At 41.5% G+C, this 121,131-nt stretch overlaps 3 protein-coding genes across 3 annotated transcripts; all 3 read left to right on the top strand.

Moving 5' to 3' along the window:
- The first annotated feature begins 10,374 nt into the window (after positions 1–10,374).
- FNDC7 (fibronectin type III domain containing 7) lies at positions 10,375–41,125 on the top strand. The gene is made up of 12 exons (XM_004620042.3): positions 10,375–10,437; positions 11,011–11,029; positions 19,579–19,833; positions 20,963–21,223; positions 22,586–22,843; positions 25,586–25,840; positions 27,574–27,831; positions 28,516–28,770; positions 32,336–32,590; positions 36,099–36,359; positions 37,416–37,445; positions 41,094–41,125. The coding sequence occupies exons 1-12, from the start codon at positions 10,375–10,377 to the stop codon at positions 41,123–41,125; spliced, it is 2,202 nt and encodes a 733-aa protein (XP_004620099.2).
- Positions 41,126–45,756: 4,631 nt separating this feature from the next.
- Positions 45,757–120,197, top strand: STXBP3 (syntaxin binding protein 3). The gene is made up of 19 exons (XM_055138958.1): positions 45,757–45,883; positions 62,091–62,140; positions 62,822–62,903; positions 67,691–67,767; positions 73,406–73,484; positions 78,222–78,322; positions 82,835–82,989; positions 88,807–88,897; positions 91,574–91,698; positions 94,488–94,583; positions 94,683–94,740; positions 98,736–98,801; positions 100,274–100,354; positions 101,169–101,307; positions 102,135–102,241; positions 104,412–104,504; positions 105,903–105,988; positions 115,508–115,656; positions 116,965–120,197. Exons 1-19 carry the CDS (start codon positions 45,835–45,837, stop codon positions 117,057–117,059), a joined length of 1,779 nt encoding a protein of 592 aa, XP_054994933.1. The 5' UTR covers positions 45,757–45,834; the 3' UTR covers positions 117,060–120,197.
- On the top strand, positions 74,586–76,612 carry LOC129404891 (MAP/microtubule affinity-regulating kinase 4-like). The gene has a single exon (XM_055138959.1). The coding sequence runs from the start codon at positions 75,773–75,775 to the stop codon at positions 76,196–76,198; it is 426 nt and encodes a 141-aa protein (XP_054994934.1). The 5' UTR covers positions 74,586–75,772; the 3' UTR covers positions 76,199–76,612.
- Positions 120,198–121,131: the final 934 nt, after the last annotated feature.

Genomic DNA, 121,131 nt, shown 5'->3' with positions numbered 1-121,131 from the left:
TATATTTACATATGTAAACTTTTAAGTTGGTTCTGGTATTTTGATGTTTTTGTCTTATTTATGGCGGGCTAGAGCACAGTGGGTAGAGCATTTACCTTGCACGCAGCCGACCTAGGTTCAATTACTCTGCCCCTGTCAGAGAGCTGGCAAGCTACCCGTGACACATTTGATATGCCAAAAACAGTAACAAGTCTCACAATGGAGACATTACTGGTGCCCGCTCAAGCAAATCAATGAAAAACAGGATGACAGTGCTACAGTGCCTGGTGCTGGGATGTGGCCCTTCCCAGGGTTTCTTGACCAACTGGGCCTGGAGGTCAGTGTGAGGGTCCAAGGATGTACTGCAAAAGGCATGTGTTTCCAGAGACCACTTGGGCCACATTTTGTTTTGTTTAGCGGCCAGAGTTGGAGTTTAGAGGACTGTATGGATGGCTGGGGTTTGAACCCAGGTGAGCTGTGTGCAAGGCAAGTACCCTACCCACTGATCACCAGTCCTATTTTGAAAATTGGTTGAGAATTGCCTAAGAATCCAACTGGGTTGTCCTAGAATTTTGACTGGCAGCTATGAGTTATTTCTCAGTTCAGTAAGTGAGCATCCTCAGTTTCTCTGTTCTTAAGATGGCCACTTTCTCTTCTTTGGAACCCAAGAACCTAATCTTTTTCCCCCGTGACCAGCAGATTCCTAGGCAGTGAAGGTCTTACTGACATTTTCCTGGCATTTAATTGTTGCCTATGCACAGCAAAGGGAAGAAAATGACATCCACTAGATTAAATTTGACTTGCACACATCTGACTCAGGTTCAATCCCAGCATCCCATATGGTCCCCCGATCATTGTCGGGAGTAATTCCTGAGTGCAGGGCTAGGAGTAACTCCTGTGCATGGTTGGTGTGACCCAAAAAACCAAAAGGGGTGTGTGGGGGGGCTTATAGATAAAATAGTTTTTCTTTGGTAGAAGAGGATGGGTATAATGAAAGAATTAGGCAGGGGATGATTGGACCCATGAACTTAATAGTGTCCCAATGTCTTACTGCGTATACCTCGTTATTCCTAAACTCTGTTTATGTCCCAACCACTTAGCCCCACTATTTCAGTTCTATGCTCCTGTAATGCTTCAGTCATAAGCTTCTGTCCTTCTGTCCCACAACAATAAATCAGTGGTATCTAGCCAGTTTTCCTCTGTTGAAATACTTTGGTTACATGCTACAGATTCTGTTGGCAGCTAATACTTTTCTTAGTGCACTGAATCACATTCATTTGTGTGACACAGACTTCCAACTGTCCCCCAATATCCAAATATCCAATCTTCCTTTCTCCTATAGTGTTAGAAATTTTCAACTACCAATGCAGTCATCCCCACTCCCCCCAATTTAGACATAATAGTGGGAGCTTAGAGTGTTGGAGTTAGGTGATTTTTTTTTCTAAAAAAATCCAGCTTTGCTGAAATTTAAACTTTGAGACAAAATAAGAAATACATTTTGACAGGCACAGACAAAATCATCACCCCCAATTCAATAAATAAATATAAGCTTCATCTCCCAAAGTTTTCCTACTGTAATTCTTCCTTTCTTCCCCTATACTCAGGCCAAAAAAAAAAAGGATTTTCTTTAGTTTTAGGGGATTTTTATTTTCTAGAATTTTTACATATTTAGATCAAACAGTTTGTATTCACTTTTGGTCTTTTTAGTTTGTTTTCTTTTGAGCTACACTCCAGCATTCTTTGGGGTTACTCTGGGAGTCTATCTGGCGATGCTCCAGGGATCATCTGGAGTCTGAAGTCAAACCCAGGGCTCCCATAGGCAAAGCATGAATCTTTGAGCATCATCCTGGCCCTGGTCTGACTTTTTTCTTTCCTTTTTTAAAATGTAAAGCACAATCATTTCAAGATTCAGGTTGTGTGTATATCAATAATTTGCTCCCTTTCTTTGTTTGTTTTTTTGGTGGACGTTGGAGCCACACCTGGTGGTGCTCAGGGCTACTTCTGGCTCTGTGCTCAGGGATCACTCTTGGTGGGGCTCTGGGGATCATATGGGATGTCAGTGATTGAACCTGGATTGGCCCTGCTCACTGGACTATCTCTCTGGCCCCAGTTTGTTCCCTTTTTATGGCGGGGAGGGGGGGTCATACCCAGCGATGCTCAGGGGTTATTCCTGGCTCTACACTCAGGACTTACTCCTGGCAGTGTGTGGGAGACCATATGGGATGCTGGGGATTGAACCTGAGTCAACTGCATGCAAGACAAACACCCTACCCACTGTACTATCACTCCAGCTCCCAGTTTGTTCCCTTTTTTAACTGGATAAATTCCACTGATTATCTTTCATTTTGGCTGATGGACATTTGGTTTGTTTGTAGTTTAGGGGCTGGAAGGAATGGTGCTATGACCTGCCTTGCAAGCCTCTAGTCATGAATTCAAATACCTGGAGTCCCACGTGTGCCAATCAGAATTCTGTCAGATCTCCTGTTTGAGCCTGGTGGTTCCTCTGTCTTAGATTCCTGGCATCATAAGTAATTCCCAGCCACATAAGGTCCAGGTGTGTGTAAGCCTCTCACAAACAGGGCAAGCAAAGTATGAAGGACTAGAGATGAAACAGTGAGTAGGGTGCTTGCTTGCAAATGGTCAACCTAGGTTCTATCTCCAGCACCAGATAGGATCTGAACCCCACCAGGAGTGATTCCCTGAGTGCAGAGCCAGGAATAAGCCCTGAGCACGTCTGGGGTATGGCCCTCACAACAACAACAATAAAAAGTGTGAGCACTGTAGAAGTGTGACCTTGGGCAAGGATGTGTGAATACTGAAAAGAACCTTGGGGAGCACCACAAAAATGACTGGTGCACCTCAACTCAAGTGCAACCTCCAGTTTGCACTTGAACATGCATGAGCACCACAACTGAAGGAGTGTAGACCTTGGGGAATATTGCAGCCAGGTGTGCAAGCACCTGGCGTCTCTCACACACACACACACACACACACACACATACACACACACACACACACCCTGAGAGCACCACCAGCTAAAAAATGAAAATTTTTCAGCAACACAACAAGGAACTTTCACACACACACACACACACACACACACACATACACACCCTGAGAGCACCACTAGCTAAAAAAATGAAAATTTTTCAGCAACACAACATGGAACTTTCACACACACACACACACACACACACATACACACACACACACTGAGAGCACCACCAGCTAAAAAATGAAAATTTTTCAGCAACACAACTTTCACAACCTCTGATCATTGTAATGATGCAGGGAGGAGGGAGCAGGGTGGAGCCATAAATAATACTTCTGGGCTGGGGAGACATATCTATCATAGGACCCTGAGTTAGATCCTGTGTGCCACATGATCCAAGCAGCCACATGATCCAAGCAGCACCAAGGGCAGCTGGGTGGCCCCCAGAGCACCACTGATCAGGGAATCCTTGACTGTGACAGTCAAATGCTGTTAGGAGTGACTATAAAATGCTAAAAAATGAATAAATTAATGAAATAATGTTTTGGAAATTGGGTGTGTGGCTCAGGGGTAGAGCACATTCCTTATATATATGAGACTCTGGGTTTGATTCCCAACACCAGGAGAAAAGAAAAGAAGAAAGGTTTTTATGAAAACGTGTATATTGTTTAATGGAAATAGGGTTAATGGAAATTAATAATGATTGGGTCAGACACTAAATTGGACATTCAACTTTTAAAGAACCCATCACATTTGTTGGTAGTTGTATCATTTTGTACTCCTAGCTGTTTAAGATTTCCAGTTGCTCTACATATTTGAAAACATTTGGTATAATGTTTTCCTTCTTTTCTATCTAGTAAGTATATCATCTTATTGTTGTTTTAATTAGCATATTCAATGATGAATAAGGTTGGAATTTTTTTTTTTTTTGCTTTTTTGGGTCACACCCAGCAATGCACAGGGGTTACTCCTGGCTCTGCATTCAGGAATTACTCCTGATAGTGCTCGGGGTACCGTATGGGATATTGGAAATTGGACCTGGGTAACCGAGTGCAAGGCAAATGCACTAGCTGCTATACTATTGCTCCAGCCCCAATATTGGAGACTTTTGAATGGGCTTATTCTACATGAGCATGTGGGTTTTGTTTGTTTGCTTATTTGGTTTTTCTTTTGGGGGGCCACACCCATCAGAGCCTGGGGGCTATTCCTGATAGATGCTCAGGGGAGGACCCTGGAAGTGCTCCAGGGAGAAAAGTGTTAGGGACTGAACCCAGGGCTCCCACATGCACAGCATGCCCTCCAGCATTGTGAGTTATCAAATCACCCTGTCTATTTCTTTTTTTGTAAAATGTTTGCTCAATTTTTTGTTTTTGTCTTTCTTTATTTTTGGGGGGAGATGAGGGGATTTGGGCTAATCCCTATGATATTCAGGGGCTACTCCTGGCTCTGTACCAGGAGTAACTCCTGGAGATGCTCAAGGGACCATATGTGGTGGCAGAGATAAACCATGATCTCCACATACAAGGCCTTAGCCCCTGTACTATCTCTCCGACTCTCTCAGACGTTTCTTTCTTGAGTCTTATTATTAGGTTTTGAGAATATGTACATCTAAGGATACATACATGTGTCTTCAAAAAGTTTTAAATTAAATTTTGTTTTATACAAATTTTATGTCAGATATATGATTTTCAAATATTTCCCCTAGATTTGGGTTTGTCCCTTCATTCCCTTAATCATGCAGAAGTTCTTTAATATTTTTTTTATTTGTTGTTTGGATTACATCAAGCTGTGTTCAGGGATCACCCCTCCACCGTCTCCCAGCCCCTCTACTTTTTTAGAAGTTTTATAATTCTAGGCATTACATTTAGGACTAAAATTTTGAGTTAATTTTTTATGTGGTGTAAGATATAGATCAAAATAGATGTTTTTTGCTGTGGTTATACAATAGTTTCAGATCATTTGTTGAAAAGTTTTTCTTCTCCCCATTGGATTTTAAATAAAGCTATGTTGAAAATCAACTGTCCCTGTAAGTGTGGTTCTATTTTTGATCTCCCAATGCTATTCCATTGCTCTACTCATCTATCTTAATACCAATCATTGTAACTAATATTGTTTTTATTATTGTCACTTGTCATCCCGTTGTTCATCGATTTGCTCTAGCGGGCACCAGTAATGTCTCCATTCATTCAACAGGGGTCGTGTGCTAGTGTAGCCCAATGGCGTCTGCTTACTCCAGGAATACGAAGGGCCTCAAGCCGTTAATTTAGGGTCTTGAGGAAGAAGTTTGACCATCTCGTAGGTGGGTGGCTACGAGGTCTTTTGATGTCCCGTGGAATCCAGTTGGTAACCGCTCTAGTTCAGCGGTCGTCTCTAAATCGCATTACATGTCCAGCCCTTTTAATTTTCTACGCCTCGGCAAACGAGACAGCATCCCTGATTCTTCTTTTTCTTTTTCCTAAAATTTTAATCTTTATTTAATTTAATCTCAACATCATACATATTCACTTTAAATGTGAGTTCTGGTAATTTTTATTTTTTTAATTTTTATTTTTTATTAGTGAGTCACCATGAGGGTACAGTTACAGATTTACACATTTTGTGCTTGTGTTTCCCTCATGCAGTGTTCGTGAGCCCATCTCTCCACCGGTGTCCATTCGCCACCATGAATGAACCCAGTATCCCTCCCACCCCCCAGTCCCATTCCCCTCACTCCTCCCCACCTCTGTGGCAGGGCATTCCATGTTGTTCTCTCTCCCCTTATAGCATCCCTGATTCTTGATAGTTAACAGAGGTCGGAACTCTGGAATCCTTCTCTCACTTGAGTGAAACGTGATGTTCCAAGCATAGCTCTTTTGATTCCTCTTTGGGATACCCAAATAGTGTTCTCATCCTGTTTGCATAGGGCCCAGGTCTCTGAGGAGTATGTTAGTGCAGGAAGAACGGTGTAGTCAAAAAGATGTACCCGGAGCTGGAGATTCTTCATCCTCTTAACCACTTCTTCGACTCTTTTGAAAGCATTCCACGCCACTCCCTTCCTCCTGAGCAGCTAAGGTGCCAGGTCATTTGTCATGTTGCATTCTCAACCTAGGTACACATAACTGCTGCATTCAGAGATGCTCGTTCCTTTGAGGGCAAATGAAACATCAGGAACTAGTCCGTTTCTCATGAACATTGTCTTTGTGAGATTCAACTGTAGTCCGACCTTTCCATATTCACGGTCGAAGTCGCCAGCATTCGTGCCACTTGGCTGATATTTGATGTTATGAGAAGGATGTCATCAGCGAAGTGGAGGTGGTGTAGTTGCCGACCGTCTATCTTCACTCCCATTCCTTCCCATTCCAGTTGTTGCATGATGTTCTCGAGGATAGCATTGAGGAGTTTTGGTGAAGTGGTGTCGCCCTGCCAAACCCCTCTCTTTACATCAATGATCACTTCTTTGTAGAATGGTGAAATCCTGTTAGTGAATCCGTAATACAGTTCGCAGAGGATCCTGATGTACTGAGTTTGAACGCCCTGTTTGGCTAGGGTTCAATGACTGCTTCAGTATCAACAGAGTCAAAGACCTTCTTTAAATCAATGAATATTAGACAGAGTGGCATCTTGAACTCTCGCAAAACCTCAATGAGCTTGGTCACTGTGTGGATATGGTTGATCATGCTGAATCCTTTTTGGAACCTGACTTGCTCGCATGGTTGTCCTTCGTCTAGTGTTCTGCCAATCCTATTCAGGATGACTCGAGTGAAAAACTTGTAGACGACAGAAAACAGGCAGACTGGGCGATAGTTGCCAATATTGTGGATGTCTCCCTTCTTGTACAACAGAACGGTCCTGCTAGTTTTCCACTGGGATGAAACCTTGCATATGGACAGGTAGAGTGTGAAGAGCTGAGCCAGTATATTGATGAGTACTAGCGGCAGATTCTTCAGGTGTTTGGGTCTGACCTCGTCTGGACAGGGTGCTGTACGCATCTTTACCAATGAAATGGTGTGTCGGATTTCAGAAGGGAGGATGTTGGGAACAACATATCCATGCTGTGGAATTTGGTATGTGGGCAGGTGGATGTGGCTGTCGAAGAGATCCGAGTAGAAGTTGTGGATAATTCTCTTCATTGCCCTTATGGAAGATGTGATAGATCCATCAGGATGTCGGAGGGCAGTCAGTTGGCGAAGGACAGGCGAGCGTTGCGAATACTTTTCCCGGCTTCTGCCACAACGACCAACACTGCTACTTTTCTCTCTTAGAGGTCTTCCTTTATTGCTTCTCTGCACAGCTTTGTGAGCTCAGATGTTATCTTGTGGTTGCCTGTGGCTCGTGCCAAACTACCTTGGCAAATGAGCTCAAGAGTTTCCGAAGACGGGTATTTGTTTGTGGCTTTCCCACTCTTAGCATTATTCGTGCAGTCATGGAGGTGCTGAACCAGTCAATTGTATTTCTCATTGATGTTGTCAATGACAGCATCTTCCCATGTTGCCACAATAGTGCCAAAGAGCTCCCAGTTGGTGATCATTCTGGGAGTTTTCTTCTTAAACTTAGACTTTGTATACCTTTCTCCCCACTCTGTGAGGTAGAATTTTGCACAAAGGAGATGGTGGTCTGATCCTGTTTGGAATTTTGGGACAACAGTGACATCGGTCAGGCAAAACCTTTGATTGAATATGATGTGGTCAATTTCATTGTGGAACTATCCACCAGGAGACTCCCATGTCCAACATTTAGATTTGGCCTTCTGGAACTGCAAGTTACCATGGATGGTCTTGGTCAACATGATGAATTCAGACAATCTTTCACCTGTTCGTTCTATTCTAGGCCATGGGTCCTGATGTGGAGTTCTTTGGGTGACCTTCTAGGTCCTACCTTGGCATTAAAATCACTGACAATGACCTTGTAGAAGGTGTGGTCTTCTTTATAGAACTTCTCCAGCTCCATGTAGAACTTCTCAATTTCTTCTTCATTGTAGTTGGATGTTGGTGTGTAGACGATGAAGATAGAAACTGCCAGCAACAAGTCACATCTATTCTGATCGGGTTGTTAGGCATTCAAATGAATTAATGCTCATGGCCAAGTTCGTGTTGACAAGGACACCGACACCAGTGACACCTCTACTGTCATATATTCCAAGGAACAGTTCTTCCCCAGTGTCAAAAACTGTGTGATGTGTTCGATGCCTTCTCGTCTCAGTCAATCCAATGACGTCGTACTTGATCTTCTGTGCTTGCAACATCAGGTCCTTGATGGATGCTTCTGATGCCAGCATGCATTAAAAGTGCAGTCATTTTAGTTCTTCTTCGTTTTGGCAGCCTAGTTCAGCCCTGAGATTTTATCAGCCTCTCCTAGTTCATCCTTCTTAATGCTGCCATATTGGGGGCTCTTCCAGGGTCAGAGGAATGAGGCCCATTGTTGTTACTGTTTTTGGCATATCGAATACGCCACGGGTAGCTTGCCAGGCTCTGCCACACAGGTGGGATATTCTTGGTAGCTTACCCGGCTCTCTGAGAGGGATGGAGGTTTTTAGGGCGGCCTCTAATCGCCATTACAGGTGTTCCTATGGTTCACACCATATTTGAACACCATATTTGAGGAGGTTCAAATATGGTGTGGTAATGATGGAAAATGGGTAGGAAGTGTTTGTGATGCATCGATCTAGAAAGCGGCCTGGAGCGTGGCGGTGGTTGGGTAGTGGAGGTCGGCCGATTGTGGATTTTTAGTTTTAGTACTGTAGATTTATAAATCTTGAAGTTAAGGAGAGTATATCCATTTTCTTTAACTTTAATCTTGGATGGATATAGAAGTCAAACAAATGAGTTTTTATTCCACTACCACCATTTAATACTTGTGTGACTTTTTATGGCAGTTAATAATGTATATTACTTATTTCCATACTTGCTATTATTAAATATAATAATGTCTGGATTAATGCTAAATATTAGAGTCTGAACAAGGAAGACGGTTCTGGAAACAAAAAGTACTAGAACTGCAAGGTGGTCCTGGGGTGGATGAGTTTATTTTTATTATTTATTTTTTGGTTTTGGGGGAGCACACTTAATGGTGCTTCCAGTTCAGTGTTCAGGGTCACTACCAAGATTGAACAGGTTTCTTTAAAATATGTTTTCCAGTCTTTGATTATCTTCCTGTCCCACTGGGATGGATGAATTGAATGTACTTAGCAAGGACCCCACACACTCTTTCTAACTACCGGAACATGCCCTTGCCATCTCCCCACCCTGGCAGATCTCAGGACTTACTCCTGGCTCTATACTCAGGGATCACTCCAGGCACTCTCTGGGGGACAATATGGGGTGTGGGGAAACAACCCAGTTTTCCACAGGCAAGGCAAGTGTCTTTACCTCTGTTCTAACCCCTATACTATCTCTCTGGTCTCTTTTCCCCATTTTAAAGATCTAGTACTCAGTCGGAGAGATAGAACCATGGTTAGTAAGGGTGCATGCCCAGCATTATCCTCCAGGGTGACCCAGCATCCCTGGAACTGTAGTCCCCAGCAGCACTCCATCCTTGGGCCCTTGCATCAAACCACTGACCTGTCCAGCAAAGAATTGCCAGTGGGGCCCCCAAACCTCCCCAGCACAGCTTGAAAGCTTCCCCACCAAAAAAAGATAAAATTGACGGATTGCACGTTGTAAACTTGAGGCATATGTGTTAGTTTAATGCATTTATTTACTGCACTATGATTATTATAGAAGTGCTTCTAACACCTTTATGATCTGATATTATCATTTCTTTTTTTGTTGAGCAAGTAAACATAAACTCTCTTATCTCAAAGTTGCATCTAACATTGCTGAATATAACCATACGAAATTATATGAGATCTGGGGGATTCATTTCTCTTTCCATTATGTGTACTATTAAATTACATCTTCCCCAATACCCTCAGTACCCTAGCTCCTGGACCTTAGATGCTGGAAATTTTGCCCCAAAGTGCTCCCACCAGCAAGAATCACTGCACTGGACTGAAACAACAGCAAGAAGAACAAAAACAAAGAAAGCTGAAAGGAAAAATACAACTTTTCAGGATCCTTAAGTTGAAAAAAGGTCATGTTGCAATTGATTTTCAACTACATCAATAATTTGCTATTCAACTTTATAAAAACTGTATTTAAAACTTTTTAAGTAAAGGAAAGAATTCACCTATTTTGGCAACACCCTGGTTACAGGAGCTTTTTAGTCTGCTTGGCATAGTTTCTCAATCACTCATCTTTGTTTCTTTGGTCTTTGGAATCAGCCCATCTCCAAGGGCCCTAGTGACAGATCAGCTCCACACTCGAGGGGCAGGACTGCTTCCCAGGACTGTTCCCAGTGGCCAGTCCCTGCGCCTCAACCTACAGCACAGCCCACCTGGACACCATGACAACTTCGCTGTGTGCCATGTGAGCGCCATGTCCAACAGGATGGCTGGTGGGCCAGGGACAGGTTTGTCTCTGATTGTATTAAGCCTTATCTATCTGAAAATGGTGAGTAATAAAGACATTTGTTTTCCTCCCTCCCTCCCTCCCTCCCTCCCTCCCTTCCTTCCTTCCTTCCTCCCTCCCTTCCTTCCTTCCTTCCTTCCTTCCTTCCTTCCTTCCTTCCTTCCTTCCTTCCTTCCTTCCTTCCTTCCTTCCTTCCTTCCTTCCTTCCTTCTTTCCTATGGGTGGGAAGATAGAAATTAAACTACTTGGGGGGAGAAACTATATTAAGATTGTATACGTTGGTGTGTTTGAAATTTAATGCAATTTACCAGAGAAAGAAAACAAGTTTGTCATTGTATTTCAAGAACAAAGATTTCTGAAAAATCTGTCAGTAGCTGACTGAGTTCAATGGGCAGTTCACAGAGGAAAATGGAATAGCAATGTGATCTGCCTGCACTCCAGATTCTATTTAGAAGGCTTTGTGGCAGGTTTGAGCTGGGAAACTAGGCATGCAATAAGTGTACTCTGGATTAAATGATGACTCACAATATATAAAAATGTGATATATTCATGACTCATATGATTTATGTTTGTGTTTTTCTCTGTAGTTCTGATTTTCTTAACTTTCCCTTTCAGGTTGCTTCAGCAAAAACAGGTAAAATTCTTTTGAAATGCAATTTTCCCCTCTTCATATTAGATTTGAATTTCCATTGTTAAGTTTTGCCTGGCCTGAAATATAGTGACTCTATCAGAAAAAAACTTAGACTGTCTTCCAAACACTTAGACTGTAACTATAACTGGTAAGACAAACCCATGAATCAAACTTTAGGAAAATTCCTTTGTAAAATATTCTGTGTGCTGAAATGTTTAGAGTCAAGTAGTTATGAATTTTATCCATACCCATGGATAAAAATATAATGATCATCATTTCAATCAGGGAAATAAAGTATTAGTCATAAGCAATGAATCACATTGCTTATTTGTCTCCTGAGAAATTAGAGGGGGAGAACAGAAATATTTTATTTTATTTATTTATTTGGTTTGTTTGTTTGGGTCATACCAGGTGATGCACAGGGGTTACTCCTGGCTCTGCATTCAGAATTACTCCTGGCATGCTCAGGGGATCATACGGGGTGTTTGAAATTGAGCCTGGGTCAACCTCATGCAAAGCAAATGCCCTACCCGCTGTGCTATCACTCCAGCCTCCCCGAAATATTTTAAATTATGATTTCAAGACACCTATTTTATAATTCTGATTTTGCATCCCTAGAATATAGACAATGATGACTGAGAGTCCAAAAATGCTTTCTTTAAAATATATTTGCCAAGGATAATTAAAGAGGCATCTCCTTACCCATTTTAGAAGTACATTTTAGAAGTAAAAGTTACCAGCATGAAAATTTATATCTGATAGACCTTAAATGATCTGGAAAAACCATAACATTCAATATGTCACCAATAAACTTAGACTGATTCAACATAAATAAGAAAAAAATTTATTTATTAATTTGTCTCTACTGGGTTGGAGTGACAGCACAGCGGTAGGGCGTTCACCTTTCATGCAGCCGACCCATGTTCAATTCCTCCGTCCCTCTTGGAGAGCCCAGCAAGCTACCGAGAGTATCACACCCACACAGCAGAGCCTGGCAAACTACCCGTGGCGTATTCGATATGCCAAAAACAGTAACAATAAGTCTCACAATAAGAGACGTTACTGGTGCCTGCTCAAACAAATTGATGAGCAACGGGATGACAGTCTCTACTAGAGAAAAGCAAGTGTAAAAATAAAATCTTCAGATTTGATATACAGTACTCACTAGAGCTATAGCATAGCAGGTAGGGCGGTTTCCTTGCCCGAGGCCCACCCGGGTTCAATTTCTCCGTCCCTCTCGGAGAGCCCGGCAAGCTACTAAGAGTATCCTGCCCACACGGCAGAGCCGGGCAAGCTACCCCAGGCATATTCGATATGCCAAAAACAGTAACAACAAGCCTCACAATGGAGATGTTACTGGTGCCCGTTAGAGTAAATCAATGAACAATGGAACGACAGTGCTACAGTGCTGTCTTGTTTTTTGCAGCTTAAATTACCCATGGGTCAAATGTAGCCTGAAAATACTACATTCAGTAAGACATTTTTGAGAGAGACCACATTCATATAACTCTTATTATAATATCACTGTCACTGTCATCGATTTGCTTGAGCGGACACCAGTAACGTTTCCATTGTGAGACTTGTTGTTGCTGTTTTTGGCATATCAAATATGCCATGGGTAGCTTGCAGGCTCTGTCGTGAAGGCAAGATATTCTCAGTAGCTTGCCGAGCTCTCCAAGAGAGATGGAGGAATCAAACCCAGGTCAGCCGCGTGCAAGGCAACCCCCCTGTGCTATCATATGTTCACATACCTATATATATTTGAAAATACATAGTCCACTAGGGTTTTTCGTGTGGATATTATGTCATAAAATCTATTCGTGACTAAAAATTTATTATTGGAGGAGCTGGAAAGATAGTATAGAGGGTAGGTTGTTTGTCTTGCATGCAGCCAACCTAGGTTCAACTCCTGGCATCTCATATAATGGTCCTCTAAGCACTGCCAGAAGTAATTCCTGAGCACAGAGTCAGGCATAACCCCAGAGTATTGCCAGGTGTGACCCCAAAACAACCACACAAAATATTTTTTAAATTAAAAAAATATATAATAGATAATATACACATAATAGTATTATTATACATATCATAGTATATTTATATTTTATACTTTTAGAGAATATATTTATCTATTTATATTTTTATATATAAATATATTCTAGTATACACACATATATACATATATGTATATCTATCTATCTCTGTATACATACACATACACACACACACACACACACACACACACACACACACACACACACACTTAGAGCAATAGTATAGCCAGTAGGGTGCTTGCCTTGCAAGTGTCTGACTTGGATTCAATCCCCAGCACTCCATATGATTTCCAGAGCCTACCACAAGTGATCCCTGAGTGCAGAACCATAAATATGCCCTGAGCACTGCCAGGTTAGGTCCAAAAAACAAAATAAAAAAATGATTATTGAGAAGTGCTTTGGGCCACGCCCAGCTGTGCTTGAGGAATACTCCTAGCTTTGTGCTCAGGAGATCATTTGCAATGGCAGGGATTAAACTGGAGTCTGTTGCCAGCAGAGGAAATGCCTTAGCCCTGTACTCTTCCTCTGACCCTTAAAAACAGTCATTTCCATTTCTATTTTATTTCAGTTTTGATTCCTAAAATCCAGGAGGGGGAGGAAGTGGTGTGTTAACATCTTTTTATTGTTGCTGTTGCTGTTTTTGTTTCATGATGCTAGGGTTCCAACTCAGAGCCTCATGCATTTGAGGTCTGTGCTTCTCACAGATTCATTCAATTTTTTTTAATTACTGTGAGATATCACAGGTATCTTCTTATTCACATATCCTATTGAGAAACTTTTCAAATGAACTGTCCTTAGTTTATGTCCTATGAACTGTCCTATGAAGACTGGCCATACACAGAGACATATATATTTTTAATTCCCTCCCTCCCTCCTTCCTCATGCCCCCTCCCCCTCATAATTCCTGTATGATGTTGTTGCAGTGACTGAGGATCTCACACAATCTAGGCTGTGGTACTCAAATACTGTTAGCTGCAGCCTCCATTGGGACTTGCACCTCCAGTTTTGAGTCTGCACACACAGGTTCGGTGGTCACTGAGTTTTGTACTCTTGACTGCAGTGCTCATTGTGGATGTCACACTCTTACGGGTTTCAGTAGCTCACCACGTGGCACTGCAGGGCTCATACACGTGCTTGCCAGGGGGTGCACATCTGACCTGTGGCACTTTCACATCTTTTTAGTTACAGTCCTCCCTGGGGATCACACTCCTTTTGGGGGACTTGCTTACGAACACCTGGCTACGGGATGGCAGGAAATTGCTCGGGGCCTTGTGGATCATGGAAAGCAGAGCTGCTAGACTCAATACTGCTATCAGGATTGTGCTGGACACATGTGGGACACTAGAGATTTGAACTCATGACCAAATCATTGCAAGGCAGATCAAAAGGCATTGAGCTATTTCCTTGGGCTCTCTGGGTGGACACAGTCCAGTTCTGCTGTCCCTTAGGAGGAGCCAGGACACATTAAGACGTCAGAAGGGGCCTTTTTATTTTTTATATCTCCCACAGTCCTCCACACTATTCAAGAGGTAAAAAGACTGAGATACCGCTAGTGTTAACTGCCTCATCCTGGCTTTTGAATAGCTGAGGTACATTTGATCGATGCTATGTTGGAGGTCTTTTTGGTGTGTGTGTGTGTGTGTGTGTGTGTGTGTGTGTGTGTGTGTGTGTGTCTGGTGTTTGGTTTCCTTTGTACTCTGACTTGGGCTGTTTATCTGTGTTGTTTGAGCCTCAGGGGCAGGCTTGGGAACGTCTGACCTGCATGGGCTGTATAAGGCCCATGGAATCTTGTGGTATGGCCCAGTTTCATGGTGGGCCAGACAAGTGTTTCTTGTCGGGGGCCCACATACCGTATGCTGGTTTTATATGTTTCTTGAGCAGTGTTATAGATATCCAAATAACCCTTAGCAGAGGCTCCCCGCCCTGCTTTAGGATCCCCTGGGCTGATTTTGATCACTGTGAGCTAGTGGAATGCTCAGATGCTGAGAATCAAAGGGTTCTGATTTTGACTGAAGTGGCTGGCTGCACATCTAGGGAATAAAGTTTACTATTTCATCAGTGTAGTAAGTGAGTCAAATATAGAACTAAGAAAGAGTAAATGACTGATGCTGGGCTGAAGAAATGGCTCAAGGGCTTGGAGTTTAGGTTTTGCATGAAAGGAGGCCAAGTTTGATCCTCGACACAAAATGGTCCTCTGAGTCCAGGAGCAACTCCCGAGCACCTAGCTGGAAGTAACTCCTGAGCATCACAGGGTGTTGTCTAAAAACCAAAAATTAAATAAAAAACTGCTGCTAATGCATGACGGCTTATACATCCCAGTCACTCTTCTCATCTCTTTAAAGGGAACATTAGAATAGAGGTGTTGATCTTTCTTGCCTTAGAACCAAGTATAAAATAAGAACTCTGAGGACTGGAGCAATAGTACAGTATGTAGAGTGCTTATCTTGCACATAACTGACTCAAATTTGTTTCCCGGCACCCGTATGGCCTCCTGAGTCCCACCAGGAATAAAACACCCTAAGCACTGCCAGATGTGGCCCCAAAACCAAACCAAAACTAAAAGAAAAAAAACAAGCAATTTATCTTTGAAATTGTGTTCACTACAGTTGCCCTAGAATGTCAGCTTCTCTGACTATTCTCATGGCATCATGAGGCAGTCTGGCTTTTTCCAAACTCAAATTTGTTTGTCCTGATAAACATTCTCTGTCTCTGTCTCTCTTTTTGTCTCCCCCCTCTCTCTTCTCTCTCTCTCTCTCTCTCTCTCTCTGTCTCTCTCTCTCTGTCTCTCTCTGTCTGTCTCACAGCTTTCAAAATGCTCTCTCAGAGCCACGGTAGTAGTTCAGTGGGTAGGGCACTTGCCTTGCACATGGCCAACCAGGGTTTGATCCCCTGCATTCCATATGGTCTCCTGAGCACTGCCAGGAGTAGTTCCAACACTCCTGAGCATTGCCAAGTGTGGCCCAAAAACAAAATGCGCAATCTTAAGGTATTGATACTTTACATTCCAAAGTAAATCTTTAAATCTAAGCTTATTCGTATTTCACTTTCTCAAAAAAGAAAACAGAGACAGGAAGAGGTGAAATAAATGGCTGGACATTCATACACAAAAGACCATGACAAAGCCAGGACTAGAACTCAGAATTTGAGATCCAAGTCCTTTGCAGTGTTCCATCTTGCAGTCATGTGCTTCATCCCATGAAGTTAGTGTAAACCTGTAGGATGAAAGTGCCTCTCCCAGCTCCCCCAATTCAATGAGGCAGATTTGCAGAAACACCAGCCCCTGTGCCAATAGTCTGTCTGCTAGCCTCTTAGGTGCCTTGCCTGCCCCTCTGCAAAGGCACTCTCAGACCTCCCCTGTCAATATGTTGTTTTTCCCCCATCCTCACCCCTCTCCGTCCATAAATTATTGTATTTCAATCAATAGGCTTGGCTAGTTTAGGAGATAAGATCAACTTGGGAGTGGGGAGGCAGAGAGAAGAATCTGAAGAAGTGAAAGAAAAAAAAAAGTGCTGAGAAATCCCCTTTGTTGTGGGTGGGTTGAAGTGAGAGAAACTTTCTAGAGCTTTCTATTGTGCTGTAGGAACAGGGAACACAAGACTTCCTGAAGATCATTCATTGCAGCACTGTTCACAATAGCCAGAATCTGGAAACAACCCGAGTGCCTGAGAACAGACGACTGGTTAAAGAAACTTTGGTACATCTACACAATGGAATACTATACAGCTGTTAGGAGAGATGAAGTCATGAAATTTGCTTTTAAGTGGATGGTCATGGAGAGTATCATGCTAAGTGAAATGAGTCAGAAAGAGAAGGACAGACATAGAATTACTGCACTCATTTGTGGAATATAAACTATAATATGAGACTAACACCCAAGGACAGTTTAGAGTAGGACCAGGAAGATTGCTCCACATTTGGAAGCCCGCCTTATGAGCTGGGGGAGAAGGCAGCTCTGATATAGAAGGGATCACTAAGTCAATGGTGATTAGAGGGATTGCTCAGGATGGGAAATATGTGCTGAAAATAGACGAAGGACCAAACATGATGGTCCTGTATTGCCAAGAATGGCCCAAAACCAAAATTAGTATCTGTATTGCGAACCATAATGCCCAAAAGTAGAGAGAGAGAGAGTAAGAGGGAAATTGTCTTCCATAGAGGCAGGGGGAGGGGTGAGATGGGGACGAGGGATACTGGGGACACTGGTGGCAGGATGGGTGTTTAATCATTGTATAACTGAAACTCAAACATGAACATTTTGTAACTGTAGCTCACGATCATTCAATTTAAAAAAAATAAAAAAGACTTCCTGCAGAACCAGTTTCTGTAGAATCATAACCAAGATGAGTGGACCTGCAGCTCCCCCACCCCACCCCCAGCCTATATAACCATCATCATTTTCTGTCAGTGGCGAAGGAGGCCACCTTGAGTGATGTTCAAGGAATGTCTGGTCAGTGCACAGTGGAGACTTTGTTCCTTCTTGCAGGATGGTTATTTTGGAGATTCTGTCAGGGGCAACTCTCTGGGTTCTCAGACAGAAAGAGAAAACTGCAGTGTCATACACGCAGGGTCGTGTGTGTGTGTGTGTGTGTGTGTGTGTGTGTGTGTGGCTGGAGGGAGGTGGAGATAGAGGAAAGTGGGGCTCTGTTGCACAGAGAGAGGCAAGTCTGGCAAATCACACATTCGCTCTCACATTTTGCTCATCTTTCCTCTCTGCTCAATAGCTTTGTTTGACCCTTAGTTTCTACATGGTCTAGAATGATTTTACCCAGCAAACGCAGGCTATTAAACAATGAAGGCCAGCGGCCAGTTTTTAGCTGACTGAAACTCAGCTATTTTTGTTTGATCTCTTCTCTCACTTGGATCCCCTGCAATCAGAATAGTTTTGAGTCTGTGGATGTTTGCAAAGTGGCCAATCTCCTTATTGGACTGTATCTACTACCCTGTACCGACAGTGTAAAAATGTCTTATGCAAACACACAACCTGAGCATTTTCAGTTCCCTCGCCCACCACCACCTGATGTGAGGATCTTTCTCAGGCAGATATTTTGCTAAAGAGAGGAAGGAAACTTTGTTTTAATTTTCTATTGAAGAAATCTGAAAATGGTCATAATATTTGAGAAAGTGTGAAAGGGTGATTATAAAACAAATGACTCACTTTTCCTTCTTCCTACATTAAAAGCCACTGGAAAAAAACGCAAAGTGCAGGAAATGCCAACTAAGGTGAGGATAGGCATGGCAGGGGGCCCAGGCGGCAAATAGAGGAAGGTGGTCGTGGGCTTAGTGGGGAGATCAGCAATAAAGCAGGCTTGGAAAATCACAGAATTTCAAGCTAGACTAGAATCTTCTAGATATATCTCTCCAGTTGTATTTTGCCTCCCCCAAGACCTTTCCACAATCACCAGTCCCCTCTATATTAACCTTTTCTCCCTACCTCCCCCCCCTTATTTTTGGGGTGGGGTTGGCATACCCAGTGGTGCTTAAGAGCTTTTCTCAGTTCTGTGCTCAGAGGTAATTCCTGGTGGTTTCAAGGATCAGACTCAGGCCTTGTGCATACAAAGTTTGGCCTATAGAGCTCTTTCTCTGGCTCTCTACTTCAAGTGCTCTTCAACCACTGCCCCATAGACTATTTGGGTTCTCATGTGGCAAAAGTTTGAAGATCTTAGATCTCATTTAACTCTTCTTAAAATACAATAAGGAGGGGGGGCTGGAGTGGTAGTACAGCGGGTAAGGCGTTTGCCTTGCACACGACTGACCCGGGTTCGATTCCCCGCATCCCATATGGTCCCCTGAGTACCGCCAGGAGTAATTCCTGAGTGCAGAGCCAGAAGTAACCCCTGTGCATTGCCTGGTGTGACCCAAAAAGCAAATAAATAATTAAATAAAATTTAAATATTAAATTAAAAAAATAAAATAAGATTTGGAGCTGGAACGATAATATAGTGAGTAGGAGGTTTGCCTTGCATGCAAACCTAGGTTCAATCCCTGGCATTCCGTATGGTCCTCCCCAGAGCCAGCCAGGATCCCAGAGCCAGGAGTAAGTCCTGAGCACACCATTGGAAGCGGCTCAAACACCTCCCCTCCCGCATCCACCCTGGCCACACACAAAAATACAATAAGGGCAAATTTTTCCCAAAGCAGCTAGGAAAACTCTTTCTGAAATCTTGTTCAAACAAGAGGTTTGAGCTTTCCACTTCCCTTCTGAAAAGTAGCTTTGCCTTTTGTTGTCTCAGTTTTGGTTATTGTTTTGTTTGGGGGCCACACCTGGCTATGTGCTCAGGGTCATACCTGGCAGGGTGTTAGGAATCCTAAGTGGTGATAGAAATTGAACCAAGTTCAGCTAACTTGAACCATGTAAGTCAAGTACTGACTCTGAATTAGCTAGTACTCTTGCCAAACTATCCTCTGGTCCCAAGATAATGATTGAGTTTGAAAAGTAAAATGATGGAAGAAATCATCCTTGTAGATATTCTAGCTAATAAACAACCTCAAAATCTCTTTCAGCTCCTGAAATACCCACTATTGATCAGGCATATTCAAAAATCAGCAACAGCATCACAGTGGAATGGGCTACAGTGCCTGGGGCTACCAGCTACCTCCTCACAGCTGAGGATGGGGACACTGTTATTGAAACCATCGTGGCCAGTTCCCCAGGGACTGTGATGGGCCTGAAAGCTGCAACCTTGTACCAAATCACCGTCAGATCCATCAGTGCCATGGGGAGAAGTGAAGCATCACCCCCAAGGCAGGCGAAGACAGGTAGCAGAACTCTTATTGTTTGTTGAGTGATCTGGACCAAATATACTGAAACCACAAATGTTTAGTATAGATGGTTTCACACAAGTATTTGTGAAATGAAAGCCACCAAGTGATAAGTTGGGGGGAATCTAGACATCTGTAGAATTTAAATCCCAGATGCCTTGCTTTGGAAAATGAAACCTATTTCTGGGCATCTTTTAAAAATACGTCTGCTTTCAAATATCTCTAAAAAAGAGATTTCTGGGGCTGGAGTGATAGCACAGCGGGTAGGGCGTTTGCCTTGCACGCGGCCGACCCGGGTTCAAATCCCAGCATCCCATATGATCCCCTGAGCACCGCCGGGGTGATTTCTGAGTGCATGAGCCAGGAGTGACCCCTGTGCATCGCCGGGTGTGACCCAAAAAGCCAAAAATAAATAAATAAGTAAATAAAATAAAAAAGAGATTTCTGTTTCTATCCTTATTTATAAAGACCATGCTGAACAAAAAACACATGGAAGGGATTTTGTTATCCTTTAGCTTATTTGAAATAAAAAAAAAATGGAGGGGCCAGAGAGATAGTGTATCTGACAGGGTGTGTGCCTAGCAAGGGCCAACCTGGGTTTGATTCCCAGCATCCAGATGGTCCTTCCAGGCCTTCCAGGAGTTATCCCTGAGTGCAGTCAGGAGTAAGCCCTACCACTGTTGGGTGTGGCCCCAAAATAAAAATTAGAATGGAATGGATGTCAGCATTATTTAAGCTAATTTAATCAAGTTGTACCCAGTCATATTTTTGAAGAGTTATGTGCACTTTAGTTCAAATAGTTAAAAACCATAATTTCCCCACTGATTTCTATCTTTTTTCCCCACTGATTTCTATTATGATGGCAGAAATGCTTTACCTAATTTCTTATCAACCTCCATTTGAAAGTAAAACCAATATTAGAGTCTCTGTCCCCTTTCCTTCCACCGAGTCATTTATGATTAGACATTTCCATAGCAACTATTGAGAGGAGCTCTGCCACAAATCCCTTTGCAAAACAAATACTTATCTCCTATTATGATAATCAGTCTCAAAGTACTCATTCCTAAATTTGATTTCTCCTGGACCAGATTTTTGTAATACAGTGCCCACACATTTGTTTCTGCAGTGTTGGCAGCACCAGTTCTCGAAGTGAGTTCTCCCAGCCCAGACTCCATTCTTGTGCAATGGAAAGCTGTCTACATGGCCACTGGGTTTTCTGTGTCCATTATGCGTGCCAATGGTCTTGGGAGAATCTGGAAAGAGAATACCACGGGCACCTCCTTGACATTCACCAGTTTAGACCCCGGAACTCTCTACACCATCAAGGCATATGCATGGAATGCCAACGGAACCCCTGGAGATGACTCCACTTGTAATCAGAGAACAAGTAAGGATTTCTCATTGCCACCCTAAGCAGTATTCTTTTTGGGTGGTGAGGTGGCTCTCTGCAGAGATGGGAACTGAATTCCTATTTCCTAAGCAGTTCTCTAAGGCCTGCCGGGAGGGCCTTATAATACTACAGAATCCAGAAGACTGAACCTAACTTCTCAGCCCCTTAGACCACCTTCTCTAGTTTTTTCAAGAATATAACTCTAAGGAAAGGAAAGCATATGTTTAAGAATGTAGAAGTAAGTAGGCCTGGAGAAATAGTACAGCTGCTGGTGTGCTGGCCTTGTATGTGGCCAAGCTGGGGGTTGATCCTCAGCAGCACCTATGATCCCTGGAACTGCTCCAGGAGTGATCACTGAGCAAAGAGCCAGGAGTGAGGCCTAAATATCGATGGGTGTGTCTCTCCCTCAAAATAATGTAGAGAAAAGAATTTGGGAGGCACTTTTAAAAAACTGCCTTAATATTTGGTCATCACATTTAATACTTCCCTTTCTTTGCATTGATTTAGAATACAAAGAAAGTTTGCCCTGCTAGGAAAAATTGACTTAATAGTCATAAAAAATTCTTATCAGGTGTTGAAAGGGAAAAGGGGTACTGTTGAAGCTAATCAACAATGTAAAGAAACGGGGCTGGAGAGATAGCACAGCGGGTAGGGCGTTTGCCTTGCACGCGGCCGACCCGGGTTCAAATCCCAGCATCCCATATGGTCCCCTGAGCACGGCCAGGGGTAATTCCTGAGTGCAAAGCCAGGAGTAACCCCTGTGCATCGCCAGGTGTGACCCAAAAAGCAAAAAAAAAAAAAAAAAAAAAAAAAAAAAAAAAAAAACAATGTAAAGAATATTTAACCTATCACTTATTATACTGGTGTGTTACATTATTACTATAGATGTTAACCTATTGTAAACACCTTACCTAAAATACAACCAAAACATTTTTAAAGGATAAAAGTTAAACTTGCATGTTATGTATCTACATGGCCCTTTAGCTCTTCACATTTATACTTTCATTTAACTATTACAATCACTTGTCCAAGTGTGTATACACTCATTATTTCAGAATTTGTTCATTGAGTATCCATAGGTACTGAGTTTATTAGATCCATTTACAGGTGAGAAAAAATTCAGTTAGAAAAGATTAAATTACATGGTCAGAGCAATTTTATACAGCTAACAATGAGTTTGTATAATTATTGGCAGATATGTTGCCATTTGTTAGGTACCCTATACACCAATTTTATGTTATGAATACTTAGAATTATCCTCCTTCTGGATGCTTCAGACTCCAAGCTTTGCAACATTGTCAGGCCAAATCTTGGTAGGGTTGTTGAGACTATAGCTAAGCCTTGTTTCTCAAAATATAGGTCCCTGTGCTCCTGACAACATTCAAGCATCCTTTGATAGCGGGGCACTGAGAGCATCTGTCTCCTGGACCCTGACAGAAGGTGCTTTCAACTATACTGCAATGGCTCTGAGTGACTCTTCAGAGCTGAGCTGCAACACAACTCTCAGTTCCTGCACCATCTCCTCTCTGCAGTGTGGAACTGAGTACTTAATTTCAGTTCTAGCAAGCAATGATGCTGGATCCAGCAGATCAACTTCAGCCCTGCCCCTGAAAACAGGTAAGCAAGCAAAAGTGACGTCATGGTGGGCATCAGTCTTTTTTTTTTTTTTGCCTTTTTTGATCACACCGGGCGATGCACAGGGCTCATTCCTGGTTCTGCTCTCAGGAATCACTTCTGGCAGTGCCCAGGGGACCATGTGGGATGCTGAGACTCGAACCTGGGTCGGCCATGTGCAAGGCAAATGCCTTACCCGCTGTGCTATCACTACAGCCCCTTATTTTGTCTTTTACTGTAAAGTTGTAAAAGTTCTAAAGTTGTAAAAGTGGGCATCAGTGAGCCAAAGGGCTGCTCTCAGGGAACAAATAGCCAACAGTGTTCCAAACACTCTAGAAGTTTTCAGCCTGATCCAAACGAAAGCATCAAGTTGGACATCCTGATGAGTTTGAATAATGCTGATAGTGAAATCACATATTGTTTGCACGTTGGGAAACCCACTTCTTTGAAAATCAGGTCTTAGGGGCTGGGGCGATAGTACAGCGGGTAGGGTGCTTGCCTTGCATGCAGCTGACTTGGGTTTAATCCCTGACATTCCATATGCTCCCACTAGCACTGCCAGGAGTAATTCCTGAGTGCAGAGCCGAGAGCGACCCCTGAGATCACCAGGCGTAGTCTCCAAACCAAAACCAAAAACCAAAAACCAAAAACCAGCAACAACAAAAAAGAAAATCAGGTCTTATTCCAGATCTTTAAATTTTTTATTTGTTGGGGGATGGGCCACACCCATCAGTGCCTGGAGCTTATTCTTGGCTCTGTGTTCAGGAATCACTTTTTTTTTTCTTTTTGCATCATACCCGGAGATGCACAGGGGTTACTCCTGGCTCTTCACTTAGGAATTACTCCTGGCGGGGCTCGGGGAACCATATGGGATGCTGGGAATCGAACCTGGGTTGGCCGCATGCAAGGTAAACGCCCTACCCACTATGCTATCACTCCAGCCCCTTCAGGGATCACTTTTGATGGTGCCCAGGAGGGATCATCTGCGGTGCCTGGCATCAACCCAAGGTCAGCTGAGTGCAAGGGAAGCTACTGAATTCTGGTACTGTCTCTTAGGATTTCAAATCTTTTAAAAATTAGTTTATTTTGTCTTTTTTTTTTTCTTTTTGGGTCACACCCAGTGATGCACAGGGCTCATTCCTGGCTCTGCACTCAGGGATTACTCCTGGCAGTGCTCAGGGGACCATATGGGATGCTGGGACTCGAACCTGGGTCGGTCGTGTTCATGGCAAATGCCCTACCCACTGTGCTATCACTCCAGCCCCTTATTTTGTCTTTTACTGTAAAGTTGTAAAAGTTCTAAGATCCACTTTGAGTTATATACAGTTCTAATGGTATAGTACAGATAGTAACGTCTTTTTTTACATTCTGTTTTATTGACCTAGACTTGGTGTAAGCTATTTTTGAAGGTAAAAATGATGTGTCTACAGTTTTGAGTAGGTGCTTAGTTGTTTTCCCATTTTTCACACTTGTCATAGAAATAAAGACAAATTTCTGTAAGGGTTTACTCCTCCATTTAGAAATATGTGTGTTAGGCTGAGCATCACCAGGTGTGGCCCAAAACAAAAACAAAAACAAAAAAAGGGGGAGAGAGAGAGAGAGAGAGAGAGAGAGAGAGAGAGAGAGAGAGAGAGAGAGAGAGGAAGACAGTCTCTATATTTCACAATAACTATAAGATTCTGATGAACCATTATTTTATCTATGGGGATCATGGCAGTACTGGGGGCTATTCCAATTCTGTGCTTGGGGATATCTCCTGTGGTGCTCAGGGAACAATTTAGTACTGGGTCAGCTGCAAGGTGAGGACCTTAACACCTGTAGTATGTCTTTATCTGTTATTTTAAGGTTTCATATAATAAGAGGGGCTGGAGTGATAGCACAGCGGGTAGAGTTTTTGCCTTGCACGCAGCCAACCTGGGTTCGATTCCTCCATCCCTCTTGGAGAGCCCGGCAAGCTACCGAGAGTATCTCGCCCGCACGCCAGAGCTTGGCAAGCTAACAGTGGTGTATTTGATATGCCAAAAACAGTAAAAACAAGTCTCACAATGGAGGTGTTACTGGTGCCCACTCGAGCAAATCTATGAGCAACGGGATGACAGTGACAGTGACAGTGATAATAAGAGAATTTGGACAGGTCATAGGAGTTTGTTGTGGTCTGTGTCCTAAATAATTTTCTTTAATTATATAAAGACAATATTCAAATGACTTTAGTAAATAGTTTTTCATGTCCCATACCAAATTCAACTGTTACAAAAGTCAGATGTTCTGGGTCAAAGAGATACTACATTAGTGAAGATTTTTTTCTCCTGTGCATCTGATGCCAGTTCAGTCCACAATATTGCATGTGATCTCAGAGCACTGAAGAGTGATACCTGAGCACAGAGCCAAGAGTAATCTCTGAAAACTTAAAATATGGTCCCAAATTAAAAAACAACAACAAAATACAAAGAACTTCAAAGTTACTATTGAGGTTGTCTTAAAATACCAGACAATTGGGACTGAAACAATTGTACATAGGGTTAGGCACTTGGCTTGACCCACTTGCCTGGGTTCAATTCCTGGCCCCTCATTTGGTTCCCAAGTCCCACTACAAGTGATTCGTGAGTGCAGAGCCAGGACTAAACCCTGAGCACCCCTGGCAGAGTCCCCCAAACAAAACAAAACAAAAAGACTGGATAATTGCAAAGATGCAAGGAAAATATATTGAAGAACTCTCATAGCTGTTTGTTATTTATCATTTCCTAGTTGCCTGTGCCCCTGGAAGAGTGAACATCCAAGAAGATCCTCTTGGCCATCTTTCAGTGACTTGGTCCAATGTGGATCTGGCTGATTACTATGTGGCCTTTGTGAAGAGTGATGATGGCTTGGAAGTACATTGTAACACATCCCTTACCCAGTGTAATTTCTTATCTGAGTGTGGCTTCACTTACTTTATTAGTGTCTTTGCCTATAACAAGGCAGGACAGAGCCCTTTGGGAGATGTGTTCAACTATACTACAGGTAAGTCACACTTGACTGCTATAAATGGTGTTTTGTGTTCCCTAAGCTCAGTAGCAGAATGGATGGATCACCTATGTACTTAACAACTTTATATAGATCATTGGGGGGTCATTCTAGGTCAGCAATAAAAGTAGCATCTTTTCTCTCCCATTCTTCCGAGACTAGGAAACTTATTTTCATGTGCCTAAGCTTAAGAAGCAATACGCAATGTTCAGGATATAAAAAAAGGGGGAGAAATAAGTGTATTTTTTCAGTCCAGCTATGAAAAACTGAATCCTCCACCAACAACATAACAGCATTCCCTCCTGTTCTAGATATCAAAGGGGTTTGTAGGAACTGGAGTGATAGTGTAGCAAGGAGAGTATTTACCTTGCACACAGACAATCCAGGTTCAATCCCTGGAACCCCCTTTAGTTCCCTGAGCCCACCGTGAGTGATCCCTGAGCACAGAACAGGGAGCAAGCCCTGAGTACCACTGGGTTTGACCCAAACCCCCCTCCCCCAAAAAGGGAGAGGGTCCTTGTAATCCATAAGCCTCCATGGTTCACTTTTTCCCTGAGACAAGAAAAGAGATGCAACAGCAAAGATGTTCTGTGGTACAAGGCACTCTTTTGGAGTAATATCCTAAGAAGCAATAGCTCACTTGTCCAATGGGCAGAATGGTGTTCACCTCGCCAGTTCTTTAGTCTCCTCCACTGCAAAGTAGGGCAAATAATAAGCAAAGACGAATCCTATGCAAAGGAATTTGTGATAAATCACAATTCAATAAATATTCTTATAGGGCTTGGATCTTCCATGAAGCAGAGAATTATGTTGTTTGTACATATTCCCTTATCTCAGTCTTTATCATAGTGTGATCAGCATATGGAAAAGGCTAGGTTTTTGAAGCATGAGTGGAATAACAAAAATAATTATATTTATAGGCAAAAATACTATACTTATACAAATAACAATCTACCTGGGTTATCATAAGTTATACCATGATGAAGTCATCAAAAATAAGTGCTTTTGGAATTTAGAGTAAAAGGCTATTGATAAAGTCTCAAGAGGGCAAAAAAAGCCTTCAGGCAGAGTGGCTTGGAACTAGTCTTAAAGGGTGAAAGGAATGTAGATGGGGTATGAGCATTTCAAAAAACTTCAAGCTGAGTTCAACATTTGTCAGACTGTGTCTTGGATGTAACCTAGGGTCTCATCTAAGAGCTGCTGATATAAAAATGCTTCCCCTCTCCCCTAACTCCCAGTTCTATCTGGGTTAATGTTTGAAAGACTGATAGGATCTAGATCCTAGGCTAAAAACTGTGATCCAGTCAGGAGTCAGAAATGTAGCTGAGAGGTAGGGAAGAGCATTCGCCTTGCATGTGTGAGGCTGTGGGTTTTATCACTGGCATCATCAAACAACAACAACAAAAACTGTTGTCTGACTATCCTGCAGGAGAGGAACTGACATGCCAATAGAGGCATAGGAAAATGAGAGCATAGGTGGGCCGAGGAAGTGAGGCTGCTGGAGGCAGGTATGGAAGGACATGCAGCTCTTGAGTTGATGGGATGCAGCTTCTCACATCCATAGAGAGCACTTCTTCTGGAGCAGTGCTTATGCCTACATCAGAGCTGACTGAGTAAACCTGCAGAAGGTACTTGCAGGTGGTAAAGTTTCTGGACACAGGGAGATCAGGACTTGCCTCTCTGACTGCAGTGTTCCCATGCTGACCCCTCGTGTCTTGCTCTGCTTCCAGCTCCCTGTTGTCCTAGTGACATTAACCCAGTGGTGGTATCTAGTGATCGGGTAGAGGTTGTCTGGTCTCCTGTTCGTGGTGCCGAACTTTACGAAACCAGGGCAATGGACGGGTTCAGTGTGGTGGTGTGCAATGACACGGCTCCTGCATGCACACTTTCAGCCCTAGAGTGTGACACCAAGTACAATATCACCGTGTATTCCTTCAGCGAGGCCCGGGGCAGCAACACATCCTGCACTTCCCGAGGTGTCACCACAGGTATGAGCCAGCTGGGACTTCCCTCACTGAAGTCTGTGATTTGTCTCCTAGGGGCCTTCAGCAAGATTCTTAAACAGGCTCCTATGGCTCAGTGTGAAAGCAGTTAAACTCGCCCTCTTAGTAATGAAAAGGTTGAAGAGAGAAAAGGGGAGCTGGAACAATAGTACAGCATTTAGGTGTTTGCTTTGCACACGGTTGACCTGAGTTTGATTCCCAGGACCCCATATGGTCCCCTGAGCTCAGCAGGAGTGATCCCTGGGCACAGAGCCAATAGTAAGGCCTGAGCACTTATGGGTGTGGCCCCAAAATAAAATAAAAATAAAAAGAGGGAAAGGGGATAAAAAGGAAAAAGACAAGACTCTGAGAGGAGGGAAAATCTCCCCGGTGATAAACAGTAGCTATTTGTTTTCTCTGACCTTTGGGGGTGGGGACCTGCCTATATTGGTTCACCCCACCCCACCCCACACCCTTTGCTTTTGCTCACAGTGTCCTTGACTTTTTCCAGTTGGTCTGATGCTCTGGAAACTGGAGCCACACCACAGGGTGAAAAGGCTTTCATGCAGAGGCTCTGTGAACTTTGCCCCAGAGGTGTGGGATGGTTGACCAGGAGGAAGGTCTTTAGACCAAATGGCACTTGTGAGAGTCTTGACTCTCGCTGTCAAGTAATCATTGAAAATTTCATAGCTCCTTGCAGTCCAGAAATAAAAAATGTTTCAAAGGACGAGTTCTCCATGGTGAACGTGTTCTGGCGAACCACGAATGCAGATGCGACGTACACGGTGACCGCTCAGGGGGAGAAAGGCCTGTACCAGTGCAGCAGCGCAGGCGAGTCATGTGCCCTTCACGGCCTGCCCTGCGGCTCCATGTTCTCTGTCACTGCTGTGGCTGAGACCCAGGCCGGACTGAGCCTCCCCAGCTACAGTGTGCCCTTAGAAACGGGTAAGTGCACCCCCAGCCTGGATGTGGGCCCATAGGAGTTGTTGGATCCAGGGGAATTGTGATTTGGGAGCTTGAGGGGTTGGGCCCCACCTGCAGTTCTCAGGGCTTCTGTGGGGCTGTGTTCTCAGGGGCCATTCCTGGGAGTGATTGGAGGCCCATATGCAGGGGATGGAACCAGAGTAGGAAGCCTTAACCAGGTGCAGGCCTTAACCCCTGTTCTCTCTCTCTCTCTCTCTCTCTCTCTCTCTCTCTCTCTCTCTCTCTCTCTCTCTCTCTCTCTCTCTCTCTCTCTCTCTCTCTCTCTCTCTCTCTCTCTCTCTCTCTCTCTCTCCAGGCTTTAGGATTGTTTACTTATTTTTGGGTTTGGGGCCATACCTGGTGGTGCTCAGGATTTACTCCTGGCTCTGTACTCAGGGATCATTTCTACTGGATCTCGGGGGACCAGACAGAGTGCTGGAGATAGAACCCAGGTTACTGTGTGCCCTGCAAACTCTCTCAGGGCTATGCTATCTCTATAGTCCCTAACAAGTAATCTAAGAAAGATCGCATTTAGGTTTGGTCACCTAAATGTGAAAGAAATGCATTAAACTCGGGAGCCTTTCAAAGAACCTCAGTCTCTGCTAAACAGAGCTTTGAACATTTGGATACAGGTTCTATAAAAATATTCATCCGAAGACTTTAGTCTTCTACTCATAAACTGGCATCCCTGGAGGAATCAGTTGAATCTGCAATACATTTTATTTGAATTCACATTCCCCTGTGTCTCAGTCCACCAAAACAACTAACTATTTACCAAATAGGCCGGTTTTTAAATTTTGACTCTGATCCTTTCAAATCTTCCTCTTTAAAATGCTTCTTGGAAAAAAAATGCTTCTTGGGGCTGGAGTGATAGCACAGAGGATAGGGTGTTTGTCTTGCATGCTGCCAACCTGGGTTTGAATCCCAGCATCCCATATGGTCCCCTGAGCACTGCCAGGGGTAATTCCTGAGTGCAGGAGCCAGGAGTGACCCCTGCGCATCACTGGGTGTGACCAAAAAAAAAGCAAATAAATAAATAAATAAAATGCTTCTTGAGTTTCAGTTTTCTAATTGGTCAAAGGGGGAATAATGGTCTCATGGATGATTGTGATTATTAAGTACATTAGTGCTACAGAGCACCTAATGTACTGCCAGATGCATAGCAAAGGCAGATAAAAAGAAAAAAAAGGAAAGAACTGCAACTGATTTATAGTTTTGTATGTGAATAAATTTGGTAAATTACTTAGTCTTTGGGACTGAAGAGATAGCACAGCGGGTAGAGCGTTTGCCTTGCACATGGGTTCCATTCCTCCGCCCTCTCGGACAGTCCAGCAAACTACTGAGAGACTCTTGTGCAGCAAGAGCCTGACAAGCTACCCGTGGCATATTCAAATGCCAAAAACAGTAACAACAAGTCTCACAATGGAGACATTAGTGGTGCCCGCTCAAGCAAATCAATGAACAACAGGACCACAGTGCTACTTAGTCTTTGAGTAAATGGCATTTTGGGTTTGTTATTCAAGTTGAAACATAAAAGGAAGCAAAATTTAAAATACAGAGGAAGATTCTAAATATCCTAAATCGTGTATAACGGGCCCCAGACAACTGGGATTAGCTGTGGTATTCTAGGATGATTATGAATACTTTAAGCTTTTATATCAGTTATGCACTATAAGTTGCACAAGAAAGGCAAAATACATTCTATTGCAAGTAATTGTAAGTGCAATCTAATGTTAGGTTAGGGGAAGCAGTTAATGTGACCATTGCTTTGAAATTTGCAACTGAACTTTTTAAAAAGTTTTATTTAAAAAATTATAATTATTATTTTAATTGGGAGGGGGACTTGGGGCTATTAGCAGTAATCAGGGACCATTCCTGGGTCTGTGCTGAGGATTTCTTCTGGAAGGGCTCAGGGGACAATATGCAATATTGGGAATTGGGCCAGAGTGATAGTATTACAGCAGGTAGGGCTCTTACCTTGTACATGGCTGACCTGGGTTCAATCCTTAACTGGTATGCGACTGAGGTTCAGTCCTCAGCACCACATAGGGTCCTTGAGTCTTGCCAAGAGTGATCCCTGAGTGCAGAGTCAGGAGTAAGTCCTGAGCACTGCCAAAAGAAACAAACAACGCACAAACAAGCAAATAGAAAAATAGAAAACAAAAATGATGCTGGGGTTTGAACTGGAGTCAGCAACACACAAGATGAATATCGTAAACCCTGAACTAGCTTGTTGGTCCACTGAAATTCTACTTACATTTCTATTTCTTCCCTCCCCTTCCCTGTATTGGGTTGATGTAATTGCAATGACGTGGGGGCACATTGCACCCAGGTCGCACAGTGTGACCTGGGATGCTCATGAGAGGCCGCACACTCAGCATTGTTGCTCACTGAGGTTAGTGCTCCTTTGGTTGCTGTGTTGCTATGTTTGCACACGTTCCCTCCTGAGGCCCCAGTCTGTGCTGTGGCACGTAATGATGGCCTAGGTGGTTATCCAAGTGCTTGCCAGAGGCCACCCCTCCCACCTAGTGCCACAGTCTTGGCCATGGTGCTAGCCCTTCTCTTTAACTGTGGTGCTCTCTGGGAGTCACATCCAAACACCACTTTATTTTTAATAAGAAATTTTGTCTTTTCTATTTTCTTATGTTGTTGTTGTTGCTTCTTTGGGTCATACTCAGTGGCTCTCAGAGGCTTCTCCCCAATGGTGCTCAGGCATCCTTTCTGGGGCCCCATTCCCAGTGGACTGTACAGTGCCAATGATGACTTTGAGGTTCCCATGTGCAATACGTGCACTCTAGCCTTTGGAGTTCTTTCTTTGAATTCACACCTCTTTCGGTGGTACTCACATACACACACACACACACACACACACACACACACACACACACACACACACACCCCACTAGGGTGTAGCTGGAAACTGTTAGTTTTGCCTGGGACCATCAAAAACAGAGCCAGGGTCACTCTTGGCATCTGTTGGACATGAACTGGCCGCCATATTCTTGCAAGGCAGGTTGCTCTAATAACTTCCCCTAGACCCCAAATGTAATTTAAAGTTGGAGGAAAACAAAGGATTTTTTTCAAAAAATAGCAAATTATTAATTTATTTTAATTTTATTTTTGTTTGGGGGTCATTTAGGGGAGCTACTCCCAGCTCTATGCTGGGGCCAGAGGTCACTCCCAGTCGAGTGACTGTCAGGGGCACAATATGGTGCTAGGGATTGAACTCGGCTTGTTGAGTTCTCTCCAGCCCAAAGAATGTTTTTTAATAGGTTGAAAGATAATGAGGGGAAATGCCTGTTGTCAGCAGCAAGAGCTTCACATTCCAGGGGAAAGTGACTCTATACACATTTGATGTTCATTAAAGTTGCTGAGAGAATGAGATTTTGCTTAACAAAAGGACAATTTGTTTAACAAGGAAGGGTTTGGGAAATTTGGGACATTGAATAGCACCAGCAAAATACCATTCTTGGCCATTTTTTGATAAATAATCCTCGGTGAAAAATAACCCCCCAATTCTCTTTTCTATTTTTTCTTCCTGTTAAAGGGCCATGCTGTCCTGCAGGGCTGGCAGTAACTCAAGTCACCCAGTCTGTCATCAACGTGAGCTGGACTGTTGGCACTGGCGCCCAAACCTATGTGGCAGTCCTGGCATCAAACACCGGCCCATCTAAGTGCCACACTCACCAAAACCACTGCCATCTGGGCTGCATCACATGTGGTGTTAACTATACCGTGACCCTGAAAGCGGTCAGTGCCACCGGATTAACTGTAGACTGCGTGTCCCAAAACTATTCCTCAAGTAAGTGGATTCACAGTGAGGTTAGCTGCAGAGAGCCCGAGAGCTCTGCTAGAAACTAGGGCCTAGGTTCTACCTTCTCATTGAAAAAGATGCTACAGCTCCACCTAGCTGGCTTTATAGATTCAAATCTGTAGCACTGTCATCCCGTAGTTCATCGATTTGCTCAAGCGGGCACCAGTAACATCTCCATTATGAGACTTGTTACTGTTTTGGCATATTGAATATGCCACGGGTTGTTTGATAGGCTCTGCCTGGCGGGATACTCTCGGTAGCTTGCCGGGCTCTCCCGAGAGGAATGGAGAAATCGAACCCAGGTTAGCCACATGCAAGGCAAACACCCTACTCATGCTCCAAAAATGCTCCCAGTTTGCCCTCACACAGAAGGCAAGGGCTCAGCCACAGAGCCACTGCTCTACTCCATTCGTTTCCTTTAGAACCTCAGCTGTTACACAACAAGGTAGCACCAAAGATCCAAAGGCAGCCTCATGGGAGAATTGATCCACACAGCTTACTTGGTATGGGGGTGCGGGGCGGGGAAATGATTAAGAGAGAGGGATGTTGGGCTTCTCAGGAGGAAGAGGTAGATACACTGGTGATGGGTGTGCTGTTGAAATTATGTGGAGAACTTATTATTAATAGTATCATGGAGTTGGAGAGGTAATACAGCGGGTAGTGCATTTGCCTTCCATGCAGTTGACCCAGGTTCAATCCCCAGCATCCCATAGGGTCCCCCAAGGACTACCAGGAGTAGTCCTTGATCGCAGCGCCAGAAATAACCCGTGAGCACTACCGGGTGTGCCTCCCAGCCCCTCCCTGACAAATGTATTGTGAACCACAGAATCTCAATCAATTTTTGAAAATTTTAAAAACCACAAAACTGGGGCTGGAGCAATAGCATAGTGGGTAGGGCGTTTGCCTTGCACGCATCCGACCCGGGTTCAATTCCCAGCATCCCATATGGTCCTCTGAGCACCACCAGGGGTAATTCCTGAGTGCAGAGCCAGGAGTGACCCCTGTGCATCGCCGGGTGTGACCCAAAAAGAAAAAAACCCACAAAACTCAGATGCTCAGAGACTGCTATTGGTAACTGGTGAATTAACTCCACTAGTGCAAGATTTGGACACTAGTGCAACATTTTTTGAAGAGAAGATGGTTTTAAAAACATCTGCAAAGTAAACTAACAGTCTGGAAGAGTTTTCAAAAAGTATTTCTATCACACCTTCTACTTGGCTTGGATTTTTTCCTTCTGCTTGGCTTGAGTTTTCCTTCCTGCAGTTATCCTTGTAGGCTGCCCCTCCTAGACACTCCAGCTCCTTCTGTGGTTTCTTCTTTCAACAGGCTAAAAAAACCACTAGCTCCTGCTACCTTGTAGTGTCCAAGTTCTAGCACTTGGGAATTACCACCATTATTCTAATCCTCTGAGGGGGACAGCTTGAAGCACTGTTTTAATTTATTTTGGGGGACAGGCTGCAGAGCGCAGGGGCAGGGTGGGAAAAATTTATTTTGGGGGAGGTAGGATGCCTCCCAAGATGCCTCTTAAGATTAACCCAGAATAGTTCAGCTGCTTATATTTGCTGTAAGGAATAAGACAGGAAAATTGATATGCAATTTTGCCATCCCAGGGATGGCATGGCAGATTCTTCAACGAGATGTCCCGAGGCATGCCTTCTTAGAACAGAGAGAAATTCATGTTTTGCATGCAGGAGACCTGAATTCAATCCCTAGCACCGCATGGTCTCATGAACAGCACTAGGAATGAGCCCTAAGCCCTGATCAGGGAGTATGCCCTGAGCATTGCTGAGTGTATTTTCAAAATAAAAATATTCACAAAAAAGTGGCTTCTTAAGCTGCAGCATTCTGTTTCAATGTTGATAAGAAAATAGGCATAGGGGCTAAAGAGATAATATTAAGGGTAGGGCATTTGCCTTGCATGTGGCTGACCTGGGCTCATTCTTGAGCACCCCATAAGATCCCTTAAGCCCATCAGGAGTGATCCCTGAACACAGAACTAAGAGTGAAGCCTGAGTACCACTGAGTGTGGGCCAAAAATTAAAATAGGAAAAGTGAGAGAAAATAGGCATAATCACAGTGAGAGTGTATACGACACACTACACACATGTAAACTGGTTTCTACTTGTCTTTTGATCCATTATCATTCCTGCCTAAATTTGCTGTCTAAATTGTCAGTTCTGGCCTTTTGCTTATTTTCACACCTAAAACAAAACAAAATCTTCTCTTGGAAAAAGAAAAAAGAATAACGCAAATGAATTCTATTATGTATAATTGAAACTTTTCAAATAAAAAAATAATAAAACACCTTTATTTTAGACAGAGTGATCCACATTTGACCATCCGTTTGAGACCCAAGTGAGGACAGCTTATTTAGAAAAAAGAGGGTTTTTTTCTTTCTTTTGCTTTTTGGATCACACCCGGCAATGCACAGGGGTTACTACTGGCTCTGCACTCAGGAATTACTCCTGGTGGTGCTCAGGGGACCATATGGGATGCTGGGATTCGAACCTGGGTCATCCCCATGCAAGGCAAATGCCTTACCGCTGAAAAGAGTAATTTTTTAACCAGTACTGAAAATAGTCTCTGAGGGGACCGAGTGATAGTACAGTGGGTAGTTCACTTGCCTTGCATGTGGCTAAACTTGGTTTGATCTCCGGCATCCCATATGGTCCCCCAAACACTGCCAGGAGTAATTCCTGAGTGCAGAGCCAGGAGTAAGCCCTGAGAACCACCAGGTGTGGCCTCCAACAAAAAACAATAAAATAAGGTAATTAAAATGATAAAATTAATAAATAAAAATAGTCTCTGAGCACCTAGCAGGGTTGGTGTGGGGATCCACCTACCGGTAGGTGAGTGGCCACTCCCCACAGGTCATTTAGTTTGGCCTTGCAAAACTGGCCTTTTCAACTAATACCCAATATGATAAACTTTATTTACATTTTAGCCCATGAAAATTGTTTGAGCCTAGGATGTCATGAAGAATCTTGGCAAGGATTGTGTGCACTTGACTCATATGGTTCAAGTCATATACGAGTCTGAAATATGTGGCATTTTTGACTCACCTCATGCCACCCTCACCCTCTCATGTGGAGTTCTGCTCGTACGGTCAACCACAGAAAGAATTTGAGTAGCCCTTAGTATCTTTTCCTTTGTTGGGGCATGGGGAGGGGTTTGGGCCACACCAAGCAGTGCGCAGGGAATTCCTGACTGTGCTCAGGAATCATCCTGGCAGTGCTAGGGGACCATGTCAGATTCTGGGGAATCAAACCAGGACCTCTTGCAAGGCGAACTACCCTACCCACTGTACTATCTCCATGGCCCCAAGGCAAGTACCTAAATAATCCCTGTATTGTTTCCCCAACTACCATCCCTTAAATTTTATCATAATCATATATTATTTAGAATAGATGACAGATTATATCCCCCTAGTAATAAGGATCATGTTTGTAATGATAGTGGGATAAGTGGCTTATGTTTCTTTGTTTTTATCCTTCAGATGCCTGCTGCCCCTTGGGGGTGAAGTTATATAGACTGGGCCCTAATGGCATCAGGATCTACTGGCAGGCCTCCCGGGGTTCTGCCAATTACAGCACCGACCTCTCTGGTTCCAAGGGCATTTTCACATGTATTCCAAGCGCAGGTCACAGTTTCTGTGATGTCACCGAGATCCCCTGTGGAGACGTGTATACCGTGATGGTCTCACCCGTTGCTGAGTCAGGACTGAAACTTAGCTTCTGTCCCAAAAAGATATATTCAGGTATCAGAAGTTCTGCCCCTTTCCTTAGAATGAACCCAAGCAGCCAATGAAGGGAGAGCTCCAGTCATGCTGACTTGCTCTGTGGGAGACTCAAAATGAGGATGACATTGGCTCACTCTGCAGGCAGGTGCTGTGTACCAGGGGACCGCAGGCTGCTTTGGAGTAGAGATGTTTTATAATTATTTGATTTGGGGAAGTCCTCACCTTCCTTCTCCTCTCCCTCTGAGGAGCAGATGCTTGCTGCTTAAGTAGGAAAGCAGACTAAAAAGGGGCTTCTGCTTTGGGATTTGGGACTTTTGACATTGTCTTAGAGTAAATTGACAGACACCCTGAAATGTTAGACTTGAGACCCTTGAGTTCTTCTCTGCACAGATTTAGACTTAGGGCTGAGGAAGAGTTGCAGGAGCAAGACAATAGAAATTTACAAATCAGAAGCTAGCCTTGGAAAGATGACCTGTGATTGCAAAATGTGACGGTCAGCCATGGCCATCTCACCGGAATGGACAGGAAAGGCATTAGAATTCCTCCCTTTATGTCAGTGCCTGTTGCTACCTTGCCCAGAGCAGAGTCATATATATTTAATATATCTCTAAAAAAGGTTTTTGATAAAGGAAGATGATGGAGGCCTAAGCAGTAGTACAGCAGATAAGGTGTTTGCATTGTATGTGGCTGACCCAGATTTGATCCCCAGCACCACATACTCCTGACAGGCTCAGGGAACCATATGGGATACCAAGGATGAGCCCTCATATTATTTCTTTGGTCCACTTTCTGGTAATTCCATTTTTGGTTTTAGCTCCATCGTCTTAAATACATCAATAGTTTTTTCTTGTTTGTTTTGTTTTGTTTTTTGCTTCTTGGGTCATACCCGGCAATGCACAGGGGTTACTCCTGGTTTTGCACTCAGGAATTACTCCTAGTGGTACTTAGGGGACCATATGGGATGCTGGGAATCGAACCCAGGTCGGCCGCATGCAAGGCAAATGCCCTACTTGATGGTCTATTGCTCCAGCCTCTCAATAGTATTTTAAATACTTATGTTTTTATTTATTTCAGTAACCTGTTCAGGAAGTACACTTGGAATGGGTAAGTTCCTTCTCTCACGGATAAAGTAAGAAGAAATAAAGTAGAAGGCACTTAATGAAGTTGGGATCAAGCTTTGTTTCTCTTTTATTCTGTGCTTATATTTTTCACTTGTATCACTTGTCATCCGTTGCTCATTGATTTGCTCGAGCGGGCACTAGTAACACCTCCATTGTGAGACTTGTTACTATTTTTGGTATATCAAATACGCCACAGTAGCTTGCCAGGCTCTCGGAGAGGGGATGAGTTATCGAACCTGGGTCAGCCACGTGCAAGGCAAACACCCTACTCACTGTGCTATTGCTCCAGCCCACATATATATATATGCATATATATCACATATATGTATATACATATATATTGCTTTTTGGGTCACACCGGCGATGCACAGGGGTTATTCCTGGCTCTTCACTCAGGAATTACTCCTGGCGGTGCTCAGGGGACCATATGGGATGCTGGGAATACAACCCGGGTCGGCTGGTGCAAGGCAAACATTTTACCTACTGTGCTATCACTCCAACCCCCTCTCATATTTTTTAAAAATATTAATTTATTTTTTATTTTGGTACTGCAATTTACATCGTTTTTTAAATGAAAGAACGTTGGTTTACAAAGTTATTGATAGATGAGTTTTAGGCATAGAATATTTCAATCAAGTTGGCTTTTCAATTAGCGGGAATGGCAAGTACCCTGTGAGGAAGCCGCTGGAGCCAGCTTTCCTTTCTCTGGCCATCTGTATCTAAGTTTTCTATCTCCTGCGCACTTTACGATGGTTTCTAAGTCCATCTTCTTTCTTCATCTCTATTGTTCTTTCCATATTCCTGTATCTTCTTTTTTTCCCCCTAGCTGCCTTCCTGTCCTCCCACCAGCCTCCCTTCTATTGACAGAACTATTGTTCCAGGACACTGATCTCATGTATTACTTTTATGCATCAAGCTCTCACAAGTTTTCCTTTGCCCCAGAAATTTGAATTCCAAACACTTTTTTTCTGTGGTACAAAGGTTTTGCGTTCCCCTTGCCTAACTCTTTCTCCCCTCATGACATGTCTTCCCTTGGGTCCCACCCCTTGAGATCCTTTCCTTTTGCCTCTGCAGACTTTCTCATCTTCCAAGGTCCCACAGGAAAGCATACTCATTCTCAGAGATGCAACTGCTTCATTTCTCACATTAGAGCCATTTTTCTCAGCTGAGGGTCATATGGACACCCTACTGATCTCCAGGATATTTTCAGCAAGCCCGGTGAAAAATGCAAAAACGAGGAGCCACAGCATAAGACTTGGGAGGTTGACCAGTAGCAGAAGGGACCACAGGAAGGAAATAAGTCCTGGGAAGGACATTTTGAGGAAAGGTTGAGAAATGCTGTTCTAAAGTTATTCCCTCTCTTGCTGTGCATTGTGTCCCCTCGAGAGTTTGGAAGTGGGGCTAAGGATGATCTCATTTATCTATGGAACAGAGAGAGACAAAACAAGGGAATGGCCACTATCAAACGGTGACAAACCCTTAACTTTCGATTACCACTAGGCATGATCCTTATTTAAAAGATGAATAAATATATCACTGTATCACTGTCATCCCGTTGCTCATCAATTTGCATAAATAAATATATATGCATATATATGTATACACACATATATATATTTTCTAGGATGTCACTGTCACTGTCATCTCGTTGCGTGTTGATTTGCTTGAGCAGGCACCAGTAACGTCTCCATTGTGAGACTTGTTACTGTTTTTGGCATATTGAATATGCCACAGGTAGCTTGCCAGGCTCTGCCATGTGGGTGAGATACTCTCGGTAGCTTGCCAGGCTCTCCGAGAGGGGCAGAGGAATCGAACCCGGGTCGGCCACATGCAAGGCAAACGCCCTACCTGCTGTGCTATTGCTCCAGCCCTGACATATATGTATATGCCACTGATGCTCATTTCCCAAAAGTCTGATCATTAAAAACAGACTTTAATTAAATTGAGATCTATGGTAAAGTCTGGATTTTTAAAAAAAATTATTCTATTTTGGGGGGTTTTAGGACATGCCTGACTGTTCTCAGGTATCACTCCTTGGGGATTTAGGAGACCATATGTGACACCAGAGATTGAACTGGGATTGGCCTTATGCAAGGCAAGTGCCTTAACCCTTGTACTATGTCTCTAGACCTAGTCTGGATTTTAAAAATATTCTTAGATGATTCTAGAGAGTGAGACTAGGGTTAGAGAGATAGCTCAGAGTCAGAGCTTATGCTTTGTGCTTGACAACGTCCCAGGTTTGCTCTCTGGCTTTTCATGATCTCCCAAGCACCACATAAAGGAACTTTTGGACACTATCCAGAATAGCTCCTGAGAAACTCCAGGATTCCAGAGTTAAGGATAAAAAACCAGACAAGACCTAGAGCTGCGGTTCTAAAGTGGTCTGATCCAACTTTATTGTGCATATAAATCAGCTGGTCTGGAGCGACAGCACAGTGAGTAGGGCGTTTGCCTTGCACACGGCTGGCCCAGGTTCAATTCCAGATTCAATCCCTCTCAGAGAGCCCGGCAAGCTACCAAGAGTATCTCGCCCACACGGCAGAGCCTGGCAAGCTACCCGTGGCATATTCGATATGCCAAAAACAGTAACAATGGAGACGTTACTGGTGTCCGCTCGAGCAAATAGATGAGCAACGGAATAACAGTGATACAGTGATATAGTGATAAATCAGCTGGAGCCTTATTGAAACAGATTTGGTCAGTGAGACATCACAGTTCTAAAAAGGCCTGGGTGGTGCTTTTGAGGCTAATGCTGCTGGTTTTGGTAACTAGGCATTAGAGCATGGATTCCCAGTTTTATTTGGCCTACCACCCTCTTTCTAAAAAATAAAGCTGCTCAGGGACCAGAAATATAGTATAGTGGGTAGAAAGTGCTGGGTTTGATCCTCAGCATCCCATAAGGTCCTCCGAGCCCAGACAGGAGTGATTCCTGAGTGAGGGACCTGAGGAGGAACCACTGAGCATTGCCAGGTGTGTGGCCCCCCAACAAAACATAGATAAAGCTGTTTCGGAGCCCTGAATGGAAATCAACCTTCTCTAAAGAACAAAAAGAAAGTGCCCGCAATTGTACCCAAGGCTTCTGCCCAGAAGGTTCCTCTTTAGCCAACATTGCCCAAGGAGGAACCTGAAGGGGGCTAGAATCCAGCTTCGGTTTGCATGGCTGAGGAAGTGCAGGAGAAGGAAGAGTGATATTTCACAGGGAGTGGCAGTGCTGTCACTCCAGGCGGGGACCTTTTGTCTTCAACATACCACCTGTCTCAGTGTCACTGGCACATTCCAGGAAACTCTGAGGCTGTTTCCTTGATGAGCAGGTCAGGTCTCCCCACACAGCATCCTCAACCCATACAATTTTGAAGTTCCCTGTAAACATGGCCAATGGGGATGGGTACAGAGAAGAAAGGTCTCTGTCCTGAGTTAGCAGTCTGAGCCCTAAGACTTTTGGGAAGTGCTCATTTCTGGAGCCAGGAGAGCGATCACCTGGGTTAGAGAGAACCCACAGAACACAGAAGATTGTCTTATTAAGTTGCGGCTGCGTGGCTGTGGATTGTTGTAAACAGCATTTCAAATGGAAAAGAAAATGTCTGTGTCTTTAATATTTCCTGTGGCCTCTCCCCTTCTTTGTTCTTTTCAGTGATTTACAGAGGGAAGACAAAGGCAGAATAACATAGCCCACGATGATGGAAACAGAGACTTGAATTAGTGAGTAATTTCAGTTGAAATGGTATGATTCAGAGACAGAGGATTTTGCCTTCATTTTAAAAAGTCTTTATATCTTTTGCAGGGTTGTCACCATTGTTAGTGTGATTAGAGCCAGAAAGGATCTATTAGAAAGGCTTCTAGGATAGGACAAGCTAACGGTCTCTAGAATAAGTTTGCCTCCACTTCCAGGCTAGGCCAGGTGTTTCCCCACCTGCACAGGAGCCCGAGATTGGCAGCAGACAGAACTTAGCAGAGAAATGGACCCAGAGAACCTTCCAGAAGGCTACCAGAGTAAATGAACACAATAGGAGAGTCTTGAAAAGCTGAAAGTCCTACTAGGCAGAACTTCTTGGCAATTTCACATCCAGGCACAACACAGTCTTCAACAATCCACTTCATAAGTGTTTCATCAACAGCAGCATTTGCCAGACGGCCCTTGGGTCATTCCAGGACTGAAAATTTGTGGCCAGAGAAGCTGAAATCAAGTCACCCACTTAGGGACACAAAATGGCCCACGGTGGCTTCTGCTTGGTGTGTGGCCCTAGCTTATATGGTCCCAGCTGCAACACAACTGTAGTGACAGTCTCATCTCAAGAGCAAAGGAAGCTGGCAAAGGAAGCTGTGCTGCTTGAAAAGTTCTCAGCTCCAAAGCATCATGAAATGCCACCTTTCACTGAGCATCTGGAGGAACAGCCACTGGCCTATTGTTAAAAGGACTGTGGTCCTGGGGTGCAGAAGCTCATGTGGTGGCAGACTAATAGATGTGTGTCGTCTTTTGGGGGGCACTGGAGGCAACAGGAGGACCATCAGTCTTGTCTGTGTTCACCACTGTCTCTGTAGCTGCATTTTGTACTTTGGAGAGAAAAGACAATGATATATAATACAAAGCAATTGCAGAAAAATATTTGTCCTTTTAATGCTCTACTTAATATTTTGGTGGGGGGCACAGCAAGCTTTTCTCAGTGCTGACTCCTGTGTCTGCACTCAGGGCTGACTTCTGGCCAGGCTCAGGGAACCATATGGGGTGTCAGGGATTGAACCGAGGTTGGCCACATGCAAAGCAAGTACCCTACCCACCTAGCTATCTCTCTACCTCCCATCCCACCAGTTGCCTTATTTATTCATTTATTTTATAGTGTAAGGGCCCCGTGATGTGACTCACTGGGAAAGCACCAGACTTACAAGTAGGAGGGTTCAAGTTTGATCCATGGCACTATATCACATGCTAAGTACAGCCTGGTGGCATTGCAATCAGGGAATGCCACAACAAAGTATGAGATCTTCAGTGCTGAACCCCAGTCATCATATCAACAACATAACAAAGGGAAGGCAAGAGGGGAAGACTGTGAGTAGGATTTATGTAGCACACATACATACTTTACATATATTCAACTACACTGTTTACTACCCGGAAACATAGCTGTGAGTCCAAGAACATCTGTAGCTTGGAACAGCCATGAAATCTTCCCAAGGGACAATTGGAGACTTGGGTCAGATGGAGAACTCGTGTTGGGCTACATGGGTTCAACTCCTGCACCTGAGTTGGGACTGAATTGGGACTGGCTGAATTGGGACTGGCTTCTGAGCACTGCTGACATGACACCCAAACAAACAAAAAAAGAAACTGGCTCCTGGAATAAGGGTTGAAATAAACTGGCAGAGATAAGCAACTTCTCTTTCTCTGCCTTCTTTTCCTTTCTGTGTAAGGCTGACCAGAGATATACAATGTGAGGGCCAGAGTGATAGTATAATGGGCAAGGTGTTTGCCTTGCATGTGGCCCACCCAAATTTATTTGCGGGCATCCCATATGATCCTCTGAGCACTGCCAGGAGTGATTACTGAGTACAGAAGTACAGAACCAGGAGTAATCCCTGAGCACTGTCAGTTGTGTCTACAAAAGAGAGAGAGAGAGAGAGAGAGAGAGGAGAGGGAGAGAAAGAGAAAGAGAGAGAGAGTCCCTGCCTGGAAGGAGATACTTCCCAGAGCATCAGCCCTTGTAGAGGAGACAAACAAGAGACACACAGAGATCTCTGGAAATGGAATTCTGGGCTTCAAAGCACACACTGACAGGGGAAGCCTGATCTAACTCACTTTTGTTTTTCAACAGCAGTGAGTGGAGACAGGAGTTGGGCCAGCTGCATCCAAATCTAAATTGTTTCCTGGGTAAAGTCCCTATAAAGTCTAATTTTGTAGGTTGGGACCAGGCCTGAGAATCTATGTTTTAAACACATTTTATCACATGATTCTGATATGTGGCCCATTTTGAAACTTATGAGGAGTTCTCTGATGATTGCTTCCTTGAAGCAAATCTCTGTGTTGGGAACAAAGAAGGGTTAACAGGTACACAGACATCATTAAAAAAATATATGTTGAGTCTATGTGAGCAGAAATCCAATTGAATACAGCTTTGGAGAGCCACAGTAGTCAGCAGTGTGCCACTGTAGGAAGGAGATGGGAAAAGGTTTTTCTCGAGAAAACCCAGGAGGGCTGGAGCAATAGTACCAGGCCAACCCGGATTCAATCTCTGGCACCTGGCACAATGGTTCCTCTCTCACATCTCCCCAGCCCAACTAGAAGTGATTATTGAGCACATCCCCTCAGAAACAAAAACAAAAACAAAAAACCAACCCAGAACTGAATCAAACACTAAATTTCAGGAGGTCAATAAACATGTAGTACTGATTAGAACTCTAGTCTGTGATATTTTTATGAAAGATATAGCACTATAATCTCATATTTAAGTCATAGGTAATGAGTAAAGAATCCCTGGGGATGAGATGTGGAGTTAGTGATCACCTTAATACAAGAGTTTTTACCTTTCAAGCCTTAAGTTATCTTTGCTGTTTATCTGCTTGATGATGGTCACTTCTCTGCATTTTGGCTAAGATCAAGAGTAATATTTGCAGATTTTTCATCTTTTACCAAGTGTTAGTGGATTTTACTTTGCATTCTGTTATGTCATATTCAGGTAATTTGAATCTATTGTTCAATTTGTTTTGGCAAACAAACTCGAGGAGACTAGAGAGACAAATCAAAGAAGTTACACACAACTAGGATAGCAAGGGAGAATAAGCGGTATGAGAGGATGGAAATGGAATGGGCTAGAAGCAATCTATTTTTTTTCTTTTTGGATCACATACAGCGATGCTCAAGGGTTACTCCTGGCTCTGTGCTCAGGAATTACTCCTGGCAGTGCCTGGGGACCATATGGGATGCCGGGGATTGTACCCGGGTCAGCGGCATGCAAGGCAAATGCCCTACCCATTGTGCTATTGCTCCAGCCCTTCGAAGCAACCTTGAAGTCTCACATGATTTAATCTCCCAGAATGTTTCCACAACTGTATAATGACAGAAGAAATTGTTATTCTGTTGGATTGTTGTGAGGTTTGCAATACTCAACCCAATGTTCAAATTTCAGCACAAATCACCTACTATGTTAATTAACTCTCAATAATTCCCTTCTTTCAGATCCTAAAGTGTAGATGAACCCCTACTATACACTTTCCACTTAAATCTGTTGGTAACTATTTCCTTATTATTTCGTTATGTATATACATACTTATGTAATTAAGGCATTCATTGTGGTGTATGTACCAGGGGGTGGATGGGTGTTGGGGATCAAATCTAGATGTCATCATGCAACAAATGGAACAAACCAGAACCAAGATATTCACTTATAGGTGCTAGAAGTGGCGGGTGGGCAAAGGCTAAGGAACAGTGCTAGGAAATATCCCTGCAAGTCAGGAGTATAGGGGGTTTCCAAGGCTGCCCTCAATAACAATGGTGGACAGTGTGGTGATTTGTAAAGGTGTGTGGAATCTGATAAGGGTCTGTAAGCAAAGCTTATGCCTTAAGCCTGTGCTTGCTTTCTAGCCCCCCAAGGCATTTATTGTTTTGAGGGGGGTTGTTTTGGGGGACTCGCCTATCATTACAGAGTCTCTACACCTGGCTTGGTGCTCTGGGGTCACTCCTGGCTCTGTTGGAGAGGGACACACTTGGATCAGGTATCACACTTAGTGCTCCCACCTATGGGGCTCCGATAGCTCCACCCTTTGTGCTAACTCCCTACCCGGGCAATCACGGGTTGACACGAACTTTGGCCTCTATTTAGCACGTCAGGATGTGTGCCCTAATTCGATTTTTCAGAAGTGAGTTTCTCATTTTCTGGAGTTTCCTGAAACCCCCTCTTGGCTCCAGGTACACTGGAGGAAACTTCAGAGCTCTCTACAATTCTCATTTCCTTGGAAAATGAATAAAATCAACTTGGGAAACGTAAATGTTCCATTCGGTTGTTATTCTGGTTGTTACCTGCTTCCTAAAGTGAAGAATTCTTGTTCTAAGGCGGAAGAGTCCTGCCTGGGTCAAGCCCGTTACGGGGAGTGGGTACGGGGAGGGGGTGGCTTTCGAACTCGCTCAGCTGGTGTGAGCTCCGCAGCGTCGGCGGCGGGTCCTTCTCTGACGTCACCAGGCTGCGAGTCGTGGGCAACACCATTCCCCAGTAGGGGGCGCGCGGTTCCGCTCGCAGCACGCAGGCGCCATCCCGGCGGGGGCGGGGCCCGCCCGCAGGCGCGTGACGTCACCGGCCCGGGCCCGGTCCGAGGGGCGGGGCCGCCGAGGCGTCCCTGGGGCGGCCCGAGGAGGCGGCTGCGACAGCGAGAGCCGGGCCGGGAAGATGGCGCCGCCGGTGATGGAACGGGGGCTGAAGAGCGTCGTGTGGCAGAGTGAGTGCAGCGGGGCCGCAGGCCCGACCGGAAGGGCGGCCCGGGCTCCGGCCGGCCCCGCGCGGCGCCGGGCTTACTGTTTCGCGGCTCCGCGAGGCTGGGCGGGGTGCGGGCGGGCGCGGCCTTCCCGGGCTCCCTCCCGCCTGCCCCGGCCCCAGCCCCGGCCCCGCCGTGGGGACCCGGGACCCACCGCACCCCACGCCCCGCCGCTTTCCCCACGCGGCTGCTGTGTCCCATGCAGAAGCAGAGCTGAACCCCGCGCACCCTCCCGCTGCACGTCTACCCCGGCCCCGCGCGTCCGCCCGGGGGGGGGGGGGGTCCCGAGTGCATTGACGGACAGCGCGGTGACAGCCCCGCGCTGCGCCTCTCCCTGCCCTCGTTCGCGGGGCCGCTCCTTGCCCTGTTTATGAGTTATTCGCTGACTGTCTGACAGAATCAGCCGCGACTCGACCTGGGCGGGTGGAAGAGGGACGAGAAGACCCCCACGGGGCGGGGGACGCCGGCGCGCTGTGGCTAGGAGGCCGGTCTGAGGAGCGTTTCCGACTGGGGGGCACCGAGCGCGCGGGGTTCCGGGAGATGCAGGAGCGTCCTGGGTCGGACCCAAACTCCAGATCCTGCCGAGCAGGCCCGGGCAGGGTGCGACAGGTGGCCGCAGGGATGTCGGGAGGGAAACTGTCGAAAACATCTTTTAAATGATTGGATGACACAGAATATTGGCACGTTTGCATGAGAGTGGGTCATGGATTGTGTGCCGGGAAGAATTTCCATGATAAAAATGTTCTTAAGAATCAGCCTTTTTAGTTTGGAAAAGGGGAAGGGGCTAATGATAGTGATTGGGAGGAAACCTAGAAAAGGGAGGGTTTAGAAATAACAAAATGTGGGGCTGGAGTGATAGCACAGCAAGTAGGGCGTTTGCCTTGGACGCGGCCGACCCAGCATCACATATGGTCCCCTGAGCACCGCCAGGAGTAACTCCTGAGTGCAAAGCCAGGAGTAATTCCTGCGCATCGCCAGGTGTGACCCAAAAATAAAAAAAAATTCCATTCTGTCGTTCTGTGCTATTAACTTGAGGCTGCCCCGTAGGTAAGATAAAGAAGAATGAAAGACTGAATGGAAGGAAAAGAGATAGAAGGGTTAAAAAAATAGTCAGTTGAATCTTTGTGTAAATAGAAACGTAAGGGAAAGACCAGATGGTAATCAAGATTTAATGAAAGGAGCTTTTGCGTTTTGTAGATGTTGTAGATGACAGCATCTGAAACAGCTGATGGACTCTCCTAAGGAGAATCATGCATTTGACTTTTAATTCTGTATGAAAGTTTTAATTTTTTTTTTTGTGGGTCACACCCGGCAATGCACAGGGGTTATTCCTGGCTCTGCACTCAGGAACTACCCCTGGCGGTGCTCAGGGGACCATATGGGATGCTGGGAATACAACCTGGGTCAGCCGCGTGCAAGGCAAACGCCCTACCGCTGTGCTATCACTCCAGCCCCTGTATGAAAAGTTTTAATAGATGCGAAGAGTAGTGCCTGGCACGGCATGGACTCTTTCAGTCTGTTTTTCCCTTTCCTTGCATGTAGCTGTTATTCTGAGGACAGTGGTAACAAACATGCTTCACCATCTATTAACCTGGAGTTACCCTCCTCTAATTGTGGTTCTCACATGTTTTGGTTGTAGCTCTTTAGAATGCTCACTCATCTGGCTGCGGTAGTCTGGATATCACCCACTTTGTTGCGGATCCAGGGATCCCAAACAGCACAATTGCTATGACCACACTCTGCATGTTCTGAGCACTGAAATTGAACCAGGGCCTCACACTTGCAAGAAAGGTGTTTTTGCCACTGAATCATCCCCTGGGCTTTCTCTCCATGCCATTCTCTTGCCCAGAAATCTGTAGAAATTGCTTGTTGCTTACAAATGATTTCAAATTCTTAGTTTGCTTTTGAAGATACACAATCTGGCCCCAAACTTACAGGACTGCCTGCTTTCTCCTTGTATAATCTCAGCGTTCAACTATCTCATGCTTTTTGCTCTTCACTGTTGTTTTATTTTTTGGTGGGAGTGCAAATATTAAATCCGTTTTGATAATTTCCTCCCTTTTTTCTACTAAGGGCCCAGTTGATGCAGTGAATATTATCGAATTACTGTGGGAACACAGCATGAGAGACAAATTCCAGTCCTCTTTAAGCTTATATTCAGGTGGGGATAAAATAGAAAATAATTATATGAACGAAGAATAAACATGCTTATTTCAGTTTGTGATACACAGAGAGGGCTCCTGTAGGTTAGTGAAGCGTGAAAGGGTTCTCAACCATAGGTGGCACTTGAACAGAAACCTAAAACTTGAAAAGGAATCAGCCTATAAGGACTATCTTCAGTCTTTCAGAAGACTATAATATAGATAGTACAGGAGGTAAGGCACTTGTCATGCATGCATTTGAGCCCTGTAAGGACTGTAAGGATAGAATAGCACCTTACCTCTTTGGCCCCATTCCCTCACTTTTAGAACTTGCTTCTGATTTTCACATAGATTCAGATTTTTTTAACTTGTCATTCTGTAACTTCCTTTTTTGTTTTGTTTTGTTTTAAACACATCAGCATTGTTTCAGGGCTACTCCTAGCCTTGTGCTTGGGGAGATTGGCTGGGGGTATCACATCCAGCTGTGCTTAGGGATCTTGGTATCAGGGATCAAACCCAGGCTTCCTACAGGAAGAGTATGCGCTCAGTCAGTTGAGGTAGCTATGCAGCCCTGTGACTCCCTTTTTTGGGCCACCCAGAGGTGCTCAGGACTTACTCCTGACTGTGCTCAGGTAGCACTTCTGGTGGGATCCTTTTTGGTGCTGGGGACTGACCCAAAACAGCTACATGGAAGGCAAGTACCCTCCTTGCTTTTTCTATCTGACCTCTGTAACTTCCTTTTTTTTTTTTTTTTTTGGTAACACCCAACACTGATTGGAAATAATTAAAAATAGTGTGTCAAGGAAAAAATTTGCTAGTAGAAAAGATTAAAAATAAAATGTCCGTGGGACGAGAGAGAGAGAGAGAGAGAGAGAGAGAGAGAGAGAGAGGAGGATACAGTGGGTAAGACACTTGCCTTGCTGACCCAGGGCTGACCCAGGTTCAGTCCCTACCCCCATGAAGGGTTTGAGCCCAGCCAGAAGTTATCCCTTGAGCACAGGTGGCTGTGGTCCAAAAACAAAACAATGCATATTCCTAACATAGCCTGTAGTCTCCTCTTGAAGGATATTCAGAGTTTTAAAAACAAATTATTTTAGGGGCTGGAGCAATAGCACAGCGGGTAGGGCGTTTGCCTTGCACGTGGCTGACATGGGTTCGATTCCCAGCATCCCATATGGTCCCCTGAGCACCGCCAGGAGTAATTCCTGAGTGCAGAGCCAGGAGTAACCCCTGTGCATTGCTGGGTGTGACCAAAAAAAAAAGAAAAGGAAAGTTAGAACTTTTTATGCAAAAATATAAGCATGCATAAAATGTACTTTTGTTTTTATCAGTTTTCTTTGTTTCCTGTCTTTTTAACTTTGGTCATTTAAGGCTTATTTTGTTGAGCCAAATATTCTGTTAATTTGCAGGTATTTGAGCAGTTACTTAAATCTTTAAATATCCTGTGCTACCAGTAGTATTCTGAGTGCATATACCTTGATTCTCCTGTAATTCACACTCAGTGAGAGAAGAAAGATACAGATACCCAGGTACTACATGCTGTTTTAGCAGTTTGAAAGTGTCCCAGGGGAGAAGAGACAAAAATAATTATTTCATTCCTTTGAGAAGATAAGGGAAGACATTGAGGAGAAGGTGACATTGAAAAGTAGTAGAATTTTTCCCAGCCCCAAAGGCTGTTGAGTCACTGCCCAAAGGTAACCAAGTATGTGATAGTTCATGGCAGAAAAAAACTGTTTCATTTGTCACAAGAAACAGGGTGATAAGGACTGATAGGTTGGAGCTAAACAGATATTTCTGGACAGCGTGAGTATTTTTCCCCTCCTTAAATAACTGTCACTAGCATTTGGGGTGCTATTAAACAATACTGAAAGGAAGTCATTTTCTTGTTCCTATTTTGAAGGGAAATGACTAAGATTTCATTTCATATCAGGGTGTAACTTGTAATGCTAAGTGTACAGAAGACTTTTAAAAAATATATAATTTTTATTGAGTCAGACTTTTAAAAATGTTTTAAATTTATTTTTATTGAATTACCATAAGATAGAGCATTACAAAGCTATTTATGATTGGGTTTCAGTCATACTGTGTTCCAACACCCATCCCTCCACCAGTATAATTTCCCAACACCAATATCTCCAGTTTTCCTCCTGCTTCCCCAGCTCCCCTGCACCCTAGCCTGCCTCTATGGTTGGTACATCTCTCCTCCCCCTCTCTCTCTTTTTTTCTCTCTCATTTTAGGCATTACGCTTTGCAGTATGGACGCTGAAAGGTTATAATGTATATTTCTTTCAACACTCAGTTCTTGTAAGGATGGACTCTTTCTGGTTATGTAACATCCAAAACAAGACACAGACCCTAACAGTGCACCCAATAACTCCTGATCTGTAACTACTTAATATCACCACTAAATAATTTTTAATTTTTTTTTTTAATTGGGGGGCACACCTGCTCAGGGCTTATTCCTAGCTCTGTACTCAGGGATACTTAGGGATCACCCCTGGCAGGCTCAGGGACCATCTGGGGTGTCAAGAATTATACCTGAGTTCGCTAAGTGCCCTATTCACTTTATTTTTATTTTTTATTTTTTATATTTTTTTGCTTTTTGGGTCACACCTGGCGATGCACAGGGGTTACTCCTGGCTCTGCACTCAGGAATTACTCCTGGCGGTGCTCAGGGCACCATATGGGATGCTGGGAATTGAACCTGGGTCGGCAGCATGCAAGGCAAATGCCCTACCCACTGTGCTATCCTCCAGCCCCCCTATTCACTTTAATTTCTCATTAGTCCTCTGGCTTTTTACATTTATGTTCTATGCATGAAAAAACTTACAGACCTTTTTACTTTAAAGTTTTTAATTTACAGATTAGTATTAGGATAAGCTAAATTTCTATGTAGAAATAATTACTTTATTACTTTGTAGTCCTTTTGTTTTGGGGCTACACCCAGAAGTGCTCAGGGATCACTTCTGGTAGTGCTCAGGGGACCATATGATGCCAGGGATTGGTTTGATGTGTGTAAGACAAACCCCTAAGCCCCTGTTCTATCTTCCTCCCCCTATTTAGTTATCTAGAACAGTCTTCAGTTTTCATATCCTCTTTCTTGGCTCTTTAAAACACTGTACTTTGAGACACCTGTGTGGTCTTTCCCATAAAAGTTTCGATCAGTTTTCATTAAAAATGCTAATTCTCAGTGTTGCTTTTTCTTTTGCCCTAAGACCAAGATTTCCTTAAAATTTGTACCTTTTCACTAAATAATATGGAACAGAAGTAAGCACAATCTGTGGAATCATGGTTTAATAATGTGTTTCAGTTTTCTGGGAATATAAATTTCTCTTTGGCCTGAGGTTTGCCTTTTTGTTCTTTGTTTTTCAAACACTTTCTCATTATGCATTAGTGATAAAAGCTTGTTTATTTTCCTCATTGAAATAATACTTGGAAAACTTGGTTTCCAGTTCAAATTATACTTGTTTCCTAAAATGAATAATGAATTAGGACTACAGTTTTTTTTTAAATTGAATCACCATGAGAACAGTTACAAAGGTTTAAGTCTTCAGTCATACAATGATCAAACACCCATCAAACACCAGTGTACATGTTCTACCACCAAGAATCCCAGTATACCTCCCCACACACCTCCATCCTTGCCGCCACCTATTGCACCCTCCCGGGCCTGCTCGGCAGGATTTGGAGTTTGGGTCTGACCCAGGATGCTTCTGCATCTCCCGGAACCCCACGCGCTCGATGCCCCCTGGTCGGAAATGCTCCTCAGCGTATCTGGAAAACAGATTAGAGGAACTCACAAACTGCATCCTGGAACTGAACAAGAAATGTCAGGACTCAGCACAGAATTTGCTGCAGGTGTGTCTGGAGGAAACAGAGATGTCTTACTCTGCTAGTCAGAGCAGAATGGTGAACAATATAGAAGACTATATGGCCTACTTCCTCAGTTTAGACTCCTCCCTTTAACTCACCTTGTTCAGCATGACACCCTGGAGTTCTAGCTGAGCGCCATGAACTGTTGTATTTCACCTTTTCTTATTGTACGTGTACAACAGTCCTTTATCCACTATGTGTTCTTGGGTATTTGGGGTGATTCTAGGTCTTCGCCATTGTGATTGACACCATAATAAACACATAAATGCAAATATATTTTAAAATTAATGTAGTTGGGGCTGGAGCAATAGCACAGTGGGTAGGTCATTTGCCTTGCACGTGGCCGACCCGGGTTCGAATCCCAGCATCCCATATGATCCCCCGAACCCCACCAGGAGTAATTCCTGAGTGCATGAGCCAGGAGTAACCCCTGTGCATCGCTGGGTGTGACCCAAAAAACAAAAACAAACAAAAAAAATTAATGTAGTTATGCTCTTTAGAATGATACCCAGAGCTGGAAAGTCTAAATTTTATGGAAGCTTAGTTCTTCATTTTTTTTTTGGGGGGGGGCTCCTTTACAATTGTGTGTCTGTATCCTATTCTAACTTCAATGCAAGCAAGCACTGTGTATATTAGAAAAGACTCCATTGTTTCTCATAGCTTTCCCCCATTTTATGTTTTTATTGTCTACTGCTTTCAAGTAGGGTTTTTGCCTTTTAAAGGAGTGCTGTTAGTGTTTCTAATAAGTTTGGTTTAATAGGAACTTCTTTAGCTTTGCTTTCTTTACAGTTTTGTTTCATTCTTCAAGTTTGACTGATAACTTAGTTGCATTGAGTATTCATATGGGGTGTTTGTTTCATCCAACTTGTTTGCTGTGTCAAACCATTCTTTATTAGCCTAGATAATTTCATTTCTATGGTGGTTTCTTTATATATATATATATGTATTTATTGTGGTGCTCTCAAGATTCTGTATTTATCTCTTTGGCTTTTGTCATTCTGCATTGTGTCTTAGAGTTCTTTTATCAGAGCATATGATGTTGCATGGGCATGACAATGGTCGCACAATTTTGGAATTCTGGTATTTTAGTAATTAAGTCCAGGGGGATTTCTGCCAGCAGCTGCTGTGTTCTGAGATTGGTTTGTGTGCCTCTGGGATTATGGCCGTTCAGGAGTGGAGGAGCCATTCATGGGTGGCCGCTTGGGGTCTTGTTTGTGTGGGGAGCAGGGCCGGTTCCGTGGCCCCCTCCTCCACCGCGAGATTTCCCATGTGCCCCATCACTGCAAATTCCTATTTCTCTGTTCAATTGGCTCTGAAAGGTGGCGGTCGCCATGCTGCCGCAAAGGGGAAAAGGCTGAGGGACAAAAACCCTTCCCTCCTGGGGTGGCATGGGGCCGTAGCTTATTTTTGCCAGGAGCATTTCTGCCAGCAGCGGCTGCATTTCCAAAATTGGTTTGTGTGCCTCTGGGATCACAGCCGTCTAGGGGCAGAGGAGCTGTTCCTGAGCATTTTTTATTTTTGTATATCAGGAAGGGTTGCACGGCCACTGGAGAAATAGTCCTGGTCCCCACATACTGGAGCTATGTTTGTAGAAGCTCATGGTCTCTGGGATTCCATCTGGAGAAGGCGGGGAGACTGTACCTGCTCCATCTGGGGAACCCTAGTGTTATCCGCTCGGTTTGGGGTCCGGAGCATCCTCCAGTGTTGCGGTGCCCGCTGGCCAGGATTCTTCACTGCTGAGCACAGTTTTTCTTAAAGTTGACTTCTCCATGTTTTATTGTCCAATTCTTCATTTATTATATTTTCTTAATTTCTGCTTGCATTCCTAATACTTTTCTCCTATTCCATAGTTTTTAATGTTCTTTTGTTTAGGTCATAAATATACACGATTTGCTCTTCATTGCTTAATAATATCTGACAAGTTATTTTTTCTTAAAGGCTTTTTGCTTTAATATCTACTGATCGTGATCCTTTGTTTTTTATTGCTTAAAAATGCTCTTAGGGGCTGGAGAGCTAATACAGTGGGTACGGTGCTTTCCTTGCACACGGCCGACCCAGGTTCAATCCCCAGCATCTGATACTGTCTTTGAGCAAACCCAGGAGTAACTCCTGAGTGCACACAGCCAGTAGTAAGCCCTGAGCATAGCCAGGTGTGCTGGTGTGCCTCCCGTCCCCACGCCCCCCACCATCTTAGTCTATCTCTCTTTAGTAAATTAAAAATCAGTTCCTAATATATTAGAAATTGATGATTGATGCAAGCTTCTCATTTGTGGGAATTTCTGCTTCAGAATTGTAAGTAGTGGCAAATAAAGATATATGTACAAGGATCTTTTTGGCAGTATTATGGGAGCAAAATTTGAACAGAGTGACAACCTTTTAGGGAACTAATTTCATCAGTTAGCTTTGCCTCTAATAAGAAATACTATGTGGCTGTTAAAAAGAATGAACTTTATTGAAGCTATGTCCTTGATATATGTTTAGTAGTATATATATGTATTAATATATAATATTATATATTAAATATAGTAGTATTTAATATATGTTTGGACAGGCCTCATGCATGAAGGGACCGGCAGAGGAACCCAGGTATGTGGGACCTGGGGCTCAGATCTCCAAGCCTGCTCAGATTGGAATGGGCCTTCTCCACCCAGACCCCCCATTTTCCAGTAGCTTGGCAGCCACACCCATAAACTGCCCCCTGCGCCATGTAATCCCACCAATGGCCAACATCCAGAGACTGTAAGACCAAGCTCCTGGAAGCTTTGCGGTTGCACGACATCTAACAGCCTTGTTCTCCTTCTTGGAGAACCTGACAAGCTACCAAGAATCTATTGCCCACACGGGAGAGCCTTGCAAGCCCCCATGGCGTATTCATATCCCCAATACAGTAAAAGATATATACATACCTCTTGGAGAGCCCAGCAAGCTGCCGAGAGTATCCCGCCCGCATGGCAGAGCCTGGCAAGTTACCAGTGGCGTATTCGATATGTCAAAAATAGTAACAATAGATCTCATTCCCCTGACCCTGAAAGAGCCTCCAATCGTTGGGAAAGATGAGTAAAGCAGTCTACTAAAATCCCAGGCCTGAGTGTAATAGAGACATTACAGGTGCCCGCTCGAGTAAATTGACAAACAACGGGATGACAGTGATACAGTGATGTTTAGTAGAAAAAACCTAGTAACAGTAATGTGAATATATTAATCCCATTTTTATAGTATGATTATTTTAAGCATTGGTTTTAGAAAAGAGAGTTTATGCTCAGAGGAGAAATTGGTGTGGGAGGCAATGAGACCTGTTATGCTACCATCTTCATCCCAGCAAGAAGACTGAACTGTGGCAAAGACTACAGAGGAGATGAATGGCATTATGAGAGTTTTTGGAGATGAAGCCAATTTAAGACTTAAAATGGGGGAGAGTCATCTTAGATTTCAATTCAGATTAAGATTTTAGGTAGTAGAGGGGTTGCTAGTTGCAGAATAGGGGGAAAAGAAAACCAAGTTTAGAGGTAGAAACAGCCACCACCCTCAGATTAGAACATGCTGTATTATTAAAGTTGTGTTTTATTGAGGCAATATGGTTTACAACAATTTCTATTTTATACTTGCTCTGCTACTTTACCATGCCTACCATCAGATTGTCAGTAACCATGCCCTTGAGGGCATGAGGTCCCTTTCCTCATCCCTTTTCAGTATCAGTGCAACATTCTTCAACATTGGTATCTCAAGATTGCCATTTGAAACTTTTACCTTGTTTTTTTTCTTGCATTTCATGTATGAATTAGATCATCTTATAACTTTTTTTCCCCCTTTTGACTCACTGCACTAAGCATGATACCATCAGACCAGAGCAGTAATACCACAGGTAGGACGTGCAGTCAGCCTTGCACGTGGCTGACCTGGGTTTGATTCAGAACATCTTCTCTGGTCTCCTAAGCACCACTGGAAGTAGTTCCTGAGCACAGAGCCAATAGTAACCCCAGAACATTGCCAGGTGTGGTCCAAAGATTTCATCTTTTTCATAGCTGGTAATATTCCATTGTAGAAATATACTATAACTTATCCACTCATTTGTTGTTAGGCATGTGGGTTTTTTCCAGACCTTGGCTATTGTGAATAATGCTGCGATGAGTGCAGGTGTGCATGTATCTTTGCAGGTTAACATTTTAGAAGAACATGGTGACTCTTAAGTGCAGCTCGAAGTATCTGCTAAGAAGTTGGAGATGAAAATATAGGTATAAATCTCAGAAAAGGGAGCTGAGTTACCTAGATTTAAGGTAGAGAGTATAAGTCATCATGGAAGGCAGAGATTTAAATGAGACATAGCAGACAGAAGAGATCACCTCATTTCATCATAGAGATTATTTTTCAGTGTTGGTGTTTTTTTCCTTATAATATGATTTTCACATTGTCAGGATGTTGTTTCCTTAACAACTTTGTTACTCATAACTTATTTTCTATTTTACAGATATTTTCTGTTTTCTCCTTGTTTTCAGGTCTATTAATAGTTTCTCTGATTTAGCATAATTGTGCAAATACATTTTCTCAGTATTGCTTGTGTTGCACACTATTTTGTCCTATTTTTAATTTTTCCATTCCAAATTTCTACTTCCTCTTTAGCATTACAGTGTTAAGTACTTTTTCTTTTGTATTTAGAACAAAATGAGCAAAGATTGACTAGTTGTTAGAGATCATTTTTCAGATAGCATTTGGACCAGTGAAGGATTAATTTAGAGATTGTAGAGAGACCTTTTGATAGAGTATCCTTGTATCATATTTTGCTTTTAATTTTATTCCATAGTCAAGACTTAGCATTATGGAGCCAGAGAGCTAGATCAGTGAGCTGAGTGCATGCTTTGCATGCAGGGGCCCAGGTTGAATCCTTTGCACTATGTGGTGCACCAAGCACTTCCAGGAATGACCCCCGGCATTGCTGGGTGTGACCCCAAAAGAAGCAAACAAAAACATTTGTGGGAATTTTTAAATGGATATTGATATAAATGGTTGTTCTTCCATAAGATGATTTTGACAGCTGTGTGGAAATGGTTGGAAAAGACAAAGGAGTTTGAGATAGAAAGCAGGAAATCCAGTTGAGAAATTATTAAGGTAATTTAGTGAGCGAGGATAAGAATCAAGGCATTGTTAGTGAGAGGAAAAGTAAAAGTAATACTACCTGCCAATTGAGTATGGGGGAAAGAGTAAATACAAATAGCCTCAGACTATGATTAAGAAATTGACAGAACTAATAGACATGGAGAAGCATAGAGCAATTTTTAGGGAACTGTAATCTCCTTTTATTTGGTGTTTAAACATGAATTATGTTACTGAGTGATGTCCAAGAACAGATGAGGTGTAAGATACATATATATAAACTATTTTTTCAATTTGTTGTTGGTGCTGTGGGGGATTGAGCCCAGGGCCTTCCACTTGCATGGCTTGTGCTCTACCAACCACACTCTCAGCCTGAGATGTAAGCTTTATAAAAAAATGTAAGGATTGGTGGATCTGGAGGAAAATGAGATATTAGGCCAAAATGCTCCACCTTCCAGTTAGAAGATGAATTAAGTTTAGGGAGTCTGATGCACAATATTGCAATTATAGATTGTGGTACTATAAGGTATACATGTAAGTTTCTAAGAGAGTAGATCTTAAATTCTCACAAATATATATATATATATATATATATATATGCACTTTAACTAAAACTTTTTTTTTTATAAATTTTTATTTTTTTAAAATTTTATCACCATATGGAAAGTTACAGCGTTCTCAGGTTTATGTCTCAGTTATACAGTATTCAAACACCATCCCTTCACCAGTGCCCATATTCCACCACCAAAATCCCTGGTATACCCCCCGCCCTCCATCCCAACTGTATAACTGATGAACCTCACTTTATTTTCTCTTCACCTTGATTACGTTCCATATTTCAACACAAAACTCACTATTGTTGTGGGAGTTATATCCCCAAACAAGATAACCCTAATAAGGAGGCATTTGATAATTAGTTTTCCATTCAAAGATTGTATGTTTTCAGGTTTTAGAAAAGGTCGCGTGGCCGCATTAGCGGCCCCGCGGCTCGGATCTGTCCCAGTCCCGAATCCTGGAGCCGTGTTAGTTGCTGCTCAGTGTCGCCAGGGTTCCATCTGGAGAAGGTGTGCTGGCGGCACCTCCTCCTTCCGGCTCCCCGGTGTTGCTGGCCCCGATTCGGGTCCGGAGCATTGTCCGGGCCACGTTGCTTACCAGAATGCCTGCCGCTTCTCTGTGGATTGTGGCATCAAGATGGCGCCGAGGGTGGGTCGAGGGCGTGACTTCCGGCGGCCGGGACCACTCAGAGTTTGGGCTGGCGCCGCCCCACTCCAGTGGCCCCCGCGGCTCGGATCTGTCCCAGTCCCGAATCCTGGAGCCGTGTTAGTTGCTGCTCAGTGTCGCCGGGGTTCCATCTGGAGAAGGTGTGCTGGCGGCACCTCCTCCTTCCGGCTCCCCGGTGTTGCTGGCCCCGATTCGGGTCCGGAGCATTGTCCGGGCCGCGTTGCTCACCAGAATGCCTGCCGCTTCTCTGTGGATTGTGGCATCAAGATGGCGCCGAGGGTGGGTCCCTAAAACTTTTTTTTGTTTTTGGTCCACACCCTGCAATGCTCAGGGTTGGGTTCTGGCTCTGCATTAGGAATCATCTGCATTAGGAATCACTCCAGGTGGTGCTTGGGAGACTATATGGGATGCTGGGGATCTATCCTGGGTCTGCCGCATATAAGGCAAATGTCCTACTTGCTGTAGTCTTGCTCTGGTTGCCTGGAACTTTTTATCATTTCAGATCTTCCCAATAATAGTAAAACTTACAGATCACCTTTAAATGCGAGAGAAGATGGCGTTGGTGGGGTGGCAGGCTCCAGAGTGGGCGGAGTGATGGCAGCTCTCAGGGCTCTGAACAGCGGGGTTGATGGGGTCATATAGTTTCTTCTGCATGAATGAGTCTAAGTGCCCTTTATATTCTATCTCGAAAGGAGTGCCTTTAAGCGAGGCAAACCTGGCGCCTGTTGTGAAGCAGTGGTGGGAGTGGGACCTGTGAAGATGGTGGCAGTGGTGGGACCGCACCCCCTGAAGCTGGCAGAGCTACTGCAGCTCTCAGAACAATGGGCAGAAGAGATCTGCCCGGTGGCAGAATTTTGACGTGAATAAATAGTGCTCTTTGGGTCCAGTCTGGTACCACTGCAGAGCGCAGGCCGTGGAGGTGAGGGGATGCCCTATGTTCTCACAAGGGGGCCGGCTCAGGCAGACCAGGAAACCTGCCATCAGCAGGGCGTCCTGGTGGCCACTGCTCCCCCGGATCAGCCCTCACTGCTGCCGGTGCTGCCTGCAGCAGATTGAGGAAAATCTCCCTGAGTATCAACTGGCTGGAGGCTCGAGCTGCACACAGTAGCCCCCTGGCCCAATCCTGGTCCCTGCCAGGGCACTGCTGCCATTACCACTGAGACCCAGAGCGTGCAGCAGCACCACATGGTCAATCTGGACCCACTGGGCGAGAGCAGCAGCAGCCGGATGGTGCCCTTGGACTTTCAGACACCCCAAAAATTACCACTTTGCCTCCAGCCAAACTCAAACAACTCAGGACCAAGTTTTCTGAGAAATTAAATTGCCAAAATTTAAGTATATTGGAGCCATGCTCACAAACTACCTCCTGCTTTGCCAGCCAAGGCCTGCTCCAGAGTCTCCTAAATAAATTTTGGAATAGATCAAAAAGACGTGGTAAATCTTTTCAGCCCTGCGCAGGGCACATCAGAGAGGGGCATATTAGACCAGTGCCCTCTCAGACAGGGCCCTTGGCAGCTGCTTGCTCTCACAATCCAGAATCACCACCATGTCTCCTGCTGGACCCCACCGTCTCAAGACGGACCTCACTAAGAAATTAACCTGCTGAAAATTCAAGTATGTGGAGTTTGTGACTAAAATCTCTGGATATTCTTGGAGTTGGGATGGGCTACCTCCCCCAACTTCTCTATACTCCCAGAAACCTCCCACAATCCGACTCTGATGCTGCCATGTAAGCTCTTCTACCCGATTTGCTCTCAAGACCCAAAAATAAATCTCAAAAGAGATTTTTTTTTTTTAAAAAAAAGCTGCAGTAAATCTCAGACCCAAACATGGCTGAAAAATCTGGGGCACATCTGAGGGGGGCAGATTAGCCCATTGCCCACCCAAACAGAGCCCCCGGCAGGACTCCACTTTCTTGGGACAGACCTCACTGAGATATTAATCTGAAAATTTGGGTATGTTGGTTTTGTGACTGAAATCTCCAGAATTTTTTGGAGTCCTGATGGGCTACCTGTTCCCACCTCCCTGTACTTCTGGAAGCCCCAGTAGTCACATCCACATCCCAAAGCTGCCACCCAGTTAAAAAGGCTACTGCAACTGTCCTTTCCAATAAAAATACTCAACACCCTCAACAAACATGATTACTTCCTAGTACTTCCTAGTACTGCAAACCATAATGCACAAAGAGGGAGAGGAAGAGGGAGAAAGAAGAAAGGTGCCATAGAGGCAGGTGGGCATAGGATGGGGGAGGAGGTGGATGGTGGAAGAAAAACTGGGGACATTGGTGATGAAAAATGTGCACTGGTGGAGGGATGGGTGTTGGAACATTGTATGATTGAAACCCAATCAATCACGAACAACTTTGTAATGATCTCACAGTGATTCATTAAAAAAAAAGTAAAACTGCTAAATGAATTATATAAGCATCATGTTATTGGAATTATAAGATATGAATATCATCTTAATTTGCATTTTAATTATATCTTATGGAGTTACACACTAGCTATTACCATAGTTTTCAAAATTAAAAAATAAAGCAATATGGAAAATTGTTTTCTTATAAAGAAGAACAGATATTTGTGTGAATTGCCTATCTATACACTTTTTAACTAAATGCATAGGGGAGGGGCTGGAGAAATAGTACAGTGTTTATACGCTTGCTTTGTATGCAGCCAACCTGGGTATGATCCCCAAATATGACTTGGAGTAATCCCTGAGTTGGGCATGACTCAGAAACCAAAACCCAAAAATTAAATGTATAGGGGAAAATTATGCAATTCAGTGAACTAATTATAAAACTAGATTAATCTTGAGCATTATGAGGAATATATATTGATTATAAATTAAAGTTATATGTTTGATTTTCAAATTTGTATCTGAAAATAAATCAGATAACATTTGAGAAAATTTTCCAGATAATTTGTCATATGAATAATTGATAACATTAGCCTTATTGTAATCACTGTATCACTGTCATCCTGTTGCTCATCGATTTGCTTGAGTAGGCACCAGTAACGTCTCCATTGTGAGACTTGTTACTGTTTTTGGCATATCGAACATGCCACGGGGTAGCTTGCCAGGCTCTGCTGTGCGGGTGAGATACTCTCGGTAACTTGCTGGGCTTTCCAAGAGGGATGGAGGAATCAAACCTGGATCGGCTGCGTGCAAGGCAAACTTCCTACCTGCTGTGCTATTGCTCCAGCCCAGCCTTATTGTAATAGTCTTAAAAGATTTTTAAGTGTGTTAGCTTAATGTATGTGTTAGGTTTTTAAAGTTATGTTTTTAAAGACATTTGAATTTTTAGTTCAGTAAGTTACAAAATATGTATGGTTTTTACATAACTCAGTACATTTTTAAATTATGTATTTACCCAATCATCTTGAACCTTTCACGTGTATATTATTTTTTAAAGATTAGATAGCTTTTATAAAACATTTTTTAAAGTGTATTTAATTTGGAGGTTCAAAAGATGTTGTATAGTGGCTAAGGCACTTACCTTGCACACAGCTGACCCGGGTTTGATCCCTGGCACCACATGCAGTCTTTCGAGCACTGTTGGGTGTGACCAAAAATTATTTTTTATTTTTCTCCCTTTGTATCATTTTTGTTGTGGATTTCTGGGATCACACACTTTGTTGGCACCAGGAATCATTACAGCAGGGTATCCGTCTGGAGTTCACTTGGTGATGCAGGATGGTGCCAGGGTTGGAACCACACCTACGTGCAGTTCTTACGCTCGTAGAACTATATTGAGTTCTTACGCTCAATATAGGTGCCATACCACCACGTCACCTGCAGGCCCTTTATCATTTTATTTCGGCTTATATATTACTTATTTTATTTTACAGAGATAAAATCAGCAGTATTTGATGACTGCAGGAAAGAAGGCGAATGGAAGGTAGGATCGCATGTTTCTCCCTTATAATGAGGACCTAAGTATATTGTTTTATGATACCTATAGAGCCTGGAACTAACTGGTATTCTGTCTTAGCTTCACCAATTACTAGCTAGGGCTTCTTGGGCAAATTACTCTTCATGCTTTCTGTTTCATTGTAAGCTAGCCTATGAAAAGTGCTCACAATAGTATTTGCAGTAATTATTTTACAAGAGACAAGTTTTGCAATTTTAAGAAAATGTGGTGATCAATGTAGAATGCATTTATTTATTTTTGGGTTTGAGGCACACTCAGCAATGCTCAGGGGTTACTCCTGGCTCTGCACTCAGGAATTCCTCCTCGCAGTGCTCAAGGAACCATATAGGATGTTGGGGATCCAACCCAGGTTGGCAGCATGCAAGGCAAGCACTTACCTACTCTACTATCTTCTTTCCAGCCTCAATGTAGAACGTACTTAAAATTAAAAAGTTCTCTGCTTCAAAATAGAAATACTTATGTTTGCTTTATTATGTATAGACATACATATTGAGAGAGTCAATTTCCATGTTATACAAGTTAAAAGATAAGTTGAGATAATTTTGCCAGGGTATAGAGATAAGTAGGTTTTATGAATAAATTTCTGTATTTTTTAAAATTCCTGGCAATCAGATGCTTATACATTTCTTACTGTTCATTCATTTTAAGATAATGATTTTAGATGAATTTACCACTAAGCTTTTGTCATCATGCTGCAAAATGACAGATCTTCTAACTGAAGGCATAACTGGTAAGTGTTACCAATGCTCATCCTGAAAGCTCATTGTTACTGGGAAGATTTAGCTATTAAGGAATTTTAATAATTTTATTTCTGATGATTTTTAAAAAATAAACATAGCCATAATAATTAGAATGGATATTCCCCTTTTCTCTGGTTTTTTTTCTCTCTACTAAAATATTGTTTTTGATCAAGATTACTAAGTAAATTACTTTGTTGGGTTCTTTACATTTTTTACTTTTGCATACTTGTTGTGGTTTTGTAAATTGATATTCTAGAATTGCTTCAGTTCTCCAATTACCTTTTTAAGATAAAGCTTCATTTATCTAAGAGAATTTCCTTCACCAAATGTTTATCTATGTAAATGATCAGTCACACCTATGTCCTTACCTCAACCCCCCTTCAGATATTCTGTAAGTATGCTAGCAGCTCTGCAATAAACAGACCATTTGCACCATCAGGCTGTGGTCCCCATCTCCCTATCTCTGTGTCTCTCTGTTGGGGAGGCCTGGGGAGGTGGGGAGGCAGCTCTGGGCCACTGAATGCACACATGTTACAGCAACAGCAGCAGCAGCAGCAGCCCCCAAATTTTACTTTGTGAACTCACACTTCTGTTACCTTTTAAAGGTAAAATTACATTTATAGGGAATGAAGATAAAAGTTAATATACTGTTAGAAATTTTACTTGACTTTAATAGTACCTATGATAAACCTGTATTTCACTCATTTAAATCTAAGAATGAGAAAATGATCACTATATTTAAAAACAAAATCTTTTTTGTCTGAGGACTCATTTTTTCCCCATGGTTGGAAGCTTGCTACAAGTGATAGAAGTGGGAGGTTAGGCTAGAGAAGTACATATGACAGTGATAGCTGAAAGTAATCATTCTGGACAAGAACTGAGTGCATAAAGTAGGCAAAAGGGATAAACATCATAACCTGTCAGTACCTGTATTGCAGACCATAATGCTCAAAAGAAAAGAAAGGGAGAAAGAGAGCGAGAGAGAGTGTGAGACAGCGAATCTGCCAGGGGAGCGAGCAGGTGGGGAGAGCATAGGGGGGAGGGGGCATGGAGCATGGTGGGAGGGAAATTGGGGACATTGGTGGTGGGAAATGTACATTGGTGAAGGGATTGGTGTTAGAACATTGTATGACTGAAACCCAACTATGAAGAACTTTGTAACTGTAGCTCCTGGTGATTCAATTTTTTAAAAGAAAAAGAAAACAATGGAGGAACTGTGTACATAAGTGCAAAAGTTGTTTTTTGTGTTTTTTTTTTTTTTTTTTTTTTGCTTTTTGGGTCACGGCCGGCGATGCACAGGAATTACTCCTCGATCATGCACCCAGAAATTACTCCTGGGGGTGCTGGGGGACCATATGGGATGCTGGGAATTGAACCTGGGTCGGTTGCGTGCAAGGCAAACACCCTACTTGCTGTACTATCGCTCCAGCCCCCCCATTTTTTTTTTTAATAAATGAAAATAAAAAGGAAAGTGTAGCGTCTGGAACTGTAGTACGGCAGGTTGGACACTTGCCTTGCATATAGCTGACCCAGATTTAATCCCTAGCACCACATTGGAAACCACATATGGTCCCCTGAGCCTCACCAGAAGTGATACATGACCACAGGAGTAAACCCTGAGCACTGCTAGGTGTGTCCCAAACCAAAAAAAACCTTACCCATTATAAAGTTGTTACAAGTATTAACAATAAGTTTTTTAAAAAATAATTATAAACAAAGTCTAACAGTTGTTTCCCTTGATATTAGAATAATTTTAATTCTTCCTGGGCTCTCTGCCAACTTGAAACATTTCTTTTGATTTACAAAATAATATTTTTAACACATTATTTTTAATATATGGTTTTGGTGGTTTATTTATTTATTTATTTTTATTGAATCACCATGTGGAAAGTTACAAAGTTCTCAGGCTTATGTCTCAGTTATACAATATTCAAACACCCATCGCTTCACCAGTGCCCATATTCCACCGCCAAAAACCCCAGTATACCTCCCGCCCCCTCTCCCCCACCCCCAACTTCATAACTGATGAATTTCACTTCATTTTTTCTTTACCTTGATTACATTCCATATATCAACACAAAACTCACTATTGTTGTTGGAGTTTCCCCCCAAGAAAGATAGCCTTACTACCTAGGAAGCATTTGATAATTAGTTTTGCATTGCTTAGAATGAGTAGATATGTATCCCCACTGCTCCAAGTACATAACTCTTTTTTTTTTTCTTTTTCCTTTTCCTCTTTTTTTTTTCTCATCCCCCTTCCCGCCTCATAGTATGGTGGACGCCACGCCGCATTTCTTCCCGAAAATGGGAAACAACCGGGAAAGAGGGATATTTCCTCTTCTTGGCCGGTGTGGGGCTATTGCTTAGTTCACAGTCTAGAGAAATGGCTGCTACTTTGATTACCTTCAAAATTTCAACAAAAAAGTCATTGTTATTGTTTGGAGTTTCCCCCCCAAAGTCAGACCTGCTAAAAAGGAACCGTTTCACATTGTTGACAATTAAGAGATGTTAAGTCGCATGGCCGTTGCCGCAGCTGCTCGGTTTTAGATTTCTATATAAAATCCAGGGAAAATTCTGCCAGAAATTGCATAGCCCAGCTCACAGTCCCAGTGCACTGCTGTAAGAAGCTGCTCTGGATGCCAGAATGGGTTAGAAGACCTCTGGAATCAAAGTCTTTAGGAGCAGAGGGTCCGTTTTGCGCTCAGCAACTCTGGATTTATCTGGGCCGAGGGCGTGCCGGTAACACCCACTTCCCATGATTGCCTATGAGCCCCAAACTGTAAAAACCGTGTATTTGGTGGTTAATTTAAAATAGCTAATTTTGTAAATTTAATTTCGATTATTAAACAAATTGAGTATAGTGATATTTCATGATTGAAAAAGTACTTTTTTGATTGGAGAAAAAGTATTATAGTTCTTAAACACTTAGGATTGTGGAATTTGACAGATCAAGGTTGTAATCCTGCCTATTCTACTTTCTAAATTGTGTAATTTAGACAAATTACTTAATACTTTCTCTTTTTTAGAGGGCCACACCCTGGCAGTTCTTAGGGACTATTCCAGGCTTAATATTGGAGATCACTCCAAGTGGTGGGGGTCTTGGGGCAGTGCTTAGGGGACCAAGTAGTGCAGGGGACTGGGCCTGGGACTCCTGCGTACAAAGTATACCTTCAGGTGTTAAGTTGTCTGTCTTCCAGGCTCTTTCTAAGCTTAATTTTCACTTGTAAAACATTGGACGTTATAGAGTTACTGTGAGATTTAACAGCTAATTCATATTAAGTACATAGCTGATGTCTGGTGTCACTTATATTCTGATAAGTGATTTTTTAGAAGAAAAAAATGCATATTTTATACCATAGATACAACTAGCTTCACATAGAGAGGCACTAAATTTATTTATTTATTTATTTATTTTTTAATTAGAGAATCACCGTGAGGGTACAGTTACAGATTTATACACTTTTGTGCTTATACTTCCCTCATACAAAGTTCGGGAACCCATCCCTTCACCAGTGCCCATTCTCCACCACCCGTAAACCCAGTGTCCCTCCCACCCTCCCCAATCCCATCTCCCCCCCACCCCACCCTGCCACTGTGGCAAGGCATTCCCTTCTGTTCTCTCTCTCTAATTAGCTGTTGTGGTTTGCAATAAAGGTGTTGAGTGGCCCCTGTGCTCAGTCTCTAGCCCTCATTCAGCCCGCAACTCCCTTCCCCCACATGGCCTTCGACTACAATGTAGTTGGTGATCGCTTCTCTGAGTTGACCTTTCCCCGGAACGTGAGGCCAGCCTCGAAGCCATGGAGTCAACCTCCTGGTACTTATTTCTACAGTTCTTGGGTGTTAGTCTCCCACTCTGTTATTCTATATACCATAGATGAGTGCAATCTTTCTATGTCTGTCTCTCTCTTTCTGACTCATTTCACTCAGCATGAAACTTTTCATGCCCATCCACTTGACTACAAAATTCTTGACCTCCTTTTTTCTAACAGCTGCATAGTATTCCATTGTATAGATGTACCAAAGTTTCCTCAACCAGTCATCCGTTCTGGGGCATTCGGGTTTTTTCCAGATTCTGGCTATTGTAAACAGTGCTGCGATGAACATACATGTGCAGATGTTGTTTCGATTGTACTTTTTTGCCTCTCTGGGATATATTCCCAGCAGTGGTATTGCTGGGTCAAATGGGAATTCAATATCTAATTTTTTGAGAGTCGTCCAAATTGTTTTCCAGAAGGGCTGAACCAGTCGGCATTCCCACCAGCAGTGAAGAAGGGTCCCTTTCTCCCCACATCCTCTCCAACAGCGGTTGCTTTTGTTCTTTTGGATGTGTGCTAGTCTCTGTGGTGTGAGGTGGTATCTCATGGTTGTTTTGATCTGCATCTCTCTGATGATTAGTGATGCAGAGCACTTTTTCATGAGAGAGGCACTAAATTTAATCCCTTGTACACACACACAAATACATATTTTAATGTCTAATATTTTCTTCATTTATTTATGGCATATAGATTACTTATGCTGGCAGACCTTACTATAAAGTAACTGCTTCATTTCTTTTGTTCTCATGGAGAAAAGATCTCAGTCCAGAATTCAACCTTAGGGAAGATGTGTTTTGAGAACTGTTGTTTATCAAATGAGGACAGAGGACATGTAAATATACTTAAACCTAGGATATGTAAATATGTTTACTAGTAGTATAAATACGAAGTATAACAAAGTTTATTTAAAATTAGTTTTAGATGTATAAATGTTTGGTTATATAAAATGACTTTTCTTTTAGTTGTGGAGAATATTTATAAGAATCGAGAACCTGTCAGACAAATGAAAGCTCTATATTTTATCTCTCCAACATCAAAGGTAAGTATTTTGAGTCTTTTTAAAAGTACATTCCTAAATATTTTTACTAGTACATAATTTTTCATAAATAATACTCTTTATTAGAGAAATAGTGCCAGAAACCACTTTGCTTAGGAAAACATTTCTGTTTTAGAAGATTGTTTCATTTGTAGTCTTCTCAATGAGACTAGATAGGTTAAAGATTTACTTTCTCTTTGTACTTAAATGTAGAGTTTAGAAAGCAATTAAATTTGAAAAATTATGACATCTTTGAATAATTTGGTGCTTTTGCAATACCCGTTCAATCGTAATTGGTAGGAGATGGAAGTCCTTGATTTAATCCTTTATTTTAGTCTCTTTCCCTGTAACATCTGTGTGTGTGAGAGTATACACACATACATATATGTGTGGGTGTGTGTATGTGCATATCAAATCAAGTATATTTGTTTATATTATGTCAAAGGGATTCATCTAGTTTATAATTTAACTGTAATCTAGTTCACATGAAGCCAGACTTTTAGAGCATGCATTTCTTGCATTTCTTAACACCTCCTTTCACTAATTTCCTTTTTTTTTTTTTTTTTTGCTTTTTGGGTCACACCTGGCGATGCACAGGGGTTACTCCTGGCTATGCACTCAGGAATCATCCCTGGCGGTGCTCAGGGGACCATATGGGATGCTGGGAATCAAACCCGGGTTGGCCACGTGCAAGGCAAACGCCCTACCCACTGTGCTATTGCTCCAGTCCCTCACTAATTTCTGTTTTGAACAGTGTTTCCCAAAGTGGGGAGTATCCACCTTCATCCCCCACAAGGAGACCCTGGACCCTTCTAGGAAGGAAGGTAATAGCAAGTATAAATACTTCCTTCACCTTCAGGTAGATTTCAGGGGGTACAGTGTAATTTCTTTTAAAAAAGAACTGGAGACACTACAATTGGCAGGGTGCTTTTCTCCAGGCAGCTGACCTGGGTTTTGTTTTGTTCTGATTTTTTGCATTTTTTTAAAAAATTGAATCACCATGAACTACAAAGTTAGAAAGATGTTTATGATTGAATTTCAGGCATTTTAACACTAATCCCTTCACCAATATCTGGTAACCTCCATCAGTGCCCCCAGTTTCCCTCCCACACCCCGACCTCTGAGGCAGGCACTTTTCTCCTCCCTTTTTGTCCTAGTGATCCCTTCCCTAATTTATCTCCCCAAGCCCTGCCCCTGGTTTGATCTCCAGTATCCATGTGGTTCCCTGGGCATTGCCATTGTTATCCCTGAGAGGAGAGCCAGAGTAAGCCTTGAGCACTGCTGAGTATGGCCTCTAAAAACAAAACCAAGGGCTGGAGTGATGGTCCAGCTGGTAGGGCACTTGTATTGCATACAACTAAACCAGGTTTGATCTCTGGCATCCCATCTGGTCCTTTGAGCCCCACCAGGAGTGATTCCCAAATTCAGAGTTAGGAGTAAGCCCTGAGCAACACTGGATGTGGCCCAAAAGCAAAATATATATATATATATATATATATATATATACACACACACACACACACACACACACACACACACACACACACACACACACACACACACATATATATATATATATATATATATATAAAGGGGCAGTATGCCAAATACATTTGGGAACCTCTGACCTACAATGTTAATTTGTCCCTTTTTAATTTTTATTTCTTGCAGTTCCAGGGATTGAACCGGGACTTCCCACATGAAAGGGCTGTGCTTCTCCACTGAGCCACAGTCCTAGCTCTCTTGTTGTAGTGACAATACCACTTTCTTTTCTCTTCTAACTCTAGCAAACAGGGAAAAAATGACATTTGCTCTTTGATTTCTGCGTATTGGCTGTTGGTGGATTTTTGTTTTCTTTTGTTATGGTAGGGGGTTCAAGGTGCATTTCATGGCACTCCAGAGTTGTTCCTGGCTCATTGCTTTGGGTTATTCCCAGCAGTGTTTGGGAAATCGTGTGGCCCCAGGATCAAACCAGGGTTCGCCACATGCAAGACAAGTGCCATAATCCATATACCCTCTCTCTGACCCCTGCTGGGGGTTTTAATGATACCTTAGTTTTATCCAAGGTATAATTCCGTTAGATACAATTTAAGACTGGGAAAAAATGCAAGTTAAATGCGATATCTTTCATCAAGTAAATTGGCACAGGGATTAAAATTTTTAATTTGTATTTTGATTTTTTTTGTTTGGGGGCCATATCCAACTGTGCTCTGAGATTACTCCTGGCTCTGCAGTCAAGTATCACACCTAAGGGCTGGAGCGATAGCACAGTGGGTAGGGCATTTGCCTTGTATGTGGCCGGCCGACCTGGGTTCGATTCCCAACATTCCGTATGATCCCCTGAGCTAGGAGTAACCCCTGTGCATTGCCAGGTGTGACCCAAAAAGTTAAAAAAAATAAAAGTATCACACCTAGGAGGGCTCAAGGAACTGTATGGGGTGCTGGTGATCCAATCTGGATCAACCATGTACAAAGCAAATGCCCTACCAGCTGTGCTATCACTCTGGCCAGGGATTTTTTTTTTTTAATTGTAGTATCAGTATCATGACTACAATAGTTCCCCCCCCTCCCCAGTTTGGTTGCTACCTACCCTTGACTAGATAAGTTACTATGAGCTTGGTAACTCAAAGTCAAAGGAGTTGTTATTAAATGGTTGTCCATTTATTTGCTTTGCTTGTTTTAAATAACACGTATGAATGAGCTCTTCTGGAATTTCTCCTCTCTCTAATTTTGTGTAACGTGACCCCTTCTGGTTTCATCCAGGTTGTGTCAAAGGCAAGATTTTACTTGCAGCTAAGTAGTATACCATAGTAGAATAATTTTATCCTCTCATCTGTTGTTGGACACTTAGGTTGTTTCCATGTCTTGGCTTTTTTTTTTCCTTTTTGTGTCACACCCGTCGATGATATGGGGTTATTCCTGGCTCTGCACTCAGGAATTACTCAGGGCAGTGCTCGGGGGACCATATAGGATGCTGGGAATGGAACCCGGGTCGGCCACATGCAAAGCAAACGCCCCACCTGCTGTGCTATCACTCCAGCCCTTGGCTTTTGTAAATAGTGTTGCAATTTAGGTGTGTGTTTATCTTTTTAAATTATATTTTGTTTGTTTTGGGGATTGGATTGCTAGGTGGCAAAGGAAATTTTTAAGAAAAGTATGTATATATTCATACCCTAGCAATTAATGTGTAATTGAATAGAAACTACCTACACAGCTGGTGGAAATACAGATTAATATAGCATTTTTGGAAAATAATGTTATTTTTTATCAGGAGCTTTAGAATGAATTCTGTCTTAGAGTTTTAGTTATTTTTCAGTACCTAGGATCACTTTCCCGACCCATCTTGGAGTTTACTATAAAGAAATAATCAATTGGTCAAATTGAGTTCCCAACAGTAAATAAACCTAATTAAATTCTTAGCATTAATTTATAATGGTATAAAGGACCATGTGGTCTTTGAAAATGAGACATCTAGAAAATTTCAGTGAGCCAGGCAGTTGTGTGTGTGTGTGTGTGTGTGTGTTAAGTTAAAGCAGGATAGCATGATTGGAAAATTGTATTTTTGATAATGAGTAGAAGTTCAGAAAAGATGGTACTTGAACATGATTCCTATGTTTATGGCAACGAATTCTAATTTCTCTTTCTTTGTTTTTTGCTTGTTTTGGGGTCACACTCAGTGATGCTCAGGGGTTATTCCTAGCTGCACTTGGCAGTTATAGCCCCACACACTGTATTATTGCTCCAATTGTTCTCTTTCTATCCTGAATCAGTTAGGCCCCAAGATCTGTAGGTTTCTGTTGTAAACAGAGAGAGGTTTTGGACTTCAGAGAGGAGCACTAATGAAGAGATGCTTGAGACTTTCTCCCCCAGGATCTGAGGGAGTGCTTTAGACCAGCAACAGAGAGTTGCTAGTCAGGCATCATAAAGTGACAGATCTCAGGAAGAACTTGACTCTTTTTTTTTTTTTTTTTTTTTTTTGCTTTTTGGGTCACACCTGGCGATGCACAGGGGTTACTCCTGGCTCTGCACTCAGGAATCACTCCTGGCGGTGCTCAGGGGACCATATGGGATGCTGGGAATCAAACCCGGGTCAGCAGCGTGCAAGGCAAACGCCCTATCCTCTGTGCTATCCCTCCAGCCCCCAAGAATTTGACTCATAAGAGATCTGTGAACCTCTGGAGAGAGGTCAGTTGTATATTTCAGAAACTCTGATGTTTTGTTTGCCTTTATACCTACACACCCCTCAGGAGGAGCTTCTTTGCCTTTCTCCTATTGTGGAACTATCTATTTGGAATCCTCCTAACAACTAAACCTTAAGTGAGCTGACAAAGAAAAGCAGTCACATGAGCGCCCAGAGAGAAGTTTAATTCAAATGAAGCAAACATAGGTCTAGTCAAGTGTAGCTCCTTGAAGAGAATGACAACCTAAGCAGAAAAATGGTACAGATAAGTGACCAGCATAGAACAAAAAAAGATGCTTTCTGCAGCTCATTAGTGTGAGTTCTCAGTCAACAAGTTAACTGATGAAGAGAATCATTCTTGAAATAAGAGTTAATAGAAGATCAAAATGGACTATCAAAACCAAAAAAAGGTGGTGGAAATTATGGGATTAAAAGATGAGATACATGCAGGATAAAACTGTGAGATTTGGTAGAGACTTAGATTCCTAGTACAAATATAGACTTAAGAATTCCAGAATGAGAAAAAAGAACAGATGAGTAGGTAAAATTATATTCTTTGTTCATTCTTGCTTCCAGTCGATTGTATCTTTTAATACTGCCAGCATAGGATCATATAGTCACCTGCTAGTTTCTGGGTCTTTAATTCTAGCCTTGACAGTTTTATCTCCTAGTGCACTGAAACTTGCTTCAGCACCTCTCGTGTTATTCTTGGTGATCACATTATTTGCATAGGAAGCACTTCCTGTACGTTGGCATCTCAGTTTCTACTTTCAGTAGTCTTGTCTTCTGTCTTGCTCTGGCATCCCAGTTACTTAATCTTTTCTAGATTCCTTCATTGCAAGAATAATGCTTTGTATTTTTTTCCTCTTTAAAAGTAGTACTTTCTTACACATATGACTTTAATTTTGTGTGTGTGTGTGTGTGTGTGTGTGTGTGTGTGTGTTTTAGGCTACACCTGGCAGTTTTCAGTGCTTACTGCTGGCTCTGCACTTAGGGATCACTCCTGGTGGGCTCAGGAGACTGTATGTAGTCCCAGTGTCCCAGGACCAAACCTCATTCAGTGGGGCTGGAACGATAGCACAGCGGGTAAGGCGTTTGCCTTGCACGCGGCCAACCCAGGTTTGATTCCCAGCATCCCATATGGTCCCCTGAGCACCACCAGGGGTAATTCCTGAATGCAGAGCCAGGAGTGACCCCTGTGCATCACCGGGTGTGACCCAAAAAGAGAAATAAACCACCTTGTTCAGTAACTGTAAGGCAAGTGCCCTACCCACTGTGCTGTTGCTCTAGCCCCTGACTTTTTATTATCTGTGTATAGATAACCTAACATAAAACTACTCATTTTAAAGATTAAACATTTAGGCAGTTAAGGTTTTATCATTGACAAAAGATAATTTTAGTTATAAGGTAGCATGTTTGGGTTAATGTTTTATTACATTAATTTCTAACCTTTTTTTAAAGTCTGTAGACTGTTTTTTACGTGATTTTGCAAGTAAATCGGACAACAAATATAAAGCAGCATATATATACTTCACTGACTGTAAGTATCTTTAAGTTATCACTAAATATTAAATTCATTATGAAGTATCTATATAATATTCCAGTACTGGTCATTTTCCATTGTTTTAATTAGTCTAGAAATAATCTGAAAATTAGATGTAGTGATCCAAATTTATGTTCAGGTGATAGGAAATTAAGTATTCCAAACTAGTTTCAAAAGAGCTCTTTTGTTTACTTTAAAGAGGAAGGGCCAGATCAAAATGGATTAAAGACCTCAACATCAGACCACAGTCCATAAGGTACATTGAAGACTAGGTCGGCAAAACCCTCCACGATTTTGAAGCTAAAGGTGTCTTCAAAGATGACACACAACTGATCAACCAAGTGGAAACAGAAATAAACAAATGGGACTATATTAAACTAAGAAGCTTCTGCACCGCAAAAGATACAGTGACCAGAATACAAAGACAATCTACAGAATGGGAAAGGATATTCATCCAGTACCCATCTGATAAGGGGTAGATATCAAGGGTATATAAGGCACTGGTTGAACTCTACAGGAAGAAAACATCCAACCCCATCAGAAAATGGGGTGAAGAAATGAACAGAAACTTTCTCAAGGAAAAAATACGAATGGACAAAAGGCAATGAAAAAATGCTCTTCATCACTAATCATCAGGGAGATGCAGATCAAAACAACTATGAGATACCACCTCACACCACAGAGACTGGCACACATCCAAAAGAGCAACCGGTGTTGGTGTGGATGTGGGGAGAAAGGGACCCTCCTACATGGCTGGTGGGAATGCCGACTGGTTCAGCCCTTTTGGAAAACAATATGGATGATTCTCAAAAAATTAGAAATTGAGCTTCCATTTGACCAGCAATACCACTTCTGGGAATATATCCCGGAGAGGCAAAAAAGTATAGTCGAAATAACATCTGCATTTGTATTTTCATTGCAGCACTGTTTACAATAGCCAGAATCTGGAAAAAACCAGAGTGCCTGAGAACAGATGACTGGTTAAAGAAACTTTGGTACATCTACACAATGGAATACTATGTAGCTGTTAGAAAAGATGAAGTCATGAACTTTGCAAATAAGTGGATCAACATGGAAAGTATCTTGCTAAGTGAAATGAGTTAGAAAGAGAGAGACAGACATAGAAAGATTGCACTTATCTGTGGAATATAAAATAACAGAATGGGAGACTAACACCCAAGAATAATAGAGATAAGTACCAGGAGGTTTGCATCACAGCTTGGAAGCTGGCCTCACATGCTGGGGGGAAAGGCAGCTCAGATAGAGAAGGGAACACCAAGTAAAGTGTGGTTAGAGGATCTGCTTGGATGGGAGATGCGTGCTGAAAGTAGACTATAGATTGAACACGATGGCCACTCAATACCTCTGTTGCAAACCACAACACCCAAAAGGAGAGAGAGAACAAAAGGGAATGCCCTGTCACAGAGGCGGGGTGGGGGGATGGGTGGGGGGTGGGAGGGATACTGGGATCATCGGTGGTGGAGAATGGGCACTGGTGGAGGGATGGGTACTTAAGCATTGTATGACTGAAACACAAGCATGAAAATATGTAAATCTGTAACTGTACCCTCACAGTGATTCACTAATAAAAAATATAATTTTTTAAAAATAAGTAAAAAGAGAGGGTTTGTTGAAAAGGGCTAACCCTCAGATTCTTTGTTGATGACAAGAACTTTTTGTCTTTGTTTTTGGATCAGATCCAGTGATGCTCAGTTGTTGCTCCTGCCTCTGCACTTTGGAGTTACCCCTGGAGGTGCTTGGGGGACCATATGAGATGCCAGGGATTGAACCTGGATTGGCTGTGTGCAAGGCAAACACCATACTCACTGTACTGTCTCTCCAGTCCAAATAACTTTTTTTTTTTTATCTTAAAGAGGCCTCATCCATTGGTTCTAGGTGGGCATTGGGACCCCTCCCTGCCATGTTCTCTTGCAGTTTAGGTTTTCTAGGGCCACACCCTGTGGTTCAGCAGTGCCAGGGATAGCACTCAGCGTCTTGCACATGCTGGGCATGTGTTCTACTATTTGAGCCATTGCCCTGGCCCTAAGAATAATTGTTTCAAGTTTATAATTAGAAAATTATTACTTGTCACTTGTAGTCCCGTTGATCTTCGATTTGCTCGAGCGGGCACCAGTAACGAACGTCTCCATTTGTCCCTGTCGAGAGCTAGTGCAGCCCAATGATATCTGCTTGCTCCAGGAACAGGAAGAGCCTCAAATCGTTCATTCAGGGATTTGACGAAGAAATCTGACCATCTAGTTGGTGGGCGGCCACGAGGTCTTCTGATGTCCCGTGGAATCCAGTCGGTAACAGCTCTAGTCCAGTGGTCGTCTCTGAAATCGCATTATATGACCATTACATGGTTGTCTCCTGCCATCTCCTCCTGCCCCGAGGAACAGCCCCATGTGGGCAACTACCACCTGCTGAGGACCATCGAGAAAGGCAACTTCGCCAAAGTGAAGCTGGCACAGCACATCCTCATGGGCCGGGAGGTTGCCATCAGGATCATCGACAAAACCCAGCTGAACTCAAGCAGCCTGCAGAAGCTCTTCCGAGAGGTTTGCATCATGAAGGGCCTGAACCACCCCAACATCATGAAGTTCTTCGAGGTGATCGAGACCGAGAAGACGCTGTACCTGGTGATGGAGTATGCCAGTGCTGAAGAAGTGTTTAACTACCTCGTGTCCCGTGGCCGCATGAAGGAGAATTAGAAAATTATAATTAAAAATAAGACCCTTGGGAGGGCACAGGAGGAACTACCATTTGTTTGGCAAATATAAGAGAAAAAGATTTGGCACATTTATCTTGCTGCACTATGTTTAAAAGGAAGCATCTGAAGAATCACAGAGAACTGAGGGGCATAAAATATCAGTGGGAGTGTACCCCTGGCACCTAGCACTGCTAAGGAAACCCTGCCACCAAGAATAAAATCAAATCGAGAGTTCCAGAGGCACAGATAGTAGAATTTGTAGACACGTATAATAAATGCATTACTACAGGATAAAAGTGCTGTTTTGCAGAGTTGGTCTCTGTTGTTAGAGATTCCTCACTTTATGTGTGTATATATATATATATATATATATATATATACACACACACACACACATATGTATACATTTGTATATATATATGTAATTTTTTTTTTTGGCGGGGGGCAGGTCACACCTGGAAATGCTCAGGGCTTACTTCTGGTTTTGCACTCAGGAATTATTTCTCGCAGTGCTCAGGCGACCGTATGGGATGCTGGGGATTGAACCTGGGTTGGCTGCATGCAGGGTAAATGCCCTACCCATTGTACTATTGCTCAGGCCCCTAGATATTTTTTCCCTCTAAATGATTATTATCTCATACCTTTTAATTGTTTGCAGTTTAAAATTTGTCATACTATCAGCTTTTGCCTTGTATTTGTGAGGTCCTCAGTTTGATTCCTGGCACCACAAAAAAGTCATACTGTCTTATTATAGGATTTCATGCTTGTTGAATTGATAAAATTTTGGGTTTATTTTTTCTTTTTGGGTCATACCTGGCAACGCACAGGGGTTACTCCTGGCTCATACACTCAGGAATTAATTCCTGGCGGTGCTCAGGGGACCAGATGGGATGCTGGGAATCTAACGCAGGTCAGCCGCATGCAAGGCAAACACCCTACCCGCTGTGCTATCACTCCAACCCCCTTGAATTGATAAAATTTGATGACTGTCAAGCCTTTTTTAACTTAAGGAATCAAGGCTAACAGACATGTTTAAAAGACTGTAGGAACCAAGAATTGATACTTCACCCTAAATTTAATAGGACAATGAAAGTGAAAACAAATGGTCTCTGAGGTCTTGAGCTTCCTGGCTTAGTTGTAGAATTTCCTGATATTAGAGAAAGTCCTGTAATACAAGGAAAATTAACAGTTTAATGTGACAGCAATGTAGATTATTTAGTTGCAGATTTAGAAAACTGTTGTAAGTTTTAAGTCTCGAAAGTCCTACAAAAGTTCAGTAAGTCATGTACTTGGACATGGTTTCTCTTCTTAACAGTTTTAGTTTGAGGTATTAGTGTCTCTCTAATAAAAATGTACCTCAGATCCCATTTATGTGAATGAGGAAAATGAATTTTCTATTACAATGAGAAAACTGGTTTTCAACCTTTTTATACCTGTGGACCTGTGAAAATAGAAATAAGGGCTGGAGGCGTAGTTCAGAGGTAGAGCATTTTTCTTGAATGTGTGAGATCCTGGGTCAATACCTAGCACCACCAAAAAAATTTTTTTTTGCACAAAATTAAGGCAGAAGTAAAATTCATTATTTATAAAATTATTTCATGAGTTACTGCTACTGTTTTTGGCATATCCAATACGCACGGGTAGCTTGCCAGGCTCTGCCGCGTGGGCTTGATACTCTCGGTAGTTTGCCGGGCTGTTCTCCTCCACTCTGCTACATTATCCAGACATACTGATTGTTAGGCATTAGTAAATTTTCAGTGCCTATCATTGGTTCACATACCACGAGTTGAAGACCAATAAACTAGAGTACATACACACACACACACACACACACACACACACACACACACACAGACATACACATATATGTATATATAATTTTATTTTGGTGGGGGCAGGTCACACCTGGAAATACATATTATCTCATCATGATTATATGCAAAAAAGAAATATTCTTAGAGTTTAAAATTATTATTCAGAAGAATAAATGTTTAGATGGTGTTACATTTGTTTCTCTTTTTCAGTTTGCCCTGATAGTCTCTTCAATAAAATTAAGGCTTCTTGCTCCAAGTCTGTAAGAAGATGTAAAGAAATAAATATATCTTTCATTCCTCTTGAATCTCAGGTACTTATTTTTATTCATAATGGATTTTAAAATTTAGTTTTATCAGTTCATTTTTTGATAAAGAATATTCTTGTGTGTTATACATTAGGAAAATTTTGAGCAGTTCACAAATGAGCATTTCCTATGATGAAAGGAGCATAAATACTAAATTAGAATTCAACTTAAAAAAAAAGTTCTACCTAAATTTCATATACTATGTCTTGTCATAGCACTAATAAATACTGAACTCTGTTAGATGACTTAACTCATTAGCCATTTGAGATTTTAAATGTTCTTTACTAACTTTTAATATAAAATTGTGTAACTCATCATTTTTTTTTTCTTTTAGAAGCAAAGGATTTTAATTTGACTTGCCTTTGGAATAATGTGTCTTCCGTTAGTAACAGCAATGATAATAGCAAACACACTTTATTCTATATCAGTTCCTAAATGCTTTGCATGAATTTATTTATTTAGTCCTTACAAGGTTTAGTGGAAAAAAATGGTAATTCTATCTCTGTTTTAAACATAGGGAAAACAAAGACATTAAATATCAAACACTATTGTATTGTTCAGCTTTGTTGTGCTGTATTCTCTGTTTAAATTATAGATTTTAGGGGATTTGAATACTGTTATTTGGAACTATAAGGATGAGAGTGTAAGATATAGAAAGGTCTTAGAAAAAGAATTTTTTTTTTTTTTTTGCAAGGTTGGGTCACACCCAGCAATGCTCAGGGGTTACTCCTGGCTCTGCATTCAGGTATTAGTCCTGTTTTTGTTTGTTATCAATGCTTTGATGAATATCTGGAATTTAAGATTTTCATTGTTGGCTAAGTGATAATACAATGGGTAGAGTGTTTGCCTTGCACGCAGCCTACCTGGGTTTGATCCCTGGCACCTCATATGGTCCTCTGAGCACTGCCGGGAATGTTCTTTGAACACAGAGCCAGAAGTAAGCCCTGTACACCATGGGGTGTGGCTCCAAAACAAAACAAATCTTAACTGTTAGGGAAAAAGTTGATGGAAATATTTTTATTTTGTTTGCAAGTAAGATATGAAAGGAAAAAAATTTAAAAAATCACTAAGTTCTTTGAGCTGTCACAGCAGATTATCACCATAATGAATTTTTATCAAACTTTTGTTCAGTGGACGTTGTCTGCTGGATGCAAAGTATGCTGTAAAAAGATGAACAAGATATATGTCCTACCTTCATCTGAGTGTTATAAAGGAGATACAAAGTATTTTACATCTTCAACTATCAGGTTAGATTAGGTTCTCACAGGGGATTTCTTACTACACTCCCAAAATAACAAAACAACTAAGAAGTAGGACATGGAATTCCACAGCTCCAGGTGAGACACAGGCAGCTCTTGAGTGCCAGAGACCAAGATAGACTGCAATAGAGGACATGGAGGAGACTGTCTCTCTTTCCATGTCATAGGATAGAAAGTGGGTGGAGAGAGACACATGGATGTTGGGGCTCAGAGCAGAGGATGTACATAGCAGGGTCACCCACTCTGCAGAGGGCCTTGAGGTGGGAGAGTGGAAGCAGCGTGGTGGCTGATGCTCTTGTCCTGATGAAACACAGGTATAGGTTCCACTCAGTTGAGTCCCCAGAAGGAGACGAAAAGTCTAGATTATACCTCTCCTTCCATGCATTGGGACTACTGCCACCTCATGACATATGTTAACTATGAGTCTCAGATCTGAGACCTCAGAAAGAAGCGTATCTCTGGTGCCACAATGCCTTTGTCCTATTTACTGATACAACAACTGCAGATACAGGCCTGATGTGCCTACAGAAGCAAGCAGAGACAACAGGATTGGATAGATACTACAGCAGGTAGGGCACTTGCCTTGCATGATGCTGACCTGGGTTTGATCCCTGGCACTCTACATGGTCTGCACATCACTATGAGTGATCCCTGAATGCAGAGCCAGGAATAAACCCTGAGCATAACTGGAAGTGCCTTGACTCCCAACAATAACACTGACAAAATCTAGTCACAGAGCTTGGAGAGTAGAGGTTAAGTTTCTTGCCTTGCACATGGCTGATTCTGGGCCCATCCCTTCGCACATACTGTCCCTGGAGTACTGTCAGGAGTGATTCTGAACTCAGAGCCAATAGCCCTGAACACAGCAGGTTGTAATCCCAAGTTCCTCCCAAATAAACCTGAAACAACACCTCTGTCTTTTTTTAAAGATATTTAGTGCTATCATATATTATGTTAAAGAAAATTTATGGGACACATTCAGGAATGTAGAGGAGTTTGTTCACATTGAATCTTAGAGAATATTCTGAATCTGATTGAATGGAGAGGGTTCTAGATAATGTCTAGGAAGAAATTAACTATAGATTAGCAAGAAAAGTAGATCAAATATGGGGGAGATTATATTTAAGAGACTGTTCATGGGCTGTAAAGATAAGGAAGCTGATGGTAGTGTAAAGGAACTTGTACTGGTGGTGATAGAAAGGGGGGAGGAGGAAGCGAGAAAATGTAAGGGAAGACTTGTGAGTGCAGACTCTTATACAGCTCCCAAGTTCTGCTTGGCTCTTTGGATTGTTAGATAGTAGCTTAGATTAATTACACTGTGGTAGTGGCAGCCAAGATCTTAACACATTTTGCCAACGAAGGCTTATTTCTCCTTCCTGTTATTGTCTAGGATTTTGCTCCACATCTTCACTCTGAAATTGTAGGAGCAGCCTAAACGGGACATAGCAGAGCAGGGAGAGAAGTGAGGGCACCATGTGGCACCGTGTGTGTGTGTGTGTGTGTGTGTGTGTGTGTGTGTGTAAGAGAGAGAGAGAGAGAGAGAGAAGACAGTTTTTAATGAAAGTGAGGGCACCATGTGGCTTTGTGTGTGTGTAAGAGAGAGAGAGAGAAGTAAGATCGTTTTTAATGAAACTCATTCAGAAGTATATGAGGGGAGAGAGAGAAGTATGTTGAAGAGGGAACATAGGCTTCTCTAGAGTGGAAATAGGCAAGCAAAGAAACATGGAGACAAGCAGCTGTGTTCAAGAGCAAGACTTGAGGAGCAAGCAGGCCTTAAAAAAATAATTATTATTATTAATTTGGCTATTGCGTCCTATCCAGTGGTGCTCAGGGTTTACTCTTCTCTGCACTCAGGGATCACTCCAGGTAGGATTGGGGGACCATATGGGATGCCAGAGATCTAACCCAGGTCAGCTGTGTGCAAGGCTATCACCATCCCCACTGTATAATTGCTCTGACCCGGGCACCACCTGGCTTTTAAATAGCGCCTGTGGAGCCCTGGAGATAACCCAAAAGGAACACCCTTTGGGAGGCCTGGGTTCAATGCCTGGTACTGTAAAGTATGAACCACTGCCAAGTGTGATCCACCCAAAATTTTGAAGGGGAAAGAAAGAGATCCTGGAGAGATGTGGCACACAAACACTATCATTTTCCAGTGACCAGCGCTGGGCTGTCAGTTGCCATTGTATCTCTGTCCAGGCTGAGACAGCCACTTTTGGTGATGGGTTATAGTCATAGAAATGAGTGATTTTATGTGACAGGAAATGCAAGAAGTTTGTTAATGATTCTTCACTTAACCTTTAACTTTTATTACATGCCTACTTTACTCAGTTCTCCATACATAGTTACAGGTAGATTACTATTCCAGATAAATAGTTAAGAGGAAAGCTCTCAATTAGAGTGCTGGTTCTTTTTTATTTTTCAATTAACATAGTAATAGAAAAATTATATAATTCAGTTATTTGAATAGAAGTTAATGCTTTTGTTGAACAAATATGCCTTGAGCTTTCACTGTATATATAGTAAAACCAATACTATTCCCATCACAATGATGTGCCTTTTGGAGCAGTATATCTCTATTTTAAGAACATGAATAATATGAACTTTAAAGGTGATGATTTTGGGGGGTGGTGGGCTGGAGTGATAGTAGAGCAGGTAGGACACTTTCCTTGCATGTATCTAACCTGGGTTTGATCCCCAGCACCTCATATGGTTCCCCCAAGCCCCACCAGGAGTAATCCCTGAGCACTGCTCTGAACATAGAGCCAGGAGTCAGCCCTGAGCACTGAGCACTGCTGGGCAAAAACAAAACAAAAAAAACAATAAAAATTACGATTTTTATCTAATGGGAATTTTCTAGGTTATTTTCTAATTGGATGGGGGTCTTAATGTATGTCCAGTATGCAGTTTGGCTTTGTTGTATTTTTGTGTGTCAGGAATTAGATTTCTGTTTCAGTTTGACTACCACAGTTCCTCATCCCTGTACAGATACTGAAAAACAGACAGTACAATGTATGTGAACCAAGCACTGAAGGAAGGAGGTAGCTTAAAGTAGGGGAGGAAGGTGAGAAAAGAAACACATAATGAAATCATGATGACAGAAGATCTTTTATAGTGTTTAAGGAAACAGCATCATCAGTGCAAGTAATTGTTTTAAATGTCTCAAATAATAGCTGCATTTTTCTTTATATATGTGTATAAAAAATGTTTTGATCAAGTTTCTAGACGGACTATGTGACTTATTTTTTACCTGACCCAGGTATATACTCTTGATGTACCAGATGCATTCTATTACTGTTATAGTCCAGACCCTAGTAATGCAAATGGAAAAGATGCCGTTATGGAAGCAATGGCTGAACAGATAGTTACAGTATGTGCTGCCCTGGATGAAAATCCTGGAGTAAGATATAAAAGGTAATATAGGCAATGGTGTCTGTATATGTTAAGCTTCCTATTTGCTTTTCTTATAGAGGTAATGTGTATTGGTTTGCAGAATTATTTTCCTTGTAGAATTCTACGTACGTTTCAAGTGCCAGGTTCAGGGGCCGGAGAGATAGTACAGAGGGTAAGGTGCTTCCCTTACATGCAGCTGACCCTGATTTCATCCCAGTCACCATGTATGGTCTTCCACAAGCTCAGAGGGATTCCTGGGCCCAGAACCAGGAGTGAATCCTGAGAACAGTGGCAGTGAGACCCCCAAACAAAAACAACCCTAAGTGTAAGGTTTAAATTTCAGATGAACATAATACCCTCTGTTACTGAATTTTAGAGCTTAAATTTAGGAATTTAAAGTTTAGAGGAAATGTTTTTATTGTCATATAAGGAATACACTCTTACATTTGATAGTTTAAATTTCCACCAAATTTAAATCCTCATTCTCTTCATTTTGTTACAGTGTCTAAGAATCTAATCCCCATGTCCATTGATTTTTAAAGATTATTATTATAGTTTAGGTAACATGGTTATAATAGTGTTAAAATGTATAGTATTAATGTACAAAGTTACTACACTCCCCTGTCACCAAAGTGCATAGAACCTCTACTGCCGTCCTGTGCACCTTTAGTCTGATCAATTCCTCTTCATTCCTCCACCCACTGCTTGGGAATGAGTTTTGTAATCAAGACCAAGGATTTGTTGCTTTTTGATACTGTCTGTGCCCTTATTTTTTCCTCTATATATTCTACAGTTGAATGAGATCATCCAGTGTTTGTTCTTCTCCCTCTGATTTATTTCACTTAATACGATACCCTCCATTTCCATCTGCTTTGCTGCAAACTGCATGATTTCATCTTTTCTTATAGCTACATACTTTATTTTGTGTTTTTTTATTTCTAAATTTTATTTTCATAAGGTTCACATTAATTGATTGCAATCAGTATTTCAACACTAATCCCACCACCATTACATCTTCCCATTATTTCCAATTTTCCCACTACCATTCAAGCCTGCCTGCCATAGGCAGATTCTAGATAATTTGTTTTCTATTGTTTATTATGAATATCATGAGAAGTTGCACAGCCATAGGGGGGCTGCACGTTCCTAGAATTCTAAAATTGTAAATGTTTGGGGTCTGGAGACATCTCTGTAGGGAGCTGATCCATTCTGAGATTCATTTGTGAGTTTCTGGATCAAGGCTATTGACTCAATTAAATGAGCCCAGAAAATGATGGCTGGAGGAATCAGTCGGGATGGGAAATAATGCCGAAAGTAGATGATGGACCAAACATGATGACCTCTCCGTGTCTGTGTTGCAAGCCATAATGCCCAAAAGTAGAGAGAGAGTATGGGGAATATTGTCTGCCATGGAGGCAGGGGGAGGATGGGAAAGGGGGGGTATACCGGGGATATTGGTGGTGAGGAATGTGCACTGGTGGAGGGATGGGTATTTGATCATTGTGTAATTGTAACCCAAACATGAAAGCTTGTAACTATCTCACAGTGATTCAATAAAATTTTAAAAATTAAAAAAAAAAAATGGTGGTGGCAGTTCGTGGGTGTGACAGCCAGGACAAGGAAGCGGAGGGGAGACGGACGGGACGGCCAGTCCCTGCAGCCACCATGTGGCCTGGAATCTTTGTTCCCTGGTCCCGCATATCTGGATTTTCTTCTGGAAGTTTGTGGCCACTAGGGGTTCATTTGGAGTGGGTGGAGAGAGGACACTTGCTTCCTCTGAGGTGCCCCAGTGAAATCTGCTTGGCATGGGGTTTGGAGAAATCTCCAGCAAGCCGATGTCTTCCGGGATTCAATGCTGAGTCCTCTTTTGTGTTTATACATAGTTTTTTATTTGTTTTTTGGACTGCACCTGGATTTTACTTAGGGCTTATTCCTGGCTCTGTGCTCAGGAATCACTCCTGGTGGAGCTCAGAGGACCATATGGGGTCCTGGAGATTAAAAATAATAATAAAATTAAAAATAAGCTGCATGCAGGCAACTTCCTCCTGTACTATCTTTCTGACCCTTTGCCTCAACTTTTTTATTCATCAGACATTGGACCTTTGGGTTGTTTTCATATCCTGACTATTCTGCAGACTGTTCTGTTAAGCACTGCAGTGAGCACAGAAGTGTTCTTTTTTGAATTAATGTTTTGTGTTTTGAGGGTAGGTAGAGCTAAGAAGTAGAATTGCTGAGTCAGGTGGCAGGTTTTTTTTTTTGTTTTTTTAGGAATCTCCATAATGTTTCTCCAGGGAGGCTAAAACTGATGACTTTCCCAGAACAGTGAATGAGGGTTCCTATTTCTCCACATCCCCATCAACACTGTTTGTTTCTGTTCTTTTTGTTATATGCCAGTCTCAGGGGTATGAGATGGTATCACACTATTGTTTTGATGTGCATTTCTTTTATAATAAGTGATGAGCACTTTTTCATATGCCTACTGATACCCTTTTGTCTTCTTTGGGGAAGTGTCTGTTCATCTCACACAATTTTTTTCATATTGTGGCTTTTTAGGGATTCATTTTTGGGTAGGTTTTTTTGGGTTTGTTTTCCTGGAGGGAAAAGGGACCCACATCTAGCAGTGCTCAGGGCTTACTGCTGTCTCTGCTTTCAGATCACTCCTGATGGGGCTTGAGGTGCTGGAAACAGAACCCCAGTTGCCTGCATGCAGGGCAAGCCCCCTACCCACTAAACTGTCTCCTTACTGTTTTTTTTTCTGTTCTTGAGCTTTATGAGTGCTTTATATATCTTGGAAATTAGCCCTTTAGATGCTATATTGCATGCAAATATTTTTCTCTTTCAGTATGGTATCTTTATTTCTAGTGGTTTATTTAATATGCAAATTTTTAAAAATTTTAATTTCCTTTTTGCTTATTTTTGTTTTATCTTTTCTATTAAATTCATGTATGCCCCCTCCATAACAATTTTCTTTTCAATTTGAACACTGGCATTTGTCAGGTTAATTGATTTTAAACTCATTTGGCACTTTATATTTTGCTTAACCCCTTAAACTCCTTTTAATTGTCTAGAAAGAATTTAGCATATTTCTTTAATTTAATTCAGTTATGAGTAAAGAGCTTGTTACTAAACAAGCTCTTTACTCATAACTCAGGTATTAGAAGCATTCTTCTTGTATGTGATATGTAATTATATTATGGACTCAAATCAGTGGGGCTGAGCTAAGTGTTTTATTATTATGCTAGAATTCAGTCTCTAATAAGATTATACTCATTGATTAGTTATGTTCCAAGAAGTTAGTAAATATGACTGTTTTATAATTAAATAATTTACCTTTGGACCTGTTTTGCATTACTGTAATGAGTAAATGATAGTCTAGGCTTCCAGAAATCTACCTGTTCAAAGTATTCTTTATGCTTTAGTGAATTTTTGCTTTGTTTTTGGGCCACACCAGTGTTCACTCCCGGGGTCTCACTCCTGGCTCTGCACTTAGGGATCACGTCTTGTAGGACTTGGGAAACCATGTGAGGTACCAGGATTTAAACCCAGGTTTGCTGCAGACAAGTGGTGCTCCCTACCTGCCATATAATTGCTCTAGCCTAAACTTCAGTAACTTTTAGAGTTTAATTCTAAAATGTAATTACTTATTTTAAAAACTTTTAAAGAAAAATTGTAATTTTTGTTTATAGTAGCTGCTTTATTTTTAAGATACAGGACCTAAAGTTTCTTTAGACTCTGAAACCCTTACAGTGAGATTCCACTTTTTAGGGCAATGCTAAGCTGAAGAACCTTTTTCAAAATGTTTATTGTACTACACTTGATCTTAGCCAAAAGGCCGAGAAGCAATAAAAATTTTATTGTAGACCCAGAGAAAGTTATACTAAATTCCTCTGGTTGTTAAGTTTCAATTTAGAGTATGATTTTAATCTTTTAGAAGACTGGCGATCTAAGATTTAATGCAAAAATATAAATTGGAAAGGTGACTAAATCTTATACTTCATGAAGAGAATTCTCACACTCTAAGAAGAAGGATAGTCAACTAACTAGGAGACTTATGGTAATATCTTAAAAAGTTGGAAAATGTTCCTACCCATCAATTACACCTCTATTTGGGGATGGTGGCCCCAAGCTGTGCTCAAGGATTACTCCTGGCCCTGTGCTCAGGGATCACCCTTGTCAGTGCTTGGGAATTAGAGGCAGTGGTGAGATTTAATCTGGGCCAGCTTCTCCCTCTCTCTCTCTCTCTTTCTCTCTCTCTCTGTCTCCCTTCCTCTCTCCCTCCCTCCTTCCCATTACACTTTTAGATATAATGGGCTTAAAGAAACATGTATATGGGACTGGGACTCTATGTACTAAAACATGTTTTAGCATTGTAAGTAAAACATTTTAAATGACTTAAATTTACGTCTTTAGGAGAATGAATATGTAGAATCCAAGAATGTTATGGAAAATTGTATCTAGCTAAAATAAATTTTCTATGTGTCAACATATATTTCAGGCATATATATGTGTATGTGTAAATAATAGCACATATATATGAATAGTAGGCATTGTAAACAAATACATGCCAATTTAAATTTTTGTTAGTGGTTACTTAGATGTGTGATAATGTGATATAGGGGTAGGAAATAAGATCAGGAGTTAGAAGTATAATAAATGAAATTCCTGGGGAGTGGGATGGGGTATACTGGGGTTCTTGGTGGTGGAACATATGCACTGGTGAAGGGATGTGTATTTGATCATTCTATGACTGAGACTTAAACCTGGAAGCTTTGTAACTATTCTCACAGTGATTCAATAAAAAAATTTTTTTCTTAATTCCTATTTTTTAAAATAATTTTTATTAATACAAAAATTTAAGAAGCATATCACGATCACGATCACGAAATCCCATTAATCATCGATTTCTCGAGCGGGCTCAGTAACTTCTCATTTCGTCCTTTCCTTGAGATCTTAGAAGTCTATCTTGACTAGGCCCTCCCAAAGATGTCCTACTGGGGGCTCTTTCAGGGTCAGGGGAATGAGATCCAGCTTGTTACTGGATTTAGCATATGAATACACCATGGGAAGCTTGCAAGGCTGTCCCATGTGGGCAGGAAACTCTCAGAAACTTGCCAGTTTCTCCCAGGGAAGAAGTAGGCTACAAGATATCCCTTCTGAAAGCTTGCTTTTAAGTCTCTCTCTGGATGTTGGCCATTGATGGGATTACACACACCTGCGTTCTTCTGCCGAACGTGTGGAGAGGGGCCTCGAGCATGGCCATAGCTAGGTTCCGGTGGTCTTCGGCCGCCAGGAGCTCTGCTAGGGGTGAGGAGGGAAGCTGGAACCCATCCCCTCCTAGGAGTCCCGGGAAAGACAGCCAGGCGTGCGGGTAAGAGACTCTCTGCCCCTCTCCACACGTTCGGACAGGCCTCATGCATGAAGGTACCGGCAGAGGAACCCAGGTGTGTGTAATCCCATCAACGGCCAACATCCAGAGAGAGACTTAAAAGCAAGCTCTCAGAAGAGAGTGATGCAGAGAGTCTCTTGCCCGCACGCCTGGCTGTCTTCCCCGGGGCCCCTCGGAGGAGATGGGCTCCAGTTTCCCTCCCCACCCTGAGCAGAGCTCCTGGTGGCCGAAGACCACCGGAACCTAGCTACAGCCATACTCGAGGCCCCTCTCCTCTCCACATGAAGTATATAATGTTTTATATTTGTAAAGTTCAAATATTGAATTTATTAGAACTTCTTCATATTTATAAAATCTTTCAAATTAATAAGTTGTATGGTCTGATTTAGAATTCCATTTTATGATCCTGTAGTGTCGTGAAGGAAAACAATGGGACATTTTTTTCTTTCTAGTAAACCTCTAGATAATGCCAGCAAACTTGCCCAGCTTGTTGACAAAAAACTTGAGAACTACTACAAGATTGATGAAAGAAGTCAAATAAAGGTAATAAATACAATGTAAATAGTTATTATGTAACAAATTTTCTTATAAATTTATAAGTAAGGAACTGTTTATTTGTTTTCCAGTATTAATTTGGGGACATTTAAAAGTATATGGTAGTAGAAATTTGAATAATTTGCTGTAATGGTGAGTGTATGAATTCTAAAGTAAGAACTACATCCAAATCCTTGCTTTGCCATTTAATTTACAGTTATTGTCAATTGGGCAATTAGTTACTTCTCCATGCCTGACTTTTCTTTTTTATTTTTGGTTTGTTTATACCTGGCTGTGCTGAGGGTTTACTCCTAGCTCTATTCTCAAGGGACCGTCTATGTCACCTGGGACTGAACCCAGGTTAGCTGCATGCATGACTTTTCTTATTTATTAAAGGGAGAGTAGGAATACTCATTTTGGAGCTGGAGAGATAACAGGCTGGAGTGCATGCCTTCTATGTAGGAGGTCCAGGTTTGTTCCCCCAATATTCCAGGGTCTGAGTACCATCAGGAGCAACCTCAAGTACTGAGCCAAGAGTAACTCTTGAGCACTTTCAGGTGTAGCCTGAAAGCCAGGGGCAGGGAAGGGGGGAAGGAATGTGATCCTAACATGACCCCCTGCCAAAAAAAAAAAAAAAAGAAAAAAAAGGAATTGCAGAGAATGAGGCCCTTCTGAAGAATGACTATATCATGATCGAAGCGGGGGTTATTGCTTAGACAATATGATTTGGGGGAGTGGAGACAACTGGAATGCAAAATTCACAGTTAAATTGTAAAAAAGTAATGCAAAGGACTCAAGGAGAAGAGAAAAACAGTATTTACAAGTCAACAGAACACAAAGAAAGAAGTTACAAATAAACAGGAATGGGAGCACTGTGATGGGAACAACCCAATAAACCGAAACTACCTGAGGCTGTGAATGAAGGATGTAAGTTTAATAGGATATAAAAGTTACTCAATTTTGATTTCATAGTTCTCTGAAAGCTATTGTTCTGTTTGTACTTATGAAGATATACGGCATAATGCACAAATAGCAGGCAGTAATTATTGAATGAGGGAGAGCTAGGTGGCCAATATATTAGTGAATATCCCTTTAGTCATTCATGATTTTAATTAACAGGCAAAATCCATAAAATCAAACATGTCTTTCTCATTCTTCCTGGGAAATTATATGTTCTTCAGATATTTGAATACCTTTCATTCGTTCTGGGACCTAATAATGTGTCAATTTCATATTGGAGCTTTTTCTTTCTCCAGGTCAAGTGATTCTTCTCCCACATAATCCCAGTAACTGATATAGCCCTTAATTTAGCACTTTATATGATTAATGTTCTAAAGACTTGTAACTGATATATATTGAGGTACTATGCTAAATATCTCATGGTGTTAATTAATTTGATCTTTGTAATAATCTTACAAAGTTTCTGATTATATTTTATTTGACAACTGAGAATATACAGTATTAACAGTTTAGGCTCTCTGTCCAAAGTCATACAAGAAAATGGTCAAGACTGTCCTCAAACCTAGATCTCATTTCTGTCTGCACTTAACTATTTTCTCAAAGTTTATTTAAATGAGTAAATTTTTTAAAAATTTTATTTTGTTATATTGAATCACCGTGAGAAAAAAAAATACAAAGCTTTCAGGTTTAAGTCTCAGTCATATAATGATTGAACCCTCATCCCTTCACCAGTGCACATGTTCCACCACCAAGAACCCCAATGGTTAAAGTACTTTATGTTTGTTTTTTTTTCTTTTTGGGTCACATGGCGATGCACAGGGGTTATTCCTGACTCATGCACTCAGGAAATACTCCTGGCAGTGCTTCATGGACCATATAGGGATGCTGGGAATTGAACCTGGGCCAGCCGTGTGTAAGGCAAATGCCCTACGCACTGTGCTATTGCTCCAGCTCCAATGGTTAAAGTACTTTACAATTTTGCATATGTAGTTTATTGCTCTCTTCTCTATGTCCCTAACTGCTTTTATAAGTTTCCCCAAATTACTGCTTTTTAAGATAATTTGAGAAAGATATTATTAACACTATTTTCAATACTACTATTCACTGCTTAATCAGTGAATTAGTGCTGTGAGTTTGCGTTTTATCATATTAGCTAATTCTCGATTTTTTTTTAAATATACTATCATGATTAAGAGTAAATATCTTAGAGTAAAGCTATCAGAGTAAAATCTTCAAGCAAAGCTCTCTTGGGTTTGAATTTTTTCTCTAGAGCTTACTGTGTAATTTGAACAAGTCGGTCCCCTCTTAGATAATAATGCATTTCACAGGATTGCTATAAAAAAATAATACATACATTTCTGCCTAACAGTGTGTAATGCAAGTAACACAGAGAATAGACCATTCATAATTTGTATCATTTTTGTTGTTTTTGGAACTTTATTCCAAATAAAATAGATATAGTATAAGCCAAATACTAGTTTTTTTAAAGGAATTTTTCAGAAAATTGTGTTGAATGTTCTCAACCAAATTATGAAGACATTAGGTTTTCTAGTCTTTAGTTCCCTACTAAGCTACTCTAATTTTTATATTTTAATGCATTATAACTTCATATTTCTAAGATAAACTTCTTTGTGATTTTGGGGAGAATGGGCAGAACTTAGGAAAAGTCTGCTTTTTTAAGAGATTATTAAAGTTTCATAAGATGATTTTGTCTTGTTCTTTCAGGGTAAAACTCATTCCCAGCTCATAATAATTGATCGTGGTTTTGATCCTGTGTCCACTGTCCTGCATGAACTGACTTTTCAGGCAATGGCATATGATCTGCTGCCGATTGAGAATGACACATACAAGCAAGTATAACTTAAAGGGCATATGCTAACAGTGTAGGATATGAGCATTTAATGATTCATGCAGGCACAAGAAACTGTTGTCCTGCTAGCCCTTTTCATTCAGACTTTTACCTTCTTTTATAACTGTAATGATACTGTTATCTTAACCTTATAAGTTAATGAATAGTTTGATTTCACTGGTTGTGTGTGTGTGTGTTTGTGTGTGCGTCTGTGTGTGTGCACATTTGCTTTCATAACTATGTCTACAACAAAGCTACATTTAAGCAGGTGGAATTTGGACTTTTCACTTGAGTATATACCAAGCCTGTTACTATATTTATTGAAGTGGAAACCATTTTTAAATTGTCTAGGCTTTAAATAATGCTGAATCACCAACACAAAAGTATCTCTGTGTGTGTCTTGTCTATATAATGTATTAAGGGATTCAAAGAGAGAGATAATAGTTGGAGTGAATGCTTTGCATGTGCAGGATCCCAGGTTCGATCCCTTGCACTGTATGGCCCACAGAGCATCACCAGGTGTGGCCCTATTGGCCCCAAGTGCCTGTCATACTCAGCACTGCCAGCTGCATTTTGCTGCCAGTGAAGCCCCTGGACTTTGAGCACTACTAGAAAAGAAAATAAGGTAACTATTAAGAATAGAGCCTCTTAGCCACTTTAGAACCTATTAATGACTATCTTAATGCAGTCTGTTTTACTTTAAAAATAATGATACAGGCATAGGGAGATAGTTTGAAGGGCTGTTTTGCATGCAGAAGGATTTGGTTCTTTCCCTTACACTTATGAATGTGCTCTCAAATCAAAAGTAATCACACATCTCAAATTTACACAATAATGTAAGTCATTTAAAGCTCAATAAAACTGGAGGTAAAGGGGCTGGAGCGATAGCACAGCGGGTAGGGCGCTTGCCTTGCACGTGGCTGACCAGGTTCTATTCCCAGCATCCCACATGGTCCCCCGAACGCCAGGAGTTATTCCTGAGTGCAGAGCCAGGAGTTAACCCCTGTGCATTGCTGGGTGTTACCTAAAAAGAAAAAGAAAAAAAAACTGGAGGTAAAGAAAGCAATGTCAAATAAAAAGCTAAATGAAAAATGACATAATTTATCAAAGGACTGTTTACTCTCATCCAAGTACTAACTAACTCCAACCCCGACTCAAAGGACTATTTACTATTATACTTTTGTATTTTAGTATACCTATGTAAAAGTATACATTTAATGTGTTTTTTGCTACTATAATCTCTAAATCCACATTGGCATTTTCACCGAAGCCTTACTATTCTCTTACAGACTTCTTCTATTGCAGTCTTATAATTAAGCACCATCTTTCTACCTTTGGACTTCTATAATTTGAGCCACACAGATAGATGGTTTTATATGTAGACTTTAAGTGCAGGATTTGAGGGGATGTCTGAAAATAATTATATTCACTGTATCACTGTCATCTCATTGCTCATCCATTTGTTCGAGCGGGCACCATAATGCCTCCATTGTGAGACTTGGGCTGGAGCAATAGCACAGCGGGTAGGGCATTTGCATTGCATGCGGCCAACCCAGGTTCAATTCCTCTACCCCTCTCGAAGAGCCTGGCAAGCTATCGAGAGTATCTCTCCCACACAGCAGAGCCTGGCAAGCTACCTGTGTGTATTCTATATGCCAAAAACAGTAGCAGTAACAATTATATTCAAACAGCAGAAACTTGTTTATTGTCTACAGCCCAGAACTGGAAAAACTCAGTGTTACCCTTCCTAATTTTAGTATAGGAAGTTGACAGTCCTAAAGAAGAATGAGTTTCCCGAGCTCCACAAATGAAGGTTCTCTGCTGAAATAAGAAAGCATTATATTCAGAGAAATAATCATGAGGCCTATTTTGAGTAATCTTAAGTAGAACTCATTTAATTAAATTTTTTTTGGGGGGGGTTATACCTGACAGTGTTCAGGGCTCAATCCTGGTTTTGCACTCAGGAATCACTTCTGGCATGCTCGGGGGACCATTTGAGATGCCAGAAATAAAACCTGGATCTATTGCATGCAAGGCAAGCAACCTACCCACTGTTCTCATTTTAGAGTAACCATGATTTTTGTATGTCTCCATTAGCTTCTCTCGTTTCCTTTCCCATTTTCTTTTTTGGCTTTTTGGGTCACACCCAGTGATGTGTAGGGGTTACTCCTGGCTTTGCACTCAGGAATTATTCCTGGTGGTGCTCAGGCGACCATATAGGATGCTGGGAATCAAACCCAGGTCAGCCGTGTGCAAGGCAAATGCCCTACCCACTGTGCTATCGCTCCAGCCCCTCCTTTCCCATTCTCCTCTAAGGAGATGTGGTTAAAAGGAATGAGAGTATAGAAATGTCTGATATTTTTTAATTTTATATGAATTTTGAAATACCTTTGATATTTAATAGGCTACTTTAGAATTGACATTGCTATTTAATGGATATTTGATAGTTTTATTGATGGTTATTAATCATCAAAATAGATTTAAAGCAATTGCACATAATAAGTTATTGTTAGTATATTTAATTTTCTTATTCAAGTTGACTGGAGAATACAGATTTTTATTTCATGAAATACCATTTGGCTGACCTAAAACTGTATATAAAGATGTTACACCTGAAACTAAAAATGTCTTGGCTTAGTTTCATGCTGGTATTTATTATCATCCTAAAATAGTAGATTGATTATGTGTGCTTTTCAGTTTCTAGACTGATGTCTTGGAATTGTTGTTTATCATTCACATACTTTATGGGGGTAGGAAATTCGAGGAATTTCATATGTCTCTCTGCTGTAGATATAAAACGGATGGGAAGGAGAAAGAGGCAGTCCTTGAGGAAGATGACGACCTCTGGGTCAGGATTCGCCATCGGCACATTGCTGTTGTGTTAGAGTATGTGGATTCATTTTAAATGAAGTTTTGTATCTTAAAAGATTTCTAAAAAAGAATGACGCCTTTGAAATTCAAAATGATTCTCTCAAAATTTGACAGGGAAATCCCCAAGCTTATGAAGGAAATTTCATCAACAAAGAAAGCGACAGAAGGAAAGGTGAGTCAAAGTAATGATAAAGTTTATTTTAAAGGTTATTTAAAAAATTTTTTTAGCTTTCATTTTAACATACATAAAAGTAGAGAAAATAAATACCTATGTATTTATTACATAGCTTGAAAGTTAGCAACATTCGTTTGCTTCATTGAAGTTTATTTTCAAAAGGCTAGCCAAATAGTACTTTTTCAAATCAGTACTTTTTTTTTTTGTATGTTGTAGTATAAGTATGTGTACAAATATAAAGTATATAATGGCTAAAGTTTTACTTAGGAATAAATCTGTATCACAACCTACATCAGAGTATTCCCATCATTCTAAAAGAGAATCCAGTAATTTTATCTGTAAATAAAGAAAATGTAGCTTGATCCTTTCCAATCTTTGTACATTTTAAACTACGTTTCCTGGTGATTAATACTTTCTTAGCTCTGTAAAAGTCTCTGGTATAATGGAAAATAAAACAGTTGGTAGATGATATCCTTATGTCATTGCCAACCTTAGGGAAACTTGTTCAGTATTTTATCGTTGAGTATTATGTTAATTTTAGGTTATTTCAGATATGTCCTTATCAAATTAAGAAAGTTCCCTATTATTCTTTATTTGTCAACAAGGATTTTTTAAATCAGGAAAGGATTTCAACTAATACTTTTTCATCATCTTTTGAAATTTCTTCTTTATTGTGTCACTGTTAATTATGGTAGTTTATGCTTTAAATCAGCCATGCATTCCTGGAATAAGATCCACTGGCCATAGCACATTATCCTTTTCCTGTGTCACTGGGTTCTGTATGCTAATACTTTGCTTTAGAATGTCTGCTTTCAAATGGGCAAGAAATGTTTTCTTATAATATTTCTTTTTCTTTTTGGTAATAGTTTTGTCAGGATTTCTTAATATGATTATATTGGTCTTTGAGTGAGTTGTAATGCTTTCTTTGTTTTATTCTCAAAACTGTTTATGTGCTATTATTTGAATCACTAATGTCTGAAAGAACAAAACACTAAAGAAGACTGGGCAGGAAATTTTCTTTATGGGAAAGCCTATAAATGAATTAATTGAGTTAGAACTATTCGGACTTTGAATTATTTCTATTATTAGTTTTAAGACAATGAATTGTTTCAGGTGTTTTCTAATATATCTACAACTTCAAATATTGCCTTTCTGTCAACTTGTAAAGCTGTGTCAGCTAATAAAGCCATATCAGAACTGTTTTGTTTAGTGATCACATAATGTATCTTTCCCATTCTATACTTTGAACTATCTGACTTTTTGTTTAAGGACATCTGAAAAAGTACTGGTAGTTGATTTAACATTTATTCAACATGATCATCTTTGTTCTTTAACACGTCGCCATATATACATACAGATTTCAGATAATTATTGATGTAGTTTTGTTTATGTCTACCATTTCATTTTATTTTATTGGTTTTCCCTTTTCTGCTTTGTTTTATTGCAGTGTGGTTTTTAAGGAAATTGTTTCATCCTCAATGTACTTTTTTTTTTTTCTTTTTGGGTCACACCGGAGATGCTCAGAGGTTACTCCTGACTCTGCACTCAGGAATTAGCCCTGGCGGTGCTCGGGTCAGCCGTGTGCAAGGCAAACGCCCCACCCACTGTGCTATCACTCCAGCCCCTTCAGTGTAAATTTTTTAATGTATCTTTTAGTCACTTTCACTGTCATCCTGTTGCTCATCAATTTGCTCGAGCGGGCATGATACTAATCACTATGATAGATATATTTAGAATGTGCCATTATCTTATCACAATTTACATTAAATTATACTTTGGCTATGTCTTGAATCATTCAAGAACCTTTTGCTAGTTTAATTATTTACTTCCTGTCTTACTACTGCCAGATACTGTACTTCCTAATATATTGTAAATTAAACATATTTTAAATAATACTCCATTGACTTTCTTACTATCCATGTATTATTCCAGTCTTATGTCATTTATTCCTTACTAGTCTTCAGTTTTCCATCAGGGGTAAATGAAGTCTTTCAGATTTCATATTTTTTCTGCTTATTTTTTTTGTAAGCTTTTCAAAGACATTTATTCAAGGTTAGCAGTTCTTCTTTTTCCTTTCAGCAGTCTAAAGATTTTACCTGGGTTTGCTCCATAGCATACGACACACACACACAAACACACACACGCACACAACTAAACATTTAACTAAAAAATAAAGATCTTGGTTGATTTGGGTCAGAGAAATACAGGGGTAGGGGGCTTGCCTTATTTGTGACTGACCCGGGTTTGTTCCCCAGCCTCCCATATGGTTCCAAGTCCACCAGGAGTGATTCCTGAGTGCAGAACAAAAAATTTTGAACACTGCTGGCTGTGACCCAAAACAAACAAAAATACATATTTCAGTAAATTAGGTTTTTTTTTTTAATTTTTATTAGTGAATCACCATGAGGTACAGTTACAAGCTTATGAACTTTCTTGTAAATTATTTTCTGGTTACCACAATTTCTGTTATCAGTCATGTTACTGTTACTTTCCTAAAGATAACATGCCTTTAAAAAGATCTATCTTTGGGGCCGGAGAGATAGTACAGCGGGTAGGGCGTTTGCCTTGCACGCGGCCGACCCGGGTTCGATCCCCGGCATCTCATATGGTCCCCTAAGCACCGCCAGGAGTAATTCCTGAGTGCAAAGCCAGGAGTAGCCCCTGAGCATCGCTGGGTGTGACCCGAAAAGCAAAAAAAAAAAAAAAAAAAATCTATCTTTGAATTTTTTTTAGCAATTTAACCATGATATATCTTCCCGTGATATATTTTTATTGCTATTTTGAATTTTCTCAGCTTCTTATATTACCAACCTGACAAATCTTGGCATTATTTCCTCATATCTTGATTTTCTTCCTTTTCTTCCTCCTCTACTTCTGGTATTCCAATCACCATTTTAGATCTAAGCTGGGGGATATAGTAGAGCATATGCTTTGTATGTGTGAGGCCCTGGTTTCAGTCCCTGGCACCAAACATATAAAGAAATCCTTTGACCTTATTCTACATTTCTTATATATCTGTACCTGCACCACTCCCTATGTTTCCCTCTCTGCTTTGAGTATTTTCAATTTACCTGACTTTGAGTTCTTTATTTCTAATTCTGTTTTGTGCAATCTGCTGTTAAATGCTATTAAATGTAGTCTTTTTATTTTATTTTGATTTCTGGGTCATACCCAGTGGTGCCCAGGGTCTACTCCTGGTACAGTGTCCGGGGAACCATGTAGTGCCAGGGACCAAACACATGTCAGCTAGCCCTTTAATCTTCTCCCTGGCTCTTAAATGTATTCTTTTAAAAATGGAGTCACAAATTACTTCCTCTATAGTATGCATTCCTGTGTTTTCACAAGTACATATTGTCAGAGAAAATCAAGATATAGAAGACTTCTGTCACACCCCCACAAATGTTGTGCCCCAGTGTTAACAATCTACCCTTATTTTTTATTGTCATTTGCTGTTGGGGGCCACATCCAGTTGTGCTCAGGGCTCACTTCTGGCTCTGTGCTCAGGGATCAATCCTGATGATGTTCAGAGGACCATATGCAATGCTAGGGACCAAACCTTAGCCAGCCACATGTAAGACATGTAAGACAGCTGCCCTACCTGTTGTACTATATCTCCAACCTTCTACCTAATTCTTACCATTTTGATATTTATTTTATCATGGCTAAAATGGAAAAAAACTTTTAAATTTGTTTTCATTAAAAACCTCTAAATGGGGTTAAAGTGATCATATAGCGGGTAGAGCATTTGCTTTGCATGTAGCCAACTTGGCTTCAATACCCGACATCCAATCCCCTGAGCACTTGCCAGAAGTGATTCCTGAGTGCAGAGCCAGGAGTAACCCTGAGCATCGGCAGGTGTGGCCCCCCAAAATAAAAAAAAACAAAACACTGCTATATCCATAGTTAATTAAAAACATAAGATTGCAAGATTTAAAGGTTGTTAAATAGAATAAGTTTGCGTTTTAAATGTTTGGGTTTTTTTTTTTTTTTAGACATCACTTAGTGCTCTTACCCAACTGATGAAAAAGATGCCCCATTTCCGCAAACAGATAACCAAGGTAAGCAATATTACATATGAATTGTTTTTTAGTTTATTAGTTCATGCAGTTCTGTAGTCAGGTATAGTAGTGAGTGTCATCGAACACTTGGTGGTAGTCCTTCCTTTCTCTAGGTTTGAGAAGTAACCCAAGTATCTAAACTTCTCAGTACCCTTCTATCTCTGTTATCTCAGTTTGTCCAAATCAGTGGCACTTTTTTGTCTTCACTAACAATGTATAGTATTTATTTGCCTAACAAAAAAATTCAACATTGGATTGACTGGTGTTGGTTCCTCTGCTTGGGTCTTTAAATTTAACTTTATTTTTACATTTGAATTTAAAAAGATGTTCTCTGTTCGTTCCTTCCTCACCTCTTTATGTTGCCATTGTTGTAATAGCTGGGGCTTGTACTTGCTTGGTCATGGGGCTTGTGACACTCCTGTGGGGTTGAACCTCTGGCAGTGGTGCTCCCACATTTGGCTGTGGTGCTCTCACACTTGGCTGTGGTGCTTGCACACTTGGTTGTGGTGCTTGCACACTTGGCTGTTATGCTCTCACACTTGGTTTATAATACTCACACATTTGGCTGGGGTGCTTGCACACTTGGCTGGGGTGCTCGTACACTTGGTTAGGGTGCTCGCACACTTGGTTGGGGTGCTCACGTACTTGGCTAGGGTGCTTGCACACTTGGTTATGGTGCTCACACACTTGGCTGCAGTGTTCACATACTTGGCTGCAGTGCTCACATACTTAACAATGGTGAATTAGTAGATTACAGAGCAGTTGTGTGGGCAGATAAACTTTTTTTTAAAATTTCCTATTCCTTTTGCTCTTGTCAGTCATTATTAGAATAATCTTGATGTGATTTTTAATCATACTAAATGCTAGTGAAGAGCAAATAGTATAAATTTAAACTTTTTTTTTTCTGCTGAATTATTAAGGGCTTTATTTTTTTCTGACCTCTTGTTGCTTGCAAAGTTAACAGATTTAGCTGGTTAATTCTGATTTCCCTCTCTATGAGGTTGTATCCTGTCAATGCAGATGAATCTTAACCTTTTTTCTCTATTAGATTGTATCCTATCAATGTAGATGAATCTTAACCTTTTTTCTTTTCTTGAGGTATATCCCTTACTACATGTATTATCTCTTTTCCACTTAAACTCATACATTACTTCAGTCCCATCCCAAGTGTTGAATATTACCATTTACATTGTAACTGTCACTGTCTTCCCGTTGCTCATTGATTTGCTCAAGCAGGTACTGGTAATGTCTCCATTGTGAGACTTGTTACTGTTTTTGGCATATCGAATACGCCATGGGTAGCTTGCCAGGCTTTGCCATGTGGGCGAGATACTCTCAGTAGCTTTCTGGGCTCTCTGAGAGGGGTGGATGAATCGAACCCATCCTACCCACTGTGCTATCGCTCCAGCCCACCAATTACACACACAAAAAAATTTAAATGCTTTATATAATTCATTTCTTCTGTTTTCCAGCAAGTTGTCCATCTTAACTTAGCAGAAGACTGCATGAGTAAGTTCAAGTCTAATATAGAAAAGCTCTGCAAAACTGAACAGGTATGTGTAGAATCAGAAATACCCCTATGTTCATAATACATGTCCTGAATGAACTTTGTAAGGTAAAACCTAACTCTTCTCACTACATTGCATTCACTAAAGGACAAAATCTCTCTTCGAGGGGAATTCACTCACCTAGCAGGTTTAATGCATCATTCCTCACTTATATTAATAACTTGGTGTCACAGTGTACCCCCTCCTAATCTGTGATTATGTATTATTTTGTTGAATGGAATGATTTAAGAGTTTAGAGTATTATTTCAGGGTAGCATTGTTTGAACAGCTTTATCACTGGATACAGCATTTAATTTAGCTTCATAGACAGAGCACTTAAGAGGTGCATTTAACTTATTTTCATAGTTAAAAATGTTTATGAAAATAAACTACTAAACGTATTTGTTTCATTGTTAAATAAAATACTTAATAAGTTTAAAAGTATAATAATTTTAAACATGTTAGTGCACATACAGTAACAACATTAACAATGAAATATTTTACACCTTTTCACACCAACTTTAGAATCTGGTGGTAAAATACACTGCACATTTCTACTCATGGTTGCCCCATTCCAAAAGCTAACAGTTAGCTGTGATTTGTTACCATATTAGATACGATCACAGATTTAGATCAGTTGATTATTTTCTCTGAATTATTTACTTTTAATGTTTTATATACTCAGTAGTTTACAAGTGGTGCTTTTTTAAAAAATGAAATATTGTTCCATTAAAACTAGGTAAGATTTAATAGTAGATACTCTTTAAAAGAAATGAATTTGGGCGCTGTAGCCCCCTGACAATGTTTTGTCTTCATTAAGGACTTGGCACTTGGAACTGATGCAGAAGGGCAGAAGGTGAAAGATTCTATGCGAGTTCTCCTTCCAGTCCTACTCAACAAAAATCACGATAATTATGATAAAATAAGAGCAATCCTACTTTACATCTTCAGTATTAATGGTAATGAGGGTTTTGTTTATTTTATAGGTAATATTAAAATTTCTAGCTCTCTGAGGCTTAGTATGTGCTCTGTCATCTAATAGAACACATGTTCCCATTACCACATGCAGCCTCCTCTACCTCCTCCTTGCCTACTGCCAGCACTGCTGGATGTAGCCCTCTGGCAATAGCAAGGGGGAAAATAATACACAGCAGGCTAGAGAGATAGTACAGGGATTATTACAGTGCTTGCCTTGCATGCAGCTGACCCGTTTGGTCCTCAACACCATATATGGTTCCATAAGCTTGCTAAGAATGATTCCTGAGCACAGAGCCAGAAGAAAGCTATGTATACAGCTGCATATAACCCAGAAACTAACCAAACAAAAAGACCTCTAAACTAATTTTACAGTAAGTTGTTTACTGTTGATCATAAAAGAATTGTAGCACTGTCACACTGTTGTCCCACTGTTCATTGATTTGCTAGAGCGGGCACCAGTAACATCTCCAGTGTGAGACTTGCTACTGTTTTTGGCATATCGAATATGCCATGGGGTAGCTTGCCAGGCTCTGCTGTGCAGGCCGGATACTCTTGGTACCTTGCCAGGCTTTCCTAGAGGGATGGAGGAATCGAACTTGGGTCGGCCGCATGCAAGGCAAACACCCTGCCTGCTGTGGTACAGAAAATTAATGAGATTGATTAAATACAAAGAAATGGGGAGAATACTAAAGCCTATATAGTTGGAATGTTTTGTTTTTAGTTTAAAAATTTATATAATGATATTACCTAAAACCTAGAAATGATTATTATAGTAATTATCTGACCATTCATGTTTTTACTCTCCAAGGAACTACAGAAGAAAATTTGGAGAAGTTAATCCAGAATGTAAAGATAGAAAGTGAAAGTGATATGATTCGTAACTGGAGTTATCTTGGTGTGCCCATTGTCCCTCCGGTAAGAAATACATGCTGTGTATAATTTTAGAATGCTTGTGTAGTTGTTTGCATTAAGTATATTTTCTAATTTTTTTAAATTTATGTACACAGTTTTATATTTACTGTATAGATTTGATAAGTTAATATGTAATTTTTTGTTTCAAACACTTTTCCTGTACTTATTTTATACTTGATCTTAGCCAAAAGGCTGAGAAGCGATTGTACTTATTTTATTTTATTTTTTTAATTTTTATTTTTTTATTGAATCACCATGTGGAAAATTACAATGCTTTCAGGCTTAAGTCTCAGTTATACACTGCTGAAACAACCATCCCTTCACCAGTTCCCATATCCCACCACCAAAAAAAAAAAAAAACAAACACAGTACACCTCCCATCCTGCCCCCCCACCCCCCCGCCTTGTAACTGATAAATTTCACTTTACTTTCTATTTACTTTGGTTGCATTCAATATTTCAACACAAACCTCACTATTATTGTTAGGAGTACCCCACTAGAGTCAGACCTGTTGTGAAGAGATATGAGGCCACACAGTTTTGGATTTCTGTACTTTATCAACTAAGTCCAGGGGGATTTCTTCCAGGTGTTGGATCACTGCAAGCTTGTAAACCCCATCTGTGGTTGTCATAATATGGCGGTCACCACGCTCTTCACCCCCGGCAAGGAAGAGGCGAGAGAGAGAAATACCTTTCCCCTCCTGGGCCGGCATGGGGCCAAGGCTTAGTTCTCAGTCTGGAGACATTCTGCGAGGAGCTGCCCATACCGAAAAATTTAGCTGGCATCTGGAGTCATGCCCATGCAGCTGCGGAGAGGCCGCACACATGTGCGGCCCCCAGGATCACATCTTGGCGGCAGCGATTGTACTTATTTTAAAAGGTTGTTTATGTTATGCTTGTTTTTGGTTTGGGGCCACAACTGGCAGTGCTCAGGGGTTACCCCTGGCTCTGAGCTCAAGAATCACTCTTAACATGCTCACTTGCCCATATGGGATGCTGAGATTGAACCTGGTTCGGCCATGTGCAAGGCAAGCTCCGTACCACTGTATTGTCGTTCGGGCCCTAAAAAATTTTGTCTAATTGATTGAGATGCTGAGGTTTAAATACTGTTAATGGTCTCATGCACATAATTCCAACATGACATGCTTATGTAATTTAAAATTGTAATTGAATTTATATTTTATAACTTCTATTTTTTTTTGTGCTTTTCACTTTATAATCATTTATATCAAATTTTGAAAGAACTTTACAATCTCACTCCTATCAAGTTATTTTTTTTGAATCATTGTGAGATAGACCCTCACAAAACTGCTTATGATTAGGCTTCAGTCATACAGTGTTTCAACACCCATCCATCCACCAGTGTACATTTCCTAGCACCAGTGTCCCCAGGTTCCCTCCCATCACACCACCCTCCTCCCCCAGCCTACCTCCTTCTTCTCCCTTCTTTCCTATCTTCCTTTTCTCCCTCTCTCCTTTTGGGCATTATGGTCTAAAAGGTTATTGTATATCCCTTTACCTGTTTTTAATACTCAGTTCTTTTCCAGCATGATCCTTTTCAAGATTTTTTTTTCCTTTAATGGCAATTTGAGCCATACCCAGTGATGCTCAGGGGTTACACCTGGCTCTACACTCAGGAATTATTCCTGGCAGTGCTTGGGGGAACATATGGGATGCTGGGATTAGAACCAGGGTTGGCCATGTGCAAGGCAAATGCCCTACCCTCCAGCCCCCATCACATTGTTATAGCACTTTCGCACATTTTCTGATGCTAATCTTAATTTTTTCATTGAAGCACAGAATACTGTTCAGTGAAATCATCTGGCCATACCTATTCTGGCTTTTTTTTTTTTAATTTTTTTTAAATGAATCACCGTGGGGTACAGTTAGAGACTTACAAACTTTCGTGCTTGCATTTCAGTCATGCAATGATCCAGTACTCATCCCTTCACCAGCTGCCCATTCCCCACCACCAGTGATCCTGGTATCCCTGCCACCACTCCCACCCCATCTCCCCCTATCCCTACTCTGTCTTTTGAGTAGTTATTTCAGATCACTTTTAATTTTAAGTCAAATACAAATAGTATTTGCTACAATTAAACATTTGTTAGAAAACTTTATAAGAGGACCTCATAAAATAAAAGTACTTGTTTTGTATGGTTTCTCGTAATTAGTCTCAACAAAGCAAACCATCAAGAAAGGATCGGTCTGCAGAAGAAACTTTTCAGCTCTCTCGCTGGACCCCTTTTATGAAAGATATTTTGGAGGTAATATTAAATTTTACTTATCCCCTAAGTGCCTTTCATGTCTGAGTATTGTTCATTCTATATATGTCTAAACAATTCCTGATCTATGGGTCAGGAATTTTTTGTGGTTCAGAAAGAAGACTGAATCTGCCTAGAGTCAAGAGAGGAAACTCTTAAAAATTCACACCACGACTACCTTAGTATAAATAAGAAGGGGCTGGAGCAATAGCACAGCGGGTAGGGCATTTGCCTTTCATGCAGCCGACCTGGGTTCAATTCCCAGCATCCCATATGGTCCCCCGAGCACTGCCAGGAGTAATTCCTGAGTGCGTGAGCCGGGAGTAACCCCTGTGCATCACTGGGTGTGACCCAAAAAACCAAAAATAAAAAATAAATAAGTAAAAATACACAAGCATGCTTTATGAAACATTTGCTATTGTAAATAAATACTTGTGGCTGAAATATAATTGATTTGCATGAAATTCAACAAAGTAACATTTGAGGTGGCACTTAGATTAGAAAGTGTTAGACTGTTATCTTGGGAATGTATTTTTGAGGAAAATGTAAGCTTTAGGGACTGGAGAAATAGTGTAGGAGTTAAGGCTCTTGCCTTGCCTGCAGCTGACCCAGGTTCAACCCCTGGCACCACATATGGTTCCCTGAGCAGTTGATGCCCTCAGTAGTGTTTCTTTTAGAAAATAGTATCTAGCTATAGGAAATTTAAAACTTAACTACTAAGAATTATAACTCAATAAAACAGTGGCCTTGATTCTTAAGTCATAGTATTCCAATTTTCTTTGCATTTGAACCCCAATTTCTGGTTTCCTGAGGGAACTAATTGAAAATGATTTTTCTGTTTTACTTATCTAATTTTATACATACATGCCTAGTAAAAACTAGGGAATTTAGACTTTAGGACAAGGTGTGTGACTCAGTGGTCAAATGCATACCTCGCAAGCACAAGTATATCACAAAACAAAGGTAAAGAGAGGGAAAGTTTTTTAATGGAATAAAAACTTGCCTTATCCTTGCGATTGGTCATACCCCTAGACCAGCGGTGATCGTCTTCCCTGAGAGCCTCTGGAGAGAGCACAGTGAGGCCTCTCTGGTGACATAAAGAGGTGTGTCCGGACTTGGCTGTCATGTAGAAAGCAGCAGCACTCTGATGTAAAGGGCTTGATTAAGTGTTTGGGATCCCCACACCAGTGTGGGACTGACCCACAAAATGAACAATTGAAAACAGTAGATTTTGGCTTAATAAGTAAACAGGTACATTGCTTTTTGGAGCACATAGGATTTGTAAGTTTCAATGAGAGGAATATTTATTAAATATATCTTTATGTTTCTTCATGGTAAACATAAATATAAGCTTTGAGTTTTGTGCAGGACAGAAATAGTCTTTACTCTTTCCTTCCCTAGGATGCCATTGATAATAGACTCGATTCGAAAGAATGGCCATATTGCTCCCAGTGTCCAGCAGTGTGGAATGGCTCAGGAGCTGTAAGGTAAACCTACACTTAAAATCTCAAAATTTGAGCTTGATACCACAGGGTCATCATTGAAATGGCTCCTGGGTACTCTTTTGTTAGTGATTCTCAAATCAGATAACTACTGAACAGGCAGTTTTTCTTTATAACATGTATTTAATGAGTCAGGTTAGCATTATGAAATGTAACTATTATAAAACTATTTTCATGAAAATGAGTAAAACCTCTTCATGTAGCAGAGTATATATAATCCATTTTGAGTATTTTTCATGGTGAAATATTTGAAACGTTCAGAAAATCATAGAGACTATTTTAATGCATATTCTTATAACCTCTGTTCAGCTTAATCATAAATACTATTAAAGTTTCTGATTCACTCTGATTTTATTACTTCCTCTCTTTCCTATCATGAATTTGGTGTTTATTGTTCATCTATGTGTTTTTTATATATTTGTATTCTAAGTGGGCTGAAGCGATAGCACAGCGGGTAGGGCGTTTGCCTTACACGTAGTCGACCCAGGTTCGATTCCTCCATCCACTTGGAGAGCCCAGCAAGCTACTGAGAGTATCCCACCCGCACAGCAGAGCATGGCAAGCTACCCGTGGCGTATTCAGTATGCCAAAAACAGTCACAAGTCTCACAATGGAGACATTACTTGTGCCTACTCAAGCAAATTGATGAACAACGTGATGACAGTGCTATAATGACAGTGCTACAGTATTCTAAGCATTGCATAATACTTTGTTTTACGGGATTTTCTCTTAGTCCTCTAGCAGTTTAATTTTGATACATCTAGGTATAATTCTCTGTTTATTGTACTTAGGATTTTCTGAGTTTCATGAATTTATAAGTTAATACTTTTGCCACATACTCAGTTTTTATCCCTGCCCTCTTTTTGAAACACTCATATATTGGAAGGTTTGACAGTCTCATGGACCTCTAAACTGTTTACTTTTTCTTCATCTTTTTCTCTCTGTTCATCAAATGTGATAGTGTCCATTGGTCCATCCTTCTTGTCTCATTCTTCTGACATCTTCAACTGCTTTTGAGCCCATCCAGTAAATGTTTCATTTATTAAACTTTATCATTAAAATTTTTTTAATGCTCTCATGGACTTGGAGAAAAGAGAGAAATTGCTTAGCCACTGTGCAGCCCCAGAGCTTAATCGTGGGTTTCAAGCCCGGGCAAAAAAGCAGCCTGCTCCATCCCTGATGTCTCCCCCACCGCCGGAGCCCTGATTTATATCAACTTTGCACACCTGCTCCTGATGATGAAAGGTGGAACTTCTCGGACAACTTCTGCCTAATTTGACTTCGGACGTGCCAGCGATAGATGCCGATTTAGTGAAGGACTGAAGCTCTGATTAATATGCCTGCCCTAAGTTTACCTCTCCGAGTGCATTTTTATCTTCTATTGGAAAATCAGAGGCATTCTCAAGCTGCGACAAAAGTGCTCTTCTGAAAGCTGATGAGAGTCCCCATATCGAAGAACGGGGCTGGATGCAGCCGAGATGGAGCCCAGGATGTGGCAGGGATACACAGTGCCTCTCTGTGTTTTTTTAGCTGCTATTTTGGCCACAGAGAATCCTTTCTTAGACTTTAGGCTACCCACAGTAAATCTTGTACTGCTAAAATAAAAAGTCGGATTCTGCTCTTAAAAAAAAATTTTTTTTTTTAATGCTATAGAACAGGGCTAATTTGACTTTTTCCACTTGCAGTCCTTGTGTTGCCCAAGAAATTCATCTGTGACCCCAGATATATAGGACATATGAAATCAGTATACAAATCAAATATCTGCTGATAATGATAAAGAAATTTAAGGCAAATGTTTAAAAAGTTACATGACCCCATGTGGGGCCATGACCCACAATTTAAGAAACTAAGCTAAAGAATATCACTTTTATTTTAGTTTCATTCTCTCTTGAGATTTCTTAAGGTTAATTTTACTGTTAGCTTGTTTTCTTTAATTCTTCATTAATATTTGTAATAGGTGTTTTGATGTCTATTAAATATAATATCTCTGTCCACTCAGAATTAATGTCTATTGTAGGTTTTGCGCATCTGATTTTTTTCACTGAAAATTCACTGTATCACTGTCATCCCATTGTTCGTCAATTTCCTCGAGCGGGCACCAGTAACGTCTCTATTACACTCAGCTCTGAGATTTTGGCAGCCTCTCCTTACTCGTCTTTTCCAACAATTGGAAGCTCTTTCAGGGTCAGGGGAATGAGATCTATTGTTACTGTTTTTGGCATATCGAATACGCCACTGGTAGCTTGCCAGGCTCTGCTGTGCGGGTGGGATACTCTCAGTAGCTTGCTGATCTCTCCGAGAGGTATGTATATATCTTTTACTGTATTTGGGACATGAATACACCATGGTGAGCTTGCAAGGCTCTCCCATGCCTGCAGTAGACTCTTGTTAGCTTGTCAGGTTCTCCAAGAGGGAGAACAAGGCTATTAGATGTCGCAAGACTGCAAAGCTTCTGGGAGCTTGGTTTTATAGCCTCTGGATGTTGGCCGTTGGTGGGATTACAGGGCACAGGGGGCAGTTTGTGGGTGTGGCTGCCAAGCTGATGGAAAATGAGGGGTCTGGCTGGGGAAGGCCCAGTCCCAATCTGAGCAGGCCTGGAGATCTCAGCCCCAGGTCCTGCACACCTGGGTTCCTCTGCCAGTCCCTGGGTGAGGCTGGTCCGAACGTGGAGAGTGGCCTTGAGCATGGCTGTGGCTGGATTCCGGAGGTCTTCAGCTGTCAAGTCTCTGCTTGGGGCGGGGAGGGAAAGGCAACCCGTCCCCTCCGAAGGGCCCTGGTAAAGACAGCCAGGCTCGGGGGCCAAGAGAAAATTAAAATTGAATATTAAACCTTTAAAATAGTTGAGGTGAGTCCCAGCCGGGGCCGGTGCTCGGCTCCGGCCGATTTTCGGCCCGGGTGCCCATGCCTCTGCACAGCCGGTGGATGTGGAACAAGCGGGAACCAGAGACAGCTTTAGGATTTGGGGTTCCAGCAAGTGCTTGCAACCATGTATGGAGACTGTGAACTAAGCTTTTGCTACATGCTGTTCCAGGAAGGGAAATGATTCATTTTCCAACTTAAATCTCCGCAGACTTACTATAATACAGAAATTGTAAACCGTGCGGCCGCTACTGCGGCCGCGCGACATTTTATCTCTTCATTCTCAAGAGTGGAAAACTTATTATCAAATATTTCCTTGTTAATAGAGCTGTATTCTTAGGGGATAAATTCCAACAAAAATAGTGAGTCTGTTTTGAAACTCTAACAACAATAGTGAGTTGTGTGTTGAAATCTGGAATGTAATCAAGGTAAAGAGAAATGGAAGTGAAATTATCACTCACGCACGGGGGGGGGGGTTGGGGGGTGAGGGGTGGGATGTATACTGTTTATTTTGTTTTTGTTTTTGTTTTTGTTTTGTTTTTGTTTTTATTGGTGGTGGAATATGGGCACTGGTGAAGGGATGGGTGTTTGAGCATTGTGTAACTGAGATATAAGCCTGAGAACTTTGTAACTATCCACTTGGTGATTCAATAAAATAGATTAAAAAATAAAATAAAATAAAATAGTTGAGGTGCTTACCTTACATGCACTTACCCATTGCAAACCCCTCCACTATATTGGAAATCACCCCCTGAGCATTTCCAAGAGTGATCCCTGAGCACAGCTAGATGTGGTCCAAGGTTGCTACCTCCCACCCCGTTGCCGTCACCAAAAAGAAGAAAGAAAAGTGAACCTTGAGTATTGGATCAATTCTAATTTTTTTCTTTTAATGTTTGCATTAAACTGTTAGGTCATTTTCTTTACAGTGTATAGCCACTGATGCCAGGTTTGTGTTTGTTATTTTTTGTTTTTATGGTGCTGGGGATCAACCCCAGAGCCCCATACATGCAAGGTAATCCTCTATGCTGTCCTGGTCTCCAATGTCATTGTTGAGGTTTGTCATTTTAACTTTCTTTTAACTCCTAGTGATTGCCTCTGTGTCTGTTTGATTTATACATCAGCTAATTATCTGGATATCTCCAGCCTGTAAAGCTTCCATCCTCTACTCATCAAACTGATTATGGGTTAAGAAATGCATGTCTGGGGCCAAAGCAATAGTACAGCAGGTTGGGTCAGTCCCCGGCATCCCATATTGTTCCCCAAGCAATGGCAAGGAGTAATTTCTGAGTGCAGAGCTAGGAATAACGCCTGAGCATCACTGGGTGTAACCATCCCCCCCCCCAAAAAAAAAAAATAGAAATGCATTCCAGGACCAAAGAAAGAACTCTGCGGGGTGAGGCATGTGGCCAACTGCATTTTGATCCCTGAGACTGCACGGTCAATGTTAGGGTAGGTCCTACGGACCCCTGTTACCACCAGGGTGGCCTTCATTGTCCCCAGCACAGTAGGCTTGAATGCCACAATGTCCTCAGCCTTACCATTGAATTTCTGTCCCAGTTGACTTAAGAATCACCAGGACTGGACCCTAAGCCCCTGAGCACTGCTTCGGCCTCTATTATTTTAGTACCCTGTGGGCACTGAAATAAAAAAAAGTATTTGGAAGAATAATTTGCCATTTGTGAACTAGCAAAGTTGCAGGATTTTGCACTCCCTGTGATAATACCTTTAGTCAGTCTCTCACCTCTGGCTGTAACAGCCAACTTCAAGTCAGTATAACTGTAGTTTTTACCAGATGAGTTGGGATAAAGGTTGGGGGTGGCTGCAGGCCCAACCTAGGTCACATAGTCCCTGCCACCATTCTTGTCGTAAATGGTGGCTTATATCCAGGAGTAAGTGCTTCTCATAGTCTTCCAATAGTCAGTTTCCAATAAATAATTTTATGCTTGTTTTTCTGACCTCCCATGAACTCTTAACAGCATCCACCATGCCCAGAAGTCTCCTTCACAACTGTTTTTAAACTTGACAAAGGGATTCCAGTTTTAAATGATTAAATGTGTGCTCCTGTCACTTGCTTTTTGTGTGTGTGTCCATCAACATTACAATTATGAAGTCCGTCTCAGATTGATGTATATATGAATTTTCACTGCTTAGTGACATGTAACTTGTATGAGTATCATTGTTTATTTGTGTTTTCCACATGATGGAATTTTAGACTTTTAAAATGAGCTCCATTTTAAACATTCTTAAGAATATTCTTGTATTTTATGTATAGATGAGTGTTTCTCTTAATTAGGCTTCCCTTAATCTAAGGACTTTGCATTAGTTTTAGTTTATCTCATTCCTTTTCACCTGTTTTGGATACTGTATACCCTGTTTGTGGTTTTCTGGCACTGTTCGAGTACGCTTCTTTGACTTCAAGTCTGAATTAATGAGTTAGTATCTACCTCACTCTTGAACACTACAAGAATCTTAGAATAACTTGATTCAGACCAGATGCTTAGGTGCTTTCTTAGTAATTTCATTTTCGTCTTTTGTCTTGTTACTTTCAAATTAATCATCATCTTTACTTTTTTATTTTTTAGTTAATATTTTAACCAGTAATATTGTTCAGCACTTCTTGCATTCTCTTTTAGGGCTTCATTCCCTTCATGTGTGAAATACATTTGTCAGAAGTTTCTTTAGTGTGGCCTTTGGTGGTAGTTTTTGTGGCTTTTGTCTGTCTTCACTTTGTCCTTGATCTTGCATGATAACATTGACTTTTAGGCTCATGCAGCTGCTTGTGGTCTTAGTCTCCATGGTTTGTATTTCCATTTCTTGGTTTCAATTTTAATTACTGAGAAGGTATGTGTTCTGGGAGGGAGTGTGTTTCTGTCAGTTTTTGTAATATCTCTGTAATTTGCCTGCCTTCTTTGAAATTCTATATATGTTATGTCTATTTTTATATCTTTCCTTGGTTTTTTATTATGTTTCCTGAATCTGAGGTTTTATATTTTTCAGATATTGCCAGTTTTACAGTCTTGGTTTTGTTGAAATGTCTTATTAAATTTTCATGCCTGTAATCCCTGGTTTAACATGTCTTTTATTTTTGTGATGCATTCTAGAAATTTTTCTTTACATTTAGTTTTCAATTCTTTAGTTCTCAAACTTGTGTTCAGTCTGCTGAATAAGCAAGCCGTCTTGAATTTCTATGTTCTCTGACTTTATTTTTCCATTTTAAAGACATTTGTTTTTCACATTTGCTTGGATTTATTTTTTGTTATTTGTATTTTATTGTGCTTTCTGACCTATCATTTCAAACTTTAATTTTAATTTTATTGTCTTAGTCTAATCATTCTGTTATCTTCATTCTTTGGGATCTAATCCTAATCAAATTCTTGTTTTGTTTTGAGTCTACTCCCCACACAGTGCTCAAGCATTATTCCTTTTTTTGTTTTGTTTTTCAACCACAGCTGATGATGCTCAGAGGTTACTCTTGGCTCTTCACTCAGGAATCATTCCTGATGGTGCTCAGGGAACCATATGGGATGCTGGGGATCGAACCCAGGTTGATAGCATGGAAGACAAGCACCTTACCTGCTATACTACTGCTCCGATTCCCTCGAGCATTATTCCTGGCAGTGCTCAGGGCTTGCTCCTGGCTCTGTGCATAGGGATCACTCCTGGCAGGCTTGGGGAACTATATGTGGTGCTAGGGATTGAGCCTGGTTTGGCCATGTGTGAGGCAAGAGCTCTACCATCTGTGCTATTCATCTAGCCCCAAACAAAGTAATTACTAAAATGTACCAAGGTATGGAATCTGCACCAGAAAAGTACTCATACCCAATAGTTCTTACTTAATTCACTTCACCACTCACATATCTTTAGATCTAGATTTATACTTTCTACAAGCCACATAAGGTCATTTCTAAAAAATCAGTTCCTTGGACATACTCACCACTACAAATCATGTATCTGTATAGCGTTTCATGGCTGTCACGTGCAGATGTAGACCATTTCCGTATCCGCAAGAAAGTTCTCTGGAGTACTGCTTTAGCTCAGTACTGCCTAGCCTTCTCCAGCAATCGTGTCCTTCCTTCCCATGGTCCCCTCACTGTCCTAATTGTTTGTCCCCCTGTATCGTGCAGTGCTCCCCTCCATTTATGGGATTGTTACCTGTGCTCTTTGGAATGTTCTGAGGGCCCAGGGGGGTGGAAGTGAAGGGTCAGTGCCCCAGTCAGAGTGTGGCTCTCCATCATAGGGAGTCACTTTTGTTTGTTTCCATTTGTAACCATTCGTAAAAATACATGTTGGGTTTTTTGTTGTTGTTGTTGTTTTGGTTTTTTTTTGCTTTCCAGGTCAAACCCAGCGATGCACAGGGGTTACTCCTGGCTCTGCACTCAGGAATTACCCCTGGCGGTGCTGGGGGACCATATGGGATGCTGGGAATTGAACCCGGGTCGGCTGCATGCAAGGCAAATGCCCTACCCGCTGTGCTATCACTCCAGCCCCAAAATACATGTTTTTATTTGAAGTTTTTATTAAAATCATGTACTAAAATACATGAATCTATAAATTGCTATTATGTATACTATATAAAAGTCATATTGAATTAAAAGCAAAATGAGTGGAAACCTAAGTTTAACTTTTTTAAACAGCTTATTGAAATACAATTAAGTTATGGAAAACAGTATATATTTTTTATTTATTAATTTAGAATCACCATGAGATACAGTTACAAAGCTACTCATGGTCAGGTTTCAGTCGTACAGTGTTCCAACACCTGCTAGTCCTAAAGTAGTGTCACACGGTCAACCTAAAGTCAACCTGAAGCAAACTATAAGCAGTGTTCCCGCATCCATTCCTCCACCAGTGTACATTGCCCACCACCAGTGTCCCCAGCAGTTTCCCTCCTGCCACCCTCCCCACAGCCTCAGGCACTTTTCTTCTCTCTCTCTCTCTCTCTCTCTCTCTCTCTCTCTCTCTCTCTCTCTCTCTCTCTCTCTCTCTCTCCCCCCTCCCCCCTCCCTCCCTCCCTCCCTCTCACGCACATGCCCACGTGTTCTCTCTCGCTCTCTTGCTCTCTCTTGCTTTCTCGCTTTCTCGCTCTCTCTCTCCCTCTATCTCTCTCTGCCCTTTGGGGCATTATGATTTGCAATACAGGTACTGAGAGGTTATCATGTTTGTGCCTTGACATGTTTCAGCCCACAGTTCTTATCCAGAGTGATTATTTCCAGCTATCTTTGTCATGCTAATCCCTTCTCTATCCCAATTGCCTTCTCCCCCAGCATTTGAGGTAGGTTTCTAACCTCGGACCAGTCCTCATGGCCCTGGTTTCTACTGTCCTTGAGTCCAGTCATCTATGTCTGTCCCTCTCCTTCTGACTCATTTCACTCATGATATTCCCCATGTCCATCCATTTATAAGCAAATTTAACAAGAATATATTTAAAAGCCAGTACTTGATTCTGATAGCACAGCAGGTAGGGCATTTGCCTTGCATGTGGCCGACCCGGGTTCAATTCCTCCATCCCTCCTGGAGAGCCCAGCAAGCTACGGAGAGTATCCCGCCCGCACGGCAGAGTCTGGCATGCTACCTGTGAGGTATTCAATATGCCAAAAACAGTCACAACAAGTCTCACAATGGAGACGTTACTGGTGCCCACTCAAGCAAATCGATGAACAATGGGACAGTGCTACAGTGCTTGACTCCTATACCCTGTGAAATGATCATCATAAGCTAGTAGCTCTACAGTTTGCCATTTTTTCTTCTTTGTGTGTATGGTAAAACTTAAGCATAATCCTCCCAGCAAATTTCAGGTACAGAAACCACTTTTATCATAGTCACTGTGCTGTATTAGCCCTCTGAAGTCATTGATCATGAATAATTGAATCTGTGCCCATTGGCAACCACATCCCTTTTCTCCTCCCTGTGATCCTGGCATCCAGCATTGTATTTTCTGATTGCTTAAAGCTATTTTACATTACACATTCATAAGATCATGCAGTGTTTATCTTTTAGCACTCATATTATTTTCCTTAGCTTAATGTCTTCCAGGTTTATACATGTTCCAAATGGCAGAATTTCCTTCCATTTTAAAGGCCGAATTAACACTCCATGATATAAACAAACCACATTTTCTCAGTCTATTTCCCCATTGATGATAGATTAGCTTGTTTCCTGCCTTAATTCCAGTGAGCATGGGAGTACAGATGTGTTTTACTCTTCTGCCACCTCTGCACCTCACTGAGTCTCATCAGGGGGCATGCCCATACCAGATCCAGTCTGGGTGTCCCTCTGCTCCAAGTCCTCAACCCTGTTTGAGTGTCACTTGCCCCATCTTTTTTTTTTTTTTCATTTCAAGAAGTCACATGTCTTTTGGGTATATTTTTTTATGTAAAGTACATAAGAGGCTATTAACTCTAGTGTATAGGCCAAATACTGAGTAAATATTAAATAATTTATTCAAACTTAAAGTTCAAAATTAAAGAAATGGGACTCCCTGTCTAATGCTCAAGTTTTGCTACAGTTAAGTCATTTCCTTAAAATTAATTGATTCCAGATTTGAATTTGCTTGAATTAAGTTTTTTTAAGGGGAAATAATGTCTTTGAGTGCTTTGAACATTTGAACATGTTTGTGATATGTGTGTTACTAATTTTCTTTTTTAGTGCTCGCCAGAAACCCAGAGCTAATTATTTAGAGGATCGAAAAAATGGGTCAAAGCTGATTATTTTTGTAATTGGAGGAATTACATACTCTGAAATGCGTTGTGCATATGAAGTTTCTCAGGCACATAAATCCTGTGAAGTTATTATTGGTAAGGTATTTTTCCTGTGTTTTTTTTCTTTAAAACACCCTCAATGCAAATATATGTAAAACTTTGTTATGACTAAATTTTAGTTTTGATTTGGGGGCCACACCTGGGCAGGTTTCAGGGCTCAGTCCTAGCTCTGTTAGGGGTGGTGCTCAATGGAGCCAGGGATTGAACCTGATCTGCTGCATATATGTAAAACATAATCTTGTATTTTTCACTTAGGATTGCATTTTTTTGATACAAAAAGCTTTTTAAAATAGTGTTATTTAAATATGTTGTAACTTTTTGAAGAATTAACAGAAATACTTTGAATTTTTTGGTGGATGTCAACCTGACGTTGGCAAGATCTGTATGGAAAGCTTGAGAGACTGTGGAGATTAAAACCTCCACTAGAATCCCTGGTACCACATAAGGCCCTCTGAACATAGGGATCACTCCTGAGCACAGAGCCAGGAGTGTGGAGTGTGGGGAAAAAAAAAAAACAACAAAAACAAATCCTACACTCCCCTCACTCCCCTGTCCAAAAAAAAGGAAAAGAGAAGAGATTTGTGTGAAATTTAGTTTTAAGAATTTTCATTACTGGAGAGCTAGTATAGTTAGTAAGACACCTGCCTTGCAATGAGCTGACCTAGGTTTAATCCCCGACACCACATATGATCCACTGAACTCCACCAGGAGTGATTCCAGCGTGCAGAGCCAGGAGTCCTGAGCACAGGGTATGTGAAAATTTTCATTAAATCCTACATTTTATATCCTCTGGCCCATGGAAGTACAGCATTTGTACACAAAGCTTCAATCCACAGCACTGCTTAATAATAGCTCTCTGTGATTGAACAGCTGTTGCTGTTCATTTGTGAAGATAGAGTAGTCCCAGTTTTGTCTTTAATGTATCTGTAGTACAAAAGAAAGCACTAGAAATGGTCAGTGTTTCTGGAAGTGAAGGGAAAGTTTGAGGGGCTGGAGGTACAGTACAGCAGTATGGCATTTGCCTTGCGTATAGCTGACCCTGGGTTTTTTGATTCTAGCACCCCATATGGTCCCCCCCCAACCCCCTCCCCCCGCACCCCTCCCCCCGGCACATCATGAGTGGTCCTTGAGCTCACAGGCAGACATAAAACCTGAGCGCAGCCAGGTATGGCCCAAAAGTCCAAAAATAAGAAAGGGAAAGTTTGAAATACTAGTATAGGCAGATTTCAGTAAAAAATTTGTTAGATTGGTTACTACACTTAACATATTTGAAGGACTGGGTAAAATATTTAGCTTAAAGAAGTTTAATTGATAGTGTCTGAAATGTTATTTTTCCCCTTCCAGGTTCTACGCACATTTTAACACCCAGAAAACTGTTGGATGATATTAAGATGCTGAATAAGCCCAAGGATAAAGTCTCCTTTATTAAGGATGAATAACATACTCTTTTAGTTTGAGATTCTTATTAATATGGCTTACTAAACGATAAAGTCAATATGACTGTCTTGTAATTTAAGCAGTGTAAATATTTTATGGAATAATGGCTTTTCAGATATATTTCTTATGGGCTGTTTATTACTACAATATCACTAGATTTTTCAATTTAATAATTTAAATGTTATTGCTGCTTTGTAGATGATGTAAAATGTTAAAATATTTTCTTAAAGGAAATTTTTTCACCTTTGGAGCAAAATACAGAGTTGTAGGTAATTTTTTACAGTCACCTATATACATACTAATTACTTGTTGGAAACTTACCTACTCTTTGCTGAAATAGTTTTTGGATTGGAGGAGGTGGGAAAGAATGGCTTTTAATGAAAAAGTTATTAAAGTAAAAGCTATAAATGTGAATGAATATAGAATGATTTTCTATGTGAAGTTTTTCTTTCATCTAAAACACATTTCCTTTGTGTGTAAAATAATTCAAACATTCATGGAAATAGAATTATTTCACAGAGCTAGATCAAAGTATCTTACCTAGGACCAAAGAGATAGTATAGGAGTTAAGGTGTATGTCTTGCATGTGGAAAATCCCTGTTTAGTCCCTGGCACTGCATGGTCCCCTGAGCATTGCTAGGAGTGACCCCTAAGCACCAAGCTGGTAATAGCCTCCCAGCACTGCCGAGTAGGCCTCTAACTCCCCTCTCCCGAAGTATCTTTTCTAAACATTTACATTGAGACACAGTTTTATATCATTTTAAACCATGTGTGCGCCAGAGCGATAATACAGCAGGTAGGATGTTTGCCTTGCACATGGCTGACCCGGGTTCAATCCCTGGTATCCCATGTGGTTCCCCCAAGCACCGCCAGGAGTATTTACCTGAATGCAGAGACAGAAGTAACCCCTGAGCATCGCTGGGTGTGAACCAAAAAGCAAAATTAAAATAAAAACCATGTGTGTTTATTAAAAAACAAAAAAAATCATGAACATTCTAACAACATAAATATTAGAAAATTACTTGAAGAGGGGAATGAAAGTGATGTTGGGAAGTTTAAAGGTTCTAAGCAGAATTGTGGAGATAATAATACACCTGCACTCAGAGAGATAATACATGGGTTAAGGTATTTGTCTTATACACAGCCAACTCCAGCTCAGTCCTGGCACCTCATATGATCTCCCAACACCTGCCAGGAGTGATCCCTGATGCACAGTCAGAAACCTAAACACCACCGGGGATAACTCCCAACCTCCTTCCACAGAAAAAGTGCCATTAATCTTTCCATTGATGCCTTTCTGCTGATGCCTGTTGATTTTTTTAAAAATGTAATATTTGGAGACTGGGGCATGTAACTCATCAGTAGAGCACTTGTATTGCATGTGGTCTGATGTGACTCTAGGTCTGATCCCTGGTGTCATAAAAACAAATGAAACAAGAAATATGATGTAATGTTTGTCCACGGTGGATAGCATGAGGATATGTTTACATATATGTGTGTGTGTGAGCCCTAATTTTCTTGTGTTTTTATTTCTAGTGCTGTATTACTTGGCGCCTTTGAAAACTTACAATATGAATTTCTAGCAATGTTATAACTCATCAGTATTTATACACTTAAAATACTATTATTTAAAATGTGTCTGTTGATCCAGTACCTTCTATATCCAAGTTAGAAATTCACCTGTTGTGGGTCTGGAGAGATAGCTAAGGAGTAACCTCTGAGCATTGCCAGCTGTGACTACAAAACAAAAAGAAAAGAAATTTACCCATTGTTTTTTCTAGAACACTATGATAGGTTCGTTTTGTTTTTAATGGTTCACTTTGTTTTGTTTTGTCCATCTGTGTTTGATTTTAGTGTGAAAGGTGTGGCAGTAATTGTCCTTAGCACTTGTGTCCCCTGCCACTTCCATTTCATACCACAGGGGATTAAAGGCTACAAGGGAAGCTTTGCAAGCTCAAAGTAGGGTGTTTGAGCAGTTTAGTTTCTGCCAGTAGTTTGCATTTGGTCAAGTCACCTGTGGTGGCTATGTCACTGGACAGGTTAGCTCCAGCAGACAGTAGTTGTAGCAACCAGACTCCATTTGTCTGTTGCCTCCTTCCCTTAGTGCCTGTTCCTCCTTCAGAGAGCAGCGTTCATCAGCCTTCCACACCTGAGTGTCGGCACCTGTCCTGCTTGTGGGTGTGGGCCAGCCGATAAGCCAGGGTGCTGGGCCTGTGGTCTGCAGTCTTTCCACACCTGCAGGCCTGCACAAGTTTCTGGACAGGTGGCCAAAAATCACAGCCTTGATCACATAAGCCAGTTCCTCCCCTTCAGATTTTTCTGTAATTGTAAAGGTTTAGTTCTCTATATTAAATCCCATTCTGCTAAAATATCTAGAGGAGGATTTTGTGTTCTCATACAGTAGTTAATAGGATCAGTTCAATTTTTTTCTAAACAGCCATGTACTGTATCAGAATTTAGTGGGTAATCCCTATTCCCAATTAATCTGAAATGCTACCTTTAGACTTAATTCACTTTATTATTTTGGTCTGTTTCTGGGTTCTGTTTTACTGACCTGGAGTACATGTTTTTTCCCTTTCTAATTTGTAGTATGCTTTAGTATGTGATGGACGTAAATTCTGCCCACGCTTTAATGTTTTTCAGGAGTTTTCAGACAATTCTGTTTTTCTAAATGAACCTCACTGTCATTTTTGTTGGTTATTTTTGCGGGGAGAAGAGGGAGGCACGCCCAACAATGTTCAGGGGTTACTCCTGGCTCTGCACTCAGGTGCTCCGGGACCATGTGTGTTGCCGGGGATCAAACCTGGGTCTGCCACATACAAGGCGAACACCATACCTGCTTACCAGCCCCATTTTTGTTGACTGTTTGAAAAATGTTATTTTGGTGTTTTCATTTGGTTTGCAATAAATTTATAGATTTACATTAGGAAAATTTGATATATTTATAATATTGAAACAATATTCAACAATTTAGAGCCTTTTTATTACCTAACTATAATGCTGCATATTATTATATGTCTCATGGTTCTATCTGGGTTGGGTATTCTATTCAGATTTTTATGTATACAAAAACTGTCTGATATATTCATAACTTTTTTTACTTAATAATAAAATAATATGCAAGTGTTTACTCATTACTTTATGTGGATCAAGCTAATCTTATTTGCTCCACTACAGACAGGTTCATTATCATTTCCATTTTATTTTTTTTTAATCTTATTTTCCCTCTTCCCTTCTCTTCTGCGTGTTGGTACAATGACATGGGGTCACTCAGATGCTTGATGGTGGTGCTCACATACTTGGTTGAGGTGCTCACCAAGTGACCTACATCAGCCTGCAGTGCTTACAGCCTCAGTCTCACCAAAGGGCACATGATTTTCTCACTGCAGTGCTTGCACACTTCCTTGCCCAGGGGTCACACTCCTTGATTTGTACTTTTGCACATTCTGGGTTACTCACACAGGTGTTTGGCTGCAGTATCTGGGTCACACACTGGGTGTTGGGGGAAGGGGGTGACTCACTGACAACAGTGACCTGATGGAATAGCACCAAGGCCCACACAAAAAGTATAATCACCTCTGTCACATACAGCACAGAACATCATTTCTTCTTCATGGTGGAGTTGTCCACGTATAATACAAGTTTTACATTCCATATATTGCTATGGCAGGTATTAGTGATAGAAACAAGCTTCATATTCATACCCAGGCACGTGCACTGGGGGAATGCTCACTGTTGCAATGCCAGTAGTCAAATAGCAGGTATTTGGACTGAGCTTCATGCTTTCAGACAGCGCCAAAAATCAAACAGCCTCATTTCCAGGTAAATGCTTTCACCACTGAGCCATCCCCTGAGCCCCTGAACTTTAGTAGCCCCTGAACATTGCTGGGCATGACCCTTACTGTCTTTTTCTTTTAACCCCCCTCCCCATCCTCTCCATTTTAAAGCTAAGGGATCTAAGGCACAGAGAATATATAATGTAGTCTGGATATATATGTGACGGTGAAAGGCTTTGTATTGATAATTGTTTCTTTTTTTAATTTAATCACCATGAGCTACATTTACAAAGTTGTT

This window comes from Sorex araneus, chromosome 5, assembly GCF_027595985.1.
Source record: "Sorex araneus isolate mSorAra2 chromosome 5, mSorAra2.pri, whole genome shotgun sequence".
Lineage (NCBI taxonomy): Eukaryota > Metazoa > Chordata > Mammalia > Eulipotyphla > Soricidae > Sorex > Sorex araneus.
The sequence above is the reverse complement of the archived record's forward strand: the minus strand, read 5'-3'. Positions and strand labels throughout refer to the sequence as shown.

Excerpts from the sequence above, each read along its gene's own strand:
- FNDC7 (XM_004620042.3), top strand. The coding sequence starts at position 10,375 with ATGGCTGGTGGGCCAGGGACAGGTTTGTCTCTGATTGTATTAAGCCTT. Across the intron at positions 28,771-32,335 it reads CAGTGTGCCCTTAGAAACGG|GGCCATGCTGTCCTGCAGGG; the intron begins GTAAGTGCACCC and ends TTCCTGTTAAAG. Across the intron at positions 37,446-41,093 it reads AGGAAGTACACTTGGAATGG|TGATTTACAGAGGGAAGACA; the intron begins GTAAGTTCCTTC and ends TGTTCTTTTCAG.
- STXBP3 (XM_055138958.1), top strand. The coding sequence starts at position 45,835 with ATGGCGCCGCCGGTGATGGAACGGGGGCTGAAGAGCGTCGTGTGGCAG. Across the intron at positions 100,355-101,168 it reads AGCTCTGCAAAACTGAACAG|GACTTGGCACTTGGAACTGA; the intron begins GTATGTGTAGAA and ends GTCTTCATTAAG. Across the intron at positions 105,989-115,507 it reads AATGGCTCAGGAGCTGTAAG|TGCTCGCCAGAAACCCAGAG; the intron begins GTAAACCTACAC and ends TTTCTTTTTTAG.
- LOC129404891 (XM_055138959.1), top strand. The coding sequence starts at position 75,773 with ATGTCCCGTGGAATCCAGTCGGTAACAGCTCTAGTCCAGTGGTCGTCT.